We start from the raw sequence: 144,179 nt of genomic DNA on the forward strand, positions 1-144,179 counted from the left end.
ACCTTAGAAACCATGATAGATATGAATAGGCATAGGACGTAGTCCCTGCAATGAAGGAGTTTATAATGTAGATCAAACATATATAATTCCAGGCAGCTTTTGATAGATCACAGGAACAATTAAGAATTCAGAAAAGAGAGAGATTGCTATGGGATGGAACGATCAAAAAAGACTTCTTGGGGAAGGAAGGGCTTGTATAGTGCCTCAAAAGTCAGAAATGATTCAGAAAAGTAGAGGGGAGAGGAGTAGGGATTGCAAAGGGAATGAAGGGAATAAATAGAAAGAATAAAGGTATGAAAGCCGTTATTCAACATTGCAAACTGAGTGAGCATTATTGTTTAATTCAATTCTACAAGCAATTCTCAAGTCACTATGCTAGGCACTATGGGAGTAAAAATGAAAAGGGCACAGTGAACTAATCAATCAAAAAAACATGATTAAGTACCTACTATATTCCAGGAAGAGGCAGCTAGGTGGCACAGTAAATAGAGCATGCAGCCTAGCATCAGGAAGATTCATCTTCACAAGTTCAAATCTGGCTTCAGACACTTACTAGCTGTGTGATCCTGGGCAAGTCACCTAACTCTGTTTGCCTCAGTTTCCTTATCTGTAAAATGAGCTGTAGAAGGATATGGCAAACCATTCCAATATCTTTGCCAATAAAACTCCAAATGGGGTCATGGAAAGTCAGACACAACTGAAAAATGACTGAACATACATGTTCCAGGCACCATACTGGATCTCTGCTGGCCACATATTGACTTGGAAAATCATGAATTAATATCATGTATATCGTGTTGTATTTATTATATTAAAATTTTCCTCTGAGTTAGAGGGCCTGGATTAAAATTCCAACACTCCTACATATGAGTTGTATGACTTTGGGCAATTCATTTCCCCTCTCCTGGCCTCAGTTTTCTCTTTTATAAAATGAGATTAGACATGTATTCTCCCAGGTCCCTTCCACTATCTAAAGATCCTGAGAACCCATAATTAATGGATTCAACTGTTAACTCAGCTCCAAACCTTTAGACCTATGGCCCACAGAATGACAAATTTTCCAAGAAGAAAGAACAGTTTAGGCAAATTTATAAAACATTCACCTTGAGGCTCTCTTCTTAAAGACCCAAAAAGCCTTTGATCTGATAGGACAATCTCAGGAAAAGTGAGTAGTTGCCTATTACAGTGAATTTAGTACAAAGCTAGGAGGCAAGATGTTAGAGCTAGTTGTAACTCCCTGAACAGGTCTACATGACCTTGGACACTACATCTCTGTCTCCCTGGCTTCTGAAAGAAAAGGAGAGGAAAAAATGGGAGAAAACAGCATGTTAGACCTGTCTCAAAGGGATGTAGAAAGGAATAATGAATTAATGATTGCAAAGCACCTTCAAAATACAAAGGGCCATTTAAATGCAAAATAAAGTGCGGGATGACAAGTTCACTTTGGCTTCAGGGAGAATGACTGTCAGCTGCTGGAACCATTAAAAGTCACAGGCTATAAAATAGGCCGTAAAGTGGGCTTTGTTCAGCTATGCCCCTGCAGAATCATATAACCTTGCCTAGAATTAGCTGTTCATCCCATTTCAGGACTTCTCAGGCCACCCCAGTGAGTCTATGACAAAAAAACAAGAATCAGGTATAATCTCATTTCCTCTTATCCTGGTCTGCCCCTACTTATGACTACTGCCTGTATTCTTGCCTAAAGTGACCCACATTGGGAAAGGTGCGGGTATGTTGCTTTGGGTAGTGACAACCCAGCTGCCACCCCAATCCCACCTACCCCCAACCAGTCTACTCCAATAATTTCCAAACCCAAAGAGCAGCATGTAGGCATTAGGAGATCATTAGAGTATGGAGGGGTAAAGCTGATAGATCAGAGGCAGCTGGGGTAGAGTGGAAAGTGCTTTGGAGTCTGATATCCAAGATATAAAGGAAATGGATCCAAATATATGAACAAGAGCCATTCTTCATGAGATAAGTCCTCAAAGGGTGTGAATAGGCAGTTTTGCAAGCTAAAAAAAAATAAATGAATGAATGAAAAATAATAACCAGCATGTACATAGTGCTTTAAGGTTTACAAAATGCTTTATATATGATAACATAGTCCAAATCACTAATAATAAGAGAAATGCAAATTTTTAAAACTCTAAGGCTCCACCTCAAAACTATCGAATTGGCAAAGATGGTAAAATAGGAAAATGGCAATCGTTAAAGGGGACAGTTAGATGGCACAGTGGATAGAGCACCAGGCCTAGAGTCACAAAGACCTAAGTTCATACCCAGACTCAGACACTTACTAGCTGTGTGACCCTGGGCAAGTCACCTCACCTTCTTTGACTCAGTTTCCTCATCTGTAAAATGAGCTGGAGTAGGAAATGGCAAACCACTCTAGTATCTTTGCCAAAAAAAAACCCAAATGGGGTAGATCAAATCTAGATAAGAACATAGTCTTTCCCCACCCCTGCTTATGACCAGAATATTGATCCATCAAAAGACAATCTCCTTCCTCTATCTCCTGAAAGAATTAGAGTAGGATCCATTCCACAGAAATAATAACAGTAATAATAATAACTAGCATTTCCATAGTACTTTATGGTTTGCAAAACATTTTACAAATATCTCATTTTATCCTCACAATCCTGAGAGACAGGTGCTATAGTTATTCCCATTTTATATATGAGGAAACTGAGACAGAGAGAAGTTGAGTGACTTGTTCAGGGTCACACAGCTACTAAATATCTGAGGCTGGATTTGAACTCAGGTCTTCCTGACTCTGAATTCAAGACTCTATCCACTGCCCCTTTGCTATTTAAAAAATGGCTCTCCAAACACCTGACAAACCAATACAGAAGGAACTTATTTGATTCCTGAAAGAGAGTGGTCCAGAGGAAAGGGGAGAGAGAGACAAGGTTGCTCCATTTTGGAATGTTAACCCAAACTGTATTTGAAGACATCTTTGCTTTCTTCAAGAATCCTATAAATGTTACCTGAAATCTTGGGGCAGAGAGTCATGTCTGAGGGCATGGGGAACTATACCAGTTTAAATATTTCTCTTGCACTCTCTCTCTCTCTCTCTCTCCCCCCCCTTCCTCTTCCTCTCCTTTTCTCTCCAAGCTAGAATTAACTAGCTAGATCTAGATTAATGTTCAATTGAATAAATCTTTCTCACAGACTACTGCACTATTAGTATTAATATTTTTTCGTCTCAACATTTTGTGTCAGGCAATATGCTTAGTGTTGGGAATACAAAGACAAAAGTCAAAATGGTCCTGTCCTCAAGGAATTTATATTCTAATGGGAATTACAAGTATGTATATAGGTACATAAGAGACACATGAAAATTAAATTCAAGGGAAAATTAAAGGGAAGGAACTTGTACCAGAAAAGCAATGAGTCTCTTAAGAACAGAGATGTTTGTTTGGGTTGGGGGGAGGGGTTGCTTACTTGTTTGTGGGTTGTTGTTGTTGCCTTTCTTTGTATCCCCAAAACCTAATACATCATGGATGGTTAATAAATGTTAGGTGACTGACTACCAGACAAGACCTCCTACAGAAGAAGGTAGTGCTTCAGCTGAATCTTGAACGAAGTCATGGAGTACATGGAGGGGAGTAACTTATAAGAAGCCTAGAAATCTAGAAAGGAGCCAGATTGTGAAAAGTTTTGAATAACCAAACAGAGGAATTTATATTTAATCCTTGAGGCCACTGGAATTTATTGAATGTGTGGGGAGGGGGAGTGGTTCAAGGGATATGACATGGTTAGACCTGTACTATAGGAAAATCACTGGCAGCTGCATGGAAAAATGGGTTGGATTGGAATGGGACTTAAAGCAGAGAGAATTGGGCAGCTAGTGCAAAAATCCAGGTGAGAGGTGATGAAAACATGAACCACAGAAGTTTGGGTGGAAAAAAGGGAACCTATAATGAAAGATATTATGGAGGTACAAATAGCAAGGTCTGGCAATGGACAAGTTATGAGGGGTGAGGCAGAGCAAGTTGATGAGGTTTCAAGCCTGTGTAACTGGGAGGATGGTGGTAGCCTCAATTTTAATAACACAGCTCAGGGAAACCGTGAGTTTAGGGGGAAAGACAATAAGTTCTGTTTTGGCCATGTTGGATTTGAGATGTCTATAGAACTTCCAGCTAGAAATATCCACTAGACACTTGGTGATAGGAAAATGTAACCAAGGAGAATGACTCAGATTAGATATATAGATCTGAAAAACATGTGCATAAAGATGATCGTCAAACTCATGGGCGCTAATGTGAACACCAAATGAGACAATCTAGTGGAGAAAGACAAGAGGGCCCAGGACAGTCTTGGGATACACCCATCTCTAGTGAAATGAAAACAATATGCATGATGAGCAAAATATTGTAAAGGATAACAAGTCTTCCTCTGGAGTACTTCAAAACTCTGATCAAAACAATAACCAATCATGACTTTAAAAGACTAATGATGAAGCGTGCCTCTTACCTTTTGGCACAGAGGCAATGAATGAAAGGTGTGTAGATTGAGATACCTTTTCAAATGGGGACAATGTGTTGATTGGTTTTGTTTATTACAAAAGAGGGCTTCTGTTTGGAGAAAGGGACAAATTAGTAGGTAATGATAGAGAAGGACATTTTTTTAAAAAGAAAATAATATAAAAATATTTTAAAATGCACAAAACAAAGAGCATATCAGAGGAGGACACAAACATAGCAGTTTCATAACCACTATATTAAGTTTAATATCAATATAAAATTGTACCTAGCACAATACCATATACTAACCTCATGTTTGTATTTGTATATTGTATATTGAAATATTTGTGTTTGCTTTTGACTGTTAAATCCCTGGAAAAGAAAAAAAGGAACGAAGAGAGAGAGGAAGGAAGGAAGGAAGGAAGGAAGGAAGGAAGGAAGGAAGGAAGGAAGGAAGGAAGGAAGGAAGGAAGGAAGGAAGGAAGGAAGGAAGGAAGGAAGGAAGGAAGGAAGGAAAGAAGGAAGGAAGGAAGGAAGGAAGGAAGGAAGGAAGGAAGGAAGGAAGGAAGGAAGGAAGGAAGGAAGGGGGAGGAAGGAAGGAAGGAAGGAAGGAAGGAAGGAAGGAAGGAAGGAAGGAAGGAAGGAAGGAAGGAAGGAAGGAAGGAAGGAAGGAAGGAAGGAAGGAAGGAAGGAAGGAAGGAAGGAAGGAAGGAAGGAAGGAAATACACTAGCACTGTATTTAGAAGACGTGAGTTGGAGTCTGGGCTCTTGTCACTTAACTATCTATGTGACTATAGGCAAGTCACATAACCTTTCTGGTCCTCAGTTTCTTTATATATAAAATGGGAATAATAATATTTGCAGTGGCTACTTCCTAGGATAGTTGTAAGAAAAGCACTTTATAAACTTGAAAAGCACTATGTTAACTAAGTTCCCACACCACTCTGGAACCCCTTACTACCTTAGATTGAGTATGGGATGTTTGGGCACAACCATATAGCTAAAGCCTGGATCCAATGTATTCTTTACATATCAACAGGAATTGTAAATAAAATAGCAATAAATTTAATTGAGACAGAGTTGCAAGGTAAATAAAAAGGGGTAAAAAATCAAGCAATTGAGTCATCCTCATCCTCAGCCCCAAGTCACAAAATGGGTACAATCTGCCACAGAATCCTAAATCAGTGGGAAGAGAAACAAGCCCCTGGAGATTTCATTGCCAAAGTGGAGAAATGCATCAAGACAGAAGAGCTTTCATGGGTCCATGTCCCCATAATTGGCTGTGCTCCATCACTTCTGTTCCACTTCTTACAGTTGCTTCATTCAAATCCTGGAGCTCCTCTTGCAGCAGCTGTCACCCACTGAAGCTCCACCCTCTGCCCCTGCCCCTTGCCTCTAAAGCTGTCTTTCTCTGCTTCTCAGAAGAGCTGCTGTTGCCCTCTGCTAAAGCTATCATCTGCTGCAGCTGCTTCCCTGGGGGAGTGTTATCACACTCTTCTGAGTGTGAGACAACCATACATACCCCATTCTTTTGTCAGTGGTGTCAGATCTATACCACACCCAGGCTCCCATACAAATGATTGGTAAGAAAACTATGGAAACCTTACTTACTCATCCCCTACCCAGAAACACACACCCAGAGAAAGATCCCCAGTCCTCACTCCTAGCTGGGTCTGGGTGAGTAAACATAGGCTGTATGCCCCTTCAGTCTCATCTCCTACTGACTTTTTCTGAGCCTTGGGACAAACATATTCAATCTTTCCCAAGACACATCATCTCTTGACTCAGTGGATTTTCATTGGCTTGTCTCTCATTTGTGGAATGTTCTTCCTTCTCAGCTCTGCCTACTGACCGCCATGGCTTCCTTCAAGTCCCAGCTAAAATGTCACCTTCTACAGGAAGCTTTTCCTGATTCCTGTTAAATCTAATGCCTTCACTCTGTTGATAGCATTTTTTATACATAGTTGTTTATATGTGGTCCATCCCATTAGACTGTAATCTCCTTGAGGGTAAGAACTGTCTTTTGTCTTTCTTTATATTCTCAGTGACTGTTTCTACCATGACTCATGTTTCCCACTCCCAAAGGGGGTCTGGGCCATATACATTGCCTTGAAACTTCAATAAGCCTGAAGAAGGTATTTAGTAACCCATGAGAGGGATGAGTGCATACTGGTCCTGCATTTCTGTCACCACCTCAAAAAGTGTCTGTTTAAACAAATGTGAAGCATTATTGTAATGCCCTACCCATTTGTGGACTGCTTTGCAGCTTTCAGAGTACTCTGAAATACAACAAAATGCCTTCATTTATGTTAGATGCTGGTAGACCTTGAAGCTATTTGAATTCAATTAGTACACTAAGAAAAGGGCAGAGTGAATGGTGGAAACTCCTTTAGCATGGATGCTACTTCAGAAGGGATAAAGCATGTGGATATCTTTTGTGAATTTTAAGGTGGATCTGTGCATCAGTGTGAAGACCAAAATTTGTGATTTTGAGATGATGAGAATTTCCCTGTTTGCCTATTTGCATTTCCTTTATAGTCCCCTGGGCAAGGGGAGTTGAATTTAGATACGCAGTTGAAGTGGCTACACCATAACTAGACTGAGGACCACAAATCTGTATGGACATTAAGAGGCATCCTGATTTGCTAAGAACAAATTGAGGGTTGGGAGGATATATCAATAAATTCTGTCCAAAGAGATTATGCAGGTAAAATCTAGTGGTGTACTGCTAAATGTTTAACAACTGGCTTTGTTGGGGGAGGGGGGAATGTAGGCTTGACACTCTTTAACATTAACATTTTCTCCATCACTTTTCTAAGTCTAGACAAACAAAACAATAAATCAAGGCTGATTTGTGGCCACTGCTGATTTATGAGATCGTAATTGCTGACACTGAAAATTTAACAATATGCTCTCACTAGGTAGTTTCAACTGGCTCCAGCACACTCCTGGAAAATCCCACATTCAGACTGGGTGTGTTTTAAAAAAAGATAACATCCATTCTTATCAGAGGGACAAAGAGACCTTCAGAAAATGGATGCAACCTTGAATAGATATAGTGTTATGTAATTCCTTGTAGATAGGAACTTAGAGAACTCTAAGAATAGTTTAGGAAATTTGGGGCCACCTTATCTGAGTCTTATTTTATACTTCTTTTATAAGGCATCTTAGTGGTGTGATGGATGGAGTGTTGGACCTGCCATGAGGAAGACCCCAACCTGAGTTGGGAGGAAGGGAAGGGAAGGGAAGGAACTCCTTACACTGATGAAATCATTAATTTTTTTTAAGTCCTCAGTATATTTATGAAAGAAAAGAAAAGAAAAACCTTGAAGTCTAAACTGTTCAGAGATCATGGATGAGCAGTTCTAATCCAGTTGATAGAAAGGACCATTTCCCCAAATAATTTGCAAACCAGTGATGAATTTAGGAATGAACTACACCATGTTCTTCAAGACTATTGAGGTCTTGAGCCACCTTCATATTGAACTTGAATGGATCCCAGACATAAAGACACATTCACTAACTTTTCTCATTGAGCTTTTACTGCCTTTGGTTTATTGCTCAGACATCTCATGACCTTCAATAAGCTATGGAAAAATAATCACCTACCTTCACACAGGAAATGAATAGTCAGTCCATAAACATTTATTAAGTACGTACTATGTGCCAGGCACTATGCTAAGCACTGGGAATACAAGTTTGGAGGTTGATGTTCAAGATGGGACAGAACTGTCTTGTCTCAGGATCTTCAAGGATTTTTAATATACAGGTAACGCAATATTCCTTCCCCCCAAAAAAACATAATATCATAAGATTTGGAGGTGTAAAGAACAAAATCTCAGAATTTGAAAGTTAGATAGGACCCCAGGGTGCATCTAGGCCAACACATACCCAAAAAGAATGTCTAGTATGTGAGAGTTGAAAAGGACCTTAGAAATCATCTGGTTCAATCCCTTTATTTCATGAGTAAATGTGGGGTTCTACCCCCATCCCAATTAATGATCTATGGACAAGCTTTAGTCAGTTTGAAAGGATTGTAGGGCTTTGTATTACTGAATGAAAGGCAATTGGCATCATGCCAGAAATATCTGTCATTACTTGAGAAGATTGAGTCATCTTTCTTGAGTACTGTATACAAAGAGCAGTTAGCCCAGCAGTGAGTTCAGTTCAACAGTGGGCCAATCAAGAGGTAAAGGAGTCCTGGGGCACCTGGCACCTATCCCAGAAGGCAGATAGTGGAAGAGGGGAGGATGATCCCAAAGATGGTGTTACACCATCTCCCCCTTTCCCAGTGTTCACTGGAACCAGTGTATTCAGCTGAGAGCAGAAGATTCACATGTCACTGACTAAAATGAATGCAAAAGACAAGTCACCCAAGAAGGGAAGTGGTTTCAAGGAACACAATTCCTTGCACCAGAGAGAAGTACAGGCTAAGGAGTGACCTTTGAACTCCACCAGAGTTATATTTAAGGGGAACTTCATGAACACCCATCAAAGGGAGAAGAAGACTTTCAGTTACCAAGAGTTGTAAGTTACCCCTTTGCCATATGTATTCTATGTGTATGGGGTATTCAGGAAGGACCTCTGGTGTGAGGGCTTGCTTAGCCCTTTCCAGGGCTGTTCATCCATCTTTGGTGTCCACCTGTCACCCAACTGTCACCTGTGACTCTAAGAAGCTGTAGCATGTACAGTGGCCACACCCTTGTCAAACCATCTCGGCAGAGGGGCTAAAACAGGTTGAGGGTAACTGACAGATCTCAAATCCGTCAGTGAGTTAGGGGGGGTGTCTACCCTAAGCATGTGAAGACTTCTGCCAGAATGGGCAGATGAGAACAATTTGTTCCAATGTCCATGAAGGCAACTGAAGCAGGAGATGTGGAAAATGCCAAAGGCATACACTTCATCCCTGACCATGGCTGGTCATCCTGACTTTTGTCTTGCCACTGGATTTTGATGATTCAGGTAGAGAGAGTGAGGCTGATGCCTTTGTGCAACTCTGCCTCACTTCCATCCAATTCCCACACTAGTCAAAACTCCCTACTATGTCATTGGTCCTCTTTGAAAACAAAGGATGGAACAACAGTAAAAAGTAGTTTGAGTCTATCCTTCCCATGTACCTATACACTTATAGGAGAGTGTGATGAAAGCTTTTAGCCGGGGATGTTTTGTACAACTGTTCTTTCTATATCACCTTAATAAATACCCTTTTCTAAAAGTGAATCAGAGTCTAATTCATTGATGTTTAATAGGAAGTACATTTTTAGGGACTCTTAAATGACAGCACTAGAAACCTCAGATGTTAGCATTGTCCTTAGAACTCTGAGTAGGAGTAGCAGACACCTCTAAAGACCTGGCCCCAGAATGCAAATTGGACAAATGGCCACAAAGAGGATGAGGAAATCTTAGGTCCAAAGAAGGAAGTTACCTATCCAAGGTCACAAAGGGAGTAAATATGTTTTCTGGGGGGTCTGGCTTTTTTGCCATTAAATCATGATTTTTTCAGTGTAAAGAACTCTTATGGAAGCTCCTTTCACTATGCAGATTGGAAACTCATCTATAACTCATATAGTATTATAGAACTTTCTGGAACCCTGAGTGACATGTCCAACATCACCCAGACAATATATGTCAGAAGCAGGACTTAGCCCATTTCTTCTGAACTATATCCACTATCCAAAGTAACTCATGTTTGCTAGCACTCAAATGAAAAAAGAAGTGGGTGAGTAAATGAATGAATGAAGTAAAATAGCAGAGAGTTTCAAATTAATTTTAAATTACCTTACAAACCAAGGAAAATGAGGGAGAAATGTCGATTTATGGCTCATAAAGATTGTCTATAATACCTTAATACTTCAAGGGGGAAGGGAGAGGGAAAGAGAAAGGCAATAAACATTTATATAGGACCTATTATGTGCCACATAGTAGGTTAAGTGCTTTATAAATATTGCCTTATTTGATCCTCACAACAACCCTGTTAGGTCTCTGTTATTATTACCCCTATTCTGCAGTTGAGGAAACTGAAGCAAACAGAAAGTAAGTGACTTGTCCAGGGCCACACAGCTAATAAAGCCTGAGGCCACATTTGAATACATGTTCTTGACTACAAGCCCAGTGCTAGTTGTCTCAAGAATTTGTGATAATATCAGTGTGAGGTATATCCCCAACGCAGACCCAGATCACCATTCATTTATGTGCTAGCAGATGCTTTTATAAATTGATGTTGCCAACAAGAAATAAAACACAACAACAACAACAACAACAACAAATCCCCAGACAGCTGCTTTCTGGTGCTGAGCTTTTCCATAGGTAGGTAGGTTGATTTGGGTCTCCATAGGACCTGTCAGGGCTTATGCTCCACTGGTACAGCCTTCAGGAACCAAGAGTAATTTTCTGACCATGATGAACCATCCAAATGGGACTTCAGTGGAGGACATGGTAATGGGTAAGGAGAGCTGGAATTCAATTTCAAGCATACAACACATCCTCAGTGAACTCAAAATAGCCACTGATTTGTGCCTGTGTGCTAATGAAAGACATCGGTTGTTGGGAGCGCATGTGTGAGAGACAAACACACTTTGTAACAAGGTCAACGGAAGGGGACTGGGCAAGAGTGGAAGAGTTCTTCCTCCTCTGCTGCCTTTTTTATAGCCTGTGACTTTTAATGGCTCCCACAGCTGACAGTCATTCTCCCAAAAGGCAAAGGAAACTTGTCACCCTATACTTTATTTTGCATTTAAATGGCCCTTTGTATTTTAAAGGTCCTTAAACCTTATGTTTATGCCCCTCAATAGGAGGAACTCTCACCCCAAATTAATGGGCCATGGAGAAAAACACTGGAACATGAATGTCCCCATCCTGCCCTCCTCATTCTCCTCACCCCAGAAAGATACCTGAGAAAACCTACCTCAATATCACACACACACACACACTCAGAGCAATAACTAGAGATTTTTAGTTATACACTATGGAGTAGAATTGTAGTAAGACATTGGGACACAATGAGAAAAAGAGCAGGGAGTCTGGGACAAGTACCAGAAACAAGACAAGTCTGGAGAAGAGATCCCCTGGCGTGTAGCCACTGTGGAGGGACTCAAGGGAAGTCCCATCTGATGATTTACTATTTTAACTCATTATTATTGCTTATGTTGTGGGAGTTTCCCAGCCTTGGTTTTGTGAAAGCCAGAGCAAGACTGGCGTCAAAAAATGAGTAGCCAGGCTGAAAAGAAAATAAATTCATTAGTGCCCTAAGGAAGACTACTTAGGCTGGTAGCAGCTTGAGCTTCTTAGGGTACAGATTGGGTTTTTATACCTGTTCAGAATCATTTTGAGGGTACATGCTACAGCAGAATGGAGATGAGGGAAATATAAAAGCCTAGGAGGTCACAGGAGTTGCTAAAGGTCAAGTTCGTTCCTGTGAAATAAAAGCATTTCTCTTAGCTAGGTCTTATCAGAATATACTGTGCTGGCAGTAAATTTCTAACATGGTAGAGGTCCCCTTCAAGGCAGAATCAGTCAAGGTCATCCTGATATTGGCAAAAACAGAAAACATTATAGGGGGGACAAAATACATCATGAATGAGAATCTCTTTCTACAACCTTATAGTTCAATTTTTTGACCTCTGAGGTTACTTTTTCTATGTAGCACCTATGTCCCCAAAATTCAAAGAACTCACATTCATCTATCTCCTTCACACTAACTGGGTGCTAAACTATTGCTTGTGCCTGGGATGGAACCCCGCTTGCCCCAGCCTAATTACAGTTCTGCCACCCCCATCCAATATTGAGGAATATGATGCCAGGTATTACCCTTCTGCTTTGAAGATTAATCCCTTGCACATAGTAGGATTTAAAGGGTTTGTTGAATTAGATTGAATTAGATTAAAGACTCCTGTCTTTACATGTATCCAGCTCTAAGGCAAACACCTGAAGAAAATGGAATTGATATTTCAACATGCCAAAAGAAGAACTCCTCGTTGCTGGATGCCCCTACTCCCCATCCAATTTCTGCATACATCACGCTGAGTCATCTCCTTTGAGTGACTCATTCTCTCTGGATCATCACAAGAGCTGACTGGCCAGTTGCTGCTACATGCTTACTGTAGTGCAACAGCTGCAAAGATAGCACTAGGGTGTGGAGGACAAGGTCTTGGAACAGACATGTAAAATAGGACCATTCTTAGCTATTAGGTTTGCCCACAAGAGATTCCCAGCCTGAATCCAACATTCTTGTCACATTGGTTGGGCAAATGTTCTCACATCTCTCCAGTGAAGCCGGCCTGTAACTAGGTAACCGAAATAAATCCTCTGGGCTTATTTCTCCCAGCATTCATTTTTCTGTATCTATCAATTTAGTGGATTCTGGATATGGAAAACCAGACCTTGCTTGAAGGGAGGGCTGGTAGTGGTTGAAGAACCAATAGAATTTCTTCATGGGGAAGAAATTGGGTCTGAGGACCAGTAAAGACTAATCGTTCCTGAATATTAGACCTAGCTGGAGTCCTAAGGAAATAGCTCTGGTTAGATCCTCAACCTGGCTTTGAGTTTGGTCTAGCTTTCTGTCTGCCCTCCTAGATTTTAGTTTTGACCATGACTTCCCTAAGGTATGTTTTCTCCTCCCAGGCTTACTAAGTAATCCTAACCCATTGCATAAGTGACCCCTACTCCCTCACTTCCAACCTTCAAAGGAATGAGTGTCCCAAAATTGAGTAGTTATCCTACACCCACCTCCCCTTTGCATTCTCTTCCCAAAGTATAACAAGACAACCATAGAAAATACCCAATTCAGATAGGTACTCCTAGATCAAATATGGTTAATTGTCCCCTTGTCACTGTTCTTCCATTCCTGTTTGTGTATGCATTGAGAATCAGCTTGATATAGTGAATAGAGAGCTGGCCTGAGTGAGGAAGACTTGGGTTTGAATTCTGCCTTAGACATATAATGGGTTTATGATCCTGGGCAAGTCACTTGGGCAAGCATCTCTCAATGCTCTAGGCAGCTCCCTAAGACTATGCACACAGCAGGTGCAGAACTCCATTATAGAGGGAATTTCCTCACTGGGGTTCCTTATACCAATGAAATTACAGGCCCAGGTTTTTTTAAGTGTTTGAATTGGGAGGGGGGAGATTATTAGGAAACATTATCCCCCACACTGTCCCTCTTGGACTAGGGCTAGATTCATAGCTAGGACCCCAGTAGGTCACCACTTGCACTAGTACTGACCATCACTTTCTCCAGAATACTCTGTTCAAGCTTCTTGGATACAACCTCTTAAGATACTAATACTCTGATACCAGGATGACTCCCAAATTTCTAAGCAGTATCTGAACATAACTCCACCCTTTTCTGCCTTGTCACCCAAACTTCCTTCCTTCACCACACTCTGTCCCATTTTTACTATTTCACAATCCACACTACCACCCCAGTACCAAAGCTACTTCCTGGTGCCCTTATATAGGTCTGTGGAAAAGCCAGGGAAATGAATATCAATTTTTCAACTGTGTGCTGATCCCCACCCCTACCCCCTTCACAGCCTCAGATGCACAATTGTTCCTCCTTTCCCAGAATTCTTCAGCCTCGAATAGCAGTGACTCAACTGGATAGTGATAACAAAAAAGAAATCCAAAGTCAGTGAGGAGCAAAATATAGGGACCCCCTAAGCTGAGGTGCTGAAACCCCAAATCATTCCAAGAACTACCATGTTTGAACACCACCCACTGGTTGTCTGTCCTTTACTTCCTAAGTGGAAAGTCAGTCAGTCAATCAACAAGGATTATTAAGGCATATGCTAGGCATTGAGCTAAGTACTAAGGATACAAAGAAATGCAAAAACAGTCCCTGCATGCAAAAAGTTTATACTCTAATGGGGAAAACAACACATAATTAAGTAGGCACATACAAAAAAAGAATACACATACACAGGGTAGAGGGAGGGTAATTTGAGAGGCAAAGGCAGCTGGGAAGACCTCTTGCAGGTGAGATTTGAGCTGTCTTGAAGGAAATCAGGACTCTAAGAGAGGGGATGGAGAGTTCCAGGAATAGGAGGATGGCAAATACAAAGGCCGACAATGGAGTGTTATGTTCAGTGGGCAGCAAGCAGACCAATATAGCCAGATAGTAGAATTTGAGGAGGGTTTTATAGCATGAGAAGCCCAGAAAGGTAAGAAGGGACAAGTTGTGAAGGGCTTTAAATCGCCAACAGAGGATTTTCTATTTAGTCCTGGAGGTAATGGGGAGCTATCAGAAACAAAGAAAGTGGGTTTAATGGTTTAAGAGTATGTTTGGGGGCAGCTAGGTGGCTCAGTGGATAGAGCACCAGCCCTGGATTCAGGAGGACATGAGTTCAAATCCAGCCTCAGACACTTAACACTAGCTGTGTGACCCTGGGCAAGTCACTTAACCCCAGTTGCCTCACAAAAAAAAAAAAGTGTGTTTGGTTGGTAACCCAACTCACACCCCTTGAGTCAAGTGACATCCTTGTACCTTTTGAATAAATAAACAAATAAGCAAGTGAATGAACAAATAAATGAATGGATGGATGGATGGATAATAGATAAATAACTATATAAATAAATCTTAGATTTTGTTGAAATCCACGAATTTCAACAGTTAATACATGTTTTCAGGCACCTAGCAGAGGAGGGGTTGCTGAGGAGGAAACAAACAAGGAAACTTGGGGTTTCGGTTTAATGAGAACAGGATGAAAAGAGACACAAGAGTCAATAGCAAAGACCAATACTTTCCCTTCACAGGGAACTTCAGGAGAGAAGCCAAGGACAGCATGGACTAGAACAGACTGCAGATAAGTGTTGGTTAAAGTTTACTCATGTTCTGGCTTTCTTCCTTTGTAGATAAAGATAACCCTGCTGACCCATCACCAGTGCATTGTTCCTTCCAGGCCTGCCTCTGGTGGGGCCTGGGCTGGGGTTTGGAGGACTGTGACTCGGTAGGATCCAGCACACAGTTTTACCTGCTCAGGGGAGCCCAAGGGGTTGGGTGGGGGAGGGGAAATGTAGCTGAGACATCCCAGCATAGGTATATTCTCCACTGAAAACTACATTCTGAGAGCCAGAAATTCACAGCAAAATCTGAGGGGGCAAGTAACAGGAAACAAGGTCCAGTTTCAGGCTTGGCTCTGGGTTACAGACAAAGGGCAAAGCTAGACAAAGAAATGAATTCAATTTTCTGTACTCAAAACCTCCAGGGGGCACATGGGAGTTTTAAACCTGGACATATGTGACTTGGGTTTCTGTCCAACTTCTGTCCAGCTTCTGTCTCTATCTCTAATCAGTCAGGATCAACAAAGTAGCAGTAGCCCTATATGAAAGCTTATTGAATGAATGAATGAATAGGTTTTTCCGGGGTGGAGGCAAGATGGTAGAGGAAAGGCAGTAAGCTCTTGGAACTCACAACACAATCACCCAAAAGACCTCCAAATAATGAATGAATGAATGAAATAATGAATGAATAAATGAATTATGTGTGCTAACTCAACTGGTCTCCATTGTGAGCATGAGTATGCACTGGGTAATGGCAGAAGTTCCAGGTATAGTCTGTGGCCACAGGCCAGAGCAAATCCAAGCAGCCCTCCTCATCAGGATCAAACCCAAGGCTGTGGCCTTGGCAGCATGGAATTCTAACCAAATGAGCAAATAGGTCACAAACAGGCCAGAGAAAAGAAGGAAATGCCCTTACTGCCCTGCTGATGAGGGGGGTCTTTCTGCTTTCCATCCACTGAACCTCTTCTTTGGTGGCATCCTAAAGTTCTATGCCAAAGGTAAAAGACCGTAACTGTACTAAGAAAAACCAAGGAGATTTGTTGTTGTTGTTGTTGTTGTTGTTTCCCACTGAACACATCACTGAAGGTATTGTGCTATCCATGAACAGCTTAATATCCGGAATAAGCCAACCTATACAAATGCCAACCATGATTGTCTTGAGACAAAGCACTCATCCCTGTCTCCCTGCCATTTTGTGTGGAGACAGGCCTAATGTACACTCATTTCACAATGGCTTGTTGTGGTAAACCATAGGATTTTATCCTGAAATTTATGGAAAAATTGGTTTAATATAAAAAGGAGAAACAGAGACACAGAGAGAGGAGATGGACAGACAGAAAAGAAAGGCAGAGAGACAGAAGGGGTGGGGCTTAAAAAGTCAAGGTTAACCAAGGAAAGAATCCCCTGGCATCAGCACCAGTCAGAACCACTGCAGTTTTAGACTCCAACTATGTTACTTCAGTCAGAGACTCTGACTGAACAAGTAATATGATGAAAGTGTTTACCCTATATGCCTCTGATGGCTCTTTGAAATAGAAACCTGTTTGGCATTAGGAGCCCACTCTCATCCAGGGGTTGGAAAAGCTGTGACCTTAGTATTGAACATAGAGCCCTGGGCTTGTTCCAACAGAAACCTGGGCTGAACCCTAACCTCTGACACTTGCTGGCTGGACAACCATGGGTAGATCACTTCATCTCTCTGGGCCTTAGTTTCTTATCTATTAAAACAGGATAATAATCCAGTACCTCTGTCAGTGTTGTTGTGAAGCTCAAATGGCATAATGACATAACCCCAAAGTGCTTACGAAGATGAGTTATTTTCATAACAATGAAATATTACTGTACTATAAAGAGTAACAAATGTAAAGAATTAAGAATAGAGTACTAGGGGCAGCTAGGTGGCACAGTGGATAGAGCACTGACCCTGTATTCAAGAGGACCTGAGTTCAAATCTGGCTTCAGACACTTTACACTTACTAGCTATGTGACCCTAGGCAAGTCACTTAACCCTAATTGCCTCACCAAAAAAAATAATAAACTAATAATAATAATAGAGTGCTAGACAGCATCAAGAAAACCTGAGTTCAAATCCTGCCTTGGGATACTAACTGGCTGTGTGACCCTGGGCAAATCATTTAACTTCTCTCCACTTTGGGTTCCTCTTCTGTAAAACTGAGGATAATAAGAGCACCTACTTTACAGGATCCTTGCAAATATTAAATGAAATAATATGGGTAGAAGACTTTGCAAAAGTTAAAGTGCTATAAAAGACTGACTGTTATATAGAAATATGAGAAAATCTGCATCTCAGATGAGATAATCTAGATATGTCCTTTGTTTTGTTTTTTGTTGTTGGTTGTTGTTTATTTTGCACAGCAATGAGGGTTAAGTGACTTTCCCAGGGTCACACAGCTAGTAAGTGTCAAGTGTCTGAGGTTAGATTTGAACTCAGGTCCTCCTGAATCCAGATGACCAGGGGCAGCTAGGTGGTGCAGTGGATAAAGCACAGGCCCTGGATTCAGGAGGACCTGAGTTCAAATCCAACCTCAGACACTTGACACTTACTAGCTGTGTGACCCTGGGAAAGTCACTTAACCCTCATTGCCTGCAAAAAAAAAAAAAAAAGATGACCAATAACATCACAGGATGATGTCTTGACTTGTACATGAATTGAATTTAAGTGAGGCAGAGTTACACAAAGTCCTCAGCCTCACTCTTCTCTCCCTGAGTCATTAAAGTCCAGTGGCAAGACAAAAGCCAGACAACTGACTGATGATGGCCGAGGATACAGGGAATGATCAATGAATCAATGTCTGACCAAGCTCTAAGCATTCCACATCTCCTGCTTCATCTGTATTCATGGTCATTGGAACTAATTGTTCCCATTTAATTATTCCCATTCCATGAGAGGAAGTCTTCACATGCTTGGGGTAAACACACCCTTAAACTCATCAGTGAGTTTGAGGCCTGTCAGTTACCCTCAATCTGGCTTAGCCTGTCTGTGAGTTGGTCTTCCAAGGGTATGGTTGCTGCACATGCTATAGCTTCTTGGAGCCACAGGTGAGAACTGGGCAAAGGTGGACGCCAAGGTGGATGAGCAGCCTTTACACCAGATGTGCTAGTCCTCATTAAACACTCCTTACACCCCACAGAGTGTACAGGCCTTTGCAAATCTTAAAGTGCTACATAAATGTTAGCTATTGTTCCTATTATTAGAAACATGAGAAGACCTGAATGAAGTGATCCAGGGCAAAGAGAGCAAGCCAAAAAAAAAAAAAAAGATAAAATCCACAATGATTGCAACAGTGTAAATAAAGATAAAGGCAAGTAAACTCAAGTAAAATACAAAGGATCATGTTGTTACCAACTCACTACCAAAGTTAAAGGACACATCCTTCTTTTCTGTTAACAACTTGTAAACTACAAAAGAAGAAAGCATTAGGGGCTATTGAGGCAATTTTGCTGAAGTGTTTTCAAGAACTGGAGGTCTGAGTTCAAATCCCATCTCTCCCATTTTTTTTTAAACTTTTGTGATTCTAGGCAAGTCACTGACCTTCCCTGGGTCTTAGCCTTCTCATCTGTAAAATGACAGGGTTAAACTAGACACCCTCTGAGGTTCCTGACAGTTCTAGATTTGTGACCCTGGGAACAGACTTTGTAGGGCAGAAGCAGGTTGTTAGGGTGTTTTCTTGGAATCATCTCTTGTGTCAGATAAAAATGTGCTAATAAAAAAATATTTTTAAAAGTTATAAAAAGTAGAATTCCCATTAATAAGAATGGGAATGGGGGCAGCTAGGTGGTGCAGTGGATAAAGCACTGGCCCTGGATTCAGGAGTACCTGAGTTCAAATCTGACCTCAGACACTTGACACTTACTAGCTGTGTGACCCTGGGCAAGTCACTTAACCCTCATTGCCCCACTAAAAAAAAAAAAAAAAAGAAGAATGGAAATGAGGTAAGAGTTGGTCTCCTGGACAGAGGAAGACTATGAGGGATTTTTCAAGAGACAGTGTAATTTATTGAGAAATAATACCTTTTTACCAGTTGTTGGAGGGGAAGACACATGGCTAGATCTAACGAAATACTCCAAAGGTTCATACTTTGTGAATATACACAAGGACCCAGAATAGTGCCCTCCTTATAGCAAATATTCAATTAATGTTGATGGTACTTCTGAAGATGATTGTAGGATTGAGAAGGTTCATACATCAGGACTTGGAAGGACCTTAGAGCCCATCTAAATCCAACCCTATCATCTTATAGATGACAGAACAGAAGTCCAAGGAGATGAAGGAACCTGACTAAGGTCACACAGGTAATAAGTTTTGTGGATAAGATTTGAAATATACCATTTGACCAGTTAAATGGCATACTGGAAAGAGTGTTGGACTTAAGAGTCAGGAAAACCTGAGTTCAAATCCTTCTTCAGACACTCATTATCTGTATGCACAAGTCACTTAACTGCTCTGTGCCTCAGTTTCCCTGCCTGTAGAATGAAGCAGCTGGACTCAGTGGGCCCTGATGTCCTTTATATCTCTAAATGTATGATTCTATGGCTCCTAAGTCAAAGCTCTTTTCTTCTATATCAAGCTGATGATGACCATCTCAAGACAACTGCAATGAGGATGAAGGGAATAAAAGGATTAAGGAATTAAGATGTTAACGGGGTCGTTTTATGATGACCCTATTACCCTATGATGAAGAACTGAGGCCCAGCAAGATGAAGCCCTTTGCCCATATTCATATAGCTATTAAACAATAGAGATGGATTTTTAACCCAGGTCCTCCAACTCCAAAGCTTGTTGTTCTTTCTACCATCCCATGATGATCTCCCATGAATAGCTAAGGCAAGGAAGAATCAAAATTCTTACATCTAGCTTGATCCGAGAAAAATCTTAACATTTCTCTTGTTTCGTTCCAAGAAATTTGCCTGAGAAAGCCTGACAACCCTTAACAGTGCCCTTTACACACAGTAGGTGCCTGTCAACTAAAATCGCTTTTGTTTTGTGTAGGAACAGGAGCCATTCCCCAATAGACCAATAGTCAGAGAATGTAAACAGTCACTTTTCAAAGAAAGAAATCCAAGTTATCAACAAATACATTAAAAAATATTCTAAATCAGGGGCGGCTAGGTGGCCCAGTGGATAAAGCACTGGCCCTGGATTCAGGAGGACTTGAGTTCAAATACGGCCTCAGACACTTGACATTTACTAGCTGTGTGACCCTGGGCGAGTCATTTAACCCTCATTGCCCCGGAAAAAAAAAGATAGCTAGATAGATGAGAGAGAGAGAAATAGAGAAATAGAGAGAGAGAGAGAGAGAGAGAGAGATTCTAAATCAATAACAATTAGAGAAATGAAAATTAAACCAACTCTGAGATCCTGCCTTATAGCCATCAGATTGGTAAAGGTGACGAAAAATGGAAAGTTACAACTGTTGGAGGGGTCGCTGGAAAACTGGCATATTAATACATGGTTGGCACACGTGGGAATTGGTCCAACTACTTTGAAACACAATTTGGAACCATGCCTGAAAAATCATGAAACTAGGCATTTTACCTTTTGACCCAGAGATATCACCAGCAGGCCTTTATGCCCAAAGAGATCAAAGAAAACAGAACATGGTCTATGTGTATAAAAATATTAATAGCAGCTCTTTTTGTTACTGCAAAAGGCTAGAAACTAAGGGGTTGGTTCAGCTAGGTTGAATGTTTGCAACCTTCCTGAAAAATGGTTCAGAAAGAGGTGTTTTGTGTTTTCATCTCCCAAAGCCTTTTCAAAGTTACTTTTCCATCCTTCTCCTCGCCTGAGTGCTCATTGCGGCCTAATGGGACATTTCCCCACAGGAATAGCAGAGGATATGTTAGCCAAAGAGCATTTTAGGACACAAGCACAAATCCCTTGGAGAAAGAGGAGACCATATAAGGAAAGTAGATGGAATGAACCTATTCTCCCATTATTTTTCAAGTAAATTGAGTCCAGTTTGCTTTAGCCATCATCTAGGCATAACATTTATATGAGAACATAAAATGCAGCACAGCTGTAAGTAAAACAATATGTGTCCTGCTGAATAATAGGGAGTGAGTTTTGCCAGTGAAGATGTGTTTTGATTAAATAAAAGATGACCTAAATCTGACTCTATGAGACTACAGTTACTGTCTGATTGGGTTTTTTGCCTTTTTGTCTTGTTTTGTTTTGTTTTAAATAAGGGGCAAGCTCAATAGGGAAAATGTAGGGGCTGGAGGAAACAGAAATGGGGTAGAGTGGGGAGGAAGCTAAGGTCAACCAGGAAATAGACGAAAAATGTTATGGGACAGTGGAAGTTTATTTTAAAATTTTTCTGTGTTTTTTTTTTTAAGAGGAAGAATAAAGACAAGCTAATTCAAAATGCCTCATACCACAAAGGCTCAGTCATCATGAGGAACATACTCTTTTCCAGACAAATCTGTCCTGTTGATTCTGAGCATTTACCCAGTGTATTTTTAGGCTTTGGGACTGCCTGTCACTGTTTACTCACAAAGAGGCAGGCCCACCTTCTTTCTCTTTTACTAAGGTTTGTCATAGGTCTTTCACCAAGTCGAAAAGAGAGCCAAAAATCATCCTTCATTACTTATCCAAAAGCAACTTTTACAGAGCCACACTACCTCCTTCATGCATTTAAGGAATTTTTTCAATCCTGTTTTTTCCAAGGCTACAAACTTTACCAAAAATGCTTTCAGCAGCTCTCCCATGCACACAAACACAAGTGCACACATGCTCTCAGCTTGGCACACCACTCAGAGATAAATGTGACTTTTCAAGAATGGGTGAGGCTCTAATGGACACTTTGGAGAAGGAGCAATTAAAGGCCTTTCTCTCTAACCTGAGGTGACTTGATTCTTGCTGAGCTGAAGTCCCAAGCCTTTAATTACAGTACGTACAGTATGTAAGAATCAGTGGAGTGTGGAAGAACCTGAAGACCAGGATTCCTAAGGGATCCTTAGTGCAAAACTGCTAAATCCAAACACAAAAGACCAGTGTCCCTTCCCCTTTCCCTCATCCCTGAAGGATAACAATCTACTCACAAATTATTAGGATGTACTCATGGGCCCATGTCTCCAATGCATGTTTTTTGTCTTGCTTTTAATTTTAGCAACTTCTGCTTTCCCTGACTTACCTGAAAACTGTTCCTCTCTCTCTCCTGAAGGGAATACACTGTGTGCCGACAAATTCCAGTTTGCTAAAATAGAATCGACTGCCTTCTGCATTCTGGCCTGCTGGCAAGCTTTCGAGGAAAAGGTCACTGTCACATTTCTCTTGTGGCTGTGAGCCTGGTTCCTTGTCTTATTTCCTTGTGATCAGGAAATTAACCTTCTGAGGGGTGGAGCATTTTTTGCAGAACAGCATGGCCTTCAAGCTATGGGGACAGCTAGGTGGCAGAGTGGATAAAGCACCAGTCCTGGATTCAAGAGGACCTGAATTCAAATCCAGCCTCGGACACTTGACACGTACTAGCTGTGTGACCCTGGGCAAGTCACTTAACCCTCATTGCCCCACCCACCCCCAAAAGAAAGAAAATCGTAGAAGTTGGGGAGGAGGGAGGCAGAGGGTAGGGGGAGGAGAGGAGGGAGGAAGAAATATTTGAATTGCTTTGTAATCTTTGGTGTAATATCCTTTTGCATACATGATGTGTTTAGAAAGATAGCTTGGCCTGCTGTTATCCAGTTTCCTGGTCAGCTGCCACCCCCACTGTCCATTTTCACCAACCTTGCCCATGCACCAAAAAAGGAAGGCCCAAATTTCATCAATTTTACTGTAAAGATAAATGTATGTGTAATTGGAATTTTTTTATTTTTTATCATAAAAGTATTTTATTATTTTCCAGTTACATGTAAAGATAGTTTTTAACATTTGTTTTCATAAGATTTTTAGTTCCAAATTTTTCTCTCTCCCCTCCCTTCCCTCCCCCCTCCCCAAGACAGAAAGCAATCTGATATAGGTTATATATGTACAATCATCTTAAACATATTTCTGCATTAGTCATATTGTGAAAGAAGAATCAGAACACAAGGGGAAAACCTCAAAAAAGAAAAAAAAGAGCCAAAAAGTAGAAACAGTGTGGTTCAATCTGGATTTAGAATCCACAGTTCTTTTTTCTGGATGTGGACAACATTTTCTATCATGAGTTCTTTGAAACTGTTTTGGACCATTGCACTGCTGAGAAAAGCCAAGTCTATCACAGTTGATCACACAGTGTTGATGTTACTGTGTATGATGTTCTCCTGGTTCTGCTCACTTCACTCAGCCTCAATCCATTTAAGTCTTTCCAGGTTTTTCTGAAATCTGCCTGATCATCATTTCTTATAGCACAATAGTATTCCATTACATTCATATACCATAACTGGAAAATATTTAACAAAATAAATAAAAGTGTATAAAAAAAGAAAGATGAATGTGCAGGAACCTCAGATGAAAGAACATAACATGAAGACAAGGGGTGGGAAGGGAGAAGAATGAAGAATAAACTCATCTATTCACTCTGGAAGCAGGGAAGTTCTGTAGGCAATCTCAGTACTGGAAATGAAAATGATATGTTCAGTATCCAACTTGGCCAAAATAAGAAAAGAGTCGGGGTCCTTTTCTGGCAGCCAGCCCTAGAAAATTTAAAAGTGAAAAGTAAACTACTTCTGTTACTTTCTTTACTATGACTAATTGCTCAATTTACCTCTAATTATCCTCAAATTCATGCAAGTCGGGGTAGTAATATTTGCAGTACAACACAGTGGCTAGTTTGCTTTAAAGTCAAGAATATCAGAATTCAAGTTTGACCATGACCCATGTGACCCTGGGAAAGTTATTTAAATTTTCACTGCTCTAGACAACTCTCTAGTAATAGGTTACAAAGTCACTTAGCTAGTCAGTGACTTTGGCAGGATTCAAACCCAGCTCTAGCCGAATCCAAATCTACTATCCTGCTGCTTCTCTGTGGAGCTGAGTTTGCCAATCTGCATGGAAGAGATGGACGAAGTTTTTATACCTAAAGATCTTCACATGTGTGATGAAATCATACCTACACAAAGGAATTACCTCAAAAGTAAGGAGGAACTAGCTGCCCCGACTCTCTTCAGAAAGCAGGAGGTTCAGTCTCCTAATGCATGTCATGGCACCAGTCTAACATGGTTCTATCCTTTACAAGAAGATTTTGAAGGCATTTCAAATTCAATCCTCACATAAAAATGGTTAGGATAAAAGAAGGATTAATGGTCAAAAGTATGTTTAAGGGGGCAGCTAGGTGGCGCAGTGGGTAGAGCACCGGCCCTGGAGTCAGGAGTACCTGAGTTCAAATCCGGCTTCAGACACTTAACACTTACTAGCTGTGGGACCCTGGGCAAGTCACTTAACCCCAATTGCCTCACTTAAAAAAAAAAAAAAAAGTATGTTTAAGAAAAAAAAATAAGCTGAGGCGGCCTAGAAGGAAATATTAAAGACTGACTGGCACAAAGGAACACTTTCTGGCAAACTTCTGCAGGTCTGAAAGAAAAGGGTCAAGAGTCAATCACTTAAAGGATGGACTCCAAGACAGATTATTGGCTAACCAGTTCTGCTGCTGCAGGGAGCTCTGACTTAATTCAGCAATTGTACTGATCATGGGACTTCTTTCAAAATGCTTCACACGTAAATAAAGCTTGTGGTTTGCTGGGTTGTTGGGTGGTTTTTTTCCTGCTTTGGTCACCGGCATGCAGACATGATCTTGTGTCACACTTGGGGGCTTTCAAGAGCAGAACTATTTCATTTTATACTTCCTAATAATAATAATAATAATTCACATTCATATAGGTTTATAAAATATTTTACATAGATTATTTTATTTGGCCCTCATGATAAACTTCTGAGGTTGTGTGCTATTATTATCCCCACTTTATAGATTGGGAAACTGAGACTAAAATAGGTTAAGTGACTTATCCAAGATCATGTCACTGAAGCAGGGCTCAAACGTAACATCTTCTTGACTCCAAGTGCACAGTAAGTTTGAAGGTTGTTTTGTTTTGTTTTGTTTGGTGGAGGGGGTTAGTCTGAACTTGTGATTCTATCAATGTGGGGAACAGCCAGTAAGGTAACTCCCCTCTCCCCTCACTTACACAGATTGGTAACTCCAACTCATCAGTAACTTACAGTCTTAAAGAGTTACCTACACGGTAGGGTTAGAAATAGTCTAGACTCTGGAGTCAGAGAACCCAGATTCAAATTCCACACACACCTCCGACCTCACCCTTCACCAAACTCTATTGGTTCCTATTGCCCCAAGGATAAACTATAAACTCCTCTGTTAAAGGCTAAAATTCTAGCTAGTCTGTCTAAAAGATCTAATGAGTGGTTGCCAATAAATTATAAGCTTTAGCAAGAGTTAGTCTTTTAAGCATTTATTAAGGAGAGTAAGAATTTGATAAAGAAAGAAGAAAAGGCCTAGATTCCTATCTATTAAAGGGAGAGCACATTTCTAGCCCCGCTCTCCACCAGAGTCCAAAGAAAAGAGCGCGAGTCAGAGCACCCAGCTCTTCCTTCTTCCTCCCACTAGCAAACGTCACTTCCTGACACCAAAGAAAAGACGCATGTTCTTGCCCTCAAAGACCTTCCTTTCATGGCGGAACTCTTCTACAGTAAGTCTCCAGCAGGTGGCGTCATTCCAATCATTACACCTCTATTTTATGCTGAAAGTTCTGGGGGCAGCTAGGTGGTGCAGTGGATAAAGCATAGGCCCCTGGATTCAGGAGGACCTGAGTTCAAATCAGACCCCAGACACTTGACACTTACTAGCTGTGTGACCCTGGGCAAGTCACTTAACTCCAATTGCCTCACAAAAAGAAAAGAAAAGAAAGTTCTTCATAAATCGACCTCTTTCTACCTTTCCAGTCTTTACTCTTCTCCCTGTACTCTCTACAATTCAGGCATACAAGCCTCCTCACTATTCAAAACACAGGACAATCCATCTTCTCCCTCTTCTTTTCAACTGGTTGTCCTCCATAACTGGAATGCATTCCTTTCTTTCTGACTTTAGAATATCCAGTTCCTTTCAAGCTCATCCCATGTAGTACCTTCTACATGAAGTCTCACATATCCCCCCTCCCGTAACTACTTTGTATTCAGTTTGTGTAGGTTATACATATACATACACATACATACATATATATACATACATGCATACATACATAAATGCACACATTCATAGTTTATGTACTATATAATTATATGTACAATATATCATATAGGTGTTTTGTATATGTGTATATGGTATGATATGATATATGATAAATAATAATTACATATTATATTATTATTCATACAAGTATGACATATATCTAGCAAATATGCTTTGGCCTTATCATCTCAGGGCCAGGCTACAACATCACCCCTCAGTGTTCCAAGGTACCCTAGGGATGAATGAGTGTCTTTATTTCTCTACCATATCCTTGATCCTGTACCAGCTATATTCCTCCCATTTGTTAAGGGGCCAATGGCTAGTTCTATCAGTTATTTAATATTGACTGGCTTTTGCAAAAGGAAATTTACTTTAAAGATATAGCAAGAACAAATTACAAACATTTCCTCCCCAACACCTTGAGGGTATAATCCACCCTCCACCTCAGGCTCTGAGAGGGAATTAGGCTCAAAATTTAGCTCAATTCCTAGATAGCATTGATCCCAACAAGTTCACATCCAGATACAACATGACTACATGCCTCTTGGCTTCCACTTGATTGGGGTCTCAAGGGTAACTTCCAGGACCATTTAGGACTATTGATGCTCCTCAGGGCATTAATGTGGCATTGACTGCATACCTAAACTTGGGAATAAGAAGATGCCAGGGAACCCTCTATACCCTTTAAACACACAATGTCATAGGCTCTACTCCTTTTTGAAGTTGCTGCACTCCCCCAAGAGTGCCAAAACAAAGATCAGGAGATTGAAACTAAAAGCACTTTTTATCAAGTGGTAGCAACCAATAGAATGTCCACATATGCTTCTGATCTTTCCAAGGCATTTCCCTTATATGTCATCAGTTCTCCAGGAAGCAGCTCTCCACATGGAGATACCATCTTAGCAAGTTGTAGAGGTGTGCACAAGCAGCAGACCCCCATTACATATACATTGTGATCTCCATGAGGGCCCCAACCTGCCTTTTGCACCTTTTTGTATCCCCAACACTTAGCAGACTGCCTGGAACCTAGTAGGTGTTTAATAAATGGTAATTGACTAACTGATGTATCCCACTAGAATGTAAACTTCTTGAGGGTAGGAACTATTTCACTTTTGTCTTTATATCCCCAATGTGTTGACTGATTGACAACCTGCCTCAGTCTTATTTTCCTTATCTGGGAAATGAAGGGACTAGATTAGATGGCTTCTGAGGTCCCTTCTAACTCTAAGATCCCTTGGTCCGTAATTCACTGAAAGGCTAAATGATTTGCCCATGATTACACTGTTTGTATAGATCAGAAACAGAACTTGAAATCAAGCCTTTGTGACTTTAAGACAGGCCTCTATCCACTTAACCATACAAGTCCATCACCAGAACACTAACTTGGGAAGTGAAAACTAGAAAACATAACAAGTTCTCACCTGGAGGAACCTACTCCTTCCTCTACACCCTTACCCTTTGACAATCTTTGATTTATATGTACTGTTGAGCAAAGGCCTCAGGTCAACTGTGTACCTTGATCCAAATCCAAAGAGAAGGAGAACTTAAAGTCTGGGAAGAGGATGCCACCCAAGTCAAGAACCTTTCAATAAAAGAGCTTCCATGTAACACATTAAATTTTGCAAGCAATAAGAAAAAGTATAGCCTTTATTCAGCATTCTATATAGAAGGACTGCATTTGCCAAGTGCTTTACAACCATTTTTATGAAGTATTCTTCATAATACACAGAGAGATAAATCAGCAATATTATGGCTCCAGTTTATAGCTGAGGAAGGAGAAGCCAAGAGAATCTCTCTGAAACTGAGTAGCCAGCCAAAGGTAGTAGGCAGTATGTATTTCCTATGTCACTGCTTTACCTGGTAAACTGCCTCGCCTCTAACTAAAGAATTGAAACAAAATCTTGGTATTAGTTTAAATTCTAGACCCCAACCAAGAATGTCTAAAAAGGGCATCCTACTCTTGGTATGTGATGAATTAAACAGAAGGAAGACAGCCTTCTCCTTTACTTAGCCATCCTTTCCCCAATGATGCAAGGCAGTCCTTGGACCTAAGACTAAGATTCATCTTTCCCTTTCTCTCCTCCACACTCTCCTACCCACTACTAAAATTAAACACACACAGGGGCAGCTAGGTGGCACAGTGGACAAAGCACTGGGCCTGGATTCAAGAAGACCTGAGTTCAAATCTGGCCTCAGATGCTTGACACTTACTAGCCATCTGACCCTGGGCAAGTCACTTAACCCTCATTGTCCCCCCAAAATAAATAATTAAATAAATCAATAAATCAACCAATCAATAAATAAATCAATAAATGTGCACGCACACGCATGCACACACACATACACACATATACACTCACACGCACATGCTAACTTTATAGAGGAAAGTTGACCTTGAAATAAATAAGAAATAAGCTGAAAGAATCAGGAATGTTGAAGGAATTCAGAATGCTTAGCCAGTCAATCAATAAACTTTTATTAAGTGCCTACTTTGGTGCCGGACACCATGCTAAGCATTGGGTGTACAAAGAAAGCAAATAATCAGTCCTTACTCTCAAGGAGCTCAAAGTCTAATGGGAGAGATATACAGAATAGTCACAAAATAATCCTCAGAGAGAAGGCACTAGAACTAAGGAGGATTGGGAAAGGCTTCCTGTGGAAAGTCAAATTTTAGCTGGGACTTAAAGGAGGCCAAGGAAGGCAAGAGATGGAGAAGAAGACAGAGAGCATTCCAGGCATGGGAGATAGCCAATGAGAATACCCAGAATAAGATTAGAGTGCATTATTCAAGGAAGCCACTGTCACTAGATTGAAGAGTATGTGGGGTGAGGGAGGGATGTAAACTGTAAAGAGATTATAAGGGAAAGGGGGAAGATGGGGGAATGCAGGTTATTAAGGTTTTTGAATGCCAAACAGAGGATTTTCTATTTGATCCTGAAAGTGATAGAGAATCAATACAAATAAATGAGTGGGGAGTGGCATGGTCAGATGATCTGTGCCTTAGGAAGATCACTTTGACAACTGAGTGGAGAATGAAGTGGAATGGGGAGAGATTTGCAGCAGGGAGATCAACCAGCAGGCTATTGAAGTAGTCTAGGTGTGAAGAGATGAGGGCCTGTCCTAGGATAGTGGCAGTATCAGAGACAAGAAGGGGGTAGTATCTGAGAGATGTTGCCAAGGTGAGATCAATAGGCTTTGACAACAGATTGGATATAGGGGTAAGAGAGAGTAAGGAATTGAGGATGATATCCATTTCAAGCCTAGATAACTGGGAGGATGGTGTTATCCTCAACAGGAATAGAGAAGTTAGGAAAGAGAAGGGTGTAGGGGAAAAGATAATGAACTCAGTTTTGTAAATGTTGAGTTTAAGGGTCTATTGGATATCCCGTTTGAGATGCCTGGTAGGCAGTTAGAAATATGAGGCTGGAGGTTAGCAGAGAAGCTAGGGATAAATAAATCAGAGAATCATTGGCATAGAGATAATAATTGAATTCATGGGAGTTTTTGAGATCACCAAGTAAAATGGCATAGAAGGAAAAGAGAAGAGGACCCAGAAAGATCACTGTGAGACACATATATTTAGTAAGTGTGATGTGAATGAGGATCCATCCAGCAAAGAACACCGAGGAGGAGCAGTCAAATAAGTAGGAGGAGAACCAGGAGAGTAGTGTCCCCTAACCCAGACAGAAGAGAGTATTAAGGAGAAGAGGGTGACTGACAATGTCAATGGCTGCTGAACAGTCAAGAAAGCTGATGATTGAGAAAAGATCATTGGATTTGGCAATTAAGAGATTGTTAGTAACTTTGGAGAAAGCTGTTTTGATTGAATGATGGGAGCCAGAATTGTAGAATTAAGAAGAGGGTAAAAAGAAAGCAAATGGAGCCTCTTGTTATAAGTAACCTTCTCAAGGAATTTAGCCAAAAAAGGGAGGAGAAATATGGGATGATAGCTGCAGGGATGGATAGATGAAGAGAGGGTTTTCTGAGCATAAAAGGAAACATAGGCATGAGTAAAGAATCCTCAGAGGAGACATTAATGTTATACTAAAATATTTGAAGAGCTATTATATAGAAGATGGATTTAGTTGGATCCTTCCTGAGCCCTGAATGTAGAATGAGGACCTAAGGATAGAAATTGCTGAGAGGCAGACCTCAAATTTATAGCACAAAAAATTTATTTACACTTTGAGCAGGCCAAAAATGGAATAAACTATCTTGAGAGGTGGTATCATCCCAGCCTTGAACAGAGCTTGCCCTGGGCATGCCTTATGGAAGGAGAGGGAGATAGGGGTGCATATCCCCTAGTAAACATGATTATAGGAACTAATGGTAATGCTACCCCTATGGTGTGCTGGCTCATGCTGGCTGTATGCATACGACATCTCTGGGTACCATTTGTAAGCTTCAAGCCAAGACTGGTTGGCCATTTATCAAGGATACTGTAGCTTTAGATGGGAAGTTGAACTGGATGACCTCTGAACTCCTTTTCCACCTCTTCAATTTAATTATTCAATAATTCTAGCTGAGGGAGGTAGCATGGACAACGCTATAAAATGTACACCCAACTATGGATAAGGAAGATGGGTTTCAGCCCTGTTAAGGGAAATCACTTTAACACTGTGGCCCTCAGTCTCCCCATCTATAAAATAAGAGTCGGTCCTGGGGAAGTCACTTAACCCGGTTTGTCTCAGTTCCTTATCCGTAAAATGAGTTGGAGAAAGAAAAGGCAAACTGTTCCAGTATCTTCACCAAGAAAACCCCAAAATGAGGTCACAGAGTCAGACACAACTGAAACAACTGAACAACAAATTCCCCTTCTTTATAGAGACAAATGTAGAATAATGAATATACTACCAGACCCAGTTGATGTGTTAGTTGGTTTTGTCAAACTGCTTTGTTTCCCCTCCTTCTTTTTAAATCTTTGTTACAAGGAATCCCTTGCAGAGAGTGGGAGAAAAAGGGATGTATTTGGAAATTAAGATGATATAAAAAACCAAAGATAATACAATTTTTTTTCAATGAATGTGTTTAAAAAATAAAAATAAAAGAAGTTGGAGAAGGGAGAAGTGAGATAGATACTCTCTAAGATCCCTTCTATCTTCAAAATTTCAGTGTAGATTTCATATTACTTCTGCAATCCTACCTCTTGGTAGGACTGGTGTATGCCTAGGTTCCACATCCTGCCAAGGGACACTCATTCAACAATACAATGAAACGATGCATTCTTATGAAAATCACTGCTTAGGAACCAGTTTTGCCAGTTCAGAAAGCTACAGGCCCACAAAATTATTCATCGTCCCAGTTGTAATTGGTAAGGCTACATTTCCTTTACCCTAGATAGATTCACCTATCTGTGAGCACCAATGCTACACCAAGGAAACAGAAAGATTCACCTCTAGCTCAGGATTCTCAGAATTTATCCACAAACACAAAATCACCTGATGATCTTCCCAAAAGTTACCAGAAAGAACAGGGAGGGCATTATGAATTTTGAAGGTCTCAGTCATCTTAATCTGCATGGTTAATAACAATAGCTAGCATCTACATAGAATTTAAGGCTTGCAAAACACTTCACAAATATTATCTCATTTGATCCTTACAATAACTGTTAAGAGGTAGGTACTATTCTTAACCTTATTTTATAGGTGGGGAAACTGAGACAGACAGAGCTTAAATGACTTGCCCAAGGTCACATAGCTAGTACTTGTTTGAGGCCAGTTTTGTACTAAGGTCCTCCTGTCTCCCTTTCTATGCTCTATCAACTGTTCCATCTTCATTTTTCTCCAATTATAAGCATGTATTGGAATATCTGACCTAACTAGATTCTATTCCATCCAATCCATTCCACCAATGGCTTGTTATACCTATTTTTGTTCTTGCATCAATCTCTCTTTTTAGGTTTCAGAGCCCACTGAAGGGAGGCATTGTGTCTTTCTTGATGCCTTTTGCACAGTCTCCCATGTATGAAAAGCATTCTCTCCTCACCCCAACTTCCAAATTCCTAGCTTTCTACAAAGTCCCAGTTTAAAAACTAAGCAACAAAAGATAATAATAAATAGATAAATAGATAGATAGATATATAGATAATAAAAAATAAGCAATCAACCAATAAGAATTTATTAAGCCCTTACTATAAACACTGTGTTAAGCACTAGGAATACAAAATAAAAACAGAACCAATCCCTGCCCTTAAGGAACTTCCATTCTAAGAGAGGAGTCAACATGTGAGTAGATACAGTTACTAAGAGTGTGCTTCCAAAAAAAAAAAAAAAGAGTGTGCTAGAGCCAGCTTCATCATTTGTGAGGGCCAATTCTTCAATTTTCTGTGTGGTAATTTACACCTTGGATACTGGCAAATGCCACAAATTAGAGCTTGATTTATTCTCTTTTTGATTGTCTAGTCTTAAGAAAATGATATAGAAAATGTTAATAATGCAGATTAAACTTAACAGTGTGTCCTGTGAACATTTTTTTTTTCCTGAGAGCTGATTGTTAAACATTTACAAGTATGCCATTGTACAGTACATACAAGGAGGTAACCTTTAAGGGAAAGGTTCAGGGAGCCTCTCCCGATCTCCTACAGCTCCTACCATCTCTCCCTAGTCAAGTACCTTGTATTTACCTTGTATATACTATATATGTATATGTTTTATGTCAGTTCCTATAGAATGTAAACTCTTTGATGGCAGGGATTATTTCATAAACATTTATTGAATAAATGAAGTGATTGTGCAAAATGAAATAGAGACTGACTAGAACATGCTATAATTGATTTTTTTTTAACCTCAGAACTTACACATTCAAATGACTGCCATCTTTGAATTCAAGGTAGTCACTATAAGGGATAAAAAAAACCCATTTATTTGAATGATGATCCCATTGTTTAGATACCACTGTAATTCCTCTCTTAGAAATGCCTTTGGAACTTGGGACACATTCTTTAAAATAAACTCTTCTGCAGCAAATCTTCCTTCTTTGAGGATGGATTTGTTTGGTTTTGCCTTAAAAAAAAAAACAGTTCAAAGTGATTGAGGATATCTGGTGAATAAGGCAAGTTTGGGTCATGAAGTAGGGAGACCATAAAATTCATGGCTACTTTTCTCTGTGAAGTTTATGAGTTGGTTTAGAAAGCAATTTTGGTTAACAAACCAGTTATATCACTTTATAGACAAACCTCACATAGGATACACATTCTTTTAAAGCTATATTGATGTTTATTGCTTTTTATACCAGTCATTTCCTAATATGTCTCCCCATTTCTCCATTGAACCCTCTCTTCTAGCAAAAAGGATCCAGGTATGAAGCCAACTTTCCTTCCTAATATTCCTTTACCTCTGGATGGAGGATAAAGAAACATGTTTTACCACATGGGTCATTACAATTAATATGACTTAGGATATACATTTTTAAAGTCCATTTAACTTTTATAGATTACATTTTAAAACCAAGCTTTTAATTGTGCAGTTTTAAAATCTTAAATCAGTATTCATATCCATTGATTAGCACTGGATAATAGGACTTTCAATTTTTTTATTTTAAAAAAAGTAGCACTTCCTAATTCAATTTCAGAAAATCAGACTATTGTACAACCTTAGTATACCATAAGAGAACTGACAGCTTAACTGGTGTAATATGTAAGAAAGTTAAGTGAGTTAGACTCTGTAAGAATCTCATAGTGCACTGAATTTTATCTCAAAATATTGAAGCATTGTCACACAATTAAGTTTGCCATTCCCATTTTATAGCTATTAAGATCATATACATAGAGCTAGAAAGAAATTTGTTTGCTGTTGTTCAGTCATTTCAGTAATATTTGACTCTATGATTTCTTTTTTTGGGTTTTCTTGGCAGAAATACTGGAGTGTTTTGCCATTTCCTTCTCCAGCTCATTTTACAGATCAGAAAGTGAGGCAAACAGGGTTACATGACCTGCTCAGGGTCACACAGCTACTAAGTGTCTGAGGCCAGATTTGAACTCACAAAGAAGGGTCTTCCTGATTCTAAGCATGATTTTCTATCCACTGTACCACCTGAGAAAATTTAGAGGTCATCTGGTCCAACCCACCACCCCCACCCCCATTTTACAGTTGAGGAAACGGGAGCCCAGAGAGGTCATTATTTATACATGGTCACACAGATGGTCACTGGGAGACTGCAGATTTGAATGCAGGTTAACTTGACTTAAAAGCCAGCACACTTTCTACTGTGCCAGTGATGAGTCTGAGGCAGAGTTCCAGGTTGAGAGTTGAGTGTCCAGAGCAGCTTTTACCCACAATCCCATCTTGTATTGCCCATCCCAATCCAAGTGTCCCTTCAGCACCATAAGCATCAAGCCCATTTGCCTACCAGAGCACTCTTCAAAATGGGATTCTTCTGTTTCCTGGACAATATGACTAATGGGAGCAGGAAAGCATAGTTCAGCACTGATACATTTGTGCCATCCTGCACCTGCAGTTCAATAATGATCAGGCATGTAAGCGCTAGATTCAACAGGAGCTGAAAGATAAGGGTTATGCATTCTTTCCATTTGAAATCTTGTCTGTCTGTGACTCCAGATGGAAGCCAAAAACAACCCAAAGTTGGATCTGGTTTCAACTCCTAAACCAATGGGAAAACTTCAGTGTTGGTTGAATTTCACTTTGAAATTTGAATGAGCCCCAAACAATCTAAGATAAACCAAGACCTTTCAGCTCAGACAACTATGACAACCAGACTGTGCACAGGTTGCAGAATATAAGTTCCCCTAGTAGAATGGAAACTCCGTGAGAGCAGGGACTATTTTTTTTAATCTGTAACTAGCAAAGAGCATGGCACAGAAAGTATTCTATAAAAACTTATTAAACTGATAGATGGATAGATGGAGAATGGCTGAATTTTGCATTGGACTTGGTCCAGCTTTTCTACTAATTATTAAGCAATCATTTCAGTTGCTCAAAGAAAGATATATCTAACATTTCCCCTGCCCCCCAACAAAAAGGAATACTTTACACTTGGATATCAATTCATCATTTACAAAGTCTTTACACATCCATTATCATAATACATCCACACAAGAGCATACAAAAGGCACAAGATGACATAGGTTGAACAAGTTATTCCTATGTTAATTATTATTAACCCCATTTCACACATGAGGAAACTGAGGCTCAGAGATATTAAGTGACTTGCCTGAAGTCCCACAACTAGTAAGTATCAAAGGTAAGAACTCAAATTCACATCTCCTGACTCCAAATCCAGTGTTCTTTTCCACTGGACCTCAATACTTCTATGAATCCGTGAATTAATACAGATCACAACCCACTAAATCCTTCTCATGCCATGTGATCATTGCCTGATTATCCCATAAATCTTTCATAGAAGATCTATTTATCTGCAAAAGTTTTCACTTTCTTGTTCACTCAGGGAAGCACTGAGCTATACGCATGTTATCCCTCACTCCCCCTAGGGGTCTAGACCACTTCCTTTTCTTTGATGGCATCTGGATAATTTCACAAACATCTTTTCTCCCACTTCTTGCAGCTGAGTTGTCATTAGTAATATGCTACCCCCATTAATACCCATTTTTTGTCTATTGCCCTTTGGATCATCTACAATTTGGATTCTTTGGAGACTTCGGTATTCTTTCATGACTATAGGCTATGGAATACCACAATGTCTGAATAATTGAAGTAGAGGATCACCCAAGGGGCAATGGAAAAGTACATGGTGGATATGAGCAGACTGCAATGTGTAACAAAGGAGGAATTATATAGAAGGAGTGGTATAAGTCATGAGAGAAATGCATAGCTGGGAGGAAAAGAAAAGAAGATGAACCAGTCACACACAAGAAAAGAACAAAGGATGGCTTGCATGGTCAAATAATACCCATGAGATGTCCAGAGATCTAGAAGAAAGCCCTCAGCATGTTGAGAAAACATCCTCTTAATAATTTATGGGAGGACATGTGTAATGAGGGTCTAGTTTATGCACAGACCTCATCAGTTTGCTCAACCGATGCAACATCTCCATGTGGAGAAAGTAGGGAGACAGCTTCTGAAAGCATCGTAAAGATGTGTAAGGGAAGTGCTTTGGAGAGAATGTGTATAGGTATTCTGTAACTGTTTCAGCGTGGTTCATTATGTGGTTGGGAGGAACTATGCCTCCAATTTGACTGATCTTGTCCCTCCCCTTCTCCTGCTCCCATACAACTACTACCACTACCATACTAACTCGAACCCATACTATCTCCCCGAAAAGTGCACTCCACAGAGCTGCTCCCTGTCTCCACTGTATTGACTGCTGACTTTTTCTAGCAGTGGCAAACTTAGCTTTTTAAAGGACACCAAGGACGTGACCAATCTTTTGGCCAGCCAATGGCAAGCTGCCCTTGCAATTCCATCTAGGAAACTTCTTCACACTTCATAAAATGAACAAGTCTTTGCACTTCCTTTAACATATTAACACCTCATTATTTCTATTGTCCTTATTTTCTGTAATTACATCAACCAGGCTGGTGAGGAAAGGGGGGTGGGGGGCGGGCCTGGCAATGGATTTGTCAGGGATCAGTTCTCCACCCTGTACATACATCCACTAATAGGATATCATTAGTTCCTTAAGGGCACATACCACCACTTTTGTCTTTGGATCACCAATGCCTAGCATAATGACTGGCAAAGTAGTAAAAACAATGAAATTCTTGTTGATTAATCAACTTATCAGGTAACCTTAAGCAAGTCCCTTAACCTCTTGAGTCTTTCTTTATCTGAAACACAAAGGGTTAGTATTATATGATCTTTATGGACCCTTCCCGGGGCTCAGTGTATAGAGCTCCAGGCCTGGATTCAGGAAGACCTGAGTTCAAATCTGACCTCAAACTGTATGACTGTGGACAAGTCACTCAACCCTATCTGCCTCAGTTTCCTCATCTGAAAAATGAGCTGGAGAAGGAAGTGGTGAACCACTCCAGTATTTTTGCCAAGAAAACCCCAAATGGCATCATGAAGAGTCAGACATAACTGAAATAACTAAACAACAACAAGAACACTTCCAGATTTAAATTCCATGATAACATCATAACCAAAGAGTTATTAATAACCAAACCATTCCACATTTATGACATGGAAAACCTCACTCTTTTGAGGGCTTCAATTATACAATGTGTGAATAGGCACAGACCATATCAGTGTAACAAAAGAAACATCTGAACTCTAATCCCAGCTTTGCCATAAAGTGGCTATTTTGGCTTCGGTTTAGCCTTACAGATGAAGAAACTGAGGTTCAAAATGAGGACGATCCACTTGAAGATTCCTTCAACTTTCTAGTTCATGCTAGTGAGTGTCCTTAACTTTCTTCATCAAGCTCCCTTTTCCTTCTTATTTTCCCCCTCCCTCCTCAAAGGCATGGTAACATACAGAGGAGGGGGTAGGGTATCAGACTGGAAGAGAGAAGAACTAGCCTTGGCTCTCCCCCACATCACAACCACAGAACCCATCACAAATCATACCAATTCTATGACTTTTTGCTTAAAGCTGTCAGGCTGAGCTATTATTGTGTTAGGGGAAATAAGGTGCCATGAGTTAAAAAAAACCAAAAACATTGGATATGGTGTCAGTAGAACTAAGTAGTAGTTATGTTCTGGTGGGTATCTTATTTAAATCTCATCTCACCTTTCTAAACCTCAGTTTCTTTCTCTGTAAAATGAGGATAATAATATTTATGCCACCCCATTTCTCAGAGTTATTCTAGAGAAAGTATTTGGTAAGACTATATAAATTAAAACTATCACCAAGAGTGTGCTGGAGTCAGTTTGAACCAGCCTGAAATTGCAGACTGTTAAATTTTCAGTGTAAACATTTATACCTCCAAAAAAATCAGCAAATGCATCAAATCAGGACTTGGTTTTTTGCCTGATGATCGATCTATCTAGACTTAAGGAAGTAATGGGAAAATGTTAAAAATGAAAATTAAACTTTAAAATGTGTCATATGGACCTTTTCCCCCTCAGAAAACCAGTTATTAAACATTAACCAGCATAGCTCCAGCTATCACCATTACTTTTATTGCCTTTATAAGTTCTTATCCCAACTCCCACTCACACTGGCAAGTTGGGTTCCCAAAGCAAGACTACATACCTCTTCTCCTCAAGGTTCTAAGGGCACCTGTGAGGGGTTCCAGGCATCTTTCTAATGCTATTTGCTTGAGTCTCCTTTCCAAGGTGTCCTACCCCATATCTATCTCCAGTTATGGTTAGTTACCTTCACTCTAGCATTGATTGACCCAGTGATTAGTGTCTCGGTATCATTTAATCAATTAATACCAATTGGTTTTTGCTAAAGGAATACTTAGAACATATACAATAACCGAAGTACAAGCACATTCCACCTCCCCACCCCCAACTAGGGTACATTCTTCTCCTATACAACCCAGTCCCTGGTAAGTGGGCTCGATGCTACAAAGCACCTAACCTATGAAGTTCACTTCTGAGTGTGGTATAGTCCCTTGGCTGTTCTGGTTCTGTTGTTTAAAATGCTGGATCCTCACCAGGTTCTGCTGCTAGCAAACTCTGACGCAGAATCTTGTCACTGGACCTCTCCTCTGACCTTTCAAAGTCTCACAAGGGCAGAGGGTGCGGGGAGAGAAAGCCTGATGCTCCTCCTCTGTCCAGAGGCCCACAGCAATTTGCCATCCCCATGAGAACACAGTCAATAAGAGTCATTGGAACCCTTTGTATGTACACCCAGTTCTGATTAACCAAGATCTCTTCTTTAACAAAAAGCGATAGGACAAAGTCATAGCATTCTTGAATATGTTCTGAAGTGGAGGGGGCTGGGGGAGACTCCATTTCAAAAGCCTACAGGCTTACCAACTATCCACATGGAGGACCGCATCATGCTAAGCCTACTCTGGAGGACCAAGCTCACTGGCTGGTTCCCTGTTATATTTAGAAATGGAATAATTAGTATCATTTGCTTCACATGATTAGAAAAGCCATACTAATACCATTTTTTTCAGTTGACCTGCCCAGGAGCATAATGAAGATGATATAACAGAATTTCTTCAAAGTATCAAGTGCTACACTCTAAATTCTCTCAGTATTTAGCTAATATCAAGTTTCATCTTGGTGTAGAATCTCAACTCCCACCTCCAGTGAAATATGGATGCCAAAGAAAGAATGACACCTTACTCTCTTCTTTATAGAGATGGGGGAATATGGGTGTGGTACATCACATATCCTGGTCATGCTCAATTGGTATGGTTAGTATTGTTGAACTGACTTTCCCCCTTTCTTTTTTGTTTTATTTTGTTCTCTGTTAAAAGAAATGTGCCCGTGGATAGAGTAAGGGGGAGATTAAATATATGTGTGATATATGTATGTATGTATCTATCTATCTATATATCATGTATATATATATATATATGTATTGTGTATGTGTGTGTGCTTGTGTACATGTGTATATATACATACACATATCTGTATTAATATATCTGTATGTATGTAATCTCCCTACCCACAGACACATTTATATATATGTATATATGAGTGTATACACATATTTATACACACACATATATGGAAATAAAAGCAATATGAAAGCAAAATATATCAAATAATTTTTAAAGGAAATAAGGAAGGCGCCAAATTATGATCACTAGTCATTTCTGTAACCTGAGCCGTCATCCACACTGTATTACCGACCTGTGCCTTTCATTTGTAATTCAGAAAATGTGCAAACCACAGAATCAGCTGTGACCAGAAGCATGCATCCTTACGGTCCATCAGTCTGGGACCTTAGAAATGGAGCACTTCTGCACACCAGTGCCACCAGGGCAGTAATCACCCAGTCTGTGATACTGGTCATGCTGCTAACCCAAATGCCCTCTTGCCGCTGCTGGCTTTCCTTGAAAAGCTTGTGAAGTACCTTAGGATTGAAAGACACACGCTGACAGCCCACACAGGCAGGAGGGGGAGGGAAGAGAGGCTGGAGAAAAGCTGCCTATTATAGACCCATTAGTGGCCACGGCACCACTGGGCCAAATTTAACAAAAGATGCTGAAGAATTCTCAGCCCTCACACTGTGGCAAAGTCACTTAAGGACCAAAAGTTGCAAAAATGAATGAGCCAGGATATGTGGTCCTTAGAATTCCGGTAGGCAACAATTGGTTAATTGTATTCTGCTTTTATCCTGACCTCTTAAATATTTGTTGATTTGATTTGATGTTGTATTAAAAGATATCGAGTAGGCTTGTCTTGTTGGGAAGTGAAGAGATAAATCAAGTGACTAGGTTTTATATTCATTCATTCAACTAATATTTATTGAGCAGTTAGTTACAGAGCTAGGCTTTGCTGGGCACAGTGAGGAATGCAAAGATTGAATTGAACAACAAACCTGACTCAACAAACACTGGCCGAGAGAGCACCTTCTTTGTGCACAGAGGGCCCCAGGCTTGGTGCAGGGGATACAGAGATGAAAAACTCCTTAACCTGACATTCTGAGAATAGTTTAAGCAAACAAAATGCCGGTAAACAGTACCTGCTCTGGATAGACCACAGGGCATGGGGCATATGTGAGAATGGGAGCATATACCAAGCTGCTCTGGCTGCTTTCTGGAAGAAAGGGGCAGAATAAAAAGAAGAAATGGCCAGTAATTCAATTTGGTTGGAGAATAGAATACCTAGAGAAGAACACCACAAAATAAAGCTGGGAAGGTCGTTTGGAGCAAAATTGTACAGGGTCTTGAATGTCAGATTAAGGAGTTTGTATTTAAGAGGCATACCTGGGAAGCAGATGTTGATTTTGTCCCCATTTTACAAATGAGGAAACTGAGGCATAGAGAGGTTAAATGACTTGCCCAATGTCACACAGCTCATAAGTATTGGAGGTTGTTTTTGAACTCAGTTCTTCTTGACTTGAGGGGCCAACACTCTACCTATTGCATCACAGTGTTGTAAAATGGGGACAAAATTAACATCTGCCTCCCAGGTGTGTTATGAGGATCAAATGAGATGATATTTGTAAAGCACTTAGCACAGTGCCTGGCACATAGTAGGTGCTATATAAATGCTAGTTTCATTATTATTATTATTATTGTTGTTCTTGTCCTTGTTATTGTTGTTATATTTTATTTTAATCAATAAGCAAATGGGGAACCACAGAAGGTATTTGAGCAGAGAAGTAACACTAAGGATTGTCTGTTAGGAAGGTTACTTTAACACCTTTGAGGTAAGTGCTATTATTATCTCCATTTTAGAAATGAGGAAACCAGAGGCTGAGATAAGTTAAGTGGCTTGCCCAGGGTCACACAGCTAGTAAATGTCTGAAGAAGGATTCAAACTCATCTTCCTCACTACACAGTCAGCCTTTAAAAAAACTTCTTTCTGATATGAAGGAAGACAGCATGGTTTCATGGAAAGACCCATGAACTTTGATGTGGACCCTTTCTCCATGACCCAGATCACAGCCTTTCTGTGCTTTAATAAATGGTCTTCATGAGTTGTTATGCCCTGAAATTCATCACCTGGTGGCCAGTCTTCTGATCATGGGTGGGCCTTTCCAAATTTAGCTAGACTGACTGGTCCTTGGATGACTGAATTCACTCGGCCTATACTGAAAAGGCCACTCCAGCTTGGAAGGACCTACTGGAGACTGTACTCCGGTGATGTAGGGTCACCTCTAGGCCACAGGAATGGGACTTCGGATCCCTTTATTCTAAGGGGCTTAGAGAAATGAGGTCAAAAGATAGCCTGGGGCTGGTGGTGGCTGTGGGCAGGGAGAAAAGGAGGGAGGGGAGGGTTCTTCACTAGGGAGAAACTGGATCAAGGAATCCAATGATCAAACAAGTATTTAGAAGAATAGTTCCTGGGGGCAGCTAGGTGGCTCAGTGGATAAATCACCAGCCCTGGATTCAGGAGGATCTGAATTCAAAATCTAGCCTCAGACACTTGACACTAGCTATGTGACCCTGAGCAAGTCACTTAACCCTCATTGCCCCACCAAAAAAAAAAAAAAGTTAATAAGAAGAATAGCTCCTAATACTGTGAGATGGCAAATGGAGGAAAGTCTGTCCATACCAGCTAAGGCCTGTCAGCTCTGCTGGGTGAAGTAGGCTTGAAAAGCAGGTGGCTCCTAGCATTTCTTTGGCAAACAAGCATCTTCTGTAGTATTGTCACCCCCACAACAGCCCCTCGAAACCTCTTGTATCTCATGGTGCCTTGACCCTTCATTGCTTGGCATATGTCGCTGGCTCCATCTTCTTTTCCCTTACTTCTAACTGAACGCAGAAGCACTCTGACTTAGGTTTAAAATCATAGATTTAGAACTGGAAAGGATTTTCAGTCATCTAGTCCAAGTCTTCTTAAATTTGTTTGTGTCCTAGACACAAACTGATGGTCTGACAGTCTGGTAAAAACTACAGATCTTCTCAGTATCATATTTTTTAATGCATAAAAAAACCTACAGAGGCTTGTAAAGGAAACCAATTCTATTGGAATACAGCTATCTGTCTATGTATGTATGTATGTATGTATGTGTATGTGTATAAAATTTTACAATTCACAGACCTTAGGCCAAAAAATTCTGGTTTAACCCAACCCCCTAATTTGAACAATGAAAAAACTGAGGTCCAGAAAGTTTGAGTACCTTGCCCCAAGTTGGCTGGGTAGTAGGTGACAGCTGGTTTTTAAACACTATACCTCTAAGTGGAGACCCAGTGCTCTTTGTACACAGGGTGCTTCCTTCCTTTCCAATTCTTCATCCTTGCTATGTTTCACTGTATTTCCCTGTCCCAGTTGCCTTTTAAGGAGAGCTTTCCAAGCAGGATGAGACCAGGACTCAGGATGCCACACCACAGTCTGAAGCAGCAGCCTGGGCTGGCCCATGACAGAGTAATCCCAAAAGCTTTTTTTGTTACTGTAGTTGGGGAATCAGGCAGGAGTACTGGGCTGAAGCAAAAATTCTAGAGTGGGAACTGAATGAGATGGTTAACTTGGAATGCTTAAAAAATGCTGGGTTCTGGTTTATAGCGCATCAGTGGATTTTTGAAAATATTTATAATGCTTGTACACAATTTTTAGCCACCATTTAAAGCAATCATTTCTTATTTCCTGTTGAATGCTTTTAGAACCAACATTTAGTTCATTGTTTTGAGTCCTTTTTTAGGGAGATTTTTTTAAAATTATAAACTTAGTAACCATCATCAAAAATATACAACTAAACAAAGCGAAGGGAGAAAAAAGCAAATGATAAATAAAGCCATAAACTTCAAATTATTTATAATTTGTTTTAAAATGTGTAAATTCATTTAAACAAAATAAAAACAAAAGCTTCTTGTTTCCTCATGTCTCTTTCTGATCTCTTTATCTCCTATGTAGGTTTTGGGATTTTTTCGAATTTTATTTTGCACAGCCCTTTTGGAAATAGAATTTCTTTTTGCAAGAAAGGAAGAGAGGCATACCTAAGAACTGAGTCATAACAGTCATCAAAAATTTCATGGAAATCTCTCAAATATAGATGTTTAAATATTTCATAGTAAATAAACTCTTATTAATCCTGATTAAAAAATCAATGCGTCAAATAATTTAACATAATTTTAAAATTATTCTACCAGATTCCAGACCCAGCATACAAAGGGTAAACTTTTTGTTGACTTTTCCCTTTAAGTAATAAATTTTATTAAGAAATGTAAAATTTCAATACTTAATTTCCTGACTTTCTTTATGAAAAAGAGTACTGTGAACTAGAGAACTCAGTAAAAAGAACTGAACTAGAAATTATAGGAGCCCTGGGATAAAGAAACCTTGTTGCCTTTGAAAGTCAGAGGACACAAGTTTGAAGGTGTGATCTCAAATAAGTCACTTCACCTTGACTTCTAGTCTCAGCTTCACCTCCCCACTGGGTGACCTTAGGTAACTCACCAGAAGTCTCTGGATCGAAACTTTCTTCTCTGTAAAATGATGGGGGCGGAGGGAGGTGGATGGGGGGAATGGCCAGTTGGTCTTTCAGATAGAGTCCAGCCTGAAAATTTTATCATTTGAGAAATCAATTCCAGTGAATTTCACACACATACCCATCCCATTGGGGGACTCTCCCAGAGTCCCAGTGGATCCCTGATTTATTTTTTAATAAACTCTAGTAACAGCAAAAGCATTTGGGAGCAATTGCTACACTGCTGCACTCTCCATGATGGGTTTCCGAGATGAAACACAGCGGTTTAATTTATCTGTTTCCCAAGTAGACAGGTCTACACTGTATCTTTTTCATATGTCACAAATCCAAATGACTTTCTTTAAAAATCCATTCCCCCCAGGGATCTGTTCTGTCTTTTATCAGCTACCCTGTTTAATTTCCATGGACCTTTTGTTTATTTCCTAGACGTGTTATCTCAGGAGCATTTGGTTTCTGTCAAATCTCTTTCACAGTACTGGCAGTATTCAAGGTCACCCATGTCTTCAAGTCCAATTGGAAGCCATGGAAGACTTCTTCTGGAAGTTGGGAGCCCCATAGCAGCCACTCTCTCATTGGGCTGGCTGATTCCACTTGGCAATGTGTGGTTCTCTCCTGTAAAAATAACCAGGCCTCTCTGATTGGCCATTAAAAGCCGATATTATTTTGACTCAACACATCCAGGGCAATGGTGAAATTTACACTAACTTGTTTCCACCAACCTTTCTGAATTGAAAAAAAAAATGTTTTTTAAACCAGCAATTAGTTGAAACTAAGGAGCTAAAATAACTATTGAATACTGGGCGGATTTGTCTGTGGGAGTTGTTTTGTTTTCAGTGAGGGATGCTAGAAAAATAGGGCTCTTTATCCCCCTTCAAGAGTCTTCCTTTAAAAAAAAAAAAACAACCAACTGATTTGTCTTTCAGTAACAGGGCTGGTTTGTAAAATTGCCCAAAGGGCACTGCAGGGAGAGGAAAGAAATGGCCGGAAGTGGGAATGGTAACATCTAGGGGAACAGAGAACTCAGCACAGATGTGCTGAATCTTCTCTGAGTCCTGGAACCCCGTGCAAAGCAATCCATCCAGTCCCCAACCCCAGGCACCCGCCCTTTGATATGAAAATTGATTACTGTGCATTGGTTAAAGCTGGCAAGAGAGCAGAGGTTTGGGCAGGCTTATGCATTACAAAGCTGCAAACTTCAAAGCCCAGTTTAAAGGGTCTAGTCCAGCAAAGTTAAATTTTGTTATTTACAATGCAGAAAGGGAAAAGCCCAACAAATTAGGGAGGAATCTTAAACACTGAAGCAGGGGCCCAGCTCAGGAATTAGGAACCAATCCAAGTTATCGAAATGGCTTCTATCTTTCCTTAGGACACAAATCATTTCCAGATGAGAACGTGCATCTGATTAGCATCCTCTGCCAGCAGTTCTTTCCCTTATCAGGATCTGCTTGAAAGCTTTGCAGCATAGGCCTGCTCCCCTGGAGACCATGAAGCACCCGGCCCGATGATGCTACCCCATACCCAGGTCACTGACAACTTCTGGCAGGGTGAACTGTCTAGCCAACTAAGGGTCAGCCCCCTCCATACAATACCTGCCCTTCTCCAGTTGCCAAACATTTCAGACAATGTTTTTTGGTGGGACGGTAGAGAAAGCCTAGATGCAGACTCAGCTCTACATTTTATTGTATTAATTCTCACAAGGGGAGGAACAGGCCCTAAGACAAAGCACCCAAAAGCAGGAGCAGGAGGAAGCTGGGGATAACCAGTAAGGAGGGCTTAGGATAAAAAATAAAAGCCCAAGAGCCACAAGACTAGGTAAATTGGTCTATGGGCCATAGCAGGAAGAAGGCTGAGAGGATAGGGAGTAGGAAATTATTGATAGTCCCCTAGAGAAGCTGCCCTTGACCTCAACACAGCCAAGGTCCTTGATGTTGTATACTTCTCTTCCATATCTTGTTAAGTGATACAACTGAGTCTTTTACCTCCTCATCAGAATAACTTACTGGGACAGCTGAAGGTTATGGTTTTCCTCCTATTGGTCTGACCAGATGTTCTCACTCTTCTTTGCTGGGTCATAACTACTTCCTACACCCTTAGACTGATGGAGTGTTCACTAAGACCCTATCCCAGATACTTCACTTCTCTCTGTATACTTTTTCCTTTGGTGATTGCATCTGTTTCCCATGGGTTCAATTATCAATGTTAGTTTATCTAATCTATGTATCTATTTCTTTCCTTCCTGACCCCACCCCAATCCCATCCTGTTCTTCCAATTGGAAGCCCCATCTTCCTTTCAAATCCAACTTTTCCAAAACTATACTGATTATCTTTTCCCTTGCTTTACTTTATTCCCCTGCCATCTTCTCCATAGCATGGCTCACTCTTCAACCCACCCCATCCCGCCCCTCTAATTCCAGAACCATAATAATAGATATTGAAAAGAGCATATCAATTTCCTCCTCTGTGGTTCCAGGCACCATCCTAGCAAGTTTCCAAGCCATAGTATCTTTCCCTAACTACCACTCCCCTATGTGGGTTGTTTCCCTTTAATTAGAATGAGTTCTTTGAAAGGAGAGACAGTCCCCACTTTTATATTTCTATTTCCAGTTTAGCACAGCACTTGTCACATGGTAAGCACTTAATAAATGCTTTTCATTCATTAATTTCCCTCCTAAACCCACCATTTCTCCAACTTGCCTATTTCTGTTGGAGGTCCCATGGTCCTACCTAATTTACCCAGTTTCATCATCTTAGTCCTTATCAACTCTTCACTCTCCTTCACTACCACCCTTTCATATCCAATCAGTTACCATGTCTTGTCAGTTCTACTTCTGAAATTTTCTAATCTGTCCCCCTTCTCTCTACTCTCCTAGTATCAGCCCCGCCCCCCATCTCTTCTCACCTGGACTATGGAAGTAGCCTCCTAATTGTTTTGTTTTGGTTTTATGTTTCTATTCTCTCAACTCTCTCCAAGCTATTTTTCACAACACTTAGGAAAATAATTTTCCTGTGGCACAGCTCAGAGATCATGTTGTTCTTATGCTCAAAAACCTTGTAATTCCTTTCTGCTTCCAGAATAAAATAAAAACTACTCCTGCTGGCAAGTAAGAACTTCTGTAATCCAGATCTCAGTTTATTCTATGCTCTAGCCATCCAGTAAAAGTGAACTGAACTACCTCTTCTCCATGGTATTCTATCTCCTCTCTCTCTCTCTCTCTCTCTCTCTCTCTCTCTCAGTGCATTGTGTGTCCACACACCAGCTTGGAATGTACTCCTTCCTCACTCCTCCAGCCTCTGAGTCCTTATCATTTCTCCTTTCAGGCTTAGTTTACCTGCCACCTCCTCTTTGAGAAATGTTCCTAATCCCTCCAGTCTTTAGGAAAAAGTTTGGAATTATGCAAAGAAAATAAGCAACATATTCCTTTGACCAAGAGATCTCACTGCTAGCTAGGAAGTCAAGATAAGAGAGAGAGAAAGACAGAGACAGAGAAACAGAGAAAGACAGAGACAGGGGGCAACTAGGTGGCACAGTGGATAAAGCACAGGCCCTGGATTCAGGAGGACCTGAGTTCAAATCTGACCTCAGACACTTGACACATACTAGTTGTGTGACCCTGGACAAGCCACTTAACCCCCATTGCTCTGCAAAAAAAAAAAAGAGAGAGACAGAGACAGAGAGAGAAAGAGAGAGAGAGAGAAAGAGAAGGCAGGAGGGAAGGAAAAAGGGCAGAGAGAGGGAGAGAGGGAGGAAGGAGGGAAAGGGAAAGAAGAGAAGAAAAGAGGGAGGGGAGAGAGGAGGGAAGGAAGAAGGAAAGAGAAAGAAAGGAAGAAAGGATATCATATATCAAAATATTTATAGCAGTACTTTTTGTGGTAGCAAAGAACTAGAAATAAAATTCAGGCCTTTCAATGAGGGGATAAATATTTTATCTTAAGAAATGGCTCCTATCAACAAGTTTAAAAAAATGCAGGCAAACAAACTAAAGCAGAGAGAGGTAAGCAGAAAAACTATATAAAATTACCCCAATACAAAGAAAAAGAAGAAAACCAAACAAAATGTTCTAGAATACCAATGACCAAGCTTAACTCTAAAGAAGACTGGAAGAAAAGGAACTCCTTCCTTTTGTCAGAGAAGTGAGGGATTATAAATTACCCATGCCCCAGGACATGATTAGTTTTGTTTAATTATTTGTTTTTCTTCTTTGTTGCATAGGAAGACTCACAGCCCGTGATCTTTTTTTAAAAAAAAAAGGGCATCAGTAAAAGTTTCTAAAGAAACATCCACCAAAAAGTAAATACCAAAAAATGTATAAATGGTCCAAGAAAAAGCCCTTTAGGGAGATGGGTGGTGAAGAATCAGGAAAGATCTTTTGAAGGCAGCACTTTTGAGTTGTATTTTAAAGGAAAGCAGTGGTTCCTTGGAGAGAGAGGACATTCCAGGCCTGGGGGACAGCCTCTGTAAAGCCGGGAAGACAAGAATGGGACTATTGTACACAGGCAACATCAAACAGGCCAGTCTGGAAGGCACAGAGAGCATGCAAGGTCAGGTGAGGTATGATGGGTCTGGAAAGCTAGCTGAAGTCAGAGTGTGGCTTGAAATCCCAGGCAGAGGAGTTTTATTTCATTTTTAAGGCAACTGGGAGTCGCTGAAACTTCTTTAGTGGGGTGTTTATTGGCAAGGTCAGACCTTATGCTTTTCGCATATCAGTTTGGTGCTGCATGAAGAATAGAGTGAAGGGGGAAGAAAGAGACTGTGGGCAGGGAGACCAACTAAGAGGCTATTAGACAATGGTTCAGGAGAGAGAAGGCCAGACGGAGACAGAGAGACAAAGAGAAACAGAGACACAGAGACCAAGAGAGGCAGAGAGACACAGAGACACAGACACAGAGAGACACCCAAAGAGGCAGAGAAGCACAGAGACAAAGAGAGGCAGAGACAGAGAGACAGACACAGAGAGAGACAGAGACACAAAGAGAAGCAGAGACACAGAAACAAAGAGAGACAGAGACAGAGACAGAAAAAGTAATCTAGGGTATTAGCTATGTGAATAGAGAGGAAGAAACTGATTAAAAAGATGCAAAGATGATGACTGGGTTGAATGGTCTGGATTTGGCTACTGATTGAATATGGAGAATGAGAGAGAGTGAAGAGGGGAAAATAATTCCAGTAAGAATTTCCTTATCTGTGGCTGAAGAAAGTAAATTCCTTTAGGGGAGGGACTATCTTTAATCTGTGTCCCCAGGACCTAACAAGCACACAGTAGGAACTTAATGTTTGTTGAATTGAATTTCTAATTATTTGAATCTAAAGATATTCTCCAGGATGTCTGGCTAAGAGGAAAAGGGGTCTCCTAAAAGCAAAGCCTCTTCTTGGTAAATTACAGCAACAACAATTAACCCCACTCTAAGAATCCCCCCCTGTGGAATTGGATCGCTGGGGGTGATTTGGTTCACTCCTCACCAGGAGGTCCTTGGTCCTGCGGGAATCGTCCTAGACTTGTTACTGGTGATTACTCCCTCCTTCTGCACAGAACTCCCATCTCCTCAGAACAGCTGCTGCTGCTGTTCTAAACCAAACTAGGATTCCCCCAGGGCTTGTAGCCTGAAGGCAGTGATGTGACTGTTGCCCCTTTACTCCTTTGTCTCCCTAGGACTGGGAGGAAGTTTCTTCTTTCATCTCCCACCTGCAAGAACAGACCTTGCCTAGAAAGAATAGGTCTAATGTGCTGGCTTCTTAAACTCTAAAGCTACATACACATCTTTCCCTCCTGTTTAATTCTGGGGCTGATTTGTTGTCCATTGGTACTGCCTGTCAAGATACACACACTGACAGGCAAGTTCTATATGTTGTCTTTCCAAGCACATAGGTCATAATTTGTACAATAGGTGTCCTTCATCCTATGGTTTTTCCTTTGTAGACTAGTCTTAGGAATGATTACTGATCATTTCCAGGAGGCTCTATAGTGATGCAGAGCTTAATGCAATGAGCACAAGATCAGGTACAAAGTTTAGCATCTGGAGGACCTCATCTGAATCAAGTCACCAATTCTCCATACCATTTTTCCATCTATTTCTAACCCTAACTCTAAGGCCTGCACTCCTACATCTGGGTGGCACAGTGGGTAGCTTGGGCTTGGAGTGAGGTAAACCTAGGGTTTTAATCCACAGTGCCCCACCTAGCTCCCCCTGTATCTGAAGGTAAGTCTAACTTATTTAGGGAACCCAAAACACAAGCACTGAGTGGACCCAAATAAAAGGCCTGGGTGGGGTCTTAAGCATTCCCTATAGCTATCTGGCTTCCCTGGAGATTCTCCGAGGTCAACCTAACCTTTACAGAAAGTTTTTGAGTTAGAGAATTTCTAGCCACATAAAGCTAGGTTCAAACAATATTAATAAATGATAAATAAAAAATATTTTTTCCACATTAGCACAGGGCCTGGTATATAGTAGGCCTTAATAAATGATTTATCTAATCTAATCATGATTCACAGAGACTACCTTTCCAACTTGGACTCTGCAATGGATCTTCTCCATAATAGTGTGAGCCAATTTCCCTATGTCAATAGGTCAATCGAACAAGTGAGTTTCTTTCTGTGGTAAAATCTTACTCACAGCTTTTACATAAACTTTTTTCTTTCTTTCTTTCTTTCTTTCTTTCTTTCTTTCTTTCTTTCTTTCTTTCTTTCTTTCTTTCTTTCTTTCTTTCTTTCTTTGCTGGGCAATGAGGGTTAAGTGACTTGCCCAGGGTCACACAGCTAGTAAGTGTCAAGTGTCTGAGGCTGGATTTGAACTCAGGTACTCCTGAATCCAGGGCTGGTGCTTTATCCACTGTGCCACCTGGCTGCCCCCTTACATAAACTTTTAAGCTCTTTTATTGGGGGGCAGCTAGGTGGTGCAGTGGATAGAGCACTGGTCCTGAAGTTGGGAAGACCTGATTTCAAATCTCACCTCAGGACACTTACTAGGTATGTGACCCTGGACAAGTCACTTAATCCCTTTTGCCTTAAACATCCAGGGCCATCTCCAGTTGTTCTGATATACATCTTGCCACTGGACCCAGATGGAGTGAGTGAGGTTGATGGCCTTGCACAGCCCTCCCTTGCTTAAATCCAATTCAGTGCAAGTCATGACAATTCCCCCAATGTCATGGTCCTTTTTAAGAACAAATCTCCTCTTACCATTTGTGAGGCTTCTCTCAGTCAACAAGGCCCTACAGTAAGGGCTCGGCTCCTATTCTTTAAATTGTCATTTCTTGATGGGAGGCAACAGTTCCTTCACCTTGGCATTGGCAGGCCTTCTGAAGATAAAGACTTGCATTCCAGGCCAGCCGCCAGGGGTAGAGACAATTGGGTTCTTTTCTTAGGTTTTTGGTATAGGGATTTTAGTTGCATTTCATTCTTACTGATGTCTTTGAGGACACAGAAAACGCACACGAGGAAGTTTGAACACCTGGTGGGTAGAGAAATTAATCCCGCTGAGTAAGAGCCAATTTTACTCTTCAGATAAGCAGTCCATGTGCAATTGGCCAGTGGTGCTACTATTGTTTTCTTTTAACAAGTGGTTTAGGAAGGGCACTTAGGCAGTATTCAATTTAAAAGTTCCATTTGGCTGTAGAGCTATAGGTCCTAGCTTCTTAAACTATAGGTCACAATCCTGTATGGGGTTGAGTAACTGAATGTGGGGGTCATCAAAAATTTGGCAACAGAAAAGGTTATGCATACCTATTTTATATACCTCTCTACTCAGGGCCAAGTAAAAATTTCTTCAGAGAAGAGGGGTCACAAGCTGAAAAAGCTTAAGAAGCCCTGCTCTAGGTTGCAAAGTAAAATGTAAGCCCCTTGTGGGTAAGAGCTGGTTTTTTTTTTTCATTTTGTCTTTGTATTCCTAGAACCTATGTGAATGTGTACATATGACCTTATACTTTTTTTTCCCTTTGCTTCTGATTTCATCACTGGGAAACTATAAATGCACACCGACATGTGCTCTGCAACACATCATCTCAGAATGTTGTCTGGAGGTACTGAGAGATTAAATGTCTTGCCTGTGGTCACAGCCCAAATATATCATAGATTGGAATTAAGCCTGGGCTTTAGTGATTCCAAAGCCACCTCTTGCTTTGTAAATACTAGGTGCCTGATACATGCTTGTGGGATAGCACTGGACCCCAAGATGGGCTTCAGAAATTACAAAAGAATGAGCTCTACTTTGAGCCTAACATACTTCATTTATTTTTCCTCATTTATAAAATGGGATAATTGTGGCAGTCTAATAATAATAATAATAATAATAAATAGCATACCGTCAGAAGTGTGCTGAAACCAGCCCAAAAAGTCTCTCAGAGTCAATTGTTAAACTTTTCAGTTATAAGCATTTATGCCTCAGATATTGGCAAATGCTATCAATTAGAGTTTGATTGTGAGAAAATGGATAGTTGTCTCCTCTCAATAAGGATATAACAGTCAATCATACTCCTCCTGACCTGTTTTTAGGACAAAGGTCTCAGATCCCCTCTTCCCCCTCTGGCTAACAAAATCACATGGTTCAAGGAGCCCTGGTCTTAATAAGGCCCCCTCTGGAGTTGTATCCATATAAGGAAGAACTTATTAGGGATGGGAATATTGCATTCTGATTAGCTAGTCCTTGCTCAGATTGTAACCCTTGAGTAATCAGACCAATGATGAAAAAGAGAAGAGTTCATTCACGTTAGGGACTAGAGTTTAAAATAGGGCCTGTGAGCCCCCTTTCTTTGCACTCACTAGCTGCACACTAGGGTGTCTCCTCACAAGAAGGAAATAAACGAGCCTTTGTCACATCGCTGCTGAGTTCCTGAGAATTATTGAGAAGAGGATTGTTTTCCCTCACATTGATTTATTGTTTTGTTCGTTGTCCAGACTTAAGAAAGTGATGAGGGCAGCTAGGTGGCATAGTGGATAAAGCACAGGCCTTGGATTCAGGAGGACCTGAGTTCAAATCCAGCCTCAGACACTGGACACTTACTAGCTGTGTGACCCTGGGCAAGTCACTTAACCCCCAATGCCCTGCAAAAAAAGAAAAGAAAAGAAAAGAAAAGAAAAGAAAAGAAAAGAAAAGAAAAGAAAAGAAAAGAAAAGAAAAAGAAAGAAAAAAGAAAGTGATGAAGAAAATCTTACTAATGCTAATTAAACTTAAAATTGCGTCCTGCTTTTCAGATACACAGTTAAACATTTGCCAACATACCCCTATTTACCTCAAAGCGTTGTTATGGGGATTAAACAAGAGGACATATGTAAATTACCTTATCAACCTTAAACTTCTATATAAATGCTAACCATGATTATTAGTTATTATTTTTATGGTGTCCACATACCTCATAGAAAGTTGCTGTTCCCAAAGAACCATCCTAGAAGTCACACATCCTAAAACATAATTTGGGAGACAAGGAGTTACAGGGATTTATAAGCCTCCTCCTCCTCAGATAGTGAATTTGGGAATTAGAAAGTGTGGTGAACTGAAGAAGGGTGAGATTGTACTGACCAGTAAAAGACAGAAGGCTGATGGTTACCATAGAGACCGGAAAGAAGAGAACTGAAAAGTAAGATTTTGTAGGTGTTTTCCAGCACTGCCCAAGGACAGAGACTAGCTGGCCAACACAAATATATAGCATGTTTGGCAGGTATAGCCCTATAGTGGGGAAAGATGCTTCACCAGGCACTTGATGAAAATATACCCTAAAGGAAATCCAATTTCCTTTCCTCAGGTTCTGTTTTCGCCACATAACCTGATCTTAATTAGATTTTTCAGGTAAGCTTCCTTATTGGAAAGAGAATGTACTGACCAGCCAACACAAATATCCAGCTCCTCTCCCAGTGATATTTCCTTTTTCTCAGTGACTGCCCATATCCCTAATCGTCTATACCACACATTTTGTCATGTGGTTGGTTTGTATTGTGTTAAGAGGTTCCTAATATCATCATTATCAGTTGATACTGCTTTGCCTTGTAGCTAATTGGAAGAAGGCCATAATAAAGCACAAACCTCCTCCGTTTAGATCTCTGGACCACAGTTTAAAACGGAGTTAGGAATGTAGTATACCTAACAAGGTCAGATTTGCCTGGAGTCTTGCAAATTTAATCAAAGGGTTCTATGCTGAAAAAAGAAAAAGAAAACTGCTTACCAAAGTGGACAACTTGATGGAAAACTGTCCATCAAACTAGACATCCTATAGAATAACTATAATGTAGGAAGGAGAGGGCGAGAAATGCACAGGAGACAAGACAAGAAAGGATCCAGCAAGAAAGTGGAGGGGAAGGGGGGGGGGAGCAATACATGTGATGAGTCAGTATGACATTATGGAAAGAGTACTGGATGAAGGCTCAGAAAGACCTAGGTTCAAATCTTTTCAGAAGTCTCCTAGTTAGTATAATTAGTCACTGTAAACTTCAGGTTACTTATCTAAAAGATAGAGATAATAATCATTGATTGCAGTGCTTAATTTTGCAGAGTTGTTAATGGAGCTCAAATATGAGATTAAATATGCAATGTACTTTTCAAATATTAAAGCACTATGTAAAAGTCAGTTGTTGTTATATTCAGAAAATATTCTCACGAGGAAAATCTAAGAACCAAAGGGGGAAAGTCCCTTGTAGTAGAACACTGGGCAAAGACCAACAGAGAGAGCAACAAGAGCAATATTGTCACCAGAGGATACTACAGATAAACAGGCCAGAAAAAGGAAATAGATGAGGAATCTCAGAATGTGAACACAAGCCCATCAGGGAAACATGTCAAATATCTAGACTTATGCTGGAATTCTCTTTCTGGCCAAAGGTGAGCAACTAATAATTTGTTGGCAGGCCTTGATAATAACTTCATATTTGAAAAGGTGAAAGAACTGATATTTTAGACTCAATTCTCACCAAAGTGGAACTGAGGTAAAAAAAAAAAAAGATAGTAACCTTGGACAGAAGTGACTATTTTACTTTAGAATTTTGGTAGAAAAGGAGAGGGAAGCTAGAAATAGCCTAAAATGTACCCTAGATTTTTGGAGAGCAGATTTCAAAGAGCTCAAAAAAGGACAAGTAGAATCGTGATATTAAATTCTTTTTTTATTTTATATTTTCAATGAACAAAAATCTATTTTCTCTCCCACCTCTTTCCCTCCATTGAAAAAAGAAAAAGAAATTCCTTCTCTGGCCATGTCCAAAAATATATATATGTCTTGACCCTACACTCTGAGTTCAGCACTTCTGTCAGGAGGTGGATGGCATATTTCATCACTGATCCTCTGGAACTGTGATTGATCATTGTGTTGATCAAAGTCAAGTCTTTCAAAGTATTGTCTTTAAAATGTTGTTAATGGTATAATTCTGCTCACTTCAGTCTGCATCAGTTTTTACAACATGACATGAAGTTCTGTGGGATAGTCCAAGTTCTAAGGCAACCCAAGAGGAACGATTTTCAACAATGAAATCTGAAGACACCAAGAAAATAATTCTGATGAAAAAGAAAAAGGGGGAATGGTCTAAAGAAACCTAAAGACCCCTTGTGAACACACAGGATATTTGTCAACAAATTTGGGTTTTAACATATCAAGTACAGAAAATGGAATCAAGGATAGGTAATAGAAGATGAAGACAAAGGCAGGACCTCAGAATAAGCTGAAGCTGGCAAAGAAAGCTAAGGACAGCAAAATAGGCTGAGTTTAGCTGTTTGTTTGTTTGTTTTTCAAACTAAATTGAAGAGAGAGTCAAAGAAAAGATAGGATTGCTGCTCAGGGTGGTTGAGATGATAAAAAATAAATAGTAGAGAAAGAAGAGCTGCTCACCTCTTATTCTGTTTGTTTTCTCTGACTCAAAAAATGAACTTTAGACACTACAGGACAGAACAAAAAGGTAAAAATCTAAAACAGGAGGGGAAAGAGTGAGAGAGTCTCTTGTCACCCTTGATGAGTTCAATTCTCATTCCCAGATTGGAATACTACTTAATGTACTGGGAAAATGGGCAGATTTGATGTCTGAGTCACTATCCATGATCTTCTGAGTATCCTGGAGAACAGAAGTACTTCAAAACTAGAGAAGAAAAAATCTCCCAATTAGGTGGAGAGAGGAAAAGAAAAGAAGATGGAATCTGCAAAAGATAGGACCTCGACTTCTATTCCTAGCAAAATTCTAGAACGTTATTAAAATGGATGGTTAGTGAACACCTAGAAAAGGAAGCAGATATTGCACAGCCATAATTGCTTCATCAAGAACAAACTAACCTCATCTCCATTTATTGACAGAGTTATTAGACATGTAAATTAGGGGGAGTTATCAGGGTCATTTACCTAGCTTTTGGTCAATTATTTAACAAAATCTCTCATGTTATTCTTTTGGACAAAACAGAGTGAAAAGGGTTGGATGGTAGGTGAATTCCTAATTCCTCAAATGATTAAACCCAAAGAATCTTCATTATTGATTTGATGTTATATTAGAAAGAAGGCTCTAAGAGTGTGCTTGGCCTTGTGCTATTTTTTATCAGTGACTCGGATAAAAGCATAGATGGCAGATGACACTGACACACTAGATAATGAGGTGAGGATCCCAAAAGATCAAAGGGTCATGAATTTGGGGCTGGAAGGGAACTTAGAATGCCCTAAAACCTAACTCCTTCATTTTAGTGATGAAGAAACTGAGACACAGAGAGATTGAGTGATTTACTCAGGGGTGCACAGCTAATAATTACCTGGTACAGGATTAGAACCTAGGTCTGCTTGACTCCAAGTCCAGTGCTCTGCTACCATGCCAAAGATCTTGAAAGGCCAGACTATTAAGTGCTTTAGTGTAGACATGTCAAACTCATGGACTACCATTTCTTTTTGAGTTTGACACTATTGCTTTAGTGAACTACAGGCTCAATAGGAGCCAAACAGTGTTACATAATAACAGCCAAGAAAACTAATGCAATCTACAGCTACTTAAGAAAGGCATGGGGGCAGCTCGGTGGCACAGTGGATAAAGCACTGGCCCTGAATTCAGGAGGACCTGAGTTCAGATCTGGCCTCAGATACTTGACACTTACTAGCTGTGTGACCCTAGGCAAGTCACTTAACCCTCATTGCCCTGCCCCCCCAAAAATTAATCAAATAAATAGTTAGATGATAGATAGATAAATGAACAAATAAATAATTAGATAAATGGATAAATGAATGAATGAATGAATGATAATTAAATAAATGAATTAATGGGCAAATAAATAAATGAGTGGATAAATGAATGAATAAGTGAATGAATGAATGAATGAACAGATAAATAAATAAATGCATGGATGGGTGAATAAATAAGTAAATAAATGCATGAGTGAATGAATAAATAAATAAATGGATGAATAAATAGATAGGTAGATAGATAGATAAAAAGAAAGGCATGGTGTCCAGAACAGGAAGTTACAGAGCCTCTGTATTATGCCCTGGTTCTAGTTCTGGCCTTAGAAAGAGCATCCAGAAGAGGGTGACCACAATGGTGGAGTGTCTAGAGATTATGTTACATTAGGCTCAGGTTGAAGGAACTGATAATGCTTAGCAAAAAAAAGAGGAGATACTAACAGAAGATATAATAGGCAACTAGGTGGTACCATGGGTAGAAGCAATGGTCTTGGATTAGCCTGTCTTCCAATCCTGCCTCTCTGATGTTTAGTAGCTGTAGGACCCTGGGTGAGGCACTCTCAGTTTTCATATGTGTAAAATGGGGGGGCAGCTAGGTGGCACAGTGGATAGAGCACTGGCCCTGGATTCAGGAGTACCTGAGTTCAAATCCGGCCTCAGATACTTAACACTTACTAGCTGTGTGACCCTGGGCAAGTCACTTAACCCCAATTGCCTTACCAAGAAAAAAAAAAATGGGAACAATAACAGAACTTACCTCCCAGGGTGGTTGTGAGGATCAAATGAGATACCATTTAAAGCCCTGTGCAGACCTCAAAGTGCTGTGCAGCTGCTGGCTCCTGTAATAGCTGTCTTCAAGTATTTGAAGGACTAGACAGTGGAAGAGGCATTAAACTCACTCCACTAGGCCCCAGACAGCAGAACTAAGAGCAGTGGGAATAAATGAAAGGGAAGTTGGTTTAGGCTTAGTTGTAAAGAGCATTTTTTAATTACTAGAGCAATCTAAAAGTGGCGTGATAAGGGGTTGTAGGTTCCCCATCTCTAGAGGTCTTTTTAAGTGAAGTCCAGGTTACTATATGTCAGGTATGTTGCAGAGGGGACCAAATGGCCTTGCAACTCTGAGATCCTTTGATCAAACAGCAAGCCTATGATCCCTCCACCACAGCACATCCAGCCAAAGCATTAGATCTTGGAAAAGGAGCCAACTAAAAACCCAGTAACTAAAATTAGGAAACCAATGCTCACTTGGTCTCTCTCAATATCTCTCTCCTCTCTCTCCCTGTCTTGTCTCTGTCTCTCTCCTCTCCATCCTTTCCTTTCTCTCTACTTTTCCCTCTTACCCAACCATATAAATATGTGGCATATATCAGGTTACTCCAATAGGGTTTAGCTTAGGGGAGATGCTGATTTGTGATATAATACTGTCCTAGGAATGCTATATGTCTATAACTTTAGGGTAATTTTTAAGAATCATAATCTCAATTTATGTGTCATTCTTGGAAAATATACTTGTTTTTATTGAGCTGGAAATCACTAAATGCCATCCATATACTTGTTCCTCTTCATTAAATGCCCCACCTTCTTCCTCTAGGAAAACCCCTTCCATTTTACTGAATGAGAAATTCAGCTCATCACGCTCTTCTATAGCTCAGTACAGGAAAGGGAAGTCATTTTACTCCAGAAATCCCTTCTCAATGTAGTGTTGCTAACAATGTTCTCTAATTGTTTCATGTATACATATTTTATCTCTCCAACAAGAAACTAATCTCCTTTAGAGCTAAAATGGCTTTATTCTTTTTATTTCTCACTTTCCTCAGCATAGTTCTAGTCAAATCATAAGTGCTCAATAAAAAACTTCTTGAATAGAATTGAAAACAATTCAGCATGCACACATGTGTTTGTGTTCATATAGCACCCCACTCTGAGCTATTTCCCCAACTCTTACTCACAGGAGACCAACCCCCCAAAAAGCAGCTGATTACTATTTCTTTGAGTTCTAGAGGTAACCCTGAGAGGCTAGGGTTTCTAGTACTGTAGTCACAAGCCCTTATCCATGTGCTTCCCATTTCAAGCACCCAGTAGACATCAACTAGGCATTTGAGCTAAAGATGTTTACTAATGTGGTATAGCTAGAATAATTGTCACAAAACAACTTCCCGCGCTCTAAATCAGGGATACACTCCTCTTTTGCATATACAAGGTCCTTAGAGAGAGAATTCATTTGTATAAGTCTGGAAACAGTCCTACATGTTGGATTGGAACCAGATAAGGGGATATTGACCATATTCTATGTACCCCACCAGGAAGGGTACTCCTGAGGATCCTCAAAGGCAGGTGTTGTTATCCTGGAATCCATGAAGTGATTTTAAAGACTATTTTGATAAATGTATTTCAATATAATTAGTTTCTTCTATAAGCTTATGTATTTTATTTTTGTACACTAAAAAATATGTTAGGAAGGGCTCCCATAGGCTTCACCAGATTGCCAAAGGAGTCTGTGACATAAAAAAAGTTAAGAACTTCTACTGGGGGGTGGGTGCTAAATAGCCCTTTAATGAAATAAAGGCTTTCCAAGCATTTTTGATGAAAAAACAAAAAACCAGAGCTGCTAGAAACTTTGCAGTTCAAATACAGGCATTAAAAAAAACACAAAAAAAGGTAAACGTGAATGAACAATTAGGGACCTAATGAATAAGAAGTCCACCTAAAACAGCCCTGACCATCCCATCATGAACCCATTCAACTTTGGATTTCATTTCTTTTTTTCTTTTTTTTTTTTTTTTAAGTGAGGCAATTGGGGTTAAGTGACTTGCCCAGGGTCACACAGCTAGTAAGTGTTGAGTGTCTGAGGCCGGATTTGAACTCAGGTACTCCTGACTCCAAGGCCGGTGCTTTATCCACTGCGCCATCTAGCTGCCCCTGGATTTCATTTCTAAGGTGAAAAACATGACTAGAAGCTTGAGAGCACTTCCTTCTCAGAAAAAAAGAGGAGCCGATTGTCTGGGGCATAGATTTCTCTGCAAGAATCAGCAAAGTAACAGAACAGGGAGGTCAATAAATAAAGTCATTTTCTTGACTCATGCAGGCAATCCTGAAATAATAGCAATGGTAGGTGTCAATGCACCTTCTCAGGGCACGTGTGCCACCAGAGGCATCTTTCTGAGATCACGTCCCATGGTGTGACAAAACAAATGAATTCTATATTTCTGCCCATACATATGTTTCACTAGCAGAAAATGGAAGCTATGATTTTACAGCTACCTCATAGCTTAGTGTTTTTGTTCAGTGCATAAATAAAACATTATAGGAAAGCCTGAGCACTTCTAGCTCAACAACCCTCATTTCCACAATTGGAATAATAATAATAATAATGAACCATAGCTAACATTTATATAGCACCTACTATGTGGCAGGCATAGTGCTAAGTGCTAAGTGCTCTACAGATATTATCTTATTTAATCCTCACAACAAACCTGAAAGGTATGACATGGGGGTTGGGACATATCAAGGAATTAAGGGACTATTAAAGTTTAAACTGGCCAACTAGCTATCAGGACTGACACGCCTAAGAAATTGGGGTGTTTGAATTCTATAGCAGGAAAGTCAGTTGGGCGTGGCCACTACTTGAGCTAGAAGAAGATAACTGCAGAGGTCAGGACCATCATTCCAGAAGAAACATCCCACCCCTCATTTGAGCATTCCCCACCCCTAAAGGGAACTTTCCATTGTTAGGTGGTCACCCCATCCATCCTCTATAAAAGCTTTGGGCCTCCCTTTCGGTGGAGAAGAAAGATGTCTGTAAGCCATTTTCTCTCCACGAAGGAAAGTCTTTGACTTCCCTCTTGGTCATTTAACTATTTTATTCTAGTTAGACTTTGTGGAAAAGTGTAATTCTTTACAGAGAAATATCTAAGGACTCCCACTACCTATTTCTCCATGACAGGTAGAGGCTATTATTATCTTCATTTTACAGTTGAGGAAAGTGAGGCAGACAGAGGTTAAGTGACTTGCCCAAGGTCACTCAGCTAAGGAATATTCAAAGCTGGATTTGAACTAAGATTTTCCTGACTCCAGGCTGCAGCTTTTGATCCACTGGCTAGGTGCCACCTGAATTCATTTACTATTTTGAAGAGAAAGGTCCTGATAACAATTCTGCAATGTGTGCCTGAATCGAGATCTCCCCTAAAACTAGAGAAAGCCATGCAATTTTAGGGGACCAGAATATTAAGTACATGTGTATTATTACCTAGGTTCCTTGCTCCTCTTTTGTTGGCATCTTTGAATAAACAAAATTTGTGCAGTTCATTTTATTGACAAGGATCAATGTACTTACTTGGAGATACATAAGAGATATAGATTTAATTCCAATTACATTCATTATCAAAGGCTCCTAAGAGATTGGAAACACCAAGAAACTGCTCACATTTTGGTCAGAAAAGGATGGCTCTTTTGAATTACTTAAAAGTTATTTAAAAATAAACATTTTACCTTCCTAATTTCTACAACATTTCCAAGGGGACAAATAGTCTTTTCCTTCTTTGATTCTGATTCAGCATTAAAAAATATCTCTAAGTTCTTTCAATTGAAAAACAAACGGATTATTTCAAATGTCCAGGAAAACGAAAACCTGAAATCAATGATGATTTCATGGTTTGAGATCAACAAAAAAACATCTTTTCTCCACGGATGAGTTCATTTGAAGCAGGTTCATGAGTTTCATAAAAAGAAAGGAAATGTCTTCCTTCTGATTTCCCGAAACCAAGATGGAACATATATTCACCAGAGCAGCAGGTGGAAATTGGAGGAATAGAAAGTCCCTCTGTTTGAAAGCCAAATTCTGCTGTGTAGATTTGTCTCCATTTACATTAGTGAGTAGTAAATCCTTTCTCCCATGAACGCTATTTAAACTTGCCACTGCATACTGATAGATGACCCCCTCAATAATCTTTCCTAGCTACCACGTTCAAAACTGAATCCAAATATTTACCATGATCAGAAGCAAGAAGATTTTAAAACCTCATCATAATAACCTGGGTTTTTAATCTGTCAGTACCTCAAGGACCTGTGAGTTTGTCCATTTGTCAGCAGTGTTTGAATTCCCTCTACAAGGGATTTAGGGCAGGAAAGGGCCTTGGAAATCATTCTAGGCTAATACCCTCATTCTACAATTGGGGAAACTCAGTCACCTGAATCTGGGGGAGATTGACTTGTCCAGGGCCAGGATAGTAGTGTCATTGGCAATATACTCCACTGTTGCTCATGTATTTTTGTATTATTGTTTTAGATTTCATTCAACTAAGGAATGGGGTGGGGGGATGGAGTGTCAATAGTCAAATGGTCAATAAACGTTTCTTAACTTGTCTAGGCACTGTGCCAAGTGCTAGAGCTACAAATACAACAAAATAAGAAAGACAGTCTCTGACTTCAAAGAACTTACAATCTAATTAGGCAAGAAACACACAAAAGGAAGTTGAATGAACTTCCTTGGGGCAGGTTGGAGAAGTCAGAGTGGCACAGTCAGGTGAGAAATATGGAAATATTCTGAACTGAACACCCCCCTTACATAGGATAGCCAGACCTGTGACTTCATTGGTATGGGAAACTCCATCCACTAACGCAGAGTATTGCGTCATCGATAAGTTATAACTTTGAGAATTATCTCATATAACTAAAAGGATAAGGGACAGAATTTGAACTGAGTCTTCCTGACTCCAGGGCTGACCTTTTAGCCACTACATGAAACTCTCTCTTAACTAAGACAGCTACATTTAATTTATAACATTTATAGCAATGTTATTTTGATATCATGTCAAAACTGTGCAGTAAATGACATGACTGGAATAAAAATGCATTATCCAACATTAATATTAGAATGGAAAGATAAAAGCTTCCCTAGCTATTTCAGACTGGGTCTCTTGGTATGAAAGCACTAAGCATGGTCAACAGGGGGCAGGGTCTTAATCTGAGGTTCTCAGACCCCCCTAGGCCATGGATAGCTAGAGGGGGGGGCGGCAGGGAAAGGAAGGGTCTGTAAATTTGTTTGGGAACAAGATTACATTTTTATTTTTATTCTAACTAAAATTTAGCATTTCCTTCGATAATTCATTTTTTAAAAAAGATATGATTTTAAGAAAGCTTCATGAAGCTAACCAAAGGGTCAATGACACAAAGTTAAGAACCCCTGTTCTGGGGTCTATCTGGACCTCAGTTTTAAAGGTTTAGAAACACAATTATATCCGTACGTGCGGGGGGGGGGGGGGGGGGGGCGGCACAGTGGATCAGTTTGTACTAACCACACAAGAGACTGATTGAAAAGCCAGAATTCAAATTTATCAATTTACACTAATAAATATAGCTATCAGGGGGACCAGAATGCTCAGGGTAGCTGATCAGAAGGCTGCTCAGTGAGTCCAGACTCAGATAAAAGAGAATTGAATGGTTTTAAGGGAGTGTCACCAAGCTATAATAGCCTGATTCATGCTTTTTTCACTCCAGGTACCAGAATACTCTGATCAACTAATCAGGGCACCCATTCCCTAGGTCTATGCTAAAGAAACTGACAAATTCTTATTCTCCAACTCTCCTTTTGCAATATTCCTTATCAGTCACCCAAAGCTGCTGTCATTATGGCATTACCTCATGACAGACATATTACAATTTCCAAGATTGTGGCTTATCTTAACATTAGTTACATTTTTAGGGTAGTTGCTTCCTGGTACCTTAATCCTGGGGAAATCCTAGGTGTCCAAATGATAGCATGATGGGTTAGAACTGCTCCCGTCCATTATGTTAACTTCAGTTTCCTACCCTGTGCCCAGGTTCAGGGATACACCTTACTTTTGTGCCAGTGGCTTTCTATTACCCACTGACTGCAGTACCTAATGAAAAGGTTCTTTCCACTGATTTTCTCTTCCATCTTTCCCCAGCAGCATCCCCCCACCCACCCATACCCTCCCCCAATCTTTATGGAAGGTAATTCTTGTAGGATCTAATTTCACAGCATGGCTCTCTTTTGCAAAAAGCTGAAATTCACTATTCCAAAGACATGATTTTTTTTTAAAAACTATTTTGCTTTTTTAAAAATCAGCTTACAGGGATTAGTTATTCAATTCAATTCCGCAAATACTGATTATGCATTTACTAAACACAAGGCACCTCGCTAGACCCTGAGGGACATACAAATATAAAATACTATGCAGCACAGTCAGGTGGTGCAAAGGATAGAGCCCTGGACTAAGAGTCAGTAAAAGGGAGGGGGACAAGCATGTCCTACTGTGTGCACTATACTAAGCACATTAAAAATATTATCTCATTTGATCTTCACAACAGCCCTATAAACTTAAGAAAACCTGAGTTTGGGAGCAGCTAGGTGGCGCAGTGGATAAAGCACCGGCCCTGGATTCAGGAGTACCTGAGTTCAAATCCGGCCTCAGACACTTGACACTTACTAGATGTGTGACCCTGGGCAAGTCACTTAACCCCCATTGCCCTGCAAAAAAAAAAGAAGAAGAAGAAGAAGACCTGAGTTCAAATCCTGCCTTAGAGACTTACTACCTGTGTGACCCTGGGCAAGTCACTTCTATTTGCCTCATTTTCCTCATCTGTCTAATGATGATAATAATAGCACCTCCCTCCCAGGGTTGTTGTAAAGATCAAATAAAATAGTATCTGTAAAGTGCTTTGCAAATCTTAAAGCATTAAAGAAATGCTAGCTATAATATAACTGGTAGGTACTCATCTCAGATGGAACATTCAAAGGTGGGGCCATGGCCAATCATACTAACTTATGTCTTGCCAGGGAACTCTCATGACTATGGAGGAGAGAGTAAGGCTGGTGACTTCTGTCCTGCCTCACTTAAATCCCATTCATTTATAGGTCAAGACAACACCCTTCTGATGTCATCAGTCCTCTTTCAGAACAAAGAACAAACAACATCATTCAATGGTACAAGACAGATAAATGGGGGAAGGGGAGGAATAGTGTTATATGAACAGAGGCATTGAAGGATAGTGAATAAAGGACATAGAGTCAGGAAGATGAGGGTCAAAATCCTGCTTCAAATACTCCCTAGCTGTGCATCCGTGAGCCAATAACTTGACCTCTCTGAGACTAATAGGTACCGGTTCCACAATCTGGCTCCACAATCTAGTCTATCTTTCCACACTGATTACACATTACTTCCCACTATGCCCTCTCTGCCAAACTGGCTAAGTTATTATTCCCTGTTCACAACATCCCTTCTGCTTTTGTTCCTTTCTATAAGCTGTCCCTTTGCCTGGCACCCTCTCCCTTCTCCCCTGCCCCTCTTGACCCCTGGCTCCTGCAAGACTCACTTTGACCGATGCTTCCTACAAAAGGCCTTTCCTCAGTCCCTCAGTTGTCAGTGCCCCACCCCCACCCCATCACTTTATATTTATTTTATACCCATCCTGCCCTGACTTACTTGTGAATATGTTGTATTGTCCCATTACCCCCATGTAAACTCTCCCTTTTGCATTTGGTCATAGGCAAATATGACCTAGCAGGGTGTCTGGTAGATAGAAGTACTGGGAAAAAAATGCATATCGACCAATAGATTCAGCAAAATCAAGCTTAGTGTCCAGCTGACAAGAACAATAGGTTAAACTGGAACTCGGCTTCTTGTTCCCCTGCCCTGCCCCTCTCCAGCAACAGACTCCAAGGTCTGTCCAGAGAGTGCTTGGTAATGTTTGCCCTATCTACAAAAATTCCTGGGTAATGCTCTTGCTCTTTAATAATAAAAACTTCTTACTATTTTATTTTTATTTCTTCTTCTTAATATTATTGTTATAAACATTCACATAGCACTTACTATGTGCCAGGAACTATACGAAACGTTTTACAATTATTATCTCCAACAACCTTGAGAGGAAGGTACTATTATTATCCTCATTTTACTGATGAGGAAACTGAGACAGAGGTTCAGTGATTTGCCCAAGGTCACACAGCTGCTAAGTGTCTAAGGCTGAATTTGAACTCAAGTCTTCCTGACTCCACACCTGGAGCTCTATCTACTGTGCCACCTAACTGTCTAACATCCCCTCTGCCCCAAAAAGCCTTGCCTTCCCTTTTATCCCACCAGTTGAATTCCTACTCATCCCATAAAGAGCATCTCAGATATGACTGATCCCCATCCTACCCTCTCAGACCTCACCTGGTACTTTGCTTATACCTAAATAAGGATTTATTCTTGTAGTAATATTAAGTTTTAAAGAATGTTTCACTTTTTGTTTTTATTATATGTTTCACGTGTAACAACTGGACAATAAGTGTAAAATCTCTAAAAGATTCTGAATTTCCTTAGACATATTTTTATTTGAGAGTCATTTGCATCCATGTCATTTGTATTCTTTTCCTAGAGTCTAAGTGTTGTGAGGATAAGGATCCTATCTTATCTAAACTGTATCTCCCCTTAGTACACAGTTAGTAGTAGCACATAGTACATAGCCCAGTGCCCTGAAAACTGCTTCAGTGTTAGCAGCATTTCCAAAGATCTATGCTTTTGACCTTTCAGTTGTCCCTCCACCCACATTGTAACCCCTCGTTAGATTGTTTTTCAGTTACTCTGGTGTCCAACATATTGGTACATTGGGAACTTACATTGGTTTTCAGACAGCAAACACAGTCAATCACTGGTATGGGCCCACGCCTGAAGCTTCTCTAGCTTGGTAAGTGGTACTTCTCAGAGTTTGTATAAATGAATTAGATGAATAAAAAGACATTTGTCACACAATTTCTATGTGCTCAGCACTCTGAGGTATGTCCTACTGACAGTCTTGGACATCCCAAGCTCACCTCCACACCTCAAGGAGGGCTTGTCAGGGCTTAAGAGACATGAATTAAATTGTATGCCCCAGTGGTACAGTCAGTCTATCAGTCACTAATCATTTGTTAAGTACCTCCTATATACCAAGCAACATGCTGAGCAATGAGGATTCAAAGAAGAACAAAAATGAAATTGTTTATTTGTCATATATACAGGCAGAGGAAGAATTTAGGACCAAAGAAGATACAGAGAGTGAAACAAAAGGTAAAATAGATCATTTTGATTATATAAAATTAAAAAGGTTTTGCACAAAGAAGAGCAAAACACACTCCCTACCCTCAGGAGGCTCACAAACTAACAGCAAGGAGGTCAGTGTCACTGAATCTCAGAGTATGTATGTATGTGTGTATGTATATGTGTGTCTGCATGTACGTATGTACTATATATGAATGTCTGTAAATAGGTATATAGGCATGCAACTATGCATGTGTAGATGTGCATATAGGTGTGTACACATATGTGTGTGTGCATAATACATACTAGTACACATGCACATGCATGCATATCTTGCCACTAGACCCAGATGGCTCTGGAGGAGAGAGTGAAGTTGGTGATCTTGCCCAGCCCTCCCTCACTTAAATCCAATTCATTGCAAGTTATGACATCTGTCATGGTCCTTTTCGAGAACGAAGGGCAAACAACAACAAATCCACAGAAGCTGATGAGATGACCAAGTAAAGTAGTAGAAAAGGAATAGAAAATAAAGGGTATAGAAAAGAGGACTGAGGACAGAGGCCTACCGGATACCCAGGATTAATATGGAGTATGGGGTATGACTTGGATAAAGATCAGGAAATGAAACTGAAAAGGAACAATCAGATAGGCAGAAGGAGAACCAGGAGAGAGAGGGTGTGTTTGTGCAGTGGCCTAAAAACCTAGAAAGAAGAGAATATCAAAGAGAGGAGGGTGATCAATAGGGTCAAAGGCTGCAAGAAAAGATAAGAACTGGGATGGGGAGAAGCCGCTGGATTTGGGCAAGTAAGAGATCATTGGTGGGGCAGCTAGGTGGTGCAGTGGATAAAGCACTGGCCCTGGAGTCAAGAGAACCTGAGTTCAAATTTGGCCTCAGACACTTAACACTTACTAGCTGTGTGACCCTGGGCAAGTCACTTAACCCCAATTGCCTCACCAAAAACAAACAAACAAACAAACAAAAAAGAGATCATTGGTAACTTTGGAGAGAGCAGTTTTGGTTGAATAGTGAGATTGGAAGCTAGACAATGGAGAGTTAAGAAGAAAGTGAAAGGAGATGTGGAGGCACAAAGGGAATACAAGATACAGGATGATAACTAACAGGGATGGAAAGATTAAATGAGGGTTTTTTTTTTCTTTCTTTCTTTTTTGTTTGGTGGGGCAGTGAGGGTTAAGTGACTTGCCCAGGGTCACATAGCTAGTAAGTGTCAAGTGTCTCAGGCCCGATTTGAACTCAGGTCCTCCTGAATCCAAGGCCTGTGCTTTATCCACTGTGCCACCTAGCTGCCCCAGTGAGGTGGTTTTGAGGAGGGGGAAGACACTGGTATGTTTTCAGGCAGTAAGGAAGCAGCAAGTAGACAAGGAGTGAGTGGGGATGACAAGATGAGGCAATCTGCTGTAGGAGACAGGAGAAAAAGCATCTGCTAAGGAGACTGGAAGATCTGGGTTCAAATTCCACCTTGAAACTTACCTATGTGACTTTGAGCAAATCACTCTGAATCTCACTGACCTTTGGTTTCCTCATCTGGAAAATGGAGTCAGACTAGATGGCTTCTGGGGTTCATTCCAGCTTTAGAATTCTGATCTGATCTCTTTTTTTAAAAATTCAGTTGCATTACTTTACAGGTACACTTTAAAGCTTCAAATAAAGTGCTTAGCACTATGGCTGGCACACTTCTTCCCTTCCCCCCAGCCCCCCACCTACCCATTTTAAGCCTCCAGAGTTTGGAACTCCTCAACAACTCCTATGGTTAGTTGATGGATCCAAAATAAATGAGCCAATCCCCTCCTCCCCACAAAATCTGGGGCAAGTTGTGAAAATGCTAGTCTCTGAAAGTGAAGCTAAGAGGCATCACAGAACAAAAAGAGACTAGCCATCTAAACCTAGATGATGCTGAAAACCACACCTAAAAAATGATTTATAACAGGCTTGCTGAAGAGTCTAGGGTGTAGCTGAGTCTCAATCAGGGAGGTTAAAATGTAAGACAAACTGTGCTCTTAATTGCAGCATACGTGAGGTAATGTAATGACAGAAAGGGGCAGGGGGAGACGGTTGCTGAAGGAAAAACAAAACAAAACAGTCTAGACAAAGGCCAGTCAAAGATCGAGACTTTGCTTGGTGTATTCATACTACATCCTAGGCTCTGGATTTAATGAGTGGTCCCAATTATTTATCTAGAAATAACCAGAGGGGACAGAAGGGTAATTCATCAGCTATATGGAAATACTCCTTAAGAACATTGAATCCTTTTATGCTCTGATTCTATGGTCACCAAGCAACTTCCCAGTTTTTGTAATTTGGTGCCCTGAGTGGACCTCTGCACCAAGAGGGAGTGCCCCATGCAAATGGTTTGTACCAGATGACTCCTCATGGTAAATTCATAAATTGTCACTCCGGGTAATAAATCTGTCTGCTATAATCTACTTAGTATAAATCACATCCCCATAGCCTGATTACCACTGGATGAATTGATAAAAATTTGGTTTCTGGAGCTATAAACCCACTAGACTTAAGACTTCTTAACTTTTTATGTAGCATGGACACCTTCTGGTGAACTCTATGGATCCCTTCTCCGGTTCACATTTTTAAATAATTCAAGGAAATGCTCAATTTCAACTAGGGGTTATTGAAAAGAAAGATAGTGATCCACATTCGTGGAACTCCTGAAATCTAACCATGGATCCCCTTGTACTTCTACACGGCACAGGTTAAGACCTCCTGTCCTAGACTCATGATCTTCGCAAGGGACAGCACCTCCCAAGGGACACACGGGGCAGGCACAACCTTTCTGACATCTTAACTCCTTAATTCCAGAAGTTCATTACACAGTGAAAAGAATCACTGTCTCTGACTTGCCCCAAATCAGAGATGCTGTATTTTAATCCCACCTCCAATCCCCACTATATCTGCGATCTCCAGTAACCTCCCTGAATCTCAGTTTCCTCATTTGTAAAACAAAGGGGGTTTAACAGAATGTTTCCCGAAGACCCTTCTACCCCTTGGACTATGAGCAAGTGAACTCCACTCATGTTACCTCACGGTTACTGGACCGTCTCTGCTCCAGCAGTGTTCAGATCCCCTCCTTTTCAGTCACATCTGGTAAATGATAACAAAGAAATAAGAAGATCTCTGGCTCTCTAGTCATTATTCTACCTCTCCTACTCTTCCAGGAGGAGTCATCATTGAATTGATAATGACCTCTGGTCACCTGAGACCCTCTTTCATTCTCCCAGTTTATCATCTCCCCTTCTAACTTCACTCATACCCAGGGCTGTGTGCTGGTCCATATTGAACAACTAACTGGGGATGGGGATACAAGCAGTTATGCAGGAGACAAATGTAAGTTTAATCATCATTAACATTTTCTCCATATTTTCTTACCTCCTTCAGGACTGATAAGTATCATTCAAAGTCACAAAAATATGCTGTTTAGGCCTACTTTGAATTCATGCTAAGTATAGTAGGACTATCGCTGCTGTCTAGCAAAGCTTTTATTTGGCTCTTCTTAAATAACCTTTCCTTATGTTTTCTGATCATGTCACCCCCCACCCCTCCAATTTAATGGAGTGTATGTTACATTCAAGGAAGACTAGCATCTCTAGTATGAAGGCTGCTGAGTCTTTTTCAGGGCTAATACCCACCTTCAGTGTTCCACCTGATTCACCCAACTCTCACCAATGGCTCCAAGAAGTTATAGCATGCACAGTGGCCACACCCTGGTAAATCATGTTGGCAGATGGGCTAAACCAGGTTGAGGGTAATCGATAGGCCTCAAACCTACCAGTGAGTTAAGGGGATGTCTACCCCAAGCATGTAAGGACTTCCCCCAGTAGAATAGGTGAATGAGAACAATTTATTCCAACAGCCATGAAGTAGGCACTTTGGAGTGACGAGAGTTTGGTCAGACATCAAAGACAACAAGGTCATCCCTGGGCCATCACCAATCATCTTGACTTTTGTCTTGCTACTAGATTCCAATGACTCTGGAAGAGGGTGTGAGGATAACAATTTTGTGCAACTCTACTCCACTTCAATCCAATTCACATATGAGTCAAGACACTACACCTGTGACATCAACGGTCCTCTTTAAAGATGAAGGACAAACAACAAGAACACTTTCCAATTACCTATCAAATGAATTCTAAATTAATTAGGCTAGAATTTAGAGCCTTCAAGAATATGCCCCCAACTTATTTTTCCATCGTGACTTTCCACCATTCCCCAGCTTATATCATATGATTCAGCCAGACAAGACAACTCATCATTATCTGTCCAGATATACCTTGTGATTTCCCATCTCTCCACCTTTGTTAATATATTCTCTCCACTTGGAATATTCTCCTCTCCCCATTCTTTCGTATTATATTATAGAACATAAAATCACAGATGAAGAGCTAGAAGAAACCATTTTGTTCAAGGCCCAACTGGACAGGTGCCCAACTGAGGTCCAGAAAAGCTAAGTGACTTAAACATAGATAGATAGTACCAGAAGAGGTATTTGAACGGAAATCCCAAATCTTCTTCCATGCAATGCAATGAGCTTCTTCCCCTACTATGATGAAAACCTTATCCATCTTTCAAGGCACAGTTAGATGCCAACTCCTCTGTGAAGTCTTCTTTGATGTCCTCTCATCTCCCTATATAATACCACCCTGTTTTTACCTTCTATAGTATTTTACTTGGGTTTTCCTTCTAAAGAATTTAGCATTTATTTTCTTGCATTCTTTTTATTCGTCTGGATGTCATCCCTACTAGATGTAAATTGAGTGCCTTGAGGTCAGGGATTATATGTATCTTGGTATCTTCTTACAGTACACAGTCAAAGGCCTTATATATAGTAGGAAAAAGAAAAAGAAACATCCACTGAATGAATGAATGAATAAATGAAGTTAGCATCTCCTTAGTCTTTTTTATGACTTACAAAGGAAAAACATTCCTTTTTATCAACTTTGCAAGCCCCTGATTTCAGATGCCGTGCTATAAATCTGAAATCCCAGTCCCACTCAAAACAGCAAATTTTTCTTTAATGGTTGATTATCCTTAATTTAGAATTTGAAAAAATAGTGCTTTGCTCTTCCTCATCATATCATTATAGTGGCCTAGTGTTTTCCCATCATATTGAACTGAAGCTAAGCTCCTTATTTCACTTAGGGTGTGAGTTCAATATCGGCGGCTTTACACAGTACATTAACAGTAAGAGCTTTAAGGGACAATGCCAAGGTTGATAGGTTGAAAAATTTGGCCTACTTTCCTCTCCTAGCTAGTCTAAAATTCATGTTATTTTCTTTCTATGAACCAGGCCCTTTAATCCAAGTACACAGTTCCCAAAGACAGAGGGCATAATTTGGCCTCCTGTGTTTACTTTTTGTTTTGATTTCAAATCAAATGTTTCAGTGCTTTGGATGACTTGAAACAAAAGCAGGAGAAAATGGGTTTCTCTTTAGACTTCAAAAAAAATCTGTTTTGAACACTTGGAGAGATTATCATGTAAAATATGATGTTAAAAAAAATAGCAATGTGGGGGAGGGAAGGCAGGGAAATCCAGCTCAATTTCTATGATTCCAGGAAACAATTCAGCCTGAATAATAGTGTGCAGAAAACTCTTTGGGCTCAATACTAGGAAACTTTTGCTTCTGTGGTTACTTTCATGTCTTATGATATATGACCAAATAGGGATCCTGTCAATTCCTCTACTCCTATCCCCTTTGGATCTTATCTCATGCAAAATATTCATTAAATTATTCTATAAGTAATTGAATACAGTGTCAGGACCTACTAGTGATGCAGGTTAGTGTGTTGTTCATCCTTTGTTTTTTGTTTTTTAATTTATTTATTTTTTTTTTTTGCAGGGCAATGAGGGCCAAGTGACTTGCCCAAGGTCACACAGCTAGTGTCAAGTGTCTGAAGCTGGATTTGAACTCAGGTACTCCTGAATCCAGGGCCAGTGCTTTATCCACTGAGCCATCTAGCTGCCCCTCATCCTTTGTTTTTGAAGAGGACCAATGACATCACAATGTTGGGGTATAAGTAGTGTCTTAATTTGTTCACAAATTGGTTTTAAGCAAGTCAGAATTACACAAGAGCAGCTAGGTGACACAGTGGATAGAACGCCAGGTCTGGAGTCTGGAAGACTCATTTTCCTGAGTTCAAATCAGGCCTTATAAACTCTGGGCAAGCGACTTAACCCTGTTTGTCTCAGTTTCCTCATCTGTAAAATAAGCTGGAAAAGGAAATGGCGAGCCACTCCAGTATCTTTGCCAAGAAAACCCCAAATGCAGTCACAAAGAGTAGAACACAAGTGAAAAACAATTCAACCACAAGAGTTGCACAAAGTCATCAGCCTCACTGTCTCTTACAGAGTCATACAAGTCCAATGGCAAGACAAAAGTCAAAACAAGACCAGTGGTGGCCCAGAATGCAGTGGATGACTTTGGCATCTTCAGTGCCTAACAAAACTCTCAGCACTTCATAGCACCTGCTTCAGCTGCCGTATGGACATTGGAACAAATTGTTCTCATCCACCCATTCTGCCAGGGGAAGTCTTCACATACATGGGGTAGGCATCCCGTTAACTCACCAACAGGTTTGAGGCCTATCAGTTACCTTCAGTGGTGTGGATGCTGGGCATGCTACAACTTCTGGGAGCCACAGGGGAGAGAGGCGTGTTGCTATAGAGGAGGAAGAGGATTTCAAATCTACCTCTGATCTTCATGACCATCAGAAATCATTTATCGGGGCAGCTAGGGGGCGCAGTGGATAAAGCATGGGCCTTGGATTCAGGAGGACCTGAGTTCAAATCCAACCTCAGACACTTGACACTTACTAGCTGTGTGACCCTGGGCAAGTCACTTAACCCCCATTGCCCCGCAAAAAAAAGAAATAAAAAAGAAATCATTTATCTTCTCTGAACCTCGGGTGGCTCTTCTGTAAGATTGGTATTTAATAATTGGCATTTACAAGAATGGTATTTGCAGCAATAATTGGTATTTAATAATACCTGATGCACTTACTATAAAAGGTTGTCAAGTGCTTTGCAAACTTTAAGGCACTAAAGAAGTGTCTCATCCAATCCCACCCCCTCCCCCGCAGAATCCCTCTCTTCCTTCAAGAGCAGCTAGTTTACCATTTCCTTCTCTAGTTCACTTACAGATGAGGAACTGAGGCAAAAAAGAATGAAGTGATTTGGCCAGAGTCACACAGGTACTAAGTGTCTGAGGCTGGATTTGAACTCACAAAGATGATTCTTCCCGATTCCAAACCCAATAGCCTATTCACTGTATCACCTAGTGGCCCCTTTGTTGAGCTGCCTCAGTCTTCCCTTTGTTAAATTCTGGATGCTACGTGGCACACAAGGATCAGGGAGGAAAAACCTTTGCGCTCGTGTGTGTGTGTGTGTGTGTGTGTGTGTGTGTGTGTGTGTGTGTGTGTGTGTAAATGAGGTAATGGGGGGGAGGCACTGGTTTATAGGGGGAGAGTCGGGAAAGACTTCATGTAAAAGGAGATATTTGAGCTGAGTCTTGAAAGAAATAAAGGATTCTAAGAAGTGAGGAGGGATTGTATTCCAGGAATGGGGACAGCCAGTAATCCATGGAGATGGGAGATAGAGTATTCTGTATGAGGAATAGTAGAAATCCAGTTTACCTATATTGTCAAGTACATGAAAGGGAGTAAGGTATCTTAAGGCTAAAAAGGCAAAATAGGGCCATGTTCTGAAGGGATTGAAATGCCAATGAAGGAGTTTACATTTGCTCCTTGAAGTAATGAGGTACCATTGGCATTTTTGAGCAAGAACATGACTAGACCTGTACTTTAGGTAAATCCCTTTGGAAGCTATTGAAGAAAGGACTAGAATGGGGCAAGACTTGAGGCAGGGAGACCAATTAAGAAGCTATTGTAATATTCTAGGCCAGAGGTAATATGGCCCTAAACTAGGCTAGTGGTGTGTGGGTGGAGAGAAGGGGACAGATGCAATTGATGTAAGAGTCAAAAACATCAAGATTTGATTTGTGCATCAAGGGAAAGGGAAGAGTTGAAGACAATGCCAAAGTTTCTAACCTGGGTCACTAAAAGAATGGTATCTGTGACAATGGTAGGGAAGTTTGGGAGGCAAGATAAGAAAATTACATTTTGGACATGTTGAGTTTGAAATGTCCAAGAAGGACCTCATTCATATGTCTAAAATGTAGTTCCAGGTATATAAGTGCACACAAAAAATACTATCTATTTCTCAATTTACCTGCACAAACTGTTCAAAGGAAAACAACAATATGGAGGGAATAGGTAACCCAATGGATTTATGTTAGCACCATTAAGCAATGGGTAGTTTTATTTTAAAGGCTCTAGTCCCTCATGATTGTTTTTTCTAGTGACTATGACAAATAAATGAATGAAAGAAGGGGTTTAGCTGAATTTCAAAAAGCCTTAATTTGAGAGTCTCCAAGTGTCAAGATAGCTTTTTTTTAAAAAAAAAAAAAGGAATACAAATGAGCTCTATAACATGAATACCCAAACTTAGAGATCATAAAAAACATAGGGCAATTCTTCACTTAGTGTGACAGAATTCCTCAGTCCATTAATGACTAAACTTGAAAAAGATCAGGACAGGAAGCCTTTGCTGCATCAAAACCCCACCATTCCCAACAGGTCCCATCAGTAAGGTGTCAAATCTTCCTGGTTCTAGTCAGGAACCAAAGAACATTTCAGGAGCAAAGGACAGAGGATGTTTTGAACTTAGCTGGACTCATCTTCTACACCTCTCCTTTCGATGAACTTTTGCTTGCATGGTGTGGTTCTCATCACCCATCAGGGACTGGGTAGTGTTTTAAGTTAGCAAAATATTTTGCTTAGGTTCAAAATATTTTTCATATGGGAGCACAGCCCTGGAAATTATAATGCGAACCAATGAAAATATGATTCAATTTACAAAAAAAATATGTTATACAAATTACTCTTCAGAAACTTCTGTACCTTTAAAATATAGCTGTAACTATGGGTATAGTTCATTGGGATTATGTACATCAAGCATTCTACACTCTTAGAGAAGAGAATCTATGTGGATGGATAAAACCATACTGTAAAAAAGCAGAGAGGATTCACAATAAAGCAGGCTATCCACCTCCAGATAAAGAAGTGATGGTCTCAGAGTCTAGACTGAAGTATATTTGGGAGGTAGGAGACAGAAAATGGCTGATGTTTTGCTTGACTATGGATGTTTGTAAGCAGTTTGGTTTTTCTTGCTCTCTCAACATATGGATGGCAGAGGGGAATATCGGAGAAAAAGAACACAAATCTGAAAACAATAAAAGAGACTTTCTAAAAAATAAGATAAATAACAAAGGGTATCAATAAAACATTAAAAAGAAGAAGATTATGTGAGTCATCAAAGCCTAGTGGGAAGAATCTAAGACTAGGAGTTAAGAGGCCCATCATCTTTGCTACTCACTTGGTGACTACACTAAATCCAACTTCATTTTACAGCTGAAGAAACTGAGGCCCAGAGAGGTTAAATCACTTATTGAAAGCATGTTGGAAGCAAGTCTAGCGTGGCTTTCTTCCCACTCTCCCCAAAGATAGGTCAGATCTCATTTAATATCAATTTATGTCATCCATGAGCCATGTTTTTATATTAGACAACCATGCATATACCTATCTTACACCTACAGACATGCAAAGAGAAATTTTTTTAAACCACACAACTAAATGCTGTGTTATTCAAATGCCCAAGCTTAGCCCCAGAGGACAGTTAAGGGAATTCTGTCTCCCTCCCTTCATTACAGAGTTAGGGGTGACTGGTAAGGAACATCACACCCTGTCAGTCTGGTTATTTGACAGAACTACTTTTGGGGGAGTGGGCTTACCTTTTTTTTTTTAATTTGTTGTTAGCCATACTGGAAGTCATGCTTCTATCTATCTTCTATATCTCAAATATTACTAGTCTAGGGTAGGGGCTTGGTTATAGTGTGGAAATCATTTTTCTGATTGTTCTCAAGGGTCAGGACAGCCCATAGCTTACACTAAACAGTTTAGTCCTTTCCCATCAAACTTTGATTACATACAAGACCATCATAAATAGTAAACCTCTTCGTCAAAGAAGACAGCAAATAGGAATTGAAGAAGTTACACAGATTAGAATATAGCAAAGAATCCATAATATTAAATGAACTCTGAGTCTGAAACAAGTGAGATCCGGAGAGATCTCACCAGGAGAGAGAGAGAGAGAGAGAGAGAGAGAGAGAGAGAGAGAGAGAGAGAGAGAGAGAGAGAAAGAGAGAGAGAGAGAGAGAGATCTTACTGAGGGAGAGTTCACTCTCAGCAGTCTCTAGGTCTGCAGGTGCTGGTAGTTAAGAAATGTATTGGATGATTCAAGACAATTCCAAAGGACTCATGATGGAAAATGTTCTCCACATCCAGAAAAAGAGCTGTGGAATCTGAATGCAGATTGAACCGTACTATTTTTAGGTTTTTTGTTGTTGTTTTTTTCTTTTTTGAGGTTTTTCCCTTTTGTTCTGATTCTTCTTTCACAGCATGACTAATGTGGAAATATGTTTAATGTTATTGTACATATATAACCTATATCAGATTGCTTGCCATCTTGGAGAGGGGGAAGGAAAGGGAGGGAGGAAGAAAAACTTCAAACTCAAAATCTTTTAAAAACAAACGTTGAAAACTATCTTTACATATAACTGGGAAAAAGTACTATTAAGATTGAAAAAAAAATGTATTGGAGCTGGACTCTCTTATTTGTCTGCAGCTCTGGACATTCAAAAATCTGCAAATCTCAATTCTCTCCAAGTGTGAATTGAAAAAACTGCAGTAAGTACCTTCTTCACTCACATAATATTGAGGTTCAACTTTCGCTCGGCCAATCAGGAGTCATATTCTCTTATTCACCCCACAGGTCAATAGGTCTGTCCCTTAGGAAAACTGCCCCAGGATTGGGCAGAAGCAAGATTATATAGTCATCATGTATGTTTTCCCCTGCTTCTGTTTTCTTCCCTCTGCATGAGTTCACTTAAGTTTCACATGCTTCTCTGAATTCTCAATATTAATTTCTTGATTTTATGGCATTTAATATTCCATTACATTCATGTGCTATCATTTGTTTAGTCATTTTCCCAGTCAGTGGGAATCTACCTTGCTTCTATTCTTTACTACCACTAGAATGTAACCTCCTTGAGGTCAGGGATTGTGTGTTTTTTTCTTTGTATACTTAATATAATACCTGCTACATAGTAGGTGCTTAATAAATATTTGTTGATTCATATGGATGAGATCTTTCTTTCTCTCTTTAATTTTTCTGAGCTATACTTTCATTACCTTTTACTATTCCTTACCACCACCTTTTATTAAATCAGACTCTGCTACCTACCTAATAAGAGCATTAAATGTAATTCAAGCTGAGGTAGGAAGGATGAATGACCTCCTTTCTCCAATAAGAATCCTAGCCTTGCTATTGACATAAGGCACATGAAAAGGTTAGCACTGAGAGGTTTGGTGTTGCTGTTTCCTTCATACCCTGATAGTCAACAAGTCAAAGCAACAGTACAGCTACAGACAAGATTTTTGGAGTTCATGGAAGAGAGCCCGATAATCTGCGAAAGTTTCGCCAGCATCTCAGCAGCAATGCAACAGCTTTGAACATAGGGTGTGTGAACATCCAGAAGGCACACTGTACTTGAAGTGTGAGGTTCAATTTTCCATTTTCATTGCAATTTCATTATCATTTAAAATCTATCCAAAGCCCGATTTCCTTTAGATACTAAGCCTGTATTTACTTGCATGCGTTTAATCAGTTCATGAAATCATAGAATGTTAGAGCCAGAAGAGACAAAATCCACACTAAATCCAACTTCATTTTATAGATGAGAAACCGAGGCCCAGAGGGGTTAAATCACTTGTTGGAATCATATTGGAAGCAAGTCTAGCATGGCCTTCCTCCCACTCTCCACAAAGATGGGCCAGATCTCTTATAATGTCTATGCCATCCAAGAGCCATATCCTTATATTAGACAACCATACATCTACCTATCTTACACCTTCAACAATGTAAACAGAAAGTACAGAAACACACAATTACATGCTGTGTAATTATCAAGCTTCATCCCAGAGGAGAGTTAAGGAAAATGTGTCTCCTTCCCTTCATTACAGAATTGGGGGTGACTGGTAAGGAATATCATAAATTACAGTCAGTCTGGTTATTTGACAGAACTACCTTTTTTGTCCTCTTTCTTCTTAAACTTTACAATTAGCTTGCAATTTCCCCAAAGCAACCCAAATTCGCTAACCCAAAAGAGTTCCTTTACTAACCTCTCAAGTTTCTCTTTGTTTTGTTTTGTTTTTTGCAGGCAATGGGGGTTAAGTGACTTGCCCAGGGTCACACAGCTAGTAAGTGTCAAGTGTCTGAGGCCGGATTTGAAGTCAGATACTCCTGAATTCAGGGCCGGTGCTTTAACCACTGCGCCATCTAGCTGCCCCTCAAGTTTCTCTTAAAAGCAAAGGTCATATTGATGGAACAGACTGAAGCCTGCTATTTTTCACTTTCTTTTTTTTTCCTTTATTCAAGTTTTCTCATACAAAATGACAAATGTTGGTAATGTTTTACATAATCATACAAGTATAACCCATATCTGATTGCTTGCTGCCACAGGAAGCAGGGAGGGCAGAAAGGGAAGGAGGGACAAAAAACTGGAACCCAAAACTATAAATATAAATGTTTATTACATTAAAAAAAAACAAAGGTCCAACTTTTCCAGCCCACTAGTGTTGCTAAGTAGAAATGACACGTCATACAACTGCCTCCAAAGACCTCAAAGTGAACATTGCACAGGGGGATGGAGAGGCTTATGGTGTGAGTAGACTGCAATGTATGTATAACCAACAAGGAACGCTGAGCAAGACCATATATAAAATAATGTCATCTGGAAATTATAAGATAGGAAGAGAAGATGAGTGGTTTGGTTATGTGGCAAGAGAGAGAAAGAAGACAAGAATATAGTGAGAAAGGCTGCCAGCACAGAGCATGGACCCTCTGTAATGAATTTCTGGGAGGGCATGACAACAGTTATATAGGACGGGAAGGAATGGATGAGTTACAACCTATATTAGGAAAGGAAATATCTGAATCAATGAGATCACAGATCCATTTGAGTACTTAAGCTTTGTAAAACTTTTAAAGTAGCATAATATTTTAAAGTAATGGGAAACAAAGAAGAGAGATGAGAAAACATTTCACACACACACACATACACACACACACACACACACACACACACACACTTCTTTGCAGAGGTAAGGGCCACAAGTATGGAACATTACATAAAACATCAGGATTTTTTTATGTGTCAATAGGTTTTGCAGGGTTTTTTCTTCCTACTAATCTTCTTCATTAAAAAAAAGTCTATGGGGCAGCTAGGTGGCACAGTGGATGAAGCACCGGCCCTGGATTCAGGAGTACATGAGTTCAAATCCAGCTTCAGACACTTGACACTTACTAGCTGTGTGACCCTGGGCAAATCACTTAACCCTCATTGCCCTGCCAAAAAAAAAAAAAAGTCTGTTATATAGAAGGGAGATATAGAATGATATAAGAACAAAAGATATCAATAAAATATATTTTAAATTGCAATAATGATAATTTTTAATTAATAGAAAATTGCAATTATATATTTGAAGAGAATAGCAAATTGTACATAATTGATTTGTATTTCCATTTGCAATCTTTTTTATTGCACTATATTTTGAAAATGCTTATTTTATTCTACAAAGTAAAAAATATTAAAATTTAATTAAAAAATAAAAATTAAAAAGTAATAGGAGAAATAAGAGGCAATGTGATGTAATGGAGAAAAGGAAGGAATCAAGCCCCACCTGTGACACATATTAGACCCTGAGCAAGCCCCTCTCTGTGCTCAAAGCAACTCTTTTGGACTCTACTTTGTGTGACAGATGCCAATCTACGTTAAGAGATTTTTCTCTCCATTTTTCTCACTGGGAATTCCTTATACTGATGAAATCAAGGATGCCACAAAACAACTACAACAAAAATGGGGAAAATGTAAATAACTCCCACTTAGGTAGGCTTTAAGTTTACAATGCATTTTCCAAATAACCACCCCAGGAGGGAAGCAGTGCAAATATATTTATCCCTGTTTTGTATGTAATAGAACATTGGAAATCAATGTTCACTGCTGGACAGGAAATCCCAATGTCCTGTTACATGCAAATGAGGAAAACAGCCCAAGAAGTTAAATGACTTGTCCAGGGCCACACAAGCAAGTAATTACTTGCCACTTCTTATTCTAATACGCAATGGATAAAATCCATGCTTCTCTCAGCCTTAAAGATTTAAGATACTCGTAGGGAGGTGCTAGTTAATATAACCAGCTTTTTAAAGCACTAGTCAAACAGGAATGTTTAAGTCCAGCATGATCACAGGAATGTTGCTAGTTTTGAGGTATGGAATAAGAGGGGAACATTCTGTCAGCCCATGATTCACTTGAGTTGTTACTGCAGAGCCACAGGTGTTAATGACTGTTTTTATCTCCTCTTCTCTTTACCCTGACAGCTGTATTTGTTCTGGGCCTGTGTTTATTTGACCAGCAAGTGCTGTAGAGTTTCCCCAAAATCATTATGGACACTGACAAGCATTTGTTTGAAGGCAGGTACAAGAACCAGCCGCATACTGTTGGAACATAAGGAATCCGCCAGAAATGACAGACTAGCAGAACCCAGAGAGAGAGAGAAAGAAGTGGGGGGGGGGACTAACCCCTCCCCTTCACTGCTTTTAGCTTTATCATCATTGTCCATCAGAGGCCTTACATCAGTAGGTACAATGCCATGACAAAAACAGATTGAATTACATTAAATACCAGATAGAGAAATACTTGAAGCCCCCACCTCCTGCCCCTACCTCATACCCTCTAAATATCTGTGTCTTCAGATACACTAACTGCTGACATAATATATGCGCTAAAGCTGCTGAAACAGACTGAGCATCAGAGATGTGGAAAGGACCTCAAGAAATCATCCTTCCCTCCCTCTCCCCAACAGCGCTCCTTCTCTGGAAGGCATTCGATTGATGAAGAGCATTGTGTGGGTTGTGTTTGGTCCTGTACTATCAAGTCTGCATTTTCCACCAAGCTACACATCATTTATGGCAGAGATTCTTAACCTTTTTGTGTGTGCCATGGACCCCTCTGGCAGGCTAATGGAGCCTAGAGACCCCTTCTCAGAATAACATTTTTAAATACATAAAATAAAACACATAGGATTTCAAAGGAAACTAATCATATTGAAATGCAATCAAAATATCAGGGTTTGGTTTTGGGGGTTTTTTTACGTCTATAGACCCCAGGTTAGGAACTCCTGATTTAAAGAGAATGATAGACCCTGCCTGTGCCTGGTTTCCTCATTGGTTCAGAGCATGGTACTAATGAGATCAAGATAACTGGGCTTGACCCAAGTGTGGACCATTTAACTTTTCTCTGCCCTGCTCCATGGCCACAGGCTATACCCTGAAACCCAAGCAGTTGTATTGAAATGCTTTCCACTGGTTACAAGAGGCTTTGGTGAGAGAGCACAGATGGGTCAGTATAAATCCTTTACCAGCAGGAGAAAATAGTTCAAAGTTCATGTCTATATTGACAGTGGGTATATGTATTAGAAATCTGCTTTAGATAGTTACTCTTTTCATTTATGTGTTTATTTATTTATTAAATAATTACTAGAGAGACATTGGCAGAAGAACTCCAGGCTATACTACTAGAAACCACTGCTTATTGAGAATAAAAAATAATTAAGTTCTTTGAAATTATAATCTTAGTCAATGAGAAAACATGATTTGGTCTACTAAGATTCAATTTCTATTCAACTTTTCAAGAACATAGCTTTTGGCCAAAACAGGGATAAAGAGTCTTGCACAAAATAGGGGCTCAATGATCAGTTTGTTGAAGTGCATCCAGCTTGGTGGAATGGAATCAAAAGACCTGAGCTCAAATCCCAAATTCTTTCTCCTGTGTGACCTTAGACAAATTGCTTATCTCCTTGGCCCTCATTTCCTTTATCTATAAAAAGTGAGGCGGCCCATCTAGGTGGCACAGTGGATAAAGCACCAGCCCTGGATTCAGGAAGACCTGATTTCAAATCCAGCCTCAGACACTTGACGCTTACTAGCTGCGTGACCCTGGGCAAGTCACTTAAACCTCATTGACCCACACAAAAAGAAAAAAAAAGAAAAGACTAGACTAAATGATCTCTAAGGTCTCTTCCAATTTTAAATATATGATCCTATTAATTGAGTTGGAAAGCAGAAGGTTCTTCCCTGTACCACAAAGGCTACAACCAAGACTTAAACCCTCCAAATCTATAATTTTTTTTTCATGGGGGTGGGCAAGGAGAGGTGGGGTTCCAGAACTGTGATTTCATTAGTGTAGGGAATTCCAAGCAAGGAAATTCCCTCTATCCATGCTGCTGGTAATGGATCTGCAACTAGAATTGCCTGAGAGGTAAAGTAACAAGTCAGAGTCACACAACCTGTATTGTATGGGTTAGGGGCCAAATTTCAACCCAACTTCCTGACACTGAGGCCAACTGTCTACCTACTACTCCATGTTATTTCTTTCTTTCTTTTTTTTAAAATTCAATGCTGCTTCTGTTAACTGAATCCCAAAGTAGGAAAAGAAACCAGGAAGGAAAGAAAGAAATCTGTACAGTTTGCAGATTCACACCTTATAAGTTTTGAGCATTCACAGTCCAGTCAAAGGCTTGTCTGGAAATTCCAGGAGGTAAATATTCCCAACCTCACACATGACAAATATGAAATTACTTTTTTTTTAATTTGTCATTGTTGTGCTTGAAAACTGAGTTCCCCAGATCCTGGCATCAATATCAATTCACTTCCCCTTCCCCATACAGAAACTCCCTCTCTCCAGGCCTTCAGCATGTTTAGGGAAAGCAGGCTTTGCCCATATCCCCAAGCTCAGACCCATTCAGATAGTCTTTGTGGCGAGGGAGGGGGGGGCCTTCAGATATACAGAAGGATTTTCCTTCCTTCTCAGAGAGACTTAATGCAAAAGGTGAGTTGAAGGGATTTCTGAATGGCAAGGTTGTTCTCTGTTTACCGAAGGAGTTTGTTTCAGACAGGACTGAACCTCTACATTTCATTTGAAAATTCAAGTTCTTTGAGTACAAAACCTAAGAAAGAAAGAAAAAAAACCCTCTGAGAAGAAAGAAAGAAAAGAAAAGAGAAAAGAAAAGAAAAGAAAAAAGAAAATTCAAGTTCTTTGAGTACAAAACCTGTTACTAGAGTGTATGGCAGGATGAGTTACAGCCACTGAGAGTAGGCTGAGAAAGATTAATTAGTGCACTTGCATTTGGGAGGACAAATGAATCTGACATAGCAACATGACAAATGTGTGTGGCTCTAATACTAATTAGCAATAAAAAAAATACTTATCTTTCTAAGTACATGAATCACATATTTTTTCCCCTGACAACTCATTCTACTCTTAATCCCCACACAAACATGTCTAATAATGTTCAGGTCAAACTGATGTGTCTTATTTTCTACCTTCAAACATGTTTCACAATTTATCCCATAAGGGGAAAAGAAAGATACATGTTACAGCCTATTTATAAACAGGCCAGACCACAAGGCAGGGGGAAATGATCAGGTATATACCTAGCTTCACAGGTACAAATAGCTTTTGTTACTTACCAAGTCATGTTAACTGTCCCAGTTCCAAACCCACTCTGCCACTGAGAAGACAGAAACACCACCATCACCATCACGAACAGCAGCAGCTGAGCTGATAGTGATAAATGCCCCCAATTCAGGATGGCTGACTCTACTCTTAGCAGAGCCTAGAGGAGGAGCAGCTGACTTGTATTTCAAGACATAGGCTATATGAATCAGTGCGTTGGTTCTATGCGTTGCTAGTCATCTTTTTCTCATTTTTCTGAATGCCTCAATTTACCAAGGTGTTTAAGCACAGAGCTTAGGCTACTTTTACAGTGGCAGGACCATAGAATTCACTACCACTGTAGTTGTGGGAGAAATGCCCCTTTCCCCTGGCATATGTTTCATGTGCTAGCTTCAGTCACTTGCTTAGGACACGGTTGTCTGGTCATGTGTGTTCCCCTGTGGATGGAATATGCCACTGTGGCGCACTTTTGTTTTACATGTGTTGTCAGGGTTAGTGGTCCTTGAGAGTCTAGCCTTGAGTTAGTAGGGCACAGCTTAGATGTCTGTGATGAGGCTTGATTCACAGACAAGGATAGAGTGATCTGAGACCCCCACCTTTACTTGAGAATAGACAAGAGTACAATTGGGGAACCAGACAACTTATCAGTGTGCAAAAAGGCAGAAAAAATCCAGAGACAACTTAGTTCTCCCTGTCTCCCTGTCTCCCTGTCTCCCTGTCTCCCTGTCAGAAATTCTGCCATGTCAGTCCTAAGATACAATCCCTCGGATCAAATATAAACTCTTCTGCTTGGCTTTTAAAGCTCTTTACAACCTAGCCCCATCCTACCTTCCTAGCTTTATTATATATCACTCCCCTCAATAATCCAGCCCTCTTACTGATCCTCAAACAGGACCCTACATCTCTCCATGCCTTTGTACCGGCTAGCCCTCATGCCTGCAATGCTTTCTTCCTTCATGTCTGCCTCTTAGAACTCCTTAGAATTTCCTTCAAGACCCTGCTCAACCATCACTATACAAATCTTTTCCTGAGACCCCTAGCTGCTAGTGCCCTCTCCCACCAAAATTACCTTCTACCTATTTTATATATAATTCTACATGTGTTTGTCATCTACTCTGATAGGACCTATATCCCTTAAGAGTAGAAATAATTTCATTTTTGTTTTTGTATCCCCAACATCTAACATTGACACTATGTACCAGTGGCTGGCACATATTTAGAACTTAATAAATGCTTGACGATTGATTGATTGATTGCTCTTTGATCCCATGATCTCAATATATCCCCAAGAAGCCTTCTGAAAAGAGAGAAAGAAAAAAGGAAGGAAAGAAGGAAGGGAAAAGAAAGAGAGGAGAGACAGAGAAGCAAAATGAAGGAAGCAAAGCCAACAATAAATGTAAAGCCATCAGCAATGTAAATTAAGACTTTGGGGGGGTGCAATGGGGGTTAAGTGACCTGCCCAGGGTCACACAGCTAGTGTCAAGTGTCTGAGGCTGGATTTGAACTCTGGTCCTCCTGAATCCAGGGCCAGTGCTTTATCCACTGTGCCACCTATCTGCCCCCAAATGAAGACATTATTAAATGAGCATAAATTCAGGTCAAATTTAATGAACAACAGTGGTATCAAATCTTTAAAGTTAAAACCCATATTCTTTCTTTAAACATATGATGAACTGCAAAAATGGAAAGGCACATGCATATTCTTTCATAATCATTCAGCTTAACAGTTTGGAGGGAATTATGGAGAAGGGTGTTTATTTGAAGTGTCCTCTTTATCAAATATACCAATGAAAATTTTACATAGATATTTACTGTGTATTTGATTTTGTTTGGTTTAGTTTATTTTTGGTAACTTGGAAGCAGTCTCTTATCATGATGCATTTGCAACCAGGGAGGTCAAGAAGAACAGAGGTTAAAGAAAGGATAGTAGGTAGTACATTCATTCAGCAAATATTAATTAGCATCTACTACAGGTAAGAAGCTACAAAGATTGAGTATCAAAAGCAAAGGAAGATGAAAATAGCCATCCCAGCAAGCCTAATTTCTAGGTGCTTCAATAACATCTACAAAATTAATATTGCCATTTTCCTCCCATAGATGCTTCAGTGTCATTTCAGGAGCTTTGGAGTAAGAAGGTGACTATCCCGATGAGACACAAATTAAAACAACTTTGAGATACCACCTTAGAGCCATCAAATTGAAAAAAAAATTAAAAGCAACGAAGTTCAAACTGCTAGAAGGTTATAGAGAACAGATACATTTATTCTCAGCTGGTAGAGTTACAAACTTGTGGAATCTTTTTGGAGAGCAATCTGGCAGTACACATAAAAAGTTACAAAAATAATCATAGCCTTTGACGCAACAATTCCATTGTTGGAAATATACCCTGAAAGTGTTATCAAAAAAAATTATCTAAAAAAAGATTCAAAAATTTTCATTGAAGTACAATTTGTAATTTAAAAAAATTAATAAGCAACCCCGGAAGTGACCTAAGTGTCCAACAATAGCTCAATAGATTGTGGTATGTTGATGGAATGTAATATCATGGTGCATTTAAGTTTAACAAGTTTGAGGGATATAAATAAATCTGGAGAGAATTGTATGAAAGAATTTAAAATGAAAAAGCAGAAGCAAGAGAGGCAGTGAATGAGAAGAAACGGATAGTCTTTACTAACACTTAGAGGGTGAGACCAAAAAGTTATACTTTATGTATTGACAGTATTTTTTAATGTAAATCATTACTAAGTGAATTTAATCGTGTTGATATTTGATATTAAGTTTACCATTTGATTAAAAAGATGGGAAAAAGGGGGCAGTTAGGTGGCGCAGTGGATAGAGCACTGGCCCTGGAGTCAGGAACAGCTGAGTTCAAATCTGGCCTCAGACACTTGACACTTACTAGCTGTGTGACTGTGGGCAAGTCACTTAACCCCAATTGCCTCACCAAAAAAAGAAAAGAAAAGAAAAGAAAAAGACAGAAAAAAAAAAAGATAACAAACCACTTCTGGTGCCTTGTTAACACACCCCTGTTAAGGCTACAGCCAGAATGCCTAGTCCCCACCCCATGGACTTTGCCCCGTTGAGAAATCTTTGGGGAAGAGGTAGTAAGCAAGTGTTGAGACAGGTGCTTGCTCTTATAAACTGGTTTGGGCATTTCTTTTCCTCCTGTACCCTTTAGGTACCTCAGAAGAGTCAGGGGCCATCTATCTTTGTACTGTGAGTTTTGACTAAAGGGTGGATCGATGTTTTATTCATGATCTTAATTCTTACTATGGGCCAAACTACATAATCATGGTATCACTCACTTGAAATTTTGCACATATGGCTGCCTGGTTGTCAGAAAAAAGACTTTGAACTTTATGGTTGAATTTCCCCATTTATAAACTGACAATCAGATGTCACCTCAAATTTTTCTTGAAGTTAATTAGTCTTTGTAAAGCATTTTTAAATTCTTTGAAAGATTGCTGCATAAGCAAACCAAAGCGGATTAGTGTGTCCATATCTCTAAAGATGATATTTATGTAAAATGTTTCTTTGTACTTTTCTAGATGTTTCTGTTGCATTTGGGAAACTACAGGAGGCTCCAACCTTCGGTTCCCCAAAATTGCACAACACAGGAGATCAAGTGCCAACTTTCCATTTCATCTTGTTCAAAATCAATGAAACTGAGAGTATTTATTAAGCCTGCAGCAGCATCTTGTCCTCTGCCCCACACCCACACCCCTTCAGCCTCATACCCTGAGATCCCTGACATTTCTGAAATGAAGAAAAAGTTTTCCAGTACCATCTCCAGATCTCTAAAAGCATCTCTAAACCCTACCTTTTTTTTGCTATCTTTCATGTTCCTCCCTCGCCCCACCCCCTTCCAACTCTCCCATGCCTACTTCCCTGCCAACCTGCCAGTCTCCTTTTCTCCCTCTCCATGAGTCTTTATCACTCTGAGCCAGGTGTGTACAAAGTCATCTAAACACTGTGTTCTGGGCTGCCTGGGCACAGGAACAAGCAGGGGTGGGTGTTCCAGGTGCACCTGCTGAAAGTTCTGCATAAACATACCTCCTTCTTGGCACCAAGTCCCTTTCCCTTAGCCAGTGCTCTCTCTCTCTCTCTCTCTCTCTCTCTCTCTCTCTCTCTCTCTCTCTCTCTCTCTCTCTCTCTCTCTGTGTGTGTCCCCTCCCTCCTTCTCTCTCTTTCAATCTCTCTTTCTCTCTGTGTGTCCCCTCCCTCCTTCTTTCTCTCTCAATCTCTTTCTCTCTCTCTGTGTCCCCTCCCTCCTCTCTCTCTCAATCTCTCTCTCTCTCTCTCTCTCTCTCTCTCTCTCTCTCTCTCTCTCTCTCTCTCTCTCTCTGTCTCTCTGTGCCAAGCTATCTTGGATAAAGGACCAGACCTACCTACCCAGTACTATGAAATAGGTTATGCAGAAGGGTCTTGTCTTTCTGCACTCTTGGGTTGTCCTATGGTAATTTTGAAACGATGGGGGAACTATTAACTATTTGTGGAAAAAAAAACTCCCATTCCTTTCCCTTGGTTCAACAGGGAAGTAGTCACTTAGCCATGTAATGACCGGCAACAACATATTTGTTCTCTCTGACCTGCATGGGTCAAAGCCAATTAATGCACTAAGGTAGACTGGCAAGGGCAGGGGGAAGGGGGAACACATCCAAAGTACAAATTCACAACTGAAAGGAAAACTTGAACAATTCTCATTTTATTGCTCTATGGAGTTTGAGAAGGAAAAGCAAAAGTGGGAACTTTTTTCCTGTAAGAGGGAAGAGTCAGTCTGTTTGATTTGGACCATTTGGGACCAGTATGCCCAGGCATAGTTACAGGGGTCCTAAAGAATAATCCCAAAAGAGGATTTGGCCTGAGGAACTTTACCTAGAAAAAACTATATCAATAAGCTTAGGTGCTAGTTGATAAACTTGAGTTGATTCTCTTGTATGCACTTATTATCTCTACTCTTATACATTGTTTCCAAATTTGTACATGTTTTTCTCTTGGGAATAAACCCTTAGAGGGGGAAAAAACAAACAGTAAGAAAAAGGGAAAGAAAGCAGGTCTTGCCAACCCTTCCATCACTGCAGAGGTGGGAACTATGGGTGTGGAATATTGCATGTATTATCTGATAGGGATTAGGTGTTGGTTGGTCTTGCTAAAACTCTCCCCCCCTTTATTTTTTTTTGTTTTGTTTTGTTTTATTTTGTTTTGTTTTTCTCTCCCCCCTTTAAAAAAAAATCTTTGTGACAAGGGATATCTTGCTAGATAAAGGAGGAGGGAAAAGATATATTCAGAAATGAAAATATTAAAAACAAAAGGCATCAATAAAAATAGTAAATGGAAGCAGAGGCAGGAACAGAGTCATAATGAGGGTGAGGCAACCAGGACTAAGATCCACGTGCAAGTATTGGGGAGAAGGGGGTGTTTTCGTCCTCAAGGTCGCTGAGAAAATGCCATCCCCATACCTCAGTCTTCTGCCAGTCTGTTCACCTAATAAGGATTAGAGGAGGGAGGGCCCTGAGAGATGGTAAGGGAATAGGTCATGAGTCAAAAACAGTTTGGTAAACCTGTACCAGCCAGCACTTAATCTGAAGAAGTCAATGTGGGAAAAGTCAATCCTAGAGAGAAAAAGAAGGGAGCAAGGTTGCAGGCCAGAGAGAGGGGGGAAGGATGAACCCAAAAAATGGGTTCTGCCACGGATGAAAATACTCCTAATTCCACCTCTGTGCTGAACCAGGATGTGTTCAAGTATGTTGGCAGTGGCAGAAAAGGCTGAGGGGAAGGGAACGAGCATTTATTAAGTACCTTTCATATGCCAAGCCCTGTGCTCAATTTAGCTTTACAAATATCATCTCATTTGATCTCAACCCCATAAGTAAAGTGCTGTTATTATCCTTACTTTATAGCGCAGGAAACTGAGGCAGGGTAAAGTGACTTGCCCAGGGTCACACAGCTAAGAAGTGTCTAAGGCCAGATTGGAACTCAGGTCTAACATTCTATCCACTCTGCCCCCTAAGTGCTTGAGAAGAAATTTAGAGCCAGAAGTGACTTCAGAGGCCATTTAATCTAACCTTCTCATTTCACAGTGGAAGAAAATGAGGCCCAGGGAGGTCAAGTGTTTTAATTGAGATCATACAGGTATTATTAAATAGCAGAGCCAGAATTCAAGCCCACGTACCCTAAGTCCAAACCTTCCAAACCTAGCACTTTTACCTTTATACCAGAGCTCCTAGAGATGGGTAATTGGAAAATAAATAGGGTACAGCTAGTCTCTAAATATAAGTGTAACTGGGTTTGCCTTTGGAGCCTTCCCAGATTCCCTGACATGAAGGTAAATCTAGGGGAGGCTTGCCTGGACATGACCAGACATCCTAAAATGGAGGCATTCTTCATCTCTCACCACATGAGCGGGGGTAGCCTCCTTTGATTGACTGAAGCGACAAAATGGCTGCATCTTTACAACTAGGAAGACTGAGACAGTCTCTCTCTAGCTGGTATTATCTTTAATGTACCCTCTTCTGCTATGTCCTGAGTGGGAAGAGCATAGTTCAACCACAAGCACGGGTACCATGAACTCAATCGGAAAGAGGGGAAGGACTTTTTTCTCCTATTCTACCTCTTTTTTTTATCCTGGTTGAGAGAAATGGGGTCTCTGTTCAGTGTTATTTGTCCTCAGTTTTAGGTGCCTGTGGTAATCCCCACTGGAGTTCAAGCCAGGATTCCAGGGAGGACACTGCAGCCAGCCCAACCTGCCAGGAAGCCCTGAGAAGTCCGATGCCTAGGACTTGGGCCCAATGGCATTTTTTTTTTTGCAGGGCAACTGGGGTTAAGTGACTTGCCCAGGGTCACACAGCTAGTAAGTGTTAAGTGTCTGAGGCCAGATTTGAACTCAAGGTACTCCTGAATCCAGGGCCGGTACTCTATCCACTGTGCCATCTAGCTGCCCTTTTTTTTTTTTTCCAATGGCATTTTTGGACCTAGAACAGGGACTGTGCTCTCCAGGAACCAGCCAAGCTATGAACCTAATCCTCTTCCTCTTCCCAGAGACTGAAGAGGAATAGAGGAGGAGAATTATGTTTTGAGGGGAGTATGTTTCTATAATTGGGATTATACTTTTTGAAGTAAATATTCCTTTGTAAAAGATAATCTGACTCTTAGTGGTTAAATGGAACTGGGGTATAAAGGGTAACACCTAAATTCAGCCATCTGTGGTGGCTGGAGTCATAAGAAAAGAGTCTAGGGGCAGCTAGGAGGCACATTGGATAAAGCACTGGCCCTGGATTCAGGAGAACCTGAGTTCAAATCCAGCTTCAGACACTTGACACTTACGAGCTTTGCGACTCTGGGCAAAGTCACTTAACCTTCATTGCCCACAAAAAAAAAAAAAAAAGGAAGAAAAGAGCTAAATACCTCCAAGTTTACCAAAGAACCCTCTAAAAGGGGTGAAATGTGGGGGCAGTTAGGTGGCACAGTGGATAAAGCACCGGCCCTGGATTCAGGAGGACCTGAGTTCAAATCTGGCCTCAGACACTTGGCACTTACTAGCTGTGTGACCCTAGGCAAGTCACTTAACCCTCATTGCCCCACAAAAAAGGGGTGGGGGGCTTGAAATGTAACCTACATTGTCTTGCAAGCAGTGAAGACCAAAGAAGTAAGTGTAATAAAAGGAATCTCACAGTGTCATGTGATGGAAAGACCAAGAGATTGAGGGTCAAGTTCATGAAGGCTTTGGGTGACCTTGGGCAAGTCATCAAAAATCTCTCTATCGGGGGCAGCTAGGTGGTGCAGTGGATAGAGCACCAGCCCTGGAGTCAGGAGTACCTGAATTCAAATCCGGCCTCAGACACTTAACACTTACTAGCTGTGTGACCCTGGGCAAGTCACTTAACCCCAATTGCCTCACTAAAAAAAAAAAAAAAAATCTCTCTATCAAGGGGCAGCTAGGTGGCGCAGTGGATAGAGCACCGGTCCTGGAGTCAGGAGTACCTGGCCTCAGACACTTAACACTAGCTGTGTGACCCTGGGCAAGTCACTTAACCCCAATTGCCTTACTTAAAAAAAAAAAAACTCTATCTAAAAAATGAGGGGATTAGGGCAGCTAGATGGGGCAGTGGATAGAGCACCGGCCCTGGAGTCAGGAGTACCTGAGTTCAAATCCGGCCTCAGACACTTAACACTTACTAGCTGTGTGACCCTGGGCAAGTCACTTAACCCCAATTGCCTCACTAAAAAAAAAAAAAAAATGAGGGGATTGGATTAATTAATCCTGGATCTCTCCCACCTCTGATTCTATGGAAACACTTTAGTTGGGACAGTATAGAACTGCCTTGGGTCCCAAATAGTCATGCTGATCAATAGCTAAGGCTTAGAGATCAGCAAAGTTTAAATTAAAGAATAGAGAGATTTCATTGCCCCAGGAGCAGTGTTCTCCTTTAACATGCTAGACACATACACACACACCCACACACATACCCCATTTTGCCCTTTTCTTTCCTCCTAGAAATACCCCTTCCTTACCGTGCTGGTGTAGAGGAAAGAACGCTGCTGGAGTCAGCTGAGCTGTGTGTGTGTTCTGCATTTGTCATTTACTAGCTAGATGATCTTAGAATGATCATTTCATGAGACCCAACCTATCTCTTTGGTGAAGGTGGTGAAGGTGAGAATTCAGACTTCAACAAGAGCATCTATTCCTGTTTTAGATCTTTCTCTGAGCACCTATATTTACCTGCTTGGGAGATGTAATGCGATATCTTTTATGTTTGAATCCATTCAGTAAATGTACTTTAATGTAAAAAGAATGATCGCTTCATTTCTCTGGCCCTCAGTTTGTTCATTCCTAAGCCGAGGAAGTTGGACCTGGCGACTTCTCAGATTCCTTCGAGCCTTAGCATTGTGTGATTCTGTCTCAGCTACTCAAGTCCACTACCTTGAAACCCCGCTACCCTTCCCCCATTAAACTCTGCAGTCAGGAGAGGAGCTTATAAACTCACACTGAGATATAAATGGCTGATGGAGCTTTAATGCAGTCCACTTAAGAACTCCTCCAATGCACCATCCTGGTACAGAGCTGACCCTGGATTCTTGAAGATGGTGACAGTGGGACTCCAGGTCTGGCAAATCCTAACAAAACTGGAAAGTCTTTGAGGACCAGCCCAGTGACAAAGGGATATGTCGATCATCTGAGAACCGAGCTACCTGACTTCAGAGAGGGTGATGAAGAGTTTAGCAACAAGAACTCCCGAAGACCATCAACAAAGTCATGCAGGGAGACTATTCTGTGTGAGTTGAGGAAAGACCTATGCTGAAAATAATCACGGTTGTCTGAAGTATTGCAATGTTTTCATGCAGGCCCTGCTCTCAGAGGCATTTACATTTTAACCCCACATGACGACCTTAAGCCAGAGGAATAAAACTCTTAACTATTGCTTTGGCAGGTGCAAGACGGATATGGGGGAGGGGGGGGGCGGGAGGTTTCTCAGAGCCTCTGAAATCAAATTATGTAGGCACTCTGCTCACTTGTAATGCCATCCTCACTCTACCTTTTTGTACGCGAAAAGCAGATCCTAGGAAGAACAATCATAATCATAATCACTAGCATGTACAAAGCACTTTAAGGTTTGCAAAGTGCTTTACAAATATCATCTCAGTGGATCTACCCACAACAACCCTGGAAAACAGGTGATTTGTTTGTTTGTTTGTTTGTTTGTTTTTGCGGGGCAATGGGGGTTAAGTGACTTGCCCAGGGTCACACAGCTAGTAAGTGCCAAGTGTCTGAGGCCGGATTTGTACTCAGGTACTCCTGAATCCAGGGCCAGTGCTTTATCCACTGCACCACCTAGCTGCCCCCAATAGGTGATATTTTTATCCCTATTCTACTAATGAGGAAACTGAGGCACAGAGGGGTTAGATGTCTTGCCCAGAGTCACACAGCTAGGAAGTATCTGAAGTTGGATTTTTTTGTTTTGGTTTTGGTTTTTGGTTTTTGGTTTTTTTTAGTGAGGCAACTGGGGTTAAGTGACTTGCCCAGGGTCACACAGGCCGGATTTGAACTCAGGTCCTCCTGACTCCAGGGCCGACGCTCTATCCACTGCGCCACCTAGCTGCCCCTGAAGTTGGATTTTAACTCAGATCTTCTGACCCCGGCCCTGTTCTATCTACTGCACCACCTCACAGTCTTCTAGGAGTCATCTTGGCTGCCCTTCCTTCTTTGTGGTAGCTAAAAAAAAAAAATCAAGGAACCTAATCTATACCTAAGGAACAACAACATGGAAAATGGAACCACAAATTCTCTCTGATGAGGGTTTTGGAACAAATAAATAAGAGAGCTCCCATTGTACCCTTCTTTGATAGATGCTGATTTAAAAGAAAAAAACAAAAACAAAAAACATGGTGGATAGTGATCCAGGCATTTCAATAAGAGAATGTCTGAGCTAGAAGGGACCTTAGAGAGTATCTAGTCCTATCAACTCTATTTTACAAATGGGAAAACTGGGACCCAGCCAGGGGAAGTTACAAAGGGAATCAGATCAGTTAACATAACCAAAAGATGCATTTCATTTTCTTTGTAAGTTGCTCAGATCTGAGACACTGGGCAGTTGGCAGGACAGGGATCTAGGGGACTCCCTTAAAATTCACAGGAGATGTATGACTCTTCCAAAAGCTGTAATCTAGGAGAGCCCTATGTCCTTCTCAACTTCACCAACAGGACTTGCTCGGTGTGGATGTCCCCCAAGCACAAAGGAAGTAATGCTGGGGGTGGGAGGAGGGGAACAATCGACAGAGCAAAGCCAACCCCAAAGGTTTTCATTGCTGGTCTAAATAATGTGGTACAACTGGCTTTAGTAATGTGATAGATTTTATTAGGCCTGTATATGCTTGTAACAAACAGAAGGTAGGCTCCACAGACTTGAGAGCCACCTGAGGCACTGGGCCCTGGAATTATTTTAAAGAAGAAAGTTGAGAGAAAGGGAGAGATTCTAGTAGCTATTTAAACCCCCATTTAAATTATCCCATGAGGCCAAATGGGGTTAAATTAACATCGAACATGTCAAACACAGTAAAGATATTTAATACACAATGAGCCTGCCAAGTCATCTAATGTGCTGGAACATCTCTGACCCATACTAAACCTGCCAGTTTTCCTGTATGCAATTTATGGGACTGACCTATGATGAGTTTGGGTGTCCTCTCCATAAATGTTTCACCCAATGATTCATGAGGAGAAGCCAATAAAGGCTGGTGATTCCAATATTCAAAAATGCTTGTCCTCCTATGCTCCAGCCCAGTGAAGTTTTCCTCCGCCTGTTTTATCCACTCTGAAGGCTTCTTTGACGATCTAATGGCTTCCATAGCAACTCTGAATTTGTATTGATGTGGCCTGGGAGATAGAGGTGCAGGGAGGGATCCAGGAATGGAAAAGAAAAGTCATTCTCAGGGGATCCTTCCATTCCAAGTCTAGAAAGAAATTTTCCTGAGAAAGGAAAAAAAAGAAGAAATAAATGTAGAGACAATTCCACTGGAGCATATGCCTTGGCCTATGTGGAAGATTGGGAAGTGGGGTTCAGTACCAAGCTTCTCTATCCCTTGATAAAGGACAAGTGATATGAAGCCTGTATCTCTCCCCACACTTGTCCACATGAGCATTGTATCAAAAAGAATTAGGCACTAAATCAATATGAGTGGCCTACTCAGTATACCTGAAAAGGAGTGACTCCACCCCCGACCCTCTCATTTTCTTATCTCTTCTTCATGTGGCTTCAGACAGCTCTCTTGGACTTCCTGTGAGAGGCATAAGCTCTCCCCTCTACTCTGCAGCTGTTGCTGGTCCTCCCACATGACAACACGTGCTGCCTAGCCAGGTTAAACTGGAGCTTGGAACTTCTACCACTGGCTGCTCTTTTACTTCCCATTTCTTTCTCTTAGCATAAGTGATCAAAGATCACTTATAAGATGCCTGAAGGCATCCTTGTGCGTGTCCAGAAGCTCCTGGGTCCTTCAGCCAGAGTTGACTGACAGCAGAAAGAGGTGGATTTTGTTTTTACAACTATTCACTTCTTAAGAAGATAACCACAGACAAGAGTTTGATCCCAAGCTAAGCACTGGCTTTTGCCAGGAAATTTTTACATTGAGGGAGTTACTCAGAAGGTAAAAAGCCAAGGTGAAGGTAAAGGGGCTGTTCAGCAATGCCACAAAATGTCTCATAATCTGGTGTTTTAAGCATCAATCTGCAGGCAAAAGATAATAGGAGTTATGGGTCACTAGATCATGTTTTAAGTCTTCATCAGCATGTATCTGAGAGCTTCTTGTGTTTTAAGTATTTCTTTTAGGAGGCAGAAATAAATAGCTGCCCTATGACCTAATCTACATTTTACATGAAACACCTTTCTATTCTCTTTTGGGAAGAACATAGACATAAACCAAAACTAAATCTTCTTTATTTGTCTCAGGGCTCCAGGAGTAACAGAGTAAAGAGCTAGAGACAGTGACAAAGAACCCAACTCCTCTCTTTTTGAAGTCAGACACTCCCAGAACTGAAATCAGACCAGGTAAGTCTAGAGCTGAGGCTCCTTCAAGGGGCTCCCTGAACCAGCAACAGGTCTATTATTATAAAAAAAAAAAAAGAAGAAGATAAAGGAAGAAAGATCATGGGTGGTTGGAGGAATGAGGCTTTCAAAGGAAAGGGCTTTGGAGACTAAACCAAAAGAGACAATTGCTAGAGTCTCTCTGGTGTCACACTCATACAAATTGAAATGAAAGCCTGTGCAGGCTTGAGGCAATGCGCACTAAGTCCCCGGGCAATGGGGGTTAAGTGATTTGCCCAGGGTTAAGTGTCTAAGGCCAAATCTGAACTCAGGTCCTCCTGAATCCAGGACCGGTGCTTTATCTACTGTGCCACCTAGCTGCCCCAAAGGTAAAACTTTTAGTAAGAGCTTACTATTTGCCAGTCACTGGGTAAGGCTAGTGCTACAAAGTAAGGCAAAAACAGTCCTTGCCCTCAAGCAGCTTACATTCTAATGGGAGAAGTTAACACATAAAATGGCAGGTGAAAAGAGGGGAGAGGGGCACCCATCCTGCAGCAAGGCAGATAGTGTATAGGTGATATAGGCCAGAGATGGAACTCGGAGGGAAATGCACTTGGTGTGTGTGGGACTGCTGGTAATATGAAGGTTCTAATGCAGGACCAATCAAATGAGATCATGATATGCAAAACACTCTACGGACCTTAAAGCAACTAATATTGATACAGAGAGTGTGCTCCTAAACAAACCAAAAACACCAAATGGGAATTATTCTGGCAAGGCCATTGCTTTCTCTTCCCTTAGTTTACTGGGGGATTTCTTCCAGGAAACTCTCAATGATCTCTCTAATATCTCAGGAAATGGATACTACCAGTCTCTTCCACTGTAACAAACGCTGAAGGGAGGAGGATCTGGGGCACTTAGACACATACTACCTGATTGTATCTAACAGTCCTCAGCCCCTCTATTGTACTATTGTGAGCATGGATTGCAAGTTTCACAGTCAGGAAGGGATTGCACACAGTTCCCTCTCTGGACCAGACAATACAGCTTCTTCCCCTACCTCCCATGACAAGGCACCATAAGATGGGTTCATTTTGATCGATCCCTCCCTCTCTCTTCCCCTTTCTCCCTGTGGTATTTAAGTATGAACTAGTCATTTGTTTGGAAACACTGTGCTCCACCGCTTCTCATAACAACTATTATTAATAATATATCTATAGCGCCCATCTCTAAGGAACTCAAAGTACTTTACAGACATTATCTAATTAGTCTTCACCACATCCCTGGGAGGAACAGAAAAACCCTGCTGGAGAGTGATCATCAGGGAAAAGAGCACTGAACTAGAACTGTTCAGGGACAGAGGCATCCTCAGAGCTCTTAGTGAGGGCAAAGAAAGATGTGAACTCCCAGTTCCGAGCAGCAAATGGAAAGGAAGGAACTGATGATATTCCTCCAAAAGGGACAGAATCTTGGCTCCCCAAATTCCTCACTACAATAACCCCAGAACCTCCTTGTGAAAGAGTATTTTATTTTATTTTATTTTTCTCCTGCTTCCTTTCTAAATCATCTTCCAATCAATAAGGTGTCATTACCATGCTAGAAGACGCCATTCCTGTACCTAAGATAACCTTCACAACAATTCCCACTCCATGCCGCCATTGTGGGCCTTGTGATTGTTTTTTAGACATAGCTAGCAAACTGTCATATCACACTGGAGATTGTAGCAACCTGGGCTTCCCAAATCCTGTTGACGAACTTTTCCTTATTTCTGTTGCAATCTCCTTTGCAATATCAGCAAACCCTAGGATAGTAAAAGCATATTCCTGCTAGATGTGCCTCTTTTTCTTGATGCTACTAGTAGAGAAGACATTGCATAATAGAGGAACAAGAGGTAAGTCACAGTAGGTGATGATTCTCTGCTAAGGAATACCCAGAAGGCCTGATAACAATCTACTATGAACAGTTCAGAGGTATGCTTTCTTCCTGGGACATATAAGAGGGATAGGCTAGGAAGCCTCCCAAGACATGGCAAACGTGATAAGAACCATTTCTAGTGACTGATGTAGGGACAAATAATATGGTCACAAAGAACTTAAAACACATCTATAGGGATTATGAAGTCCAGAAACTGAAAACCATAGGGGCCTAGGTGGTATTTTCATTAGAGCTGCTGATTAGGGTTTCAGAAGAAATAGGAGACTATTGAAATTAAACAGTTGGTTAAGAAGATGGAGTATAGAAATAAGATTTTAATATCTGGACCAAGTCTTAAGATTAAGGAATAGTGGGCCTTTATGCTGAGATGGAGTACATCCAATAAGAGACCAAGAAGGTGACATGAGGATCTGATTAAAAAGGCATTAAACTGAAAATATTGGGGAAGGAAGAGAATTTCCCACATATACCCATTATAGATACATGACAAAGGAAAAAGAATGGACTCAGTAATATAGGAGATGATGACTGAAAAGGGCAATAATAATAATCAGGGACTCAAATGTCAACGTGAATTTGGATAATTTCTTTAAAGCACTCTAGAGATCTTAAGGCAAGATCATTGTAAAGAAATAAATTTGAATTTAGAGATATTATTGAGATATGGTATGTGACTCATGCTTGGACCACAACAGTGTAAGGGTCAACCTTATGCCAAAAAAAAAAGAGAGAGAGAGAGAGAGATTCATTAAAAGGAATTATGGAATGAATCAAGATGTTTGTCAAAAAGATATACCTATTGGGGGGTTCCCTTGGCACCCCTTCCTCTCATCCTGTCCCCCCTTCTCTGGGCCTCATCACTGTGGAAGATGGGGATGGTGTCATTGGGTGGGAGTCATGGGGAGGGGGGTTTGAAGCAGGGGTGTAGGGACCTGTTAAGGGTCTCTGGAGGTGGGAGGTAAGGGGACAGTGGATAATGCTAATGAGAAGGTATATTTATTTTTCAATGTACAGTATTTTAAAAGAGAATAAAAAAATCCAAATGGGAAAAAAAAAGATATACCTATGGGGCAGCTAGGTGGCTCAGTGGATAGAGCACCAGCCCTGGATTCAAGAGGACCTGAGTTCAAATCCGACCTCAGACACTTGACACTTACTAGCTGTGTGACCCCAGGCAAGTCACTTAACCCCAATTGCCTCACCAAAAAAAAAAAAAAAAAGATATACGTATGGCAGAAACGTAATTGCTAAGTTATGTCAGTTTGCCACCTGAAAAGTGTTTAAATCCTCCAAATAATCAAAGGAATGTAAAATAAGACAACTCTGAGATGCCACCAAACTTTTATTAAATCAGAAAAGATTCTTTAAACCAAAGAAATTTAATATTGGCAGGGCCATAAAGAACTAGGTATACCATTGGACTTCTGGTAGAAATGTGAACTAGTGCCATCTTTTTGTAGAACAATATGGCAACCGACAAAAAGAGGTACCAAATGGTATATTTTCTTTGACCCAGTGACCCCGCTACTAGTGTTCTAGGATAACCAAGGAGCTGGAAAGCCAGAAATGCCTTCTCATAATTTCATAGGGTCAAGGATCTTAGAGCAGGAAGAGATCTAAGTGGTTAAGTAAACCAATCTTCTCATTTTAAGAGATGAGGTTAAGTGACTTACCCAAAGTCACACAGGTATTAGTGATAGAGCTGGGATTTGAAATCAAGTCATATATCTTCAAACCCAGACCTCTTTCTACTATGCCAAGCTATCTCCCCCCTCCACCCAATGACTGAAATTTTAAAATTAGATGTTTATTCCTTTGTCTTGCCTCTGACATAAACTGGCTGGGAAGCAAGTCACTTAACTACTCAGTGCTCTCAGCAACTCTCTAGAGAAGGTCCTGACCTAGATTGGTAGAGGGAATTTCTTCACCAAGGAGTACCCCATGCCAGTGAAATAACTGCTCCAGTGTCCATCCCTCCCCTTTGGCTTAAAGCCCAGACCCTTGTTAAAATGTAAATGTCCAGGGAATGGGGAACACTTTGAGCTTCATCAGTAAGTTCCACTTGCATATGAATGGTCAGATCTTTTTCAAAGAACAAAATTAATATGGAGAATATGAATGTGAGAACACTGAGTACCTGTGACTCTGAGAAAGCCATTGAAAGGGGAAAAGGACATAGAGAAGAAGCTGGGGACACAAAAGGCAAACTTTCCTTGACAACTTTGCCCCAGAGTAGCCATGGTTGATGCTTTTGTGGTGTGTCTCTGAAGACTTGGGTCTGAATAGTGTATGGATCAGATTTGAAAGTTAGCTTAATCAAATGAAAGCTGACCCTTGTCTTTTTATTCCAACTCACCAGCGATGCTTGTGAGAGAAAGTTGTAGAGAGTTTTAAGAATTCAATTTCAGCCAATGTAACCACTTACTGTTTGTCCTTACTTTTTTTATTTTAAAAAAATACACACACACACACACACACACACACACACACACACAGTGGCATGGAATCAGCATAAGACCACTTAAGGCTAGTAAATAATTTTTCCTATCCATATTCAATAGCGGTTGGAGCAACCATAAAATGAATTAGTTATCTTACCTGAACTATCTTGCCTTGCTGACAGGAAGAAAATTAAACCAAATGGAAATGGGAGGGGCTCCCAATCTCATTTCACATAACTCAAAAACAAACAAATAAAAAAATGAAATAGTCTTTTACAATTGTTACTAGTGCCAAATGGGGCAAAGAGAGGATGTTCGGTCATGATAAGAAGATGCAGGACACGAACCACCTCTGGGCCAGGCAAGCCAAGTCAGCTCATGACCGAAAGGACCATGGACTCATAGTTCAGAGGAGCTGTAAGCAGGACTAGCCTTCATCATAATTAGGCAAGACTGACCCTGAATAGAATATAGATTTGGAGCAAAACAAGGACCTTATAGGTCATCAAGTTCAGTCTTCTCTTTTAAGGAGGAGGAAACTGAAGCCCAGAGATGTTAAATTATTCTTCCCTTATAAGGTCATACACTTAATGAATGGAAAAGCCAGGATTTGAATCAATGTCTAGCCTACACATGCAACCCTCTTCCAACTAGTATCATGTTGGCAAATCTAATCTTCCCAGTCATCAGCTTCCCAGACAAGTTGAATCCTCTCCTCTAGGGCCCCTATTCAGACACCAACAGTCCTTGTTCAGGGGTCTAGGTTGTGTTTAGGAAAGACTAATACCTGCTGAACCCTTCTCAGGGCTGCTTTCCACCTTTGGTGTCTACCTAATCTACCCAATTCTCACCTGTGGCTCCAAGAAGCTGTAGAATGCACAGTGGCCACAACCTAATAAACCTTCTTGGCAGATGGAGCTAAACCAGGTTAAGGGTAACCAAGGAGTCTCAAACCCTTCTGTGAGTTGGGGAGGTAGGAGTGTCTACCCCAAGCATGTGAAAACTTCCCTTCTTGGAATGGGCAAATGACAACAATTTGTTCTAACAGCCATGAAGGCAACTGAAGCAGGCATTGTGGATTACTTAGTTTGGTCAGACACTGAAGGCACCAAAATCATTCACTGTATCCTGGGCCATCACGTCATCCTGCCTTTGTCTTGCCACTGGACTTCAATGACTCTAGAAGAGCCAGTGAGGCCGACAACTTTGCACAACTCTGCCTCACTTAAATCCAATTTATGTTTGAAGTAAAAGACATCACACATAACATTTTACTATTTTTACCTATTTGGAATTGATTGTATGACATTGGAGACACTGGCAAAGGACCACCCAGCATGGCATGCCCACATCTAAGAGGCACTATGCTGTGTGAGGCAAAGCAGGTTTGCAGTAGATCAAAAGAAACAAGAGATGGGCAGATTTAGAGACATCTCCACTCCAAATGTTTAAATGGACTGTGTGTGTCTGACCTGTGGTAGAGTATCCAACGTCCCAATGGTCAGACCCACAGTGCCTTGACCCCAACATAGTGATGTCATTTCAGTCCTCTTCAAGAACAAAAGCAGTGGAGACAGCTAGGTGGCGCAGTGGATAAGCACCGGTCCTGGATTCAAGAGGACCTGAGTTCAAATCTAACCTTAGACACTTGACACTAACTAGCTGTGTGACCCTGGGCAAGTCACTTAACCCTCATTGCCCAGGAAAAAAAAAAAGAACAAAGGCAGCAACAAACCAGCCCTTATTCTCTTTCACCTACTTGTTCCCCACCACCACCACCACCAACAACAACAACCCCCCAAAATGCCCAGCCTTCTGGAAAGGGTTATTATTTTGGTCATTTGCATCATAATGTGAATTTAAATCCATATATTGCTTCTATTTGCATTGAAAGCCTTATCTTTCTCATGGAATAAAAGTATTCTTTAAGAATTTCAGATTTGATTGAGAAGATAAGTGGAGATTTTGCCTTTTTCCTAAATACAATCGGTTTACAATGCCCTTGAAATCATATAGTAACAAGACTGCCTTTAATTCCACTAAGCCAGAGGTTCTTAACCTGGGGACCCATGAACCTGAATATACATTAAAATACTGGAGATACACACATACACACACACGTATATGTGTATATAGTATGTGTATACATGCATATGTACCTACATACATGTATATAATGTGTGGGTGCATATATACATGCATGTATATATGTATATAAAATTATATTTTAATATAATTTATTTTCTTTGTACTCATATATTTCACTTAATGAATTTAAAAACATGAATTTTAGAAGGGGTCCATAGGGTTCCCCAAATTGCCAAAGGGATCCATGACAAAAAAAATAGTTCAGAATCCCAAAACAATTAAATAGGTTTGGTCCTGGTTCTGGCTTCTCTGGCCCTCTGAGCCATTGAGAGGGTACAGATAATTCTTATCTATCTTACATTGTAAAGATGGGAGTGACTCTAAGGGGGCTAGTGTAAGGGACCTAAAATTCTAGCAATGATGTCTAAAATCTAATGAGTGGTCACCTTAAATTAGAAAACGTATAGCACCAGTCTTTGGGCATTAAGTATTTATTAAAGTATATTAGGGGTTAATAAAGAGAAACACATGGATAAAGAATTAGATCCGCCTGCTCTCCCTAATCTGCCTCCCCTGCCACCAAGCCAAAGTCTCCCACCAAAAAGGGCCGCTCACTCCTCAGCTTCTCCCAGAAGCCTCCTGAGAAACCGGAAATAGGGCTGTCTACATACACAGCTCCAAGCTCATTGGCTGGTAGCTCTGATTGACAGGTTCCACAGACGGTTCTATAGATGAAACTTCTAGATGCTAACATGGTTTCTAAATCACATGCTTTCTCCTCATGGTGGAGCTTCCCTGCAATATCTTTCCCAGCAGGCGGTGTCATTCCAATTCTCACACTAGGGGGTAGGAGCAGAGTAGAAGAGGATTCAGAAATGGCAGATAGAGTAGTTCCCAACAGATTTACCCCCTTGGACTGGTCACTTAGGACCAAAGTTGGAAATCTGTAAGGGTCCCGCACTTAGGTCCTATTAGGAGGCCCCACTTGAAGTATACAGCAGCTTAATCTGTAGTCTTTCAGGCACTCGAGCTTCTGAGGTGGTCATTAGAATGGTATGTTTGGACAAACTAAGCAAAACAGACTGGGGCTTAGGAATTACCTTAGGAATTTGTTCATTAGGCAGTTTCCAGCAGTTTGCATCTCTGAATCACAAAACTGAATTGATATAAACTGAAGTAGAAGATGATTTCTGAAGCCCTTTCCAGTTCAGAAATCCTAAGATCCTGAGACTCTCTTAGAGCTATAAGAGCTATAAGACACCATCTATTCCAACACATTCATTTTACAGAGAAGGAAACAAAGGCCCAGAAAAGTGACTTGTCCAAGGTGACAGAGCCTGAACTAAAATTCAATTGTCTCAACTTCTTCCCAGTGTTATGGGCCCAGGGTACCCCAGAAGTTTTCCCAGGAGATTAAGGAACCTTCTCCTTGAAATTAAGCCAAAAGACAGATGCACCTAGAGAGATAAGCAGCACTGGATCCGGACTGAGATAACTCCAGGACCACCACCCTTCCTTCCAGTCTCCCCCACCCCTCCATGAAGTAATGCTGTTAGGCGTGGCTGTACCAGGAGGGGACAGAACAACTGCTTCCAACCCACCACCCAATAAGGGACATTTCACCCTCACTCTGGTTGTCATGCCATCTAGGTTCTATAAAAGGGGGCTCCCCAGTCTGGTCTTGTACCAAATAAAACTATTCTTTTATTTCTAACAAGGACGTGCACAGGAGTGTAATTCTTTACAGAAGAATCCTAAGGACCCATAACACCAGTACAAAAACTTTGCCCCTATTTACCTATTCAGAGGTTAGTTTTGTTCACCCACCTAGCCCAGAAGGTCATCTGATCTTCCAGGGGAAAACTCACCAAGCCAAGTCTGAAGTGTACAGGAAGTTGAAAGTGGGCACCAGGAAAGTGAGCAACTTTTGGAACCTGGGAACAATCTAGCAGGTTCAGTTGGCAGCTGGAGAGAAACTCTGGCTCTATTGTCATTCCATCGCTGCCCTTCCCAAGGCTTTATCTTTGCTCTCCAGGCAGACTGCCACCAGAGGCTGAGGTTGGTTTCATTCACCTATTTCCTAACCCATTGCTCTTGCGTCTCAGTGGGATGGGTGTTCTCTCAGTTGGAACACCTTTATGCTGCTGCTGCTGCTGCTGCCTCCACACAGCTCCTTAAAGAAAAAAAAAAGAAAAAAGATAAACCTGCTTCTTATGCATTCTCTTTCCTTCTCTATACACATATTCATGGCTCCTTGCAGAAAAAGAACCACCCTCTCAGGGAATAATAATTTCCTTCCTCTGCTGAGACAGATAACTTTGCAGATGTTGGCTGATTACCTGGGACAGGGCAGAGGCTGCCATCAGCCTACAAGCTGAGACTTCCTGGAAACTTCTCTCAGCCCATGCCTGCTCCCAGTCCCACCTCCATCCCTTATGCTTTTTGTAAGGGGGCAGGACCTGACTTCTCCCATCTGAGATCATAAAATACAGACATAGTGACAGTAACAACCAGAAATATTATATATAAGGTATTCCCAGTGGGAAGCACCCTAGAGTTTGACTGGGAGAGGTGGGAAAAGAAAGGACTAGAAAAGTTTAATAAAGGCAGAGAGGTTGAATGACTTTTGAGGGGGAAGAGCAGTGGGAAAAGCCCAGATCCATAATTATACAAAGGCTTTTGCAAAATTTAATTAAAACTTGAGAGGAAACAAAAACAAGGGCCATTAATCATATTAAAACTCTGACAAAGGTAAACATTGAAACAAACTCAAAAAAAAAAAAAGGGAAGGAAGAAAGAAAAATGGAAAGAGTAGCGATCACTCTGGATATCAAGCCAATCAAATTACTCTGAAGCCCCCGCCAGACACATGCATTAATCATCAGTTATCCCAGTTGCACACCTGTAAAGAAAGGAGAACCTGGAGCACTCGGTGGCACATGAAAGCAGCTTCCAACAGGCTGGATGGCAAACCTAGGAAATCATAGGAAAGGAAAGTCTCTTGACAAAATGATGGGCAGCAAATAGACTTGGTTTGCTGAATATCTCCTCTAATCTCTCTCAGTAGAAATGGAGGATGGAGAATTACTTGATTCGGACGGGCAAGTGCAAATCAATCCCCAGCTTTGCAATGAGTTACCTTTTGCAGCAGAGAGATGGGACTGGGAACTGGGCTAGTTTAATGGGACACTTTACACGCTCCCTTAGAACCAGATAGATCTGCTTGACTACAATTGTCAAGAAACTTTCCCTGTGATGTTCAAAGAGCAGCTCCAAAAATCCTGGAATGAGCCGAGTAGTCTGGCAATAGGGAGTTCTCAGGGCTAGAATGTGAAGGGTTCTTAAAGTTCCTGTTGTAATAATATTGGCTCACACCTCTACCAGACTTGAAGTATTAAGAAGACGGGGTTAAGCTCTTTTCTCACAAAGATCCACTGAGGCAGGCAATGCCAATGTTCTCATTTCCATTTGACAGATGAGGTGATTTACCAAAAGTTATACTACTAATAAGCATCAGAACTAGGATTCCAGACCTTCAAACCAGGCTTCAAAGATTACAAAATCCTGCATTCTTCCTACTACATACACAGTGTTGCCTCTAGTACAAGGATCTCTTTTTACAAAGGAGGAAACCAAGGGCCAGAAAAACTAAGAGAGGTAACAAAAATAGATCTTACCTCCATGATTTCACTGAAGCCTCACAGTGGGAGGTGGGTGTTATTATCATATTTTTACGGATTAGGAACCTAAATGACTTGTGTGTGGTCACACAGCTTGGGATTCCCAAATACAGCTCCCGGACACCAGGTCCAGCATTCCACAACACCACCTTATCTCTCTAATAAGTAGAAAGAAGTAGTCCCAGGAGCCAAAGCAGAGCCTCCGGCTCCCCATCCAATGTTATTTCCATCACACAAAGCTGTCACTACCTCATCTTTTTTTCTTTGCTCCTGTCTTCCTCTCACCAAATTCACAATGGAGAAGGAGTTGGGGTCATGGAGGGCAGGGAATATAAGGCAAGCTTAAGGCCGACATGCACCCAGCTTCCATTTCCTGATGAATATGATATGCAAGCCTTGCTGACCCACCAAGTGTGCTGCCAGCAGGCAGCCTGCTGCATCCTCCCAGCTCCACAAAGGGGGAGGTGGGGGGAACAGTGTGCACTCACAGTTCAGCAGTCAAGGCTGGGAGCTATTTACACTTGATGAGAAATTCCAAGTGGGAACCATCTGAGTAGATGCCTGTGAGAAGGCTAGAGTGCATGGGAAGGGAACAAATGATTTATTATTGGGTTTCTACAAACTCTCATTCCAATGGGAAGGAAGCTTCATTTTTCTCATCATTAAAACCTTAAAGGGATAAAATCCACTCATTCTCTTAGCCTGACCTGAAAAGGAGTGGGGTACCAAACAGGCAGTGGGCTCAGACCCTTTAGTTTATGAGTATAACAATATGTATAAACTGGCAAGATCTGAGAGAAGTCACTTTGACGTGAACCAAATCCAAATGATGTTACTCTTTAATACCTGCTTTCCCTGGTTCAGAAAAGGCCTCAATCAGCTTAGCTATAAAGGGCTCCAAAGGGAATGAGTATGTCCAGCCTTTTAGGAAGGAAGCAGAGAGGGCAGTGTAGACTCATCAACTGGAAACTTGTAAAAAAAATAATCTTACAAATAAATCTAGGGAAAGGGAAACTTTTCAGTAATAATCATGGCTAACATTAATACTGTGCTGAGCCCTTTACAAGTATAATTTTACTTGATCCTCACAATAACCCTGTGAGGTAGGTACTATTATTATCCCCATTTCATAGTTAAGGAAACGGAGATGAACAGAAGTTAAGTGACTTGTCCAAGGTCATGTGGTTAGTAAGTATGTATGGCTGGATTTGAAATCAGGTTCATCCTGACACCAGGTCCAGAGCTCTATCCACTGTGCTACCTGGATAATTTCCTGATGGCCTGGCAAGTAAAGCCCAAACTCTTTAGCTTGACCGTCAAGGCCCTTCATCATCTGGTATCTCCCTTCCTATCCAAACCAATATTTGTAAAGTGCTTAGTTCAGTATCTGGCTCATAGAAAGTCCTTAATAAATGCTTATGCCTTTCCAGTCTTAGAACAAACTACTTTGTACCATATAGACCCTTCTCTAAACAAACTGTAACACGTATGGCCCAGGGTACATATCCAACGCTCCTCTGCCTCCAAGCCTCCACTCATGTGATCCCAATTCTGTTCTCCAAGCCCCTTTTCTGCCTTTTGAAAACCTATCCATCCTCCAAAGTCCGGGTCAACTCATATCCTCAAGGAAGCCTTCCCGGAGTTCCCTAATTGAAACTCATCTTTTCTTCCTCAGTCCTTGTCTGAGACTTTATACTTCTCCTCTGCCTCCTCTGACCTTTTGGCATTGCGATGATTCGATTGCATTTAAATCAATAAGCACTTCTTTTCTCCTATGTTCCAGGCACTGTGCTAGGGCTACTAGGGCAAAAATGAAACATCCCTATGTTCTCCGGGAACTGACATCCTGTTGGAGAGGGACAACATAAGGATTGTACACCTGCATCTGGACGACTCTTCAGAAGCCATTTCATTTAACCCCCTAATTTTATAAATGAGGAAACAGACTCTGGGAAGTTGCCTAGGTCACTTAGACCATAAACATTAGGGTCTGCTTTTGAAGGCAGATCTCTAACTCCAGAACCAATGCTCTTCCTACATAGGTGAGTAATGAAAAATATATGCAAAGTAAAGGAAAAAAATAGTTTCAAGGTTGGGAGAGCACTAACTGGAAGGACCAGGAAAGGTCTCATTTAGGAGATGAATTTGAGTTGAGCCTTGAAGGAATTATTCAATCAACAAATTAACTTTGTTAAATAAATGTATTTTATTGATTTAAAATGATAGATATTACTTTATTAAATAAAAAATTACTATGTACCAGACATTCTAAGAGATAGAGATGAAGACAGAGTGCATTCTAGGCATGGGGGACAACATGTGCAAAAGTCTGGAGGTGGGAGATGGGCTGCCATGCACACTAAGTAAACCAGTTTGGCTGGAATGTCAAGTACTTTGATGATGGGTAATGTGAAGCAATTGTAGAAAAGTTAGGCCAGAACCTGAACAAAAGAGTTTTCAATGGCAAATAGAAGAGTTTGTTTTTTCTAGAGTCAACAGGTTGTGCTGAAGATTTTTTTATCTGCCTTTAGAAATACTATCCACTCATCTTGGTACCATATTTCATACCTTTCTCTCCCTTGCAGAATACTTGTTGCATGAGGTCACAGAGAATATCTCAATTATCTTTCTATTTCCCCTCGAAACCTAGTACAATGCTTTGTCCATTGTGCATACTTAACAAATGGCTATGGAAAGCATAACAGAATTGGCAAATAGGTTTCCAATTTTTGGAACATGTATTCTCTGCCTGGTAGAGGCTTGGTGAACCTACTTCCAGAAAAAAAAAGTGATAGTGAATAATGGAGGAGCCCCCTCCCTAGTCAAAGTATTGAAAGATACCCTTTGACTATTATCTGATTACTTCTTCAGTGGTGACAGAAAGCTTTTTGAATGCCTGCTAAATAGGAACATAACATGTATACAGAAAGCACAAACAGCTTGCTCTGTCCCTGGCGGCTCTCCAGTGAGGAGAATGAAAAACAACAGAGAGAGAAGAAACAAGAGGTGCCATGCCCTGATAGGCATTCGGCAGCCTGGGATGGAGAGACAAGGCAACCAGAGGCCATACCCACTACCTCTCTCCCTAACAGGTTGCTTACACAATTTCTTCCTTCTTCCTTGAAAACTGTCAGAAACAGATCAAGCTTTCTTCTGTGCTTTTTGTATTCACATTCAGTTCTGGCTTAACAGCCAACTGAACGTCTCCACAAAGTAGTTTGACAGGGAAGCAATCAAAGGATACCTATAGATGGTCTGAATGAGGGCAGGGGCTCTCCATTATGTGTTGCTGCTGATGATTCGTTGTAGTGGTGTCCTACTCCTCATTACTCTGGGATTTTCTTGGCAAAGATCCTGGAGTGGTTTGCATTTCCTTCTCCAGCTCATTTTACAGATGAGGAAACTGAGACAAACAGGGTTAAGTGACTTGCCCAGGGTCACACAGCTAGGAAGTGTCTGAGGCTAGATATGAACTCATGAAGACAAGTCTTTCTGATTCCAAGCCCAGTGCTCTAGCAGCCCATTGCATAATCTTTTGTACCATCATTCATTTCCAGAAGTAGAATCACTAAGACTCCACTCAGGTTACCCACAAGCAAAGAACACTACACATGATCCGATGACCAGGATCCTTTTGCATAGTCAGTTCCCTGTTATGCATCCATGACATCAAGACAACCAGAAGTATTTATTAAGCACTTATATATGTTAAGTATTGTGCTAAGAGCTAAGAATACAATCACAAACAGAAAAAAGAAAAGAAAAGAAAAAGAGGCCCTGTCCTCATATTTTAACAGAGAGAAAATACACGCAAGGAAACTCAAAAATGGAGGAGGAGATGTTTGGGGAAGACCAGGGGTATAGTGGAGGAAGTATAGTCAGAAATAGAGCCCAGATGGGAATGAAGGCATGGCTGACCTGGGTACTTCCCCTAAAATGAAGGTCCTAGGAGGAACCAACCAATCAGAGGAAAGGGCTATAGGGGTGAAATTAACTTCCACAATAAGAACGCTACTGTAGCATGGTGGAGAATATAAGTAGAGTCAAGATTGGAGCCTAGAGAGTGTGGAAATTTATTTTGATTTGGGGAACTTTATAAATGGCCCACATTAAATTAATAGCAGTCAGATAGCCAGTTAGTCATAAGTCCCAGATTAGTACCCCAGTCAGCCTTAGCCCAAAACTTAGCCCTAGTCAGTCAAAAATATTCCACAAGAGGAATGCATGAATGAACAACTGAATGAATCAGTAGACTTTTCAGATACCTGAAGTTATCTGGAAACAAACCAAAACTTTCTTCTAGCCATTTCCAATAGAAGTGATACTTTTCACATATGTTCCTTCAGTGTCCTACTGTCTAACTTCCAGGGTCAGTTATCTCAACACTTGGGCCAGGAATATAAAGAAATACAAATAGCAGCTCAAGTGCCCCTCATCTGAATGAGGAAATCTATGAAAATCTTGGAAAAGAAGGAAAATCATCAAGATGGACATTCCTTGAAATGTGGAAATGGTGTCATTAAAAACAGACAAAAACACTTGGTAGTCGAAATAAAATTAGAATTGACAAACCGTGTTAAATTATAAAGCGTGATGTAAGTGTAAGGAGTAATTTATTATTATTGTTGTGCTGTTGTTTGCAGGGGTGGGTGGTGAGTGCAGAGAGCCTATATTGTTTGTGTTTCCCTTTCACCTCAAACTCATAATAGCCAGTGTTTCCCTCCTGAATCCAGTGAAGCCCTTTTAATTAAAACCGAACCATTTTACTAGATACTAACATTTCTGCTTGGCCTTCAGGTCAGGCTTTGAAAACATAGGAAGTCTCAGCCTTGAGTGTTGCAAGTGGGTACACAAAAGCTCTGAAGGAATCCATTTGACACCCAGACACTCATACAGGTCAGCTTCCATTACAGGGAGCTCCAAAGAACTGTCCTCATTTTCCTGTTGTGCAGGTATTTTAGGGTATAAAATTTGTATTGGAAAAAGTGGGCCATGGGAGGTTGGGGGGAGGGGGAGAGGAAGGTTGGAAATTGTTATGTGAAACAAAGACCTTCACTGTAACATACTAGCTATAATACTGTTTTGCCTGTATAAATTAGATAGGAAATTTGCTATGCCACAAGACCACTGAGAGCAGATGTTTTATAGGTATTTTTTAAAAATACAAATACCCGCTCTCTTTTATCTCCTAAAACCTCCTTATAATTCTACAAACCTAGAATGGAATTTAGTATAAGATGGGTCTATCTTGGACCCTATCAGGAGGCTTTAGTTAATTACTCGAGAACTGTGTTATAAAAGTGGCTAGTCCCATAGGATGAACTCTCAGGAATAGTATTATAATAAGACTCTTCTATATCTATTTTTCATAACCTATTTTGAACACTGGGATTGTATTCTACATACAGTCAATACAGATGAATAAGGCTAGACGATCCCATAAAAGTTTCCCTTTTGACTGTGCCTTATGACAATATCTACCTGTCTACACTGCCTGACCCAAGATGTCTGCCATGAATTAGAATAGTAACGATAATAATAATGACAGCTAGTTTTTATATAATACTTTAAGGTTTGCAGAGCACTTTACAAATATCATATCATTTGATCTTCACAACAATCCTAGGAGGTAGGTGCTATTTTTATCCCATTTTTTAGATAATAGTAGTAGTAGCTAATATTTATAGAGTGGGTACTATGTGCCAGGCACTGTGCTAAATGCTTCATCTCATCACAACAACCCTGGTGCTATTTATATATATATATTATATATATATATATATATATATATATATATATATATATATATATATATTCATATAATATACTTATAATCCCATTTTATAGATGAGGAAACTGAAGCAAAGAGGTAAATGACTTGCCCAGGATTACATACCTAGTACTTACTAGATGTCTGGGACTGGATTTGAACTCAGGGCTTCCTGACTTAAAGGTCTAGGCTTCTATCCACTGTGCCACCTGAACAGCAAACATTTTTATAGTGCTTTAGAATTTCGAATGCATTTTGAGTATCATATTTCTCACTAAAGCTTCACAACAACCCTTCTGAAGTAGGTACCCCAAGTATTCTACTCATTTTACAAATAAGAGATTGAGGGCTCAGAAAGGGTCAAAGGTATGATTTTGAACCCTCATCTTCCCTGATTCCAAGTCCAATACTCTATCCACTGCAGCAGCTCATTGCTGACTGGGGTGGACACAAAACTTTCTAACCCAAATGGTTGGTTGGAAAAACTTAGAAAAATGTTTCTTTTCTTTCTTTTTCGAGACTACTGAGACTCCTCTAGCTGTCCTGGAATTAAGCCACAAAACTTTACAGACCAGGGCCAATCTAGTGCCTGTCACGTTTGTAAGTGTCCAGACTTTGACAATGACCAGCTGGGTGACTCTCAGGATAATGAGCGCACTCACTCCACAGCGCTGCTGTGCAGATCAAATGGCACCACATATGTTACCCTTTTTTTGTAACCCTTTTTGCAAACTTTAAAGTGCTATAGAAATGTTAACTATTAATATAATCCTAATGCCAAGTAATCCGAATCCAAAGGAGAAATTAAAATGATTTGGGGAAATTATTTCATCAAGGTTTCTCCCCTCAAAACCAAAAAGTCATTATTAGTCTGTCACACACAGCTACTTTCATTAAAAAGAGAGGTTCCCAGAGAAGGCAAAAAAGCCAGGAGCATTTAGGGCCTTTTTGTTTGGTCATGTTTGGCTCTACATGACCCCATTTGGGGTTTTCTTGGCAAAGATACTGGAGTGGTTGGCTATTTCCTTCTCCAGCTCATTTTACAGATGAGGAAACTGAGGCAAACAGGATTAAGTAATTTACCCAGTCATGCAACTAGAAGTATGTGAGGCTGAATTTGAACTCAGATCTTCCTGACTCTAGGCCCAGTGCTCACGATGGAAGAAGCTACTATCAATAGTAGCTAAAAGGGTTACTAGAGAAACTAAGATTTGTGGGGGCAGCTAGGGGGCACAATGGATAGAGCACCGACCCTGGATTCAGGAGGACCTGAATTCAAATTCGGCCTCAGACACTAGACACTTACTAGCTGGGCAAGTCACTTAACCTTCATTGCCTCACAAAAACAAAAAACAAAACAAAAAGAGAAACTAAGTTTTGTGTTCTTAAACCAAGAGGGTTCATCCCTATCAACCAATACTATCAACAGAGACAGTAACTAGGGACCATTAACCATTAATAGCCATTAATATTTCTAGATGACAGGACCCTAGAAACCAGATCTTAAGTAAAGAGATACCAAAAACACAGAGACCCCCTGGGACTGACAAGTTTAAGCATGTCTTTAGGAACATGTGTAGAGAAGGCCAAATGTATCCTTAGGTTCACCTTATGACCTGTAAACCCCAAAAATACACCTCCAAGGTAAAAGGTACCCACCTTGGAGGTTGTCTTAGGACACCAGGAAATCCAAATTAGGATAAGACCTCCCATGAACCTCCCACAAGGAGGAGACTACTTTTTCTCACTATAAATATAACTATTCTTCTTCCCCCTATTTGAGACACCTATCTCCATGGTGCTCAGGGGTCAGCAATATTTCAATAAAACTTGGGAAACTAAGTCACCGAGTCTTGTAATTCTTTAGGACGCCTCAAGATCAAATTGATAAATTAAACCCACCCCCACCCTCCCACCCCCACATCACTCACAACACCTAGCCACCTTGATTTGGGGACTCACCGAATTTATGACTGTACTCCTCCACAGCAAGATAGGTAAAGCAGTGTGTACTACTGAGTAGACAATGCATGACCCACTGTTATTCTATTTTCTAACAGCCACTTCTGTGGTAGATTTTACTCCTTAAAATCACATCCTCTTCTGCACCAGCCTTTCAGGGCCTGCCTGGAGCCTCACATCGGTGAAGAACAGAGTGGCATTAGGTGTTTAGGGAGCTATAAAGCCAGGGGCTGAGAAGACTACCACCAAAAATGCCAGTCTGCAGAGGGGTCAAGGTAGGGTGATGCATGAATTGAGAAGGGGAAAAATCACTGTGCATAAGAGCTTTCAGTGAGGAAAGAATTTAGATTAATTTTCTTGGTAGAAGGTATCCTCGGGCTATTGCAGCTACAATGACTCTGCTTTTGTGGGAGTGGTGCATCCGAGAGAGATAACAGCCCGCCCAAGGAGAAGAGCCCTTGGAAACAATCTGAGTAACAATTCAGAGGCACATTGGACCCTTTGGTAATCTTGGACTTTTCTCACATAGTAAATGAATAATTCACTTTGTTGTTCTGGATATGATTTCATAAAACACAAATAAGTGACTTGAAGGCCCAGAAATTAATTACAGAACATGCTTAATAAAGGACCCATTTTCAAGTAAGTGAAATTTCTGGGGCACACACTTTGTGGTTGTATAAATGTGTTCCTCCCCCACCCTACCCCACACCCAGCCAAAACCCGTCCTTAAGTCATTAAAATTAAAGCTTCTTATTTGAAATACCAAAAAAGAATAGATAGCAGGCAAGCACTTTGAGGACATTTTGGGACCTATTGTAAGCACTTAATAAATGTTTGTTGTTTGACTGGCAAGAACCACTTTTTGGCCAAGTAAGTGGAGCTCCGTCCCTTCATCACAGGGGGTAAGGAATCATGAATTCGTATATTGCTTATGTTGTCAGATACAGTCAACCCCCTGGCTGGTTTTGCTGAATTGTTTTTTTTTTTTATCTCCCTTTTTCTTTGTTAATCTTTGTTACAAGGGAAGGTTTGCCAAGAGAGAGGGGAGGAAATATTTGGAAATGAATGTGCTATTAAAAACAAGAAGCATCAATAAAAATAAGAATTTTTCAAAGCAAATACCTGTTTAGCTATTTCTGCTCCATGTGCATTTTTTGTAAAAAGAAAAGCATACTTCCTTAAGTCAATCAATCAACAAGAATTCAGTAAGTGCCTACTATGCACCAGACACTTTGCTATCTGAGGTGCCTCAAATACAAAAATTATTAGCAAAACTATCCTGAAGGAGCTTATGTTATAATGGTAACTATAACTGCAAACTACGTTTCTCTCCAACTTTAAGATTTGCAAAGTGGTTTTTCTCATGTGGAATTAGTTTGACATAGTGGAGAGAGAACTGGAGCCCTAGAGACAGGAAGATTCTAGTCCAGCTTCTGACACATGCTGGCTTTGTGACCCTGGGCAAGCAACTTATCCTGTAAGGGATCTAGGAGCGGCTTAGCAGAGGAAGAGGGAGTTTCCTCACTTGGGAATTTACTCTGCCACTGAAATCGCAGTTCCAATCTCTACCTCTTTTCTCATAACAACTCTGTGAAGTATGTGCTACAAATGTCATCCCATTTTAGAGATGAGGAAACTAAGTGATAGCAATTGTTGGAGCTAGGACTCAAATCCTGGTCTCCTGTCTCAGTCTAGCACTCTTCCATTCTACTATTGCAAGAAAGGACTCAGCAAAGCCATGGTGGGCCACATATGGGTCCCTCATCAGTGACTCCAAACATCTCATCATACCTTCTAGTGTTGATGTTGCCCTGAGTGCAGCTACCTCCCCTCCCCCGAGGAAAATTACACCCCGTGATGGAAGAACACTCCTTCCAAAAGCTCAGGCATAGTCAGGAAGCTTCGGGATCATTTATCACATGCTAATAACATCATGGTAGCTAAGCTGAGACAGCCAGTCTGCGTGAAGGTGCTTGTGTGTGGCTGGCTATGTGAATACTTCTCCCAACAAGCTTGTTTGGGGGAACCCCGGGAGGTGGAGGAGAGGGCTAGAACACAGAAAGGCCATTACAAATTGTGAAGGGGGGAAATGGAGGCGTTTACTTCCAAATGACACCTCTTCATCTTCACCCACTGGTCCCATTTGTTGACAAACTGTTCTGTCAAACTTTGGTGGTCAGGGAAAGGGAGACCCCCTCACACTCACACCGTCAGCTTGAGCCTTGATCTTGTCTGAGTGGGAATTCAGAAGGCTCCCAGTGAGCACTCAGATTCCTAATGGGCAGAAATACCTCCGGGAATCTGAATTTGACAGCGCTTGTCAAAACTGTCATGCAGTGCCTTAGAGAGTGGCTTTTATTCTCCCATTCCTAGTACAGGAAGGGAACGACTCTGTGGGCTATGTTAGTCCTTCGAGGACAAGAGCTAAAACCGGAGGGAGAAGTTGCGGCAGCCGTTAACTGGCTTAGACATAAATCAGGTTTATGGAAAAAAAAAAAAACCTGGGCTGAATTAAACAGGTACAACCCAAGCACGTGGCGTTACCTCAGCAAAGTAGGCACAGAATGTGCCTTCGCTCAAAGGAGAGAGGGAGACTCTTGGAGATTTCCTATCACTGGGTAGCAGTAAATTAAAATTGCTTGAGAAATCAAGCATGAGGTAATCACCGTCCTGGTAGATAAAAGTTATCTGAGGATTCATCCCTGTGCCTGTTACATTGTTGTCCTCAGTTTCACAGCTCTGTGTGGATGAAAATCAGCAGTACTAAATGATACATTCTCCCTCCAGAAGGAAAAGACCCCTCTAGGCACTGCAGAAAAAATAGGGAAAGAGAAGAGCTAAAACACCAGGGTGGAACAGGACAGATCCCTTTTCCAGAATCTGAGCTATCATGAAGGTCCGTGTTGTTCGGGACCCCTGTGACTTCAGGTAACTTACCTTTCCAGAGAAAACCAAAGCAATGTTCCAGGAAGGAAGGAAAGTGATTCTATAGTCTTATCATCCAACTCATGTTCAAGCTAAAATAGGATGTAGAGAGAAGGTTATGCTGGCAGTAGGGGTGCTGACTGGGGCCTCTAAGATTTGAACTCCAAAGTGGAAAGATGAGAAAAGCGAAAACCAGATGTCTCATGATTTAAACACACACACACAACTTCCTGAAGCAAACCTTTCTTTATTCTAAAACCTGACTTCCATTAATTTGGAGTTTGAGAATGAAGCTATCTCTGCTGACTGATTACAGAAACTCGCTTATTTAAAGATATACGGTTTTCCCCTTACACATACTAGCTTTTCCATTCCATGCCTCATTTTTTGAGGTTATGCCATAGAGGCACGGAGAATAGTTAGTACCTTGGTGCAATTCCAGGATAAGGAAGAATTCCTATAAATACACACATACACACACACACACACACACCCCCAAATCACATGGCCCACCCCCTACAAATGCATAATATAAGACACAGCTGCATTTGGCTTTCTAATTGCTTCACTGTCTAATTCATGCTAACACAGCAATTAGTGATAAAGCTCAAAACACTTATCCACATTAGCCTGACGACATTTAATTATGACATTAGATATATTGCACTTCATGAGATATGTAGCTTAGCAAGTAATAAGATATTTGCACGTAAGACCCATCTAAATGACAATGTAATAAAAGTAAAGGGAAGCCATGAAGTCCTCACTTTGCCATTAAAACAAAATGTTTTAACGGATGCATTTTTATGAGAAATATGCCATTTCCAGATGCTGACAGGGAACCTGGACTCCCAAGCTCAGAGAATGTGGCATGGTCTTTATAGAAATCTTATAGTTAAGAATCTGCCACTAATGGATAGATAATCAATTGTTGATTGATACAAATGTCTGTATAACTCTGCGTTTTATACCTTAAGACATCCGCACATGACAAGATCGAAAATGTGACTTTTTTTTTTGCTGTGACCAGACGTGAGATATGCCATTTATTGTTGGTTTACATGAAGCCCTATTCATAAGATGTGATTAATAGCTCAGAGACACTGCCAAAAAGCCCATAAATCTGGACATCCACAATGTAATTGACACATGGCTTGTCTCACAGATACCTAAGGCATTCTCTTATCTCCATCTAATCCCCAAGTGGGCATGTGAGGCAGCTGATTATGCCATGAATAGTTGCTGACGAGTACAGTTTTGGGGTCCGTTACTTATAACACCCAATTAGCTGGCATATAAAACCCAGCTCCCCTTGATCAACCTTGACCAGGTGTTAAACACCTTCTGAATGAACAAAGACCGATAGAGAAGAGACCATAGGAATGCTCAGGCCTAGGAGTTTAGGCTGTGCCCAGGGTTTAATTGGAGAAGGTGTGCAATTTAATGGAGGGGACCCCCAGGTGAGACTCTAAGCCTCCAAATATTGTGAAATGGACCCTCCCCATAACTTCTAGGCTGCTGAACATTCCATATGATAGAGGCTGATGCAATTGTCTAATAACCACACAGTTGGGCCAGTCAGACACTGCCATGAATATTATTTTCTCCTCCCCGCCTCTCCCCAGTATTGTTCATAACAAGTCCTGTGCTTTCCAAACCCAAATCTAACAGACAAATGTTGTCTTTCTATGTGGCCCATATTGGGATCATAGCTCCTGTACTGAAAGGAACCTCTGAGGTCGTCTGGTCCAAGTGCATAGTTATTGGAAATGAACAAAATCATCCTGACTTAGCCACAGTCGGTACTGCAAATATTAAAGATTACATAAGGAGCAGCTGTAAAGCTATCTGAAGGTACAAAATGTGGTAGAGGTAATTATTATCATTGTTATTAATCACCTCTGCTCACCACGTACAGTAAACATAAGGTAATAAAGAGAGGTGTCTTAAATGCAGTATCAGCAATGGGCCCCATTTATTACAATGCTATTTACTCAGATTCCATTACAGTTATAAAATTTTAAGCTCATCTAGCACTTTTCAACTGAGAATGTGGAAGTGCTATACAAGCATTGGCTCTAATTACAATAATCCACACAATGGGACTCTGGAGAAAGGGCACTCTCAGTTGCATAACTTGCCGTCTAAGCAGCTCCTGCCCTGCCCAGACTTCAAAACATATCTTTCCACCTCAGGAGGTGGCTGAAGGCTTACAGTGGAAAGAAGGATGACTACAAAACAGGAAGACCCGGGTTCAAGTCTTAGCCCTGCTTCTTACCACCTCTGTTTGCCTTTGGAGAAGTAACTTGATCTCCCTCAGCCTCACTTTTATCATTTTTACAAGTAAGGAGGTTGAACTTAGATGGTTTCTAAGTTTCTATCTGTGATCTTACATGAAACTGAACAACTAACATTGTCCAGTTTAATCCAAGCAAGCGCGCATATATTTCCAAAAATCTGGTGCCACATAAGCAAGCTATCTGAATATTTGACTGTTTGTTTTGGGGATTTTTCCACTTTGAGTTGAATGCTGGGAATTGTGGTTGACATATCCAGGGTCTTTCAAGTTACACTAGGACTGGGCTATACCTTTCCAACTATCCAATTGTCATGTTCACCAGATAAAGGAAAGAAAAACTCCTCTGCATGTCACTGGTTGTAAAAGTGATGACTCATGGGCAGCTAGGTGGCGCAGTGGATAGAGCACCGGCCCTGGCATCAGGAGGACCTGAGTTCAAATCCGGCCTCAGACACTTGACACTTACTAGCTGTGTGACCCTGGGCAAGTCACTTAACCCCCATTGCCTCACCAAAAAAAAAAGAAGAAAAGAAAAGTGATGACTCATAAGCCCTCAAGTTTTGTAAAGCACTTTTACTATGAAGGAAGCAGAGTAAGAATTATTCCCACTTGTTTTACAAATTAAGAAACTGAAGCCCAGAAAAGTGGCACGACTTGTCTAGGGTCGCAGTTACTGTCACAGTCAGAATTTGAACCCAGGTAACTTAACTCCAGGCTCAGAACCCTTTCCCATTCTACCAGTTTCCACTTATGGAGGAAGTAACACAATCAATGATGACCCCCCAGATGACAATGCATGGACATATACAATTGAGAAAGACAATGTATCCACAGCCTCCCATTATTTTCCCCGTGTAAAGTTCATCCAAAAAGCACCAACTTAAGATATACATTTGAAGTATTTCCAACTGTTAATGTTTTCATCAGGTGTCGTATGGCAATAGGTAAATTGCCAAATATCGGCCATCATATTAACCTTCTGTTCTCAGCTCTAGTATCTTGCCATCTGCTTCATTGCTCCCTTTTCCTCATGGTATCCTCTAGATGGGACTTCCAGAGACCATAGCCCACCTTCCAAACTAGATCTCTAGAAACCCCATTTCCTCCTTCTCCTCCCTAGACCCCCACCCCACCCCAAGATACTGATCCACTCAGCTTTAGATACCCACCACAGGGCTGAGCTGTCCTGATTTAACCACCATATCTACCCACCCCTCACCTTGCTACATATGTCATCCAAACATTTTCCAGGAAACCCAAAGCTATTTTGCCATCTTCCCTGAAATCCCATCTCTCCCTAATTCCCCTCTTCCTACCTCATGCTCTGAGAACAGTAATCAAATCAATACTATCGTTGCTTTTATAAAGGGTATAACAATCAACTGCCTTACAGCTCTGCTCACAATCCTTCTGACCTGCTGACCAAAACTCCCCTTCCAGACCCTTATTTCCCTATATGTGATTTCTTGCCCATTAGAGTATAAACTCCTCAAGCACACGTCTGTGTTTCCATCTCCATTGCCTAGCACAGTGTCAGGACAGCTAGGTAGTGAAGTGGATAGAGAGCAGAACCTGAAGTCAGGAATACCTGATTTCAAATCTGGCTTCTAACACTTACTAGCCGCATGACTTGGAACAAATCGCTTAACCCTGTTTGCCTCAGTTTCCTCATCTGTAAAATGAGCTGGAGAAGAAAATGGCAAAGCACTCAAGGATCTTTGCCAAGAAAACCCCAAATGGGGTCACAAAGAGTCAAATATTACTTTACAACAACAAAGCATCATCTGGCGCTTAGTAGATGCTTTGAAAAATGCTTTTTTATTCATTCATTCATATGTTAGGAGCAAATTATTTAAACCTTTGGCATTTTACTTCCCCCATGAAATGCTCTCTTATTGAACTGTGGTAAGAAACAGATTTTTTAAAAAATGCTTATAAAATACCTTTTTAAAAATAGCTATATTGGGACAAGACTCTGGACCTGTTTCCCAGATTAGAATATTTTACGGGGAGGGATATGTAATTGTTAAATATATATGAGAAGGTTTATTAAAGACTGTTTATTTGGAATAAAAGGTAGCTTTACTAAACCAAACCTCAAAACCCAAATTACCATTTTAGGGCTCATCCATCTATAATTAGGAATGATCTTGGGCTTCCTTATAATGTTCCTAATCATACAACACCATGATCAGGTAGGCTAATAAAGTATTTTGGGAAACCAGAAACTAGAGTGTAGAGTAATATTACTTTAGTGGGACTGACAGGGTTGGAAAGAAAGGGATATTAAGACTTGCGTTCTCTCCACAGTAGTGGAAGGGACTGGCCAAAGGGAGTCCATCTCTCAAAATATGCAGAGGGATATCTGCCTGCTGCCAAACCACACTGGGGATTTGATGATTCTCCTTCTGCAAGTGTGTGATGACGCATAATGGAGGACCTTGATGCCCAATTCAGAACATGTACACATATTCTGTCATTGTTTCCTGTCGTGTGTGTGTGTGTGTGTGTGTGTGTGTGTGTGTCTGGGGTGGGGGGATGCTTTTTAATTGGCTGCTTAGAGTGCATACAAAAAATATTAGTAGAGCATGTCTCTTTTTCTGGTAGTGATTGAGTTAAGAACTGATATAAATCTCTGGGTGGGAAGAGAGGTGACCAGCAGTGTACTTTCCCTATATTGCCAACACATACCTGTGAACACATAGTGCCTCTGTTTCTTTGCATTTTTATGTTTGTTCTTTTTCCCTTAGGTGAATGAGTATCAAGACTGAATGGAGAAAAAAATTTAATTAAAAATAATTCCAAACTATAATAGTAATAATAATAATAAAAAAATAAAAGGGGGTAAAAAAAAAAAAAGAAAGCATGGACCTTGTGAGTTCTGAAAATTTGGAGAGACCCCAAGAGATATAGTGGTAAGAATCAATGGCAACAACTGTTGTAGGCTCTATAGCCAAGACAGATAGAAGCCAATGCAACCCCGAGAAGTTACCTATGTGGCCCAGACCAACGGTGACTCTCCCCAGCTACCTGGACAATGGGTTCTGAAGGCAAGTGAGCAACTCATTGGGCAGATAAGCAACAACTGGGAGTGAATTTGGTAGGAAACTGGTTTAGTAGCAACCACTTTAAATTTGAGCTCACTCTCCCCAGGGCCCTATTTGGTAGGGGGCAGAGTGTGTGCCAGTCTAGGGGGATATGTTTTTACTTTTTGCTGTAACCTCTCTGTAAATATTCCTTTGTAAAAATCTATTTCATATTAACTAGTTATCAACAATATTAAGGAGATATTAAAGGACAAAAATCATATTGGAGTGCTAATCACTGGTAATGATATTGATGATGTGGGGGTAAATACCCCATAATTGGGCTTGAGCCAATAGCATTAGCAGAGCCCCACTCACCCTCTATAGAACCCTAGAACCCCAGAACCCTGAAGAAGCCGGCCAGCTGTGCCCTGGGAACATGACCTTCTAGTGCATGTGATATGTTAGAAGAGTAAGTCCAGAGCCTATAAGGGCTTCATCCACATTTGATTTGGTTAAGTGTCCTCTCACCAAAACTGGAGAGCTGCATTAGGCACCCAGCTTCCTACCCTAACTACAAACGAATAATATGGATGTGTCAATGTATGGAAAGTTTAGATGTTTTTCCTTTTCTCTACAGGTTGCCTAGGAATGAGGCAAATCACAGGAAATAAATTGTCCCTTGTCTTTTCTATTTGAGAGAGAGAGAGGAAAGAAAAGGAAAGAAAGAAAGAACATGATGAAGATGGAGCTAGGTGAAAGAATGCTCATTTTGGCACATTTGTCTCTTCAGTCACAGAACTTGGAGCACTGTGTTTTGTCATTCTCAGGAAAGGTAAGCCGGTCAGGCCCAGTTAATAATCATCCCGTGAAAAGACAGCTTAATTTAGCCTTTAATTGAGTACAAAAAGCAGACCAGGGCAGAGCATCCATACTACATCAAGGAAATTCCCCCTCAGGTTTATTCTACTAGACCCTCTCTAGGCTAGCCCTAGCCTCCTGGGGAACATGCATATGAGAGGTGAGTCTATCCCAATTCCCTCTCAATTGTCAACTACTCTGCTCATTGAAGGCCTCCTGCAGAGCCACCACCGAGCTGGACAGAAAACAACAATAACAACAAAAAGCCCTGCCTGGAAAATGATGATTTTTATACACAATACAGATCAGCCTTGGAGATAGTTTCCAAAACATTGAGCAGCCCACAAAATATTTCACCAGCCCTGCCCCCATTGGGGCCAAGTTTACCCTCAGGGCTCACAGCATTGATTGCCTATTATTCCTGTGTACTCAAAGATGACACACTAGAACAAGCTGTCCTACATTCATGTCAACAAATACTATTTTTTTTTTTTGCGGGGCAATTGGGGTTAAGTGACTTGCCCAGGGTCACACAGCTAGTAAGTGTTAAGTGTCTGAGGCCGGATTTGAACTCAGGTACTCCTGAATCCAGGGCCGGTGCTCTATCCACTGCGCCATCTAGCTGCCCCAACAAATACTATTACGAAAAGCAACCCAACCCCCACAAATTTATAAGAAGGGAAAATAAAGCTGGTTTCCTTCTAACATCACTGCCTTGTGACCAGGCACGGCAACCTTGTAAGTCTCCTACTTAATTTCCCGGGCAAGGGGAGTTTCTTAAGGTCTCTCTAAACCTGGGCATTACTAAGCTTACTCAATCAACAAGTAGTGGTTTTATTAAATTCTGCCCACGCATTCACTGAGAGAGAACTGAGGGCCAGTTGTAGGGTTAGGAAGACCTGGGTTTAAGGGAGACAGCCTGGCCCAGTGAAAGAATACTAGATTTTGAGTAAAAAGGTAGGAAATCAAATCCTGCCTCTGTCCTTAAGTGACCTTGAGCTGACCCCTATAAGACTCAGTTTATTCATCAGGGAACATTTAGCCTCCCCAGGATTCAGTATGCTCATGAATAAAATAGGGACTTGGACTACATGGTCTCTGTGGCCCTCTCCCACTCTAAATTATCATCCTGAGTCCTACTTTAGACACATACTGGCTGTGTCACTGACATACTGAAGTGTATGGGGTGTTCAGGGAGGAACAGCACCTCTGGTATGAGGGCTTGCCAAACCCTTTTTAGGGCTGCTCATCCACCTTTGGTATCCACCTCCCACCCAACCGTAGCACTCGCAAGAGTCACACCTCAATAAAGCCACCTCAGGAGTCGGACTAAACCAGGTAGAGGGTAACCAACAGGCCTCAATCTCTTCAGCAAGTTAGGGGATGTCTACCCAAAGCTTGTAAAGACTTCCCCCAGTAGAATGGGTGAATAAGAACAGTTTGTTCCGACAGTCATGAAGGCAGCAGAAGCAGCACTGTGGAGTGCTTAGAGCTTGGTCAGACATCAAAGACATCAAGATCATCCAGTGTATCCCGGGCCATGGCCAGTCATCTTGATTTTTGTCCTTCTACTGGACTTCAATGACTCTGGAAGAGAGAATAAGGCTGACAACTTTGTTGAACTCTGCCTCACTTAAATCCAATTCATGTGCAAGTCAAGACATCTTCTGTGATATCATTGGTCCACTTCAAAAGGAAAAATAAACAACAGTTGGCTGTGTGACAATCAGGGTGTTAAACATTCTCAGAGCCCCTATGAGACTAAAAATTACATGTGAGTTGCTGATCTGAATCTATGATTGGTGGGGAAAAAAAGGAAAATAGAGGACATTTATCTCTGATACGAGCCTGGGGAAACTGAGTCCTTCTGCTCAGTTTTCTTTGATCAGTGTGCAACCTTGAACAAGTCATGATTCAGTGCCTCAGTTTTCCTTTCCATATGTAAAATGGGTGGCATGGACAAGAGTTATAGAAAATGGATATGCATGGGTGAGTTGCAATCTGTGTCATTGGAAGGAATGTCCGAAATAATGAATTCACAAATCTATCTGAACATTTTCATATGCAAAACAGACATGATGATGATAATATCAAGAAGGGTAAGTCCTAGCTGATACAGACCAGTTGTGTGATTCCTCTGTTAAAGGATCCCTTAGTCACTTAACTTTTCAGTGCCCTAGTAAATTGCAGGAAAACAATTGCCAATCTGCATGGTAGGAGAGGTTTCCTCAAGTGGGGTTTGCTATACCAATGAAATCATAGGTGTGGTCAGAAAAAACCACAAGGGTAATACATACCATACATGAAATTTTATCTACCCCACAAGGACAATGTGAAGAATAGGGAAACGGCACAGGTCATGTTCTTAGAACTCCTCAGAGAGACATATTTTGTAAGTGAATATTACCTGAAGATGCTAAAAGCCCTTGGGGACTCTAGGCACCACTCCAGGGCACCACATGCCATATCAGTCATAAAATTGATTACCTAATTACAACAAATCAATTGCAATTCTTCCCAAAGGACACTCTCTCTCCACTGGCATGGGTGGACAGGACCAGGGGAATTAATCTTTAAAGCCGCTATTCCCATTTCTGCCATGAAGTTGGTAATTTAATGTTTCTTGATACAGTGGAAAGAACTCTGGTTTGGGAGTCTGGGGAACTGGGTTTGAATTTATCTACATGACCTTGAACAAGGTACTTAACCTCTCTGGGCTTCAGATTTCTTATATGTAAAAGGAAGGGAATGGAAAGGAATCTGATGAGTTTTTAGGACCCTTCCAATCCTAAATCTATGCATGCATTTGCAAAAGAGACCAACATTCGCCTTGCTGGTAAGGAATGAAATCCCTTCCAAGATTCTTAAATAAATACAATGATCCAGTTATAAAATATCCATCACATCCCAAAGTCAATATGAGAATCAATGCTCCAAAGGAACTGTGAGGTCTTTATTTGAGAAATAGTAGGAAAATAAAGCATTATTAGGATAGTTTTTACTCAGAAACACACTTTGTGTCTTCTATTAATCTATGATCTCTTCGACAAGAGTGTGCTACCCCAACCCCCACCAAAAGCAACATGTGACAATTCAACCATTCCTTCTTATCCTGTGTGATCTTTGACTACATCATCATATAAATCTTCCACAGAAGGTTCACCCCATTTTCTAGGGGAATTTCTTCTAGAACTCTCAAAATGTAATGGATTTTGGAGCTATGAACTCATCTGGCCATTCTGGAAAGCAATTTGGAATTATCTATTACATATCCTGCAGTGACTTTCTATACCTCTAAGTTCAAATAAGAAGTCTCCTACTTGACATTTAAAGCCCTTTACAATCTTGCTTCAACCAGCTTTTCCAGGCATATTATTCCCCTTTATACACTCTACTGTCCAGTCAAATTGGCCTTTTGTTGTTGTTGTTCCTCAGACAGTTTTTTGGTCCCCTGGACACCTCTAAGACACTAAGTATGTGATAGATACTGTAACTCCTGATTGGCAGAGAGACTGCCAGAAGAGAGAAGCCTAGGAGATGCTAGGAACCATAGGAGAATGGGGAGGAGCCAACACACCAACATGTTCCTTGATTTACAGCGCCTGTGACTCCAAAAACTAAGACTGCACTCCTATAATGAAATTGTTCTCTTCCCAGCTGAGCTGAGATTCTGCTTCATTCCTGGGCCACATACCCCTTTATTCTTGTCTATTCAATTGCCCAAACTAATCTGAGTAACTTCCCTGATTACCGTTTTACTTGCTTACTTTGATAAATAAGGTTGCTCTCTGTCCATGATTATCTTTTGTGTAATAAGCATTTAGTGAAAAAAGAGCAAAGCAGTTGATTGAGAGGTTGCCTTTAAGGTCTGGAGTATAATTATTCTCCCACCCACCTCTCCAGTGTCCAGGGAAGGCACCTTTTATCCTGAACCCCAAAAAAGAAGTATACCCTTAGACTGCAAGTATCTGATGTGTGATAGATATAATTCCAAGCTCACTATCTTTTGTGAAGCTAGAAGAGCAAGGGAGTGATTGCTTAGCTACGGTCATCCTTTTGTTCCCCACAATGGTAGACCTTCAGTCTCATGGAGATACAGAGTGGGACATTCTAGATTTGTCTATAAACCCCTATTAAACACACCCCGCCTCCAGCCCTATTACATAGTCTTTATGTTATACTCACATACAACATTCCATATCCTATTTCTATGCCTTTGCAAAACTGTCCCCTATGCCTGGAATCAATCAATATTTACTAAGTGCCTATGCACTCTCTTATCTCCATCTCTTAGAATTCCTAACTTATTTTTAAAGTTCAACTCAAGTGACAGCTACAAGAAATTTTTCCAATTCCCCCATTTCTAGTACTTCCCCACCAAAATTTATACTGTGTGTGTATGTATATTGCTGTTGTCCTTAATTCTCAAAGAGGACCAAAATGATATCACTATGTTGGGGTCAAGGTACTGTGGCAATTAACATTATATGGGATTACCCTATTACTGTCCCAAGATTTAGGGAAAATTAACTGGGGTTTTAATATGTAGCTACTTAGAAATTAGAGGCTACTACACCAGTTTGGGGCATTAAGCATTTATTAAAGCATATTAAATATTAGTAAAGAGAGAGAGAGAGCACATTGCTCAGAAATATCAGAAGGCCTATCTAGGATAGAGGAGAGAGAATCATCTGCATTCTGCCTCCTTGAGCCCAAGCCAAGAGCGAGCATGACTCTGTAAACTTCTTGTGGGTGGAGGAGAGTCCGCCCTTACACATTCCTCAAAGCTAATTAGCTAGCATCATTCAAATCTATTGGTTTACTGGATTTGAGGGTGGTTCGGCACAGTACATGCCCTCTGAGGGGAAGAAGCCTTCAGATAGGTGTGGTTTTAATCACTATTCACAATCCAAGTTCCAACCACATTCCCTTTTAAATTCTCCTGACTTTGGGCTGGCCTTAAGAAAGGTCTGACCAGGCTCTGGGGCTCATAGAACCCTATTACTTTCTCACAGTACAATGTGTCCAACTGTGGCTGATCAGACCAATAAGAGCTCAGAAGGTTCTACCACAGGTTGGGCACAAGTAGTCCATAGGAACATTTAGAGTGGACAGGCTCTAAATTTGCACATCTCATAGTGTTTGTTTGGGTTTTTTAGCTACTGCATGCATACATAGATATATACACATACTTGTATGTGTACATGTTCTTTCTCTTCTGCTCTGACTACTGACCTTCCTGATTTCCAGAAAGCTTTCCCTAATTCCTCTTAATTCCTGTGCCTTCCCTCATTAATGATTTCCTATTTATCCTGTATATAGCATGCTTCGTATATATTTATTTCCATGATGCCTCCCCTATTTGATTTTAAGCTCCTTGAGGGCAGGGATTATCTTTTGCCTCTTTTTGTATTCCCAACAATTAGCAAAGTGCCTGGCACATAGTAGTGTTAACCTGGAAATTTAGGAAACAATATAGGAGAAATAAGGTCTTTAGTCAGGGCAGAGGAACTATACCCAAAGATGGGAACAGAGGACAGGGTTTTTAATGGGGTAACAGAACAAAAAGGGAACCAAAAGATTGCTCCAGAGTGACATATAGCTAATTAATGTAAATGATAGGCGTTACTGACTCTGAATAGAAACTACTTAATGTAGGTGGACCCTTTTTACATAATAACATAAAGTCCAGGGAGTGAGGTGGGGAACATTGAGAGGGGACAAGTTGCTTGGGGGAAGGTCCACAAGTCCATCAAGAGTCTGGAAATGACAAAGACAGTCAGCCCCAGGCAATGTACCAGCCTGGGAAAGAGAGGACTGGGTGGGGAATCAGTTCTCAGTAAATTTTATAGTTCTCAGTAGATACTTAATAAATGTTGGTTGATATTATCTCCCCCAGGAAAATATAAGCTTCTTGAGGATAGAAATGATTTCATTTTTGTCTGTGTATCCCCAGTAGAAATAATTCTTGGTAAATAATATGTGCTTAGAAATGCTTTTTGATTGTTTGATTGTGTTAAGGGCTAAAATTCTAGCTATTCTGTCTAAAATCTCTAATGAGTGGTCGCCAATAAATTATAAGCTTTAGCAAGAGTTAGACTTTCAAGCATTTATTAAGGAGAATAAGAATTTGGTAAAGAGAGAGAGAAAGGCCTAGATTCCTATCTATTAAAGGGAGAGCACATTTCTAGCTCCGCTCTCCACCAGAGTCCAAAAGAAAGAGCCCCAGTCAGAGCGCCAGGTTCCTCCTTCTTCCTCCCACTAGCAAATGTCACTTCCTGACGCCAAAGAAAAGATGCATGTTTTTGCCCTTAAAGACCTTCCTTTCATGGCGGAACTTTTCTACAGTAAGTCTCCAGCAGGTGGCGTCATTCCAATCGTTACAGTTGACAGTGGCAAACACCTGAGGAGAATCTACATAAAGCATTCCCCAAAAAACATACCTCAAGCCTAATATTTATAGATCTCTTGGGGTGTATGGGGTGTTCAAGGAGAATTAGTCCATTTTCAGGGCTGCTCATCTACCTCTGGTGTCTCCTGGCACCCAACTATCACCTGTGGCTCCAAGAAGCTGTAGCATGCAGAGCAGCCACATCCTGATAAACTCTGTAGGCAGATGGGCTAAAACAGATTGAGGGTAATCGATGGGCCTCAAACCTGTTGGTGAGTTAGGGGGATATCTACCCCATGCATGTGAAGACTTCCCCCAGGGGAATGGGTAGATGAGAAAAATTTGTTCTAATGGCCATGAAGGTAGCTGAAGCATGTGCTGTAGAGTGTTAAGAGCCAAGGTCATCTACTGCATCTCATCTGGAAGAGAAGAGTGAGGCTGATTACTCTGTGCAACTCTGCCTCACTTATGTTCAATTCACCCATGAGTGAAGACATTACCCCATGATGTCATTAGTCCTCTTTGAAAATGAAGGACAAACAACATCTATTAATTTAGCTTAAGAAATTGCTGGTCTATCTGCTTGCCAATCTTCCAACAACATAAATGTTCCTGACCAGTACATTGTGTTTCTCAATCTTCAATGTTGTCAAGGATCATAATGGGCCAGCAGCCACTGAGACACAAGCTCTCACCACAGCTTACAGGGGGAAAGGAAGGGAGGGGGAGAGAGAGAGAGGTGAGAGAGAGAGATGCCTCACCAAACCATATACATATTGTTTGGTGAGGCATAGAAGATAAAGGAGGCATTGGTAGCTGCTGCCAATCTGTTGTCTGGCAGAAATGCCTACAAGCTACTGGGAGAGAAATCATATCATTTTCCATCCCTCTACTCTCATACTGTCAGCACTTTGTTCTTCCTCTCCCTTCCAAGGGATCTTCTCAGCCTCCCAAAAAAATATTGGCTCCTCCTGCCATAATAAATATCCTCAATGTGGGTTTACTAGATGATGCTTACTAAAGGGAAAGGTCTGAATGGCAGTGTAATGTTCAGACATCAGGGCTTTGTTTTCTTCAATTAACATGCAAGAAGAATTCTACTTACCCTTCAGTTCTTTGAAAGGTTTCATCACCTTATACACACTTTCCAATGACATAGACCACAGTCTAGTCCAGTCCTGAGTAGGTGGCCTTCACAAGTAGCTATAGATGGAAATTTGACACCTCAAGACCAGCTTTTTCTTTTTTTTAATAAAAGTATTTTATTATTTTCCAGTTACATGTAAGGATAGTTTTCAAAATTTGTTTTCATAGGATTTTTAGTTCCAAATTTTTCTCCCACCCTCTCTTCCCTCCCTCCTCCCCAAGACAGAAAGCAATCTGATATAGGTTATATATGTACAATCACATTAAACATATTTCTCCATTAGTCATATTGTGAAAGAAGAATCAGAACATAAAGGAAAAACCTCAAAAAAGAAGGAAAAAAAAACAGCCCAAAAGTAGAAACAGTATGGTTCAATCTGCATTTATAAACCACAGTTCTTTTTTCTGGATGTTGAGAACATTTTCTATCATGAGTTCTTTGAAATTGTTTTGGATCATTGCACTGCTGAGAAGAGCCAAGTCTATCACAATTTTCTATCACACAATGTTGCTGTTACTGTGTACAGTGTTCTGCTAGTTCTGCTCCTCTCAGTCAGCATCGGTTCACTGAAGTCCTTCCAGGTTTCTCTGAAGTCCTCCTGTTCATTGTTTCTTTTTTTTTTTTTTTTGCTTTGAATAGAATTTTATTTTCCAAAATATATGTAAAAACAAATTTTAACATCAATTTTTTAAAACTTTGTGCTCCAACTTCTTTTCCTCCCTCCATTCCCACCCACCCACAAGAACTCAAGCAATTCAAAATAAGTTATACATGAGTAGTCATGGAAAAAATCCCATATTAGCTAGTTGTGAGAGAAAACAGTCAAAAAAACCCCAAAACTTCAGATTAAGGAATTGTCAAAGAGGAAAAGAAAAAAAAATTTTTAATGTGTTTCCATCTGTTTTCAGATACTATCAGTTCTTTCTCTGCAGATGGGCTGCAATCTTCATAAATCCTTCAGGGTTATATTGGATCATTGCCTTGCTGACAATAACCACATGCTTCCCAGCAGATCATCCTCCACTATTGCTGTTATTTTGTATACAGTACATTTCACTCTGCTTCAGTTCATGTAGGTCTTTCCAGGTTTTTCTGATAGTATCCTGTTCATCATAACCTGTATATAGTACCTTAAGCTTGACAGAGATTTTTCTTCATAAAAACCCAGCAAAGTAGGTATCATACGTTTTGCCATTATAATCAAACATCCAGCTTTTTCTTGCTGAGCTCTTCATTTAGCTAAACTGGTGCTCAGACAACCTACATAGACCACTGTTAGGCCCATACCGAAAGTCTTTCCTGCTAGTATATTGGTCTCTACAGGCATAGCCTTTGAGAAATTGGCTTCACATCTGATCAACAGATAAGCATTTATTAAGTGGTAACTACTCTGGGGCAGTTATTATGCTAAACTCTGGGGATACAAACAAGTCAAGCCAAGAATTTGTTAAGTGCCTACTATGTGCTGATCCCTAGGCTAAACAAAGGAAGTTCAAAGACTAAAATGAGACCATCCTTGCTCTCAAGGAGTTCACAGTCTAACGGGGTTGATGGTATGGAAACAACTATGTACAAATAAGATACTTATAAGATAAATTGAAGATGATACTACAGGGAAAGCACCAGCATTAAGGGGGATAAGAAAAGACTTTTTGCAGAAGATGGGATTTTATCTAAGACTTAAAGGAAGTTAAGGAAATCAGGAGGTGGAAATGAGGGGGGGAGAAAGCAAAACAACCCCTTACTTCAAGAAGCTTATGTTTTAAAGGAGAGACAACATATATAAATCAAAACATATAAAATCAATACAATGATGAAAGGAGGTAACCTTAGAACAACCACTCTAAGTTAATGTCATCCAGCAGTACAAGCTGGGAACCCCAACAAAGGCCTGGGAGAAGCATCTGAACTGAGTCTTGGCGAAAGCTTGGGATGCTAAGAGGCAGAAGTAAGGAAGGAGAGCATTCTGTGCATAGGGAGCAGCCAATGTTGTAAGGAAGCCAGGATGGCTAGATTGGAGAGTTCGTGTAGAAGGTTCTAAGATTAGAAAGGATGGAAGGAGCTGGCAGAAAGAGCTTGAAATAGCAAACAAAGGGCTTAAAATTTGATTTTCAAGGTAATACAGAATTACTGGAGTTTATTGAGTAGGGGAATGATACTGTCAGACTTATGCTATAGGAAAATCACTTGGGCAGTTGAAGAGGATGAATTGTATTGGGGAAAGACTTAAAGCAGGAAGACAACCCCTGGCTGAGCCACAGTAATGCACAGAGCTAGACAGAGTTGCCATATTTGTCATAAACTATTATGGGCATGTCTTGAAAGTAAATGTGCTGATCAAGAGGGATGTAGTATAATGACTTGAGAATTAGACTCAGTCCAGAAGACCTGGGTTCAAATCCCACCTCTGACACATATTGAAATGTACCCCTGGGTTAGAGAATTAGGAAATAAACATTTACTAAGCCCCTACTAAGACCTGGGTTCAAATTCCACCTCTGAAACATAAAGTATATACCCCCCCATAACCATTTAGTGCCTGGCTCTAAGCTAAGCACTTTAATAATAGCTAACATTTATAAAGCATTGACTATGTGCTTTGCAAAAAAGCATTTTGCAATTATTACCTCATTTGATCCTCACAACAACCTTGTGGGTAGGTGTTATTATTATCCCTATTTTACACATAAAAAAATGATTCAAGAGGTTAAGTGACAGTGGCTGCTGGGTGTCACAGTGGATAAAGCACCAGCCCTGGATTCAGGAGGACCTGAATTCAAATCCAGCCTCAGACACTTGACATTTATTAGCTGTGTGACCCTGGGCAAGTCATTTAACCCTAATTGCTCCACCCAAAAAAAAAAATATATATATATATATATACACACACATAGAGATATACAGAGAGAGAGAGAGAGAGAGATAAAAGAGGTTAAGTGACTTGCCCAAGCTCACACAGGTAGTGTCTGGATTTGAATGCAGAACTTCCTGACTCCAGGCTCAGATCCCTCTATCCACTCCACCATCTAGCTGACAAGTACCCCTAAAGTTACAAAGCAGCCACAGATCTGCATTGATGGAAACAACTGTCTCACCAGGAATTTTTTATACAGAAGAATGAAATTACAGATTAATGAGGGAAGGCAGGGGAGGGGGAGGCATAGAGAGGGAATTGATACCATGCCAAAAGTAATTTCTCCCTCCTTCTTTATTAATATTTGTCCTAAGGGAAAGCCCTGACTACAAACCTCAGGAGATACATACATGTCCATTTGGCATGTGTCCCTGGCTTAAATACATTTCTAGGTACTTTTAAAGACTCTCACCACTGTTTTGCAACCAGTTTGGGGGACCCAAAGAGTAATATGGGAGGGAGGGCTTCCTGAATTACAGCTGTTTTTTATTTAAACTAAAAAGTGTGGATGTCAACATTATAGTGAGTTTCTGAAATCGAACACCTTCTTCCCATCTATGTCAGCACCAGCTGAGTTACAACTAAGTCAGGCCTGCCTGTTGGCAAACATTCTGGAAGTAGAAGTTATTTGACATTGATTTCCTTGGGCTTTTGGTTAAAAAAAGAAAAGGCCAGGGCGGGGAGCGGGGAATTTCTTGTGGAATAAGTTTTTCTGTTTGTCTTTTTCTCCAGTAGAATTGAGGTTAAGCCATAAGAAGCCTTTGTATGGATTCAGTAATCTTATTGACACCCTGTTAGTCTTGTCATCAGAGCAACATGAACATAGTTTACTAGAAGTTGAGGTGGTCTTCATGTTCCAGTCACCTCGGCTTCCATTGACTGACAAGTTGGAACCCAAGAGGGGAGAATGACTTCATCATAACCCTTCCATGCCAATTAGAAGTGTAAGAGAGAGGTATATATATATATATATATATATATATATATATATATATATATATATATATATATATATATATATGGTGCCTGACTTTAAAGGGTTCACAGGATATATCTCAGCTCTCTCAGTAACAGAATTTTTCATAGGGTTTCAGGGGGGTTTGTGCAGAAAGATGAAGGGTAGTGATTCCCTTTGGCCATAAACCCAACCCCCAATCTCAACCCCTGTGGCTCCCTACATGCATATACACCACACCACCTGTCTTCTTCCACTATAGCTCTAAAGGTAATGCAAATCCAATATATATCTAATAGCACTTGGCAAGTTTTCAATAAAATACACTGACAACTATTCTCAACACACATGGCTATCCTGCTGATGGGGGGAAAAAATAGCCAACATATAGATTCTAGATGGCAGGAAGGTTGAGTTTCCTATCTCAATGTAACACAAATATGGAGGGGAAAATATGAGGGCAAATAACAAGTCAACTTTTCATATCCTCATTACTAATTTCAGTGGTAGCCTGCTTCTCTTGGTAGACTTGATTGAGCTGCTGAAAATGCCACTCACAGTAGGCTACATATGTGGTGACATCTCTATCACACTGAAATTGCTATCTCTAACACCTTTTTCCCCCCTCCTGCTGTTTCCAAGGAGAGGGGGTGAAATCGTGCAGCAGAAAAAAAGAAAGAAAACTGTTCAGGATTTAAGAGATTTTGCCATCCTTTCTAATGTCATCAAAAAGCATATTTTTTTAAACAAGCATTTGCCTAATGTACCTGTGCCAGCTAAATATCATCCTTACATCATACCCTCAAAGAGCTTACAGTCTAAGATGGACATTGAGAGACACAGGCATAAACAAATTACCAGACAATGATAGACACTTTGTAGGCTAAGTTAATAGCAATTAGTTAGCATAACCTCCTAATGTGCCGGAATGGAAAATCAACCAGGACTTAAGATATGTTAGGTTAGGAAAGCCCATGGCTAAAAATGGAAAGACAAGAGGAGCCAGGTTGTGGTCCCCTTTCAGCCAAGAAATAAATGGTAGCAGATCATGATCTGATAGAGTGCAAGGCTCCCGTTGGCTAGGTTCCCTAACTCTTAACGGGTCAAGAAACCTAAAATGCCATCCTCCATCTAAGAAAGAACTTGCACCAAGGATTGTCTAGTCTCCTCTACCTGTTCTTATAAGTGTATTGTGAAGGGAGACCTGATTGAATCTCCTCACATCACAATTTCAAAAACTCAACTGATATTTGTTATAAAATAGAATAACAGATCAGCAGAACAGACTAAATGAGCAAGAATTAGAAATAACTGAACTCAACAATCCAGTATTTGAGAAACCTGAAAACATAGATTGTCTAGGAAAGAACTCCATGTTTACAATAATTGCTGGGAAAGCTAGAAAGCTGTCTGGCAGAAATTAAGTTTAGACCCACATTTATACTACATCCCCCGTTGTGCTCTGGTAAATGTTTTAACAACTACTTCTCTAAGGGGGGGAAATGTATACACAACACACTTTTAAGTTTAATTTGCATCATTAACATTTCTTCCATCACTTTCTTTCTTAAGTCTAGACAATCAACAAAACAATAAATCAAGTTCTAATTTGTAGCATTTGCCAGATTTCTGAAGTATAAATGCTCAAACTGAACATTTAACAATCCACTCAAGCTGGCTCCAACACACCCTTGCATGACATATCACAACAAACAAAAAAGAGACATGTGCCCTGAATAACATCCCCCCCATAAAGAATTAGAAGAGAACCAAATCAAATATTTTTCACAACTATGGTTAGGGAATGCATTCTTAAATAAACAAGAGATAAAGCTGATTACAAAATATAAAATAGATCATTTTGATTTCATAAAATTAAAAAGTTTTTGCACAATCAACAATCCAGCTGACACATACTGTTGGGGGTCCCTATTTCTCGGGGGCAGTTCCCCTGTTATAGGAAGACAGGTCATTTGGGCAATGAGGTACCTTCATTGGTGAAGAATGGCTCCTTAAGCTTAAGGATCATCAACATAATGATATGGATAAAGTTTTGCTTACAGCTTCTCAATCAACCCATTTAATTCCTTCTTTTTGCTGCTTTCCTTCCCACGACTCCAATGGCCATACCCCTACACAAGCATGCTGGCTCCTATCTTACCCCTAAGGTGCTTTTCTTCTGTTCTTCCTTGATCAAGACTTGCCTGGGAATTGCCTTTGATCAGAAGTCTGTTCTCTGTTAAGATAATAACTTATTTTTATCTTCATAGCCTCTAGCATTGTACCTGGCACATAATAAGTGCTTAATGGATGTTTAATTTATTGATATAATAGTGTCTTCATAGTGTCACACCTTTCCATATAGAATAATCTCATTTTTAAAATGAAAGATATCTTAGAGTTCATCTAATCCAGTCCAACCATTTTTCACATGAGAAAACCGAGGCCTACAGAGCTCAATACACTTACAGGAACAGGTAGAGGAGACAACACACTCCTTGGTGCTTACTGCCACTTCCAAGTCCATGTTCAGACACCAATATTCAACAGTATCTGCTCTTTCAAAGTTAATGCCATCCAATTATATCATCCCATTAAAATTCTTGTCAATGCCATCTAAACACTTCCAGAACAATCTCTCACTTTCCTTCATCATTATTTTTTTTTCAATCTGACGGACAGCCTTCATCTCTATGACAAGCTGACCTCAGTTACTTTCATATTCACGTGGATGATCCTTCTTACACTCTGGTTCCTTCATTTGATCAACCATTTCTGCTCCCATTATCTCTTTCTCCATTCTGACTCAGCCACCTACAGCATCACCCAAAACTACTCCACCTCAGGGGCAGCTAGGTGGCACAGTAGATAAAGCACCAGTCCTGGATTCAGGAGGACCTGAATTCAAATTTGACCTCAGACACTTGACACTTACTAGCTATGTGACCCTGGGCAACTCACTTAACCCTCATTGCCCACCAAAAAAAAATATCACCAAATCCAAAACTATTCCACCTCAAAGAGTATGATTCCTGAAATCTCTCTATTTAGAACAATAATAAAAATAATATCTCATATTTATATGGTACTTTCTTCACAACAGCTCTATCTGAAGGTACAACTATTATTATACCTAATTTACAGATAAGAAAACTGAGACCAATAGAGAAAATTATTTGCACAACTAATAATTGCTTGGGCGGGGGGGGGGGGGGGGGGGGTTAAGTCCAGTTCTCAGATCCAAATTAAATATACATTCTAGCACATCTCAGAGTCTCTTGGATCACAATTTTCTGTTCTTCTATATCTCCCCCTACTTCATAAATCATAGAATCAGAAATTTCATCTCTCTTTAATCATATTTTCACCCTCGAGGTGCCCTGTTGACTTGAGATCCTTCATTGTTCTCTCCTTCTCTTATACTCTGTCCTGGTACCCCTTCACAGACTTGACCTCAGAGTCATTCTAAGATGTTTCTCTACCCCAGAGTCCTGTCTCTTCTCACCCTCCTACTATTTTTGTACTGATAAACCCCGACCCAGTAGTTTTGGGTTTTTTTTTTTGGAGGGGGGTGAGGCAATTGGGGTTAAGTGACTTGCCCAGGGTCACACAGCTAGTAAGTGTCAAGAGTCTGAGGTCAGATTTGAACTCAGGTCCTCCTGAATCCAGGGCTGGTGCTCTATCCACTGCAACACCTAGCTGCCCCTCAGTAGATCTTATTGTTCTTGTTCAGTGGTTTTGAGTCCTGTGTGAATACCACCATCATTTCTCTCCCCTCCCTTCCTCTCCTTTCCTCTTCTTTTCCTCCCAAGCTGCCCACTACTGCTTCAGGCAGTCTTGACTGGATCCACTAAATATCATATTAGCTCCTTGGAGTTCTCACCTCTGAATAGCATTCCTTTTATTCTTCTTTAATTGCTTCTTTACACATTACCCCCAGGTCAGCTAGGTAGTGTAGGAGTCAGGAGACCTGAGTTCAAATCTAGCCTTAGAAACATTCCAGCTATGTGACCTTCAGCAAGTCACTTAACCTCTATTTGCCACTGGAGAAGGAAATGGCAAACCACTCTAATATGTTTGCCAAGGAAACCCCATGACAGAGGCTCATGGGATTATGCAGAGTTAGATACAAATGAAACAACTGAACAACCTCCTTTCTTTTTTAGGATGCAGCTAGATGACTCAGTGGATAGAGTGCTGGGTTTGGAATCAGGAAGACCCAAGTTCAAAGTCAGCCCAAGAAACCTTTGTATGCCTTAATCCACTGGAGAAGGAAATGGGAAATCATGACAGTATCTTTGCCAAGAAAAGCCCATGGGGGCTGCTAGGTGGTGCAGTGGATAGAGTACAAGCCCTGGAGTCAGGAGGACCTGAGTTCAAATCCAGCCTCAGACACTTAACACTTACTTAGCCGTGTGACCCTGGGCAAGTCACTTAACCCCAATTGCCTCACCAAAAAAAAAAAAAAAAAAGAAAAGCCATGAGGTCATGAAGTCATGAAGAGTCATGAAGAGTCCATGAGGTCATGAAGAGTCAGATGCAACTGAAGAAAAATAACAGCATTACCCACTGAGGCTATTCCAAATATTTACTTCTTCACAAGCCCTCAATGTCAACCTCATCATTCCATCACTTAGCAGATGACCTTACTTCGTCCTTTACTTAGGAGTCTGAGGCCTTCCTTTTCTTTCCCTCTGCCCACTCCAGAACCTCTCTATTTCATTACTCATCTTCATCTTGCTTTCTCCACTCTAGGAGCATAAGAAATTCCTTCCCCTCATCCAAGACTAATCCTTTCATTTGTGCTCCCCATTCCCTCCAGGACTTTTCTATGTTGCTCATTCTCTCTCATTTTCCCATTCTCTCCCATCCCTCTTTCTACTGGATCTTTCCCCTCTACCTATGAGCAGGCCCAGATTTCTCCAGCCCAAAAAACAAAAACAAAGTCACATTTTCTTTTACCTCTGTTACCCCTTGTCATACTCCCTCTTTCCTCCTCTTTATTATGCAATCTCTCTGAAGAAGCTGCCTCCACTTGCTAGCCATCCACTTTCCTAAAATGGTTTTCTATAAGGAATCCAATGAACTCCAAATGACCAAATGCAATGACCTTGGTTGATTCTTTATCCTTCTTGACTTCCCTGCAGTATTCTGTAATACTGATCACCCCTCCTTCTTTTTTTTTTTTTTAGTGAGGCAATTGGGGTTAAGTGACTTGCCCAGGGTCACACAGCTAATAAGTGTTAAGTGTCTGAGGCCAGATTTGAACTCAGGTCCTCCTGACTCCAGGGCCGGTGCTCTATCCACTGCGACACCTAGCTACCCCACCCCTCCTTCTTGAACCCCTCTCCCTTCTTCTATGGCTCCATTCTGGTTTGTTTCTCCCTGTCTGTTTTGCTTAACTGTTTTCCTTTGTTACCAAGGAGAGCTTTGGTGTTACCAGGGAGGGGTTGGTAATTGCTGTAGTATAAAGGCAAAAAAAAAAAATCAATAGAATATTTTTTTTAATTATATGGAAACGTGACCCTGGGCAAGTCACTTAAGCCTCATTGCCCCACAAAAAATAAACAAAATTATATGGAGGAGTGAGGCATATTAACTGCTCTGAGACTCAGTTTCCTTGTTTGTAAAATGGAGAGGATGATAATGCTCGAACTACCAACTTTACCAGGGAGTTGTGAGGCAATTGCTTTGCAAACTTTAAAGCATTATGTAAATATTTATTATTGTTGTTGTTGGCCATTGTGTCCCCTTTTGTGTGTCCCCAATAGCCCAGACGCAAATCCTTCTTTGGACCCCAAACTATGTTTATCTCATCTCGTGTTATGGATAAAGCCCAGAAACCAAAATTTGTTGTTTTTTTTTTTTTTTCGTTGATTCTAATAGGTGAGAGTAGTGCATAGAGAGCTGGCCTTGGAGCCAGAAAGACCTGGGTACAAGTCCCACCTTCCACATGTACTGTCTATGGTTTGTAGAAGAGGTAGACAGTGAGTTTGCAGTAAACATTTCCTTTCCAGAAAAATTTATTTTAGAAATCAAAGAAACAGAGCTATAGGATTATGTAAATAGAGACCCTCAGGCTGAGTTACAAGGACAAGCCTTACTGATTTCTATCTGGAAGGAGGCCTCTGCTATCTTAGAGACTTCCTGCTCCACCAGGATATTCAGATAAGGCTAAGCTCAAAGAAATGCCTTATATCCCACTGGAACAAACCAGATCTTTGCAACTCCTGAGACCCCAAGGTTAGCATGTTCTAAGCCCAAGGTTAACACATTCTCTCCCAAATCATCTGACATCCTATCCCTATTACTCAACCCCCTCAAATAAGGAAATTGGCTGAATAGCCCCTCCTGAGAGCTACTTTTACTTCTGGTAATGTCACCCTAAGGCTGTGTAAAAACCCTATGTATCTGTGTATCTTTGTCCTGTGGCTTTGCTCTCCACCTAGCAACTGTCCATCAGCTAATGCTAAGTCAACTTTTTATCTTCTACCCTTGCCTCTTGATTTATTGGTCTCCAGTCAAATGGACCAAGGTGGGAGGAATCATTTACTCTCCAGGAGAATCTTGGGACCTCTGACTTAAGGACCTTCTCAACAGACCCTTGGCAAGTCATTTAATTTCTCAGCATTGTAGACAACTCTCCACGAGTTGCAAAGAAGGTATAAACCTGCACTGGTAAAGGAAGTTCCTGTCCAAGAGTTTCCTATTCCTATGATTCCATTTCTGTCCCAGACCTATTCCTATGTAATGGGCTAAAACGTAGGGGAATCACCATTCTCTGAAGGTGCAAAGAGAACTACCCTTAGAGGCCTTTGCTCTCCAAGAGCTTATAAGACAGACAATGCTGAAATAGATAAACACATGGAGAACATACAGATAATGAAGGAGATGGGATAAACAAAGATGACAAACAGGTAATAAATTAGAATAAATATTTAGATTATGCTCTGGCCAGGGGTTAAGTACATTAATGGAGTGATGAGTTGGGAAGAGTCATGGAAATTCCATGTTTAGACAGAATGGGGGTAGACTGTCTAATTTATAGAACTTCCTGTCCAAACAGCTCTCACGCCATTCACAGCCTGTGTTTGAATAGGAATATCCCGCTGCCCTTTTTTGGAGAGCTCATAGTGAACTACACAGGCATGCTTTCAGTGAACTTGACAACATGCTGGTGAGTCAGGTCACCAAGACTATTATTCCCAACTCCCATGGGAGGAAACAAATCCAGACAGGGCAGGGGGAAATGTAGAAACCATTCCCAGAGATCCCAACACCCAGTCCAGGTTTCTATTCCCTAGGGAGCTTCACTGGCCTCCCTGCAGCACTTGGGCAATTAAAACAAGCATCAACAGATCCACTTTATAATATCATTTGTGATCTCTTACCTCAAAGGGACAAAAATTACGAATCACCTTGTAATTAGTTGTTCCCCGAATGTTGTTCAGATGTACTTTATATGCCCTGCTAGACAGGAAGTTACTGCAGGACCAGGATCAGGTCTTAAGCCTTTTTTATCCACCACCACCACCCCTAACTCAAATTGTATCCTATGGTAGTGGGCAAAAGGGTACAATGAAAGAACCATCCTCATCCTCCATTCACTTATTTTTTCACCTCATTTCCATTTAGACCTACTGTGATGAAGCAATATTAGGCCAATGATTCCCTTTGGTGCTCCTGAGGTCAAGGGTTTAGCTGTGTTGTTTATAATGTCCAGCAGGAGCTACTCAAGAGGATCTGTGAGAGGTGGCCAGGGATTGTGCTTAAACTCTGGCTCTGAAAGAAAGCTCCAGGTTCACATGCATTGTGGTCATTGTGTGTGCCTATGCCTCTATCACAATGTTTGCAAAAGCAGAACTAGGAGTTGATATGGCCTATACAAGCGCCAGGAGTCAGGCCCTCCCTCTGTATTCACATCCTAACTTTCTACCCAGAGACCCTCTCTCAGAACTACTCTGCATTTCTTCCTGGTGTTATGGGGGAAATTGGTGGGAGGTTGGGGTAGGGGTCCTTAGGAATTCATCTTTAAAGAATTTCACCCTCTTGCACACAAATCCAATTAGAATAAAA

Source organism: Dromiciops gliroides, chromosome 1 (genome assembly GCF_019393635.1).
Source record: "Dromiciops gliroides isolate mDroGli1 chromosome 1, mDroGli1.pri, whole genome shotgun sequence".
In the NCBI taxonomy this organism is placed as follows: Eukaryota; Metazoa; Chordata; class Mammalia; order Microbiotheria; family Microbiotheriidae; genus Dromiciops; species Dromiciops gliroides.